The sequence below is a fragment of the Muscardinus avellanarius genome (genome assembly GCF_963383645.1).
Source record: "Muscardinus avellanarius genome assembly, chromosome: 12".
NCBI classification, from domain to species: Eukaryota; Metazoa; Chordata; class Mammalia; order Rodentia; family Gliridae; genus Muscardinus; species Muscardinus avellanarius.
The window spans coordinates 4,022,255-4,130,485 of record NC_137798.1 but is presented as its reverse complement, the minus strand read 5'-3'; the positions used below and the strand labels follow the sequence as shown (position 1 = coordinate 4,130,485).

Below are 108,231 nucleotides of genomic sequence, written 5' to 3'. Positions count from 1 at the left end.
ATGCTGGGATAGCAAGCGTGTGCCCAGCCACCCAGGCGTCTTTATGAGCTTTCTCCTTAATTACCTACAAATGCTGCCTTTCGACTCAGTAATGGCATCGTATCGCCCCAAGTTAGGTTTAGGTGACAGTTCTTGCTGTTCACCGAGTAATGATTAGGTATCTCGCAATCACCTATCCCCTTAGTTCTGGCCAGATAAAACAAATGTGCTCTCTTAGCCCAAGGCCAATTTTTAAATTTTTATTTTATTGTGGTACTGGGGATCGAATCACCCAGAGGGCATTCTACCTCTCAGCTACTCTCCCAACTATTTATTTGTACTGGAGGTTGAATCCAGGGGCATTCTACCTCTAGTCTACACCTCTAGCCCTTTTTATTTTATTTTGAATCGGTCTTCCTAGGTTGATGAGAGTCTCACTACTCGCTGAGGCTGTCCTTGACTGAGCTTGTGATGGCTCTGTGTCAAGTACTGGGATTACAGGCGTGCACCACCTCTGTGTAACCTGCGATCCTCCTCTCAGCCTCCTGACTACTGGGATGATGGGCAGGCACCACAGAAGCCACTTTATTTTTCTTTTTATTTATTTAATTTTTTTTGCAGGTGTGGGGATGGAACCCAGGGTCATTTGACCTTCAAGCTATTTTTTATTCTTTATTTGAACCAGAGTCTCACTAAGTTGCAGAGAGCCTCACTAAGTAGCTGAGTCTGTCTGCGAACCACGATCCTCCAGTCTCAGCCTCTCAAATGCTGGGATGACAAGCGTGCGCCACCACGCTTGGCTTACAGAAGCCACTTTAAATCATCTTCCTCCACTGGGGGTCTTTTTCCTTCCCAGAGACCCCTGAGTGGGTAAACTGCACCGCCCAACCAAGTGGGATTCTAAACTCCCTTTCTGTCAGCTCTCACATCAGGATGGTCCCTTTCTCCAACCCATCCATCTGCATTCCGTTCCCTTGCCACTAACTTAGCTCAGACCACTCTTGTCTCTTCCTGGTCACTTCAACCACCCTCCACTCACTTATTGTCTTATTCTTGCCCTGCATTAAGCCATTCTTCTCCTTGCAACCAGAGGAATGTTTTTATTTATTTATTTTTGTGGTACTGGGGGTGGAACCCAGGGGCTTTTCTACTCCCAGGCTATACCCCCAGACCTATTTTATACTTTATTTGGGAACAGGGTCTCACTAAGTTGCTGAGAGCCTCACTCAGTAGCTGAGGCTGGCTTCGAACCTGTCTGATCCTCCTGTCTCAGCCTCCCAAGTGCTGGGATTACAAGCGTGTGCCACCACGCCCAGCCAGAGTAATGTTTTTAAATGGCATATAAGATCATATCATTCCAGTCCTTAAATTCTCTAGTTTCTCCATTGGTCTTTCTTATTTAAAAGAAAATTCTCTAATTATAGAAAACTTCCTCTATATTAGAGGATATATTATAATAACCACTCTGGCGCTCATTATCAAACAATTATAGATACCATGTCAGTAGCACTTCTTTTCTTCTCCCCACCCCGAAGGAGCATTTTAAAGAAAATCTTAAGTATATCATTTCCCCCTATATATTCATACATATCTCTAGCAAAAGAGGACTTTTTTTTAAAAGAAGTTTATTTATTTATTTATTTTTATTTATTTATTTTTTTGGTGGTACTGGGGTTCCTGGAAGCCCTTCTACCTCCGGGCTACACTCCCAGACCTATTTTTACATTTTTATTTGGAAACAGGGTCTCCTAAGCCAGCACGCGCGGCTGGCTTCGAACCTGCGCGATCCTCCTGTCTCTGCCTCCCAAGCGCGGGGATTACAAGCGTGCGCCACCACGCCCGGCTAAAAGAAGTTTATTTAAAAAATAGAAATACAGAAGATAGTTACAGCTCCATACCAGACTGGCATTAAAAAGGACTTTTAAGCACACAAATGTGACGGGCCCCGCCCATCAGCCAGTAAGTCCGAGAGCTAAGATGGCGCTGAGCGGAAATCTTCCCCAGAGCACTTAGGTGGTAAACAGCTTTCAGGAAGTGACGACAAGAGCATGAGATACACGGGAACACCGCATGCCATAGGGCAACAGCCAATGGACTGGCTGTTGCCATGAGTTGTGCACGTGAACAGTCTGCTGATTGGCTGTTGGGCTCTATATAAGGGGAAGATTTCTGGGGGGAAAGAGAGAGAGAAGAGAAGATTTACGGGAAGAAGATTTGCGGGAACTGTACAAGAACCTGGGGTAATAAAACTGCTTGAGGAAGATCGTGTAAGAGTCGTCACTGCGCGCGACACACAAAAAAACCATCCTTTCATCCTAAAAACGTAATACTCACAGATCTGGCATGGTGGTACAGTGCCTTCAATCACAATACTTGGGAGGCTGAGAAAAGAGGATCGTAGGTTTGAGGACAGTCTGAGCAAGTAGTGAGATTCTCATCCACCTAGTGAAACCCTGTTTCCAAATAAGAATAAAATAGGGCTGAGGGTCTAGTTCAGAGGTAGAATGCTTGCGGGTTCAGTCCCTAGTGAGACACACACACACACACACACACACACACACACACACACACGTGCACGTCACGTTTTGGTGGGAGGGGAAGTACCACTGGAGATTCAACTCAGGGCTGTAGAGATGCATGTATTCTACTGCTCTACTCTCTCTGTCCAAGATGATAATTATTTAACATCATTTAATACCCACTTTATGTCCAAAACTATCCATTTATCTAAAATTAGAATCTGTATTGGATACTGGAACTAGAAGGACATAATTGGAATAATCAGGGAAATTTGGAAGGAATCTGTGGATTAGATGTCAGTATAGATGTCAGTATTAGTGTATCATTCCTGTGTCAGTGCTGATTTCCTGACTTTTTTTTTTGTACTGGACATTGAACCCAGGGTGTTTGAACTCAGCCTCCCAAGGACTGGGATTAGAAGCGTGTGCCACCACACCTGGCTAATTTCCTGACTTTAATGGTTGTAACATGGTCATATTGAATCGTGTCCTTCTTACTGGAAAATTTTTCCAGTGCCACATTAAGAAATATTAGGATATTGAGAACACAATTTATTCTCAAATGATTCAGGAAAAAGAGAGAGGAGGAGGAGGAGAAAGAGGGAGAGAGAGAAAGAGAAGGAGGAGGAGAAGAATGATAGGTCTAATGTAGGATACTGACTATTGGAAAGTTATTCTGTGTGTGTGTGGTACTGGGGATAGAGCCCAGTAACATTCTACCTCTGAGCTACACCCTCAGCCCTATTTTGTTTTTTATGTTGAAACAGGATCTCACTAAATTGCTGAGGCCTTGCTAAATTGCTGAGGCTATCCTAGAATCTGTGATCCTCCTGTCCCAGCCTCCCAAGTACTGAGATTACAGGTGTGCACCACCACACCTGGCTACCATTGCAGAATTCAGAGGAAGGATATATGAGAGTTCTCTGAAAAATTCTTGCAATTTTATGCAAATTTGAATTTTTATTCAAATTTTCAAAACAAAAATAAAAACTATCAAACTTTTCCAAAATGGTTGTACCGTTTTATATTCCCACTAGGGTACAAGAGTTTAATTTGTTCCATTTCCTTGCCAGTAGTTTCTATTGTCAGTTTTCTTAATTTTAAAGATTGTGATAGTATCTTACTGGGTCTTAGTTTGTACTTATGGTGTTGAATATCTTTTAATGGGTTTATATTATATCTCTTCAAATCTTTGACCCATTTAAAATATTGAGATTTTTGAGTTGGAAGCCCTTCTACCTCCGGGCTACACTCCCAGACCTATTATCCTATCATATATATATATATCATATATATATCATATATATCATATATATACCATATATATCATATATATATCATATATATATCATATATATATATATATTTTTTTTTTTTAAACAGGGTCTCTTACACCAGCGCGGCTGGCTTTGAACCTGCGCGATCCTCCTGTCTCCGCCTCCCAAGTGCGGGGATTATAAGCGTGCGCCACCACGCCTGGCGATATTTTCTTAATATGGAATTTTAGGTCAACCATTCTTTTCTCTCAACATTTGCAATGAAATGTACTTTTTATTTTTATTGACATGATAGTTATACATATTTATGGGGTACAGTGTGACATTTCAATATATCTATACAATGTGGTCAGGGTAGTTGACACATCTGTCACCTCAAACATTATTTCTGTGTGTTTTGAGCATTCAAAATCCTCTCTACTATCTATTATTTCAATATGCAGTCTGTTGTTGTCCATCACTGTCGCCCTGCTGTGCTACAGAACATGAACTTCTTCCTATTTCAACTGCACCCCTGTACCTCGTAACCATCTTTTCTTCATCTGCACCCTACCCTTCCCAGCCTCCTAGAATCAGTACTATCTCATATTTCTCTCTATGAAATATAAATAATAATAGTTATTATGAAACTTTATTAGCTTCCACATGTGAGAACATGCAGTTTTTCTCTTCCTGTGCTTTGTATTTTACTTAATATAATGATCTCCAGATTTATCCATGTTGCTATAAATGACAGGACATTATTTACTTTTAGGGCTGAATAATATTCTCTTATGTTTACATACCACATTTTTTTTTCTTGCGGGTCTAAGGATGGAACCAAGGGGCATTCGACCTCCGAGCTACACCCCCTGCCCTGTTTTTTATTCTTTATTTTGAAACAGGGTCTCACTAAGTCGCAGAGGGCCTCACTAAGTAGCAGAGGCTGTCTTTGAACCACGATCTTCCTGTCTCAGCCTCCTGAATGCTGGGATTACAAGCGTGTGCCACCACGCCTGGCTATAGACCACATTTTCTTTATACATTTACCTACCAATGGACACCTTCATTGGCTATTATGAAAACAGCTGCAATAAACATGCAAATGCAAGCATCTCTTTGACATACTGATTTTACTTCCTTTGTATACATATCCAATAAGATTGCTAGGTTTTGTATATGTGTATGTGCATGTATATGTGTGTGCGTGTGTGTATGTGTGTGTGTGGCTGGCACTGGGGATGGAACTCAGAGGTATTCTACTCTGATATACACCCCTAGCCCAATTTTATTTATTTGGAGACAGGGTCTCACTAGATTGTGAGAACTAAGTTGCTAAGTCTGGTTTTGAACCTGTAGTCCTCTTGTCTCAGTCTCCCAAGTACTGGGATTACATGCATGCATCACCATACCTGGTCCTATTTCTAATTTTTTAAAGAATTTCCACACCATTTTCCTTAATCATGGTACCGATTTTCAATCTCACTAACAGTGTATAAGCATTCCCTTTTCTTGGCATCCTCACTGGAGTTTGTTCTTTTTTGACGTTTTGAGGATAGCCATTCTAAGTGGGATGAGATATCTTGCCATGGTTTTGACTTTCGTTTCCTTAATGATGTTGTACCATTTCCTTCTTACCTGCGTGATTTCAGTGAGGAGTCTGCTGTCACCGAAATTGCTTTTTTCTCATGGTTAATGTGATACTTTTTTGGCTGCTTTCAAGAACTTTATCAAAGTCTGATGATGTGTCCTGGTGTGGATTTCTTGGAGTTTATTGTGTGGGGTTCATTCAGCTTCTTGAATCTCTAGGCTTATATTTTTTGCAAAATGTAGTAAGTTTTCAGCTATCACTTTTTTGTATACCTTCCCAGTCTTGCCCTCTTTCCTTCTCCCTCTGGGAGGTAAAGTTACTTCTGGCAGTGACTGTCGCTTGGTTGGGAGGCAGTGCTATTTCTGCGGCTCAAGAAAATATGAAATAAAAATTACTTACTGAAGCTGGGCATGGTGGCACACGCTTGTAATCCCAGCATTGGGGAGGCTGAGACCTGGAGGATCACAGTTTGTGGACAGCCTCAGCTACTTAGTGAGACCCTCTGCAACTCAGTGAGACCCGGTTTCAAAATAAAGAATAAAAAATAGGGCAGGGGGTGTAGCTCGGAGGTCAAATGCCCCTGGGTTTCATCCCCAGTCCTGCAAAAAGAAAAAAATATTACTTACTGATGTATGCATCATTTTTGGAGATTTGTAGGTACTTACATATTTATATACCCAAATGAATCTTGCCTTTAAATTTTGGAATGAGTTAAGTCTATACTTTTATTCCAAAGCTATGCCATTCCTTCCACGTTAGACTATGAGTCAGAGTACTTTCTAGTCATATCTCATCTTCTACTAAAGAAGATGCTGCTGTCTTGATCACTTAGATCTCCAGAATTGGTCCTAGATAACGCTTGACTCATACAAAGATTCTTAAAAGACCTATTTGTTATGACCAGGAATACAGGAAAGATTGTGCTAGCTTCTGAAGTTGACCATAAAAGAGGAGCCCCCCCCCCAAAGGTTTAGAAATCAAGATATTCTTCAACAACTACTTTCCCAAGGTGACTCCTTTTGAGGGTGACAACATTCAAAGATATTTTAGTTAGGTGTATTTGCTACTAAAAATTAGCCTGTGTTTAGCTGGGCATGGTGGCATATACCTGTGATCCCAGTTTTTGGGTGGCTAAGACAGGAAGATTATAGGTTTGAGATCAGCCTTAGCAACTTAGTGAGACCCTGTTTCAAAATAAAAAATTAGGCCGGGCGTGGTGGCGCACGCTTGTAGTCCCCGCGCTTGGGAGGCAGAGACAGGAGGATCGCGGAGGTTCGAAGCCAGCCGCTTGCTCTGGCTTAAGAGACCCTGTTTCAAAAAAAAAAAAAAATAGGTCTGGGAGTGTAGCCCGGAGGTAGAAGGGCTTCCCGGAACCCCAGTACCACCAAAAAATTAAAAAAAATTAAAAAAGGTCTAGGATATCTCAGAGATAGAATGTGTCTGGCTAGTTCCCAGTATTTTCCCCCAAAATGTTCGGTTTGCTGTATCATCTTAATGCGTGTGTGCACATGTGTATGTGACTATGGAGGCATCTTGGGAGGGGAGGAAAGAGAAGGGACAGGTGTCCAACCTCGGACTTCCCTGATATCCTTGATGAATTTAATAGAAGTCTGTAGATCCAAGTACCATTGTAGATTAGCAAACTGCACCATAATGCCATCATAGGAAACAATTTTCCAATCTATGTATTGGGAAAATTCGAAATACATGAAAGGCTGTATTAATATGTTTTACAGATAATTAAAGTTGGGAGTGGTGGTGCACACCTGTAGTCCCAGTACTTGGGAGGCTGACACAGGAGGATCACAGGTTTAAGGTTCAAAGACACCCGGAGCAACTATTGAGATTCTTACCAACCTAGCGAGACCCCATTTCAAAAAAAGAGGTATGGGGTGTAGCTCAGAGGTAGACTATCCCTGGGTCCTGGTTCAATTCCTAGTACCACAAAAACAAATCATTGCTTTGATGGCAATTTAACACACAAAAACTAAGAACCATAAGTGTAAGCAATGATGTAAAGGCCACGTTTCGAACTTCTAAGTCTTTAAGCAAAATTTCCTGAAAAGCCACAGTCTTTTGCTTACTGCAAAATAGGTAATTCTTTTGTTTCCTGAAATATAGGGCTTGTTAGGTAGCATTTAAAAAACTCTATGGAGAAAGAATTATCTGGTGCTGGGGACTGAGCTCAGGGTCTTGTTCATGCTAGGCAAACGCTCTCCCACTAAGCTACATCCCCACCAGGAGAGAATTTTTAAAGTGTTGGAGAAAAATGCTTTTTCCTTTTTCATATTAGTTTTCTTCAAACATTAATAAATGCAATTGACTTTATAGACTTACCCTTTGTCCTATAATGTGCCAGACATTGTGAGAAGTTTTCATTAAATATTTATTATCTTCAAAATAGCCTTGCAAAATAGTCATTTAATCTCTGTTGACAGAGGAGGAAACAGAATTAGAGAGGCAAAGTAACTACCTAATGTTACTTTACTTTTTTTGTATGTGTGGTACTGGGGGTGGAACCCAGAGGCTTTCTACCTCTGGGCTACACTCCCAGACCTATTTTTGGAAACAGAGTCTCACTAAGTTGCTGAGAGCCTCACTAAGTAGCTGAGGCTGGCTTCGAACCCCAGTGATCCTCCTGTCTCTGCCTCCCAAGTGCAGGGATTACAAGCGTGCGCCACCACGCCCGGCTCTAATGTTACTTTAACACAACTATAAATGGAGCAGGCATTTGAACCCAGGGCCAACTGACACCAATATTTATGCCCTCCCACCCCACTCCAACACGCACTGTACTGGACTCTTTAATCTTGAGGGAGTTGGTAGCTTTGCTTGTACAAAGAGATAATCTAGGTTTCCAGAAAAAGAGAAATGGGCTATTGTGTATATTAAGCTAAAGTACTCTCCCAAAAGTCATTTAAACAACATAAGTTTACCAGAGACCAACATGTTTTCAGATGGAAAAATCCAATAGTTCAATTCAAAGATGCCCAGAGGTTCTATTACCAACTATAATTTTCATTTCACAAGGACCTACGATATCCTAATGCTACTCTCAACATTTGCAAAGATTTTTTTTAAAGTCCTGACTCGATACCTCTTATTCCCCTGAAATAACGTCTGTGTTCTTTTAAATATGCAGGTCCCAATAACTATATTTGCCAGGATAGGCTGGGTTATGGTGTCATAATGGGCAACTGTAAAAATCTTGGTTGTTGTTTAGTACAATAAATATTGCTCATACATAATTTGAGTCTGGCTGGCTCTCCAGGGCATGTCCCTCCCACAGGGTGACTCAGACATAGGCTGCTTCCATCCTTTGGCTCTTCCATTTAACACAAGGTCCTTCCAGAGTCACAATGGCAGAGCAGATGAGACTCGAGAATCACAAATAAGGTTTCACTGTCTCAGCCCACAAATGACTTGCCATTTCTGCTCATACTTCACTAGTCATAATGGTCGCACGACCCTGCCCACCTGCAAGGGCAGCTGAGAAATATAGTCTTCTGTGTGCCTGGCAGAAAGAGAGCATAAGATATTGCTGAACACTTGTCATAGCTGCGTAAAAGCCTGCGTTATTTATGTCTTTCATATATATATTTCTAAGTGACTATTTCATATAGAAATAATCATTTGGAAATAGGACTGCTTGTTCTAGATGGGTATCCAGGTGCCATAAATATGTCTCTTTTCTCAGCATGATGCTGTTTGGGCTTACCAACACAAAATTACTTCTATTTCTCCAGTTTTTTTTTTCTTCTCTCTCCTTTTAGTAAGACCACATAAGGGGCCTGTGAGGTGACATAAGAGTCAGGGAAGAAAGAAGGGAAAATATGATCCATAGGACCCACCTCACCCCACCGTCTCACTCTTTTTGCAATGATCCTAAATCCTATTCTATTTCTTCTCCCCCCTACCCAAGCCCCTTCCTACTTTTTAATAAAGGTCCAAGAATATTGGAATCTGAGAATTCTTTTTTTTTTTTTTTGTGGGTCTGGGGATGGAACCCAGGGGCATTTGACCTCTGAGCTACACCCCCTGCCCTATTTTTTTTATTCTTTATTTTGAAACCGGGTCTCACTGAATTGCAGAGGGCCTCACTAAGTAGCTGAGGCTGTCCATGAACCGTGATCCTCCAGGTCTCAGCCTCCCGAATGCTGGGATTACAAACGTGCCCCACCACGCCCGGCTGGAATCTGAGAATTCTTCGGAACACGAATCAGGAGACAAAAGAAATGGCCTATCACTTATGCAAGCTTAAGTATAAGGGGGAAAAAGCAGAAAAGGAAATAGTTATTTTAAAAAGTTACCTATTTTTTCTTAGAGAAACATACAAATAGGATAGCTATCCATACATAAATAGATTATCATCAAGAATTAGGTCATGCAATTATGAGGGTAACAAGTCCCAAGGCTGTTTTTTTGAGGTACTGGGAATTGAACCCAGAGGCATTCTACCTTTGAGCTACACCCTCAGCTCTTTTTTATTTTGAAACGGGGTCTCACTAAATTGCAGAGGGCCTCACAAGTTGCTGAGGCCAGCAATCCTCCTGACAGCCTCCCAAATACTGGGATTATAAGCGTGCAACCAGTATGCCTGGCTAAGTCCCAAGGTTGGCAGTCAGCAGGCTGTTGACTCACGAGAGTGAATTGCCTGCCTAACATAAAGCCTTAAAATGTGTTAAATGAGTGGACTACCAGCACATGGAGAGAGCGATGCTATTAAATGCTGTGGGCACTGAAGGGGCAGGACTTTGAAGAGGAAGGTAGACCCACAGAATGAGCAGAACCTCCCTCAAGGCAGTTAGTCTCCAAGAACTTCTCACACTATCTGTGGACCCTATTGCCATATTTATTACTTCCATAAGAAAATGGGTCAGCCGGGCGTGGTGGCGCACGCTTGTAATCCCAGCATTGGGGAGGCTGAGACTGGAGGATCACGGTTCGAGGACAGCTTCAGCTACTTAGGCCCTTGCAACTTAGTGAGACCCTGTTTCAAAATAAAGAATAAAAAATAGGGCAGGGGGTGTAGCTCAGAGACAGAATGCTCCTGGGTTCCATCCCCAGACCCACACACACACACACACAAAAAAAAGTGGATCCTCAGGGCTAATCAACTGTATAAATCACACAACAACTGTATTAATCAGGGTTCTCCAGAGAAACAGGACTAGTTATATATACATATATGTATATATGCATGTATAGATATTTGTTATGGGAATTGGCTCATGGAGACACAGGCAGGTTGGTTGTGTAATTCAGTTTGATTCAGAAGGCTTAAAGGTAGATGAATATCCCAGTTCAAGGAGAGAGAGTAAATTCACCCTTCTGCCTTTTTCTTTCTTTTTGTCCTATCAAGGCCCTCGACAAACTGGATGCCCGCCCACTTTGGTGATGTCAGATCTTTGCTCAGTCTATTGATTCAAATACTAACCTCTTTCAGAAACACTCACAGACACATCCACAAATAATGCTCTACCAGCTATCTGGCATCTTTTAACACAGTCAAGCCAACATAGAAAATTAACCATCACAACTTTTATTTTTTCAGAGACATAGAGATTGATTTAGGAAAGCAAGAAATACACTTTCGAGGGAGGATGCGGGCCACCTCAAAAGTGAGAAAGGCCAACTTTTTTTTTTTTCTTATTTTTGTGTGTGGTTCTCGGAATTGAATGTAGAGACATTCTACCAGGCCTCTTTTATATTTGGAAACAGTGTCTTGCTAAGTTGCTAAGAGTCTCACTGAGTTGTTGAGGCTAGCTTTGAACCTGCAACCCTCCTGTCTCAGCTTCCCAAGTACTGGTACATTCATGAAGGTTGACCCCTCCTACCATCTTAGCTAGCTTATCCAATCATGTAGATCTGTCTTTAGAGAAAGGCCTAGTTCTCCTCTCTTAAGATCTGTCTTTAGAGACAGGCCTAGTTCTCTCCTATTGACTGGTTAATTACTTTGAGCTAGGTTAATTTACATTGGAATAGCTGCCTATTTTAGGCAGAAATCAAGTCCTTTCTTTACCCATGTCTGCTGCCATTGTGACACAACTATTTTGAAATATATTAATAATCAAAGCTTTCATGCCGGGCCGTGGTGGCGCACGCTTGTAATCCCAGCGCTTGGGAGGCTGAGACAGGAGGATCGCACGGGTTCGAAGCCAGCCTCAGCTACTTAGTGAGGCTCTCAGCAACTTAGTGAGACCCTGTTTCCAAATAAAAATATAAAAGATCTGGGAGTATAGCCTGGAGGTAGAAAGCCCCTGGGTTCCACCCCCAGTACCACCAAAAAAATAAATAAATAAAATAAAATAAAATAAAAAAATCAGCTTTCCCAAATCTTCCTAGGCCGTTCCCAATACTGGTACACTGGGATTACAAGAAGCATGTGCCACACGCCCAGTCTCAAGTATGCGAGTATGTGCCTGTTATAGAGGATTGAACCATTGAACTTGGGGGGACTCTACAGATTGCTGAGCCTCACTAAATTGCTGAGGCTGGCTTAAAACATGCCATCATCTTCCTCAGTCTCTCAAGTACTGGGATTACAAGGCGTCACCACACCCGGCTTTTGTCCTTGAATTTAAGTGTCATTCACTGTCAAAGCCCTCTCTCTCTGCCTTGTACTTCACTTACGAACTCCCACCTCTTCATTGCCAGAATCTAGTATGTCCGGTCCAGTCTATGTACATTTTAGAAATGAGTCCCAATAAAAGTGCACCCTAGGGACACTGGGTGCCTATCCCACCTTTATTTTCTTTCTCTTTCTTCTTTTTCGTTCTTTCTCTCTCTTTTTTTTTTTTTTTTTGCTGGCGATTGAAGCCAGGGCCATTCTACCTCTGAGCTAGCCCCTCTACTCCTATTTTTTATTTTTTGCAGTACTGGGGAAGGTACCCAGGGGCATTGTACCTCTGACCTACACCCCCAGCCCTATTTCTTAGTCTTTATATTCCTGAAACGTGGTCTCACTGAGTTGCAAAGGGCCTCACTAAGTAGCTGAGGCTGTCCGCGAACCTCCCGTCTCGGCCTCCCGAGTGCTGGGATTACAAGCGTGCACACCACGCCCAGCTTACTCTTAAACGGGGTCTGGCTAAAATGCTGAGGACCTTCGATTCTCGCTCTCAGCCTCCATGTACCGGGATCCGGGCGTGCGCCCCGGGCCCGGCTCCCGCTTCCACCTTTCCTAAAAGCTCCAGCCAGCCCTGGCTCCACTGAGAAGCCCGGGCGCCCGGCCCCGGCGGCGGCGGGGTGTGAGCCAGAGCCCCCAGGCGGCGCCCGCAGGAGACATCCCCGCAGTACCGACCGGAGTAAACGCCGCGGAGCCGCAGGAGCCGGAGCGCGGCCGCCGCCGCCAGACAGGCGCACCTCCGCCGCCCACGGGGCGGCGCGGCAGTCACGCTCCGCGGGCCAAGATGGCGGAGGGGCGTGGCCAGGGCGGCACGTGACCGGGGGCGTGGCCTCCGCCGCCGGGGGCGTGCCCGCCGCGTCCGCGAGCAGAGTGCCCGCGGCGGGGCCGGGAGCGGGGCCCGGGGCTGCGCGGGACGAGGATGCCCGGCAGGCTCGGGGCGGCCCGCCCGGGCCCGGGGCGCCCGCGGGGGCTCGGGGCTGCGAGCCGGCGGCGCGGGCACCTGCGGGGAGCGCGTCGCGCCGCCGCCTCGAGCCCAGCGGGGCCGGCGCGGGGCCGCAGCCCCAGCTCGCCGCGCCCCTAGGCCCCGACCCCGACCCCCGGGCGCAGGAGCCCGCGGCGGCGCCATGGGGCTCAACGCGACCTGGGCGCCCCGCGACGCCGGCGAGCCGCGCTACCCGTCGGGCGCCAACCGCAGCGCGCCCGCCGAGTCCGGAGACGCGCAGCTCTACCGCCAGTTCACCACCTCCGTGCAGGTGGTCATCTTCGTGGGCTCGCTGCTCGGTAAGGACGGGAGCTGCCGTCGGGGTGCCTCCGGGGTGGCCGCGGGAAGCTGGCGGGGACAGTGGCCCAGCCCCAGGGGGCCGCAGGGGGCCGCAGGGCTCCGGGGCGAGGTCCTCGGGCCGCGGTCGGTGCTGGCCGCGGGGTCAGCCGTCCAGCTGCCGGCCCGCGGAGGCCGGGCGCGCCCGTCCGTCTTACTGGCCTCCCGGGTGCCGGGGGCGGCGCCGGCCCCAGCTGCTGTTTACAAACCGCGACGACGATCCTGGGGCATCTTGCTGCTGCTGCTGCTGGAGGAATGCCACTGTGTGTTAAAGACGTGTTTGACGATACTGTTTCCCATATAAAATATTATTTTGAAAGAGCCTTATTTTGTGTGTATTTTATAGCTTGCTTCTTCGGAACACCAACCTGCTGGTAAACAACCCTGAGAAGTTAAACTCCAGGTTCCCTTCAGATATTTAAAAAAACAAAGAAACAAACAAAAACCACGCACCTCCCTTCCCTACCGATGTTTAGTTCGAAATACTAAACAAAGGATGAAACAAAATGACACCAAACCTCCAAACCACAGGCAGCAGATTTCTTTACTGGAGCAGGGGAGGAAAGGTCAGTGGGCTGAAGTAAAGGGCTGGTTAGTCACAGACGTGTGTCCACTCGTGAGAAGTACCGGTACTCCTCTTAAGTGACACTACACTAAGAGCCACTTCTAAAACGACGAATCACACAGCCAGCATTTATTTCTATTGAGGTTTGTCGAACATAATCTCTAGTACTTCTAAACGTGTAAATTCTCTGATGCGACGTTATAAGGATGTTAAACAGCAGTGTTAAAGTTTCAGAGTAGGAATAGATCACTTTTCCTAGACACTTGAGAATTTCCATGGGAACCAAGATAACTGACATCGAAAAGACCATATTTGGAAGAATTTTAAATGGCTGGAATTTCCCTTCCTATTTTTCTAATCGTCATCATCTCGTTCCATTCTGCTGGGATATCTGTCTCATTTTTTTGCCATGGGCATTTGTGTGACTATGTGTAGGTCTAAGCTACAAGATGTGATTTTTGAGTGAGTGTTAAATGCATATTAACAGAGCAAAAGCCCATCTTCCGGAACTCTCAACATTCATGTAGCAAACGCCGAGTATCTAGTAAGTAGTGGGCATGATGCATAGAGTTAAATCTCAGTATTGTCACATTTAAAGTGTGGATTACATGGAAGGAGAGAGAAAGGGTTGCATTTTAATGTTTGCATGTTTTCCCCTGCAGACATAAAACATGTCTGAGTTGGGTGTGGTGACCCACACATGTAATTCCAGTACTTAGGTTGCAGGCTCAAGACAGAACACACTTAGTGAGACCTTGTTTCAAAATAAAAAATAAAAAGGGCTAAAGGTATATAGCTCTGAAGAAGAAAGACTGGATTCAGTCTCCTGTTCCACAAAAACAAAAACCTGTGTCCACTCTTGTGTGTCCATGTGTATGTGTATATGTGTGTGTTACTTTCCCCCACTGGTAACTGAAGAAAGATGGTATTGGGAGAAATTTTTTCATGGTTTGATTTTAAAAATTGAGTACTATTGAAATAGAAGACAGAACACGTACGTAAAAGATTCCAGCAAATAGTGGACATGTAATACACGCTACTTGTGCTTTCCCTGTCCTTTCCATTTTTTAGCTTGAACTGAATTCAGGAACTCCTAGTAAATGTGCTCTGTTTCAGCTCTTTTCCACACAGCACTTGGCAGTGATCTGTGAAAGTGCCATCATGGATGTCTCTAAAGACAGCCCCTTGGTCCTTGGTTATGCCTGACTTGACCTTGAGGGGCATTATTTCCCCCTTCCACATTACTTGGGCCCTCCTAGGACAGAATTCCAGTTGCTCTTTTCTATTTTCAGAAAAAGTAAATATACGCCGGGCATGGTGGTGCACGCTTGTAATGCCAGCATTCAGGAGGCTGAGACCCGAGGATCGCGGTTCGCGGACGGCCTCAGCTACTTAGTGAGGCCCTCTGCAACTCAGCGAGACCTGGTTTCAAAATAAAGAATAAAAAAAATAGGACAAGGGGTGTATCTCAGAGGTCAAATATCCCTGGGTTCCATCCCCAAACCTGCAAAAAAAAAAAAAAAAAAAGAAAATATAGATAACATTTCTGGTTTCTTTGAGAGCTTAGCTGAATCAATATGTTGCCCCGCATACTTATTACTTACTGGTATAATTGATTTATTGTTCTCTAAGGATCTGACCCTTTCAAATATATCTATGTACATTTGATCCCACTGGTAATGCCAGTTGAGACTAGAGCTTAAGTTCCAAAGCCATGTGCAGTCAGCTACAAGACAAGTAAACTTGGAAGCATAGTTTGAAAGTCTCCAAAAAAAAAAAGCCGAGTGTGGTGGCGCGCGCTTGTAATCCCAGCATTCGGGAGGCTGAGACCGGAGGATCACGATTCGAGTATAGCCTCAGCCACTTAGTGAGGCCCTCTGCAACTCAATGAGACTCGGTTTCAAAATAAAGAATAAAAAATAGGGCAGGGGGTGTAGCTCGGAGGTCAAATCCTCAGTTTCATCCCCAGACCTGCAAAAAAAAAAAAAAGTCTCCAAAAAGAAAAATCACAAATTAGGAATAGGAGAATGAAAGTTGTGGGAAGATGGAATAGTATCTAGAATAAATGTTTAAATGACTGATTTAGTTTATTTCTTATGTCACCAAATATGAAAAAAATGTGTTTTCTTTCATTTTTCCCTTTAAAGAATTCAAAATTACTTCCCATATTCTTTAAATAGATTTCTTTTTATTAGGCTTTTAGAGGCCCAGTACTATGTGAAAAAATTCCTTTGTATGTCTTGCAGCTGTCTCTCGTGCGTGCGTGTGTGCGCGTGCGTGCGTGCGTGCGTGTGTGTGTGCGTGTGTGTGTGTGTGTGTGTGTATTATAGGGATTGAACTCAGGGGCATTCTACCTCTGAGCTACACCCTCTTACTTACTATCTTATTTTTTTAATTTTCATTTTGAAACAGAGTCTCCCTATGCTGTTGAGGCTGGCCTTAGACCTGTGATCCTCCTGTCTCAGTCTCCCAAGGTACTGGGATTACAGATGTATGCCACCCTGCCCATCTTGTAGTTCTTTTTGAAAACTGTTTTAGTGCCCTGTAATAAAGATTTCTAGCAACTTGGGATAACTGCTATTGCAACCACTGGGAACATTGGTTTGTATATTGAAAATAAACTCAAGAACCATATGTTATTATTAAAATAATATACTTTGGGGAGTTACATGTAAACTCATGTTTCTCACCTTTATGCAACATCTTGGGATATCTTCAGTTATTAGAGGACTTTGAAAGAGAGTTCGCAACTTAGATTCTTCTTTAGTAAATAGATGGCTCACACTAATTTTAGTATTCGGTGTGAAATCAAAGACTCAAGGAGATTTGGAGTCGGTATTTCCAGTAACTGCTTTGGATTGAAATGCCACTCGGTTGACCTTTCTTTTCCCCGCTCTTCTTGGATTCACAACCTAAGTGCCTGCAAAGCTGGGTTTCTCTCTGGTGCTCTGACCTCAGAAAGGACAGTAGTTAATGGCCTGGCCTGTTACCTCCAAGCTGCTCCTGCACCAATCGCTTCTCATTTGTGCCTGTCGTCATTGGAGGCAAAGAAGAGTTTTTTGGTATGAAGATTGAACCAAGGGCATTATATCTTCAAGCTTTATCCCAGCTCTTTTTTTTTTTTTTTTGTTTAATCTGAAACTGGGTTTTGCTAAGTTGGTAAGACTGGTCTTGAACCTTTGATCCTCCTGTCGCAGCCTCCTGAGTACTGGGATTACAGGCATGTGCCACCGTGCCTGGCTGGGATTTTTTTTGGGGGGGGAGGGGTTGGGGATGGAACCCAGGGGCATTTGACCTCTGAGATACATCCCCTGCCCTATTTTTTTTTTTTTTTATTCTTTATTTTGAAGCCAGGTCTCACTGAGTTGCAGAGGGCCTCACTAAGTAGCTGAGGTTGTCCACGAACCGCAATCCTCCGGTCTCAGCCTCCTGAATGCAGGGATTACAAGCGTGCGCCACCATGCCCGGCTGGAAGTTTTTAAAAAAATTAATGGATTTGGCCGGGCGTGGTGGCGCGCACTTGTAATCCCCGCGCTTGGGAGGCAGAGACAGGAGGATCGCGCAGGTTCGAAGCCAGCCGCGCGCGCTGGCTTAGGAGACCCTGTTTCCAAATAAAAAAATGTAAAAATAGGTCTGGGAGTATAGCCCGGAGGTAAAAGAGCTTCCAGGAACCCCAGTACCACCAAAAAAAAAAAAAAAAAAATTAATGGATTTGCTATTAATTAAAAAAATCAGCACTGTGGGTAATAGCTAGCATTTTTGTATCCCACACTGAAATTTGTTTAAAGAATTTTAAAATAGAGGAATCAACTTTCCTTCCTTCTGCCAAACTACCATAATATGGTAATTAGTTTTAAGCTATATCCCTTTTCTCTACTGTTATGCGTTGAATATTTGTGCCCCCCTCAAATTCACATGTTGAAGCTCCAATACTCGTGATGGCTGAGGAGTGGGGACCTTTGGGAGGTAATCAGATGTAGATCTGACCTGAGGGTGGGTCCTCGTGATGGATTAGTGCTGGAGAACTTGCTCTTTTCCCTTCCTACCATGTGCAGCTACAACGAGAAGGCAGCACCCTGAAAGCCAGGAAGAGGTTTCTCCCAGAACCCGACCTCGCTGGCACCCAGTCTGCTACTTCTAGCTTCCAGAGCTGTTAGAAGTGTTGTTGAGGCCATCCTGTCTGTGGTGTTTTGTTACAGCAGCAGACTGGCCCAAGCAGGCCAACACACTTGTAAACGGTTTACATTGAGCCAACATGATATTGATAAAGGTCCATCTTGTCTGTGGCTTAATTCCATGAAATGATTACTAAAGTATTTGTTTTAATGGAAGGACAGGAGGAGTGCTGGGGATATAGCTCAGTGGTAGAGTACTTTGCTAGAAGGTGAGAGAACTTGGGCTTGATCTGAAGGAGGAGGAGGAGGAGGAGGAGGAGGAGGAGGAGGAGGAGGAGGAGGAGGAGGAGGAGGAGGAGGAGGAGGAGAAATAATGGGGGACTGACTTGTTGAATTTGTTCATTAGAGGATATGATTATACATCCTTTTTTTTTCCCCAGAAAAATTATACAAGGCACCGGCAGTGTTCATGATAAGTACAATAGAGAAATGTATTTATGATACTAGTTAAAACTAACAGATCAAGCCGAGTGCTTAGTGAGACCCTATTTGCTTAGGGAAGGTATAGCTCCAAGTTAGAATGCCTCTGGGTCCAATCCTTAGACACACACACACACACACACACACACACACACACACTCTTTTTTTGTGGTACTGGGGTGGAATCCAGGGGCTTTTCTACCTTCGGGCTATACTTTCAGACCTATTTTATACTTTATTTGGAAACAGGGTCTCACTAAGTTGCTGAGAGCCTCACTAAGTAGCTGAGGCTGGCTGTGAACCTGTGTGATTCTCCTGTCTCGGCCTCCCAAGCACTGGGATTACAAGCATGCGCCACCATGTCTGGTGCACCCGCGCGCGCGCACACACACACACACACACACACACACACACACACACTTAACCAGATCATACATGGCTGAAAAATTCTTGGAGTTCCTTAGTTACTGTTTGATAGATGTGTTAATACTAGGCTGCTCATAATGCATAATTATATAGAATGCTTTTCAGTTAGCCATAATTATAGCCATAGTAATACAATATCAACAGCCTTCTATGCTTTTTTGTTTGGGCTACCTTACATATCTTACAGGCAATATAAAAAATAAGGTATCTTAGATTGATATAGGGAATCAGGAAGTGGTAGATAGCCTGGGTAGGTGAACCTAGTATATAGAAAGGAGTTGTCTCATACTATCTTTAATTTGCATATGATGGGTGCATCCAAAACTGTTCCTGTATGTTAGAAACAGAAAGCCAGTCTGATCTCCATCTGAACGGAATCCTGGTCACCAGCCTGATGCTTCTCCTTTCTGGACCTGTGTATGAATATCTTTCCACTTTTCAACTCTTCTTGGAAATTCTTTGAAAATTTTCTTTTTCTGAATGAAACAGCTTTATTGAGATAATTTTTACACTGTAGAATTTACTTAATTAAAGGGTATAACTCAGTGGTTTTTAGTATATCCAAATGCAGCCATCACCATTCTCTGAATTCCAGAACATTTTATGCATCCCACAAAGAAACGTTATACCTAGTAGCAGTTTTGCCCCTCTTTATCCTCAATACCCTGAGCCATAAGCAACTAATAATCTACTTTCTCTGTGGATTTTCCTGTTCTGGATAGAACATAGGTATGGGCTCACACACTATGTGGTCTTTTGTGACTGGCTTCTTACCATGGTTTTAGGTTTCATCTATGTTGTAGCATGTATCAGAATGTCATTCTGTTTTATTGCTGAATAATACTTTATTGCATGGATATACCATGTTCTGTGTACCCATCACTTGATGGATATTTGGGTTATTTTTGTTATTATGAATTATGCTGCTGTGATTATTCATGTGTACATTTTTGTGGGTGTATTTTCAGTAATTTTGGGTTAATTCTACTCAACTTGGAGTAGAATTATTGGATAATATGATAACTCCATGTTTATCCTTTTTAAGAATTACAAGACTGTTTCCAAAGTGGCTACTTAACTTTCCATTCCTCCTAGTCATATATGAAGTTTCTAATTTTTCACAACTCTGCCAATATTTGTTATGCTTTTTTTTTGTACTAGGGATGGAACCCAGGGGCATATCACCTCCGAGCTACACCCCCAGCCCTATTTTGATTCTTTATTTTGAAGCAGGGTCTCACTGAGTTGCAAAGGGCGTAAGTAGTTGAAGATGTCTGTGAACCGCGATCCTCCTATATCAGCCTCCCGAATGCTGGGATGACAAGCGTGGGCCATCATGTCCAGCATCATGTCCAGCTCTCTTTGTCCTTTTTTATTTTTATTTTTATTTTTTATTTTTGTGGTACTGGGGATGGAACCCAGGGACATTCTACCTCTGAGCTACATCCCCAGCCCTATTTGTTTATTCTTTATTTTGAAACAGGGTCTCACTAGTTGCCAAGGGCCTCACTCAGTAGCTGAGGCTGGCTTTGAACCTGTGTGATCCTCCTGTCTCAGCCTCCCAAGCACCTGGCTTACTCTTAGGGCTTTTTGTAAGAGATTTAAGTTGAAGTCTTTGAGCCATTTGTTTGTTTTTGTATATATTGTGAGACAGGGATCCGAATTCATCCCGTCGTCTGTGGCAATCCCATTTGTTGAAAGGGCAGTTCTTTTCCGTTTGGACTGTCTTGGCACTCTTGTGGATCTTGTGAAAACTTTTTATGCCATCATTCCACTGAGGAATTTCCATAAATTCTCATACAGAAGAATAAGAGGAAAATAAATAATTTCCCCCTGTGGCAATTTGCCATATATGCTTTAGAAATATAATCTAGAAACAACTCTAGAGTCATGGAAAAGGCTCATGACCTAGTCTCTGTATTAATAGAGACTCACTTGCAACAGAATCAGGTAATAGCTTCCCTTGTGTTTCTTAGGTTCTTCAACCTAAATTAGCCGCAAGGCTCTAAATACCTTTCCTCTCTTACCTCTCAGGCTTTGTAAGTGCTTGGATATTGATAAGTGATCCGGCTGCATCATAATCCTGCTATATTAATATTTCTAACAGGAGCTACTATCACCTAAAACAAGTCCAGAAATATTTAAGACAATTCCATCTTTACAAATGTCCTAGTGGTGATGAGCTCAATGAAGTAGGAGGACATATGTATTGAAAATTTGGTCAACTTTATTCTTTTTACTGATTGTACTTAGTCTGTATCCTATGCTACTGAAATACAGATATCCCTTGCTTTACGATTAGAAGTTTAATCCTTGCAAAGACCTCTGTCAGAGCAGTGCTCACATGGTGTTAAAATATTCCTTTATAAGCCAGGCATGGTGGTACATGCTTATTATTCCAATACTTGGGAGACTGAGACAGGAGGATTGCAGGTTTGAGGCCAGCCTCAGCAACTTAGGCCCTCCCCAAGTTAGTAAGACCATGTTTTATTTATTTTATTTAATTTTATTTTTTGGTGGTACTGGGGTGAAACCTAGAGGCTTTTCTACCTCTGGGCTATACTCCCAGACCCATTTTATATTTTATTTGGAAAGAGGGTCTCACTAAGTTGCTGAGAGCCTCACTAAGTAGCTGAGGCTGGCTTCGAACCTGTGTGATCCTCCGGTCTCAGCCTCCCAAGCGCAGGGATTACAAGTGTGCCACACCACGCCAGGCTAAGACCATGTTTTAAAATAATGAATAAAATAGGACTGGAGGTGCAGCCCAGAGATAAAATGTCCCTGAATTCAATCCCCATTACCACACACAAAAATAATCCTTTATAGATTGGTAGTTAAGATACGGTAGTAGAACTTTTTATAGATATATTGGTAGACAAATTAAATAACATATCATCTGGGTTTTTCTCTTTGTCTGAAAGGGCCATCTCAAAATATCCCTGACTTTGCAAGTAAAGCATACTTTTATTTTAATACTGCCTTGGGATTCTGTAAAATGGGAGGAAATTTGTCTCAAAATATGAAAAACAGACATGATTGTTCTTCTGGGAGTATCTAAATTTCTCAAAGTATTTTTCCATTGTTTGCCAGAAATTTTCCTCGTGTGTCATTTTCTGAATAAGCCATTTAATTTGAGTTGTTTCTGAAAGTGATTGGGAAAATTGCTTATCAAGGAGTTTCCATATTAGCTGGCTGGAAAATTTTTAGTAGTAGTATATAGCATAAAAGTTATAAAAAGCTTAAAGTTTTTGTTTACACCGGAAGAGTGACTGTAAACAAAATATTGAAAATTTACCCTAGGAAAAACTAAAAAGCACAAAGCTTTATCCTCAGAAAACCAACCCTCATTTTGCAAGTTTTCGCCCCCTCTCTCCTCAGGCACCTGTGTTTTCTTGGTGTCTCTTTGGATGCCCAGTGATGCTGCTCTGCATTGTTTAAGCATATGGACATCCTCTTCCAGCATCTGCATCCATTCTCTGATTGTGGCATGCAAAATAGAGGAACCAGTTTAAGTATTGATGTTAATAGTTATTAACGTGTTGACTTTTAAAGTTACTTACCATTTATTTATTTATTTATTTATTTATTTATTTATTTATTTTTGTGGTGCTGGGGATGGAACCCAGAGGCATTCTACCTCTGGGCTTACATCCTCAGCCCTATTTTTTATTCTTTATTTTGAAACAGGGTCTCGCTGAGTTGCAAAGGGCCTCACTAAGTAGCTGAGGCTGTCTGTGAACTGCAGTCCTCCTGTCTCAGCCTCCCAAGCACTGGGTATGAGCATGCCACGCCCAGCTCAAAAGTTACTTTTTTTTTTTTTTTTTAAAGGTCTGGGATGGAATCCAGGGACTTTCGACCTCCTAGTTACACCCCTTGTCGTATTTTTTTTTTTTTTTTAAACAGGGTCTCACTAAGTTGCAGAGGGCCTCTCTAAGTAGATGAGGCTGTCTGCGAACCACGATCCTTGGGTCTCAGCCTCCTAAATGCTGGGATTACAAGTGTGTGCCACCATGTCCACTTAAAGTTACTTTTTAAACAGTGAAGTTAACTATCTTAAGCAGAGAGGGTAAGTAACTTTAGCATTTCACATTTGACAGCAGTAGAGAAATGAGTGGGTTAGACTTTTAGGAACCTCCAACCATATCACGTAGGTCAACCTAATAGCATGTAAGTCATTTAGAAAAGTTCAGGATTTTCGACACACATATAAAGGAGCAGGAGGGTATCAGATCAGTGCTAGTGTCTTGCTCTTTCTGTATAGTTTCAATTCCCTCTTTTATCTCTGTTCTAGCCAACTTTTATAAATTTTGTAAGCCATCCATCTTCTGTGTGAGCCAGCTTTCATGGCTGTGGACAGACCATGTTTCAAATCCAGCCATGTTGTCCCAACTTCTGTGCTTTGCCTCCTGCCCAGTAGGGCACATGGCCACCTCGCTGCCCCGACCTCCGTAGGGATAAGGGTCTCGTCTCGGTCTCTGTCCCTGATGGTCTCAGGATGTTGTAAATTCGGGTGGCTCTGCATGGTATGTTACGCCTCTTGCTTCTGGGGAACCCTAACAGCATTTTCAGTGGCACTCAGTCTTACCTAAACATTAAGCCCCAGGTACATTCTGAAGCAATCTTTCTCATAATTTTAAGCACGCGATTTCAGATTGTGACCTTGGGATGCGATTGCATTGGCTGGCTTGCCTGTGCTGGGCCTCTCCTCGTGTGTTTGTGAGTTTTTGATTGTAAGCTCATCTCATTTGTTTTTTTGTTTGTTTATTTTATTTTTGTGGTTCTTGGGACTGAACCCGGCGGCACTCTACCTCTGAGCTACACCCCCAGCTCTGTATTTTCTTTTTATTTTGAAACAGGGTCTTGCTAGGTTGAGTCTCACTACCTGCTGAGGCTGTCTCTGAACCTGCGATCTTCCCATCTCGGCCTCCCAGGTACTGGGATTGTAGGCATGCACCACGGTGTCTGGCTCGTTTCCCTTTTCTGAAGCATTCTGTGAGATCATAGCCTTAGAAGTGTACTTCGTAATGGCTTGGCATTTGCTCTGGAAGCATCTCAGGGTAATCGCCAGTTGGAGACCTCATCCACAGGAAACCACACATTTCCTTTTCATTTCTTTTAGGTAGAGAACAGTGTTTAACCTCTTTTTCACTGGGGTGGCACCCTTGGAGGATCCTGGCTTTGTTCAGGGACTTCCACTTGAATGCTCTGCTTCTAGGAGACTCTAGAGTTCAGGGTCTAGGATTCAGTCCCTACGCGGCTGTTGAAACCTGAGAAAACAATCTCATCACAAACTACTGGAATGTTTATTATATATACATTTAAGATAGATCTTGTGCTATTTGTGATATGTAAATTTGAGTTTGGATATGAAGAAAAGAATCTGTCTTTTGACAGTACCTGGAGGCTACCTGTGTTTGATATAAAATGTGAGTCTTTAGTAAGTTTTACCCAATGAATAAGTGAGTAAAAATTGTTTTCCTGTTATTTCTAACACCCATAAAATACTAAAGTCATTTCTCTGTTATTTTAACCCCATAGTTTCTGTGTATGAGTGAGGCAAACTCACTTTTCAAGTGAAGAGTGGGTCTTAGATTTGGGGGGGGCAAACTTGAGATTTATGGCCAAAATACTTTTAAACATAAAGTTAGCCTTTACATTTGGACTACTGCTACACCTGTTTTATAGTTGTTTCCAGGACTGCTTCCTAAGCTTGAATCAGTCAGTAATTGTAGGACTTAATTAATTATACAGCTTTGATTTGTATAAGTTTGATTGTACTAAAATTCCATCATGAAGTTAGGCATTATAAAGGATTCCTGACAAAAGGAAACTAATTATAAATAAAGCTTCTCTCAAGGTACACCATAAGTATGGCCCAAACTCAGTAAGCCGAGTATAACCCTGAACCTTCCCAATTATCACTGTAGCAGTAATTTAAAGATACCCCTCCCCCAATGTACCTGACGATTTCTTTTAATGTCCTTGTACTGCAAACTCAAATAAAGTTTCCGGCTCTGAAACTTTGTTGTTGCTTTCTTTTGTTTTTACATTTTAAGCAATTTGTAGAAAAATATCTTCCACCGTATTTTGGTTGGTAGCCACACTTGATTCCAAGGAATCCTGGGAAACAGTTCTTTCTGCCCTACACCAAAATCTTGTGGTAAAAGTTTTTTATAAGCTGGGCGTGGTGGCGCACGCTTGTAATCCCCGCGCTTGGGAGGCTGAGACAGGAGGATCGCACGGGTTCGAAGCCAGCCTCAGCTACTTAGTGAGGCTCTCAGCAACTTAGTGAGACCCTGTTTCCAAATAAAATATAAAAAAGGTCTGTGAGTATAGCCTGGAGGTAGAAAGCCTCTGGGTTCCACCCCCAGTACCACAAAAATAAATAAATAAATAAATACATAAATAATAAATAAATAAAATAAAGTAAAAAAATAAAAATAAAAGTTTTTTATATAGCTGGGCGTGGTGGCGCACACTTGTAAAATCCCAGCGCTTGGGAGGCTGAGACAGGAGGATCATGGTTCAAGCCAGCCTCAGCTACTGAGTGAGGCTCTCAGCAACTTAGCCAGACTCTGTTTCCATATAAAATATAAAATAGGTCTAGGAGTGTAGCCTGGAGATAGAAAGCCCTGGGTTCCATCCCCAGTACCACCAAAAAGAAAAAAAGAAAAGAAAAAAAGTTTTTTATATAGAGGGTTTTTCTCCTTAGTTCTTAAAAACTTTCAGACTGAGCCACAAGGGTGGGCCTGTTGGCACTTTCTCACAATGGTTTATTATCAGTTTTGGGATCCATAGCTTGATGGATTTTCTTCTTCTGGGAAAGTTTAACCTCTTTTTCATTGGGGTGGCACCCTTGGAGGATCCTGGCTTTGTTCAGGGATTTCTGAATGTCCCTTCTGTATGTCCCTCTGTGGGTGACATACAGAAGTTAGGAGCAAAGCATGAAGCACAATCGTTTCTTTTAGCTCCTTGTTTTTTCTTTCCTTTCTTTCTCTTTTTTCTTTTGCAGGTCTGGGGGTGGAACCCAGGGGCATTCGACCTCCAGGCTACCCCCCTGCCCTATTTTTTACTCTTTATTTTGAAACCGGGTCTCACTGAGTTGCAGAGGGCCTCACTAAGTAGCTGAGGCTGTCCGCGAACTGTGATCCTCCTGTCTCAGCCTCCCGAATGCTGGGATTACAAGCCTGCGCCACCACGCCCAGTTGCGTTTAGAGTTTATGGGAGGGTCTGAGAACCAAGCTTGGATGCTGCAGAGCTAGGGATACATCAAGAAATATACAACCATACCACTGGTTCCTATGTGACCGCCCCTCACAGAGCTCTGTATAGCCTCATTTTCATCCGAGGACAAAAGCTGGGCCTTGCTGATCCCCGTATTCTGTTTCCCTGTCCACAATGATTAGGCCGGGGTGCTCATGGGATCCAGACTCCATCTATCAAACCAGAGTCCTTGATACAGAGATGCTGGTAGAGAAGCCCTCTTTTTCCCAGAGGGATTTTAAGCACGGACAGTGGAAACTAGGAGCTGTCTGCTTGGGAGAGAGTTGAGGATAGAGAAAGGCAGACACCAGGCAACAGGGAGGAAAGGGAAAACGAACCTGCTGCCGCTGGATTGCTCAGAGGTCCTGAGCCTTATTCAGTCCCTATATTTTCCAATTACACAAAGGAAAATGCCACAAGTTTCCCCTTTTACCGTAACTTGTTTGAGTTGAGTATCACGCAGAACAGAAATGTCATGATTGATACATCTGGCACTTTTTGGTCACTAGTCATGTCTACATTTGGAAAATGAATTCTGAAGGTTAGTGACTTGATTAGTAGCACATTTTCACAGCCCAGCAGTGGAAGAAGAATGCCCAGAAAGAACCGCGGCTGAAACACAGGCTAAGGAACTGAGCAGGAGCTAGACATGGCCTGGCAGTCGACGAGGTGCTCCAGGCACAGCGGAGGCAGGCTTGGAAGGCCTGGCAGCGCAAGAGGCCAGGAGGTGGAAGGCCATGCTCAGGCACTGAGAGTCGTGAGTCCAGGAGCTCACGAAGCCTTGGGGTTGGCAGAGCTTCATGGGTGTGCAGCAGGAGCTGAAGTTCAGAGGAGAGTCCTGCTGGACCAGGACATGTTTTGGCACCTGTTCTGAAACGGCGTACAGCCTGATTCTTCTGTTTAATCGCTCAGTTAAACATCTGTTTTTAATCGACATCTTTTTACACTAAGTAGTTGTTGATAGTTAATTAGTATAAAAGCCCAGTAGCAAGGGAAAGGAAATCTAGCTGTACCGGAAAAGGGAGATGATGTTATTGTTAGTTAGATGTAGCTGCCGGGAAGATGCTGAGCCGGACAGTGCCAGGCCATCGGCTGGCTTTGCTTTCCTGCGTGTTTACGAGCACTGGTCAGCGGGGGAGGCTGTGGGCAAGTCCTGGGGAAAACGGCCCTCACGGCAGCCGGCTGTGGTGTGGAGGCAGACCTGCACATCTGGCCGGCGTGTGGCTGCGGCAGGCAGGAGTGGCTCTGGTTCTTGTTTCAAATGACCAGTGTCGAGCTGTCAGGAGGCGCAGCGCAAGCGAGGAAGGTGGCGAGGGACACAGCAGAGGTCCCGCAGAGCCTCCCAGCCACCTTTTCAGTTTCTTTTTTTAACACTTCAGGCTCAGTACCACAAGGGGCCATTGGCCTTACCTGGCTGTTCTCTGCGCCGGGATGCTCTTCCCTCGCAGCCTTCCACGGCTAGCTCGCACCCATCTTCTAACTGCAGCTCGGCTGGCCCTTCCCAAGGGCCTTCCCTGACCACTTCTTAAGTAATTCTCCCACTTCTCGCATGTCACCTCTCTCTCCCTCCCTCCTTCCCTCCTTTCTCCCCCTCCCCTCTCTCTCTTCTTTCGCAATGGGGATTGAACCAAGAGGCATTCACTGCAGTTATGACCCTAGAATTGGCTTGTTGGCATACCATTATGCCACACGTATATGTAATGGCACACCATAACACACCACATGTCTGCCTCCATGTGAAGGCAGAGGCTTCATCTAAAGCTAGAATCGTGCGTTGCACATATTTGTTGCTCAGTAAAGTGGTTGATTGAATGAAATGTTTGGGGACAAACAGGAGAACTAATTTATAAGTAATCACTGTTGTGATTTTCACGAGACTTAGGAGCCTGTGGAAATGAATATACATTTTGTTCAGTGGACTGGGGTGGTACTTAAGAAAGCCAGGTATGTAGGGGAGAGAATAGGTCTCTTGATAGGAAATCCATGAACTCTATGACATAATCATGTATGGCTTTTTTTGTGTGTGTGTGTGTGTGGTACCAGGGATGGAACTCGGGGCATTGTACGTCCAAGGTACACCCCCAGCCCTATTTTTGAGTCTTTTTATTTTTTGAAACAGGGTCTCACTGAGTTGCAAAGGGCCTCGCTAAATAGCCTAGGCTGTCCGTGAACCACGGTCCTCCAGTCTCTGCCTCCTGAATGCTGGGATTCCAAGCATGTGCCGCCACCCAAGGCTCTCATGTATGGCTTCTTTTTTTGGGGGGTGGGGGGGTGGGTCTGGGGATGGAACCCAGGGGCATTCTACCTCTGAGCTACACCCCCTGCCCTATTTTTATTCTCTACTTTGAAACTGGGTCTCATTGAGTTGCAGAGGACCTCACTAAGTAGCTGAGGCTGTCCGTGAACCACGATCCTCCGGTCTCTGCCTTCTGAATGCTGGGATTACAAGCGTGCGCCACCACGCAAGTCTTTCATGTATGGCTTCTTAAAGGTTCTTATAGGGCAGGGCATGATGGCGCACGCTTGTAATCCTAGTATTCGGGAGGCTGAGACCAGAGGATCGTTGTTTGTGGACAGCCTCAGCTACTTAGTGAGGCCCTCCGCAACTTAGTGAAACCCTGTTTCAACATAAAGAATAATAATTTAAAAAAAAAGGGCAGGGGGGTGTAGCTCGGAAGTCAAATGCCCCTGGGTTCCATCCCCAGACCCAGAAAAAAAAAAAGTTCTTATAGAACTTGCAGTTGTGAACTCGAGCACCGAGTCAGGGCGATGAGTCCATGCGGCTTCGGTTTCACGTATTCCCTGAGAGGACCTCTACAGGAAGCCCAGAGTAGAACTGACTGAGGTGATTTCAGGTCCTCATGCCTTCTCAAAGTTCCATATAATTTAATATTTGTTTCAAATAAAACAAACGAGAGAGGGCCTTGCAATCAGAATGACTTTGCACCTTCTGAGCGGTCCTGTTTGAGGACACTCCTGCCTCGTACTAGAGGGTGCACGATATTCATTCCCTGACTCCCTGGGCATCCTCGTGTGTACTCATTTGCACCTTTAATTACAGCTACTTTTTATTGGACTTTGTGCACCGTTTCTCAGGACGAAAGCACTTTGAGAGGCTGCTAAGTGGAAAGGAAAGAATAGCTCTCTGAAATCAGCGTGAGCGTGAATTTAATTTCCAGGAACACAGAGTTCAAGAGAGACTCGAGCAGAGACAAAATAATCAGATTTCAGTTTCCAGCCCTCTCGTTGATTGAGGAGAATAGCACCTTTTGTGTCTGTCCTGTTGTTTCTGTGTCCTGCTCCCAGGGTTGCAAATTGTTAGCAGCAATGAATCTCCTAATAATCAGAAGTCCTACGATGAAGCTTTCTGCCTCGCCACATGAAAGGCGGGATTAAGGGCGACAGGGTTAAGTGCCTGTTTCTCTGCAGGATACTGTTACTGTTAAGATTGGATGAGACTTTTCTCTGACCAGCGCAAACCATTTTTCTTGCTAGTAACCAGCCGATGGGCTCTAGCTGGTGAGGATCACACCAGGTGCCAGGGAAGGGCGAGGCCTGGCGCCGTTGCTCACCCGGCTAACTTCTCTCATTCGTAGGGTATTCTTTTCTCTCTTTTGAGGAAAAAGAATTTTCTTAAAATACTCTTAAAAAGAATAATTTTTAAATCAGTTTGGTTTTGTGTGAATTACTCTTAGCTTACCTACTCAGTATTCATTGGTATATCTCCATCTTTCCGGAGAGGAACTAATGAAGGTGCTAAGTTTTATCAGACAGGAATATTTTTCACTGATGTTCACAGAGAGTGATGCCTGGTAAGGTTTTCAGAGCTTTGGTATCATCTTGCATTGGCCACCCCGAGAGCAGTAACCTGCAGGGTCACTGGCTGACTTAGAGCGGCCTCATGGAGATCACGAAGCTAATTGGGTTTTTCAGTCATAATAGAGATGGAGAGCTGCCTGAGAAGTTGCAGATGCTGAGGCTTGATGAATTATTAGCTGGCCATTCAAGCTGTAGATGCTCAGGACCTGAAATGAATTAAGTCCAAAGGACACTAGGCTGTGGCCACATAAACATTTTTAATAAAATTTGAAAATATTTCCTATAGCTGTGTTCATGATCTCTCAGGCAACAAATGCAATTTGCTATCAGATGTACTGTTGCTCTGTGCTTGCTGACATGAGAAGGAATGGAGATTGAAGGGCTGCTGGACTTAAACCTTTATTTGCAGAGTGGCCTTAATGTGTGTGTTTCAGAGATAAGTCTTCATCCCTTGTCTGTAATAGGCATTTTTAAAATGTGGATAGAATGAATATAATTATGTGAAATATTTAAAAATAAACAAAGGGAATACCTTGGTTTCACTGAAGGATTTTCTTTATCATGTAGCTTTGTGCCTGCTGCGTCACACGGTGACCTAGATTCCTGTGACTCTAGAGAAAGCATGCCAAGGAGAATGAGAGCTGTCAGCCTTGTTAAGGCCATCACCTGTGTCGGTAGAATTCCCTTTTCCCTGGCACATGGAGCTGTTGATGAATTATTTTCTAGTTGAAATGCCTGCAGTGGGAGCTCTGGCCCCTTTTCCTTTCACTGATTTCCTGGCCAGTCTGTCTCTGGGTAATGGCTCTCTCGGTTTACGTTGCCATTCAGCATAACACATTTATTCAGACTGAACTCAGCCCCTGAGGTGTACCAGAAAACCAAGGAACCACAACCGGAGCTCAGGATGGTGTTTCAGATTGTGAAAATCCATAGTCATACTAGTCCATTCTGAAAAAGTAACCTGCTCTTTTGAGGATAATGTTCCTGGGATAAAAATTGGACTTTACATAAGACCCATTTGGGGTAGTGGGCTGCAGGGCTCTGGAGTCAGACAGCTCTGGGCTCTGCTATTTGCTAATATTTTGACCTTGGGCCAGCTTTTATTATTTTTAAAATATTATGTTTTTCAGCTGGGTGTGGCAGCGCACACTTGTAATCCCAGCATTCGGGAGGCAGAGACTGGAGGATCGCAGTTCACAGACAGCTTCAGCTACTTAGTGAGGCCCAATTTAGTGAGGTCCTTTTTCAAAATGAAGAAAAGAAAAAGGGCAGGGGGTGTAGCTAAGAGGTTGAATGCCCCTGGGTTCCATCTGCAGACCTGCAGAAAAATATATAATAATAATAATAATGTGTTTTTCATCATAAAATGAGAATTTAGAAAACATAAGTTATAAAGAAGAAACAAATTCACAGGTAAGCACTTTATGATTAAACATTCTTTGAAAGCGGCATTTTAATCCTCAGTGCCTCCCTGTATTCATCAGCGTTGCACAGCTGTGATCTAAGGAACTGACCACGTAAGTTAGAGGGAGGAAGGAGTTTGCTCACGGTTTAGTCCATGTGAAGCCTGGGACCGTGGATCTCAGGACATGGCGGGGTGAAGCCTGGGACCGTGGATCTCAGGACATGGCGGGGGAGGCCGGGAGGGAGAGCGTGGACTCTGATCCTTGCATCATGGAGCCTGGAAGGGAAGCAGGAGAGCGAGGATGAGGGGAGGGGAACCATGAGTAACCCGAGGCCGTGCTCCAGGGCCTACCTCCTCCAGCCTCGCCCAGACAATCCATTACAGCAGATGAATGCACCGCTAGGATCACAGCCCTCATGACTCACATCAGCTCCACACACAAGTGTATGAGCTCTTCACGGAGCCATTGTATAACCAACTATCACACGCCCCAAAAAAGTGGAATTGAAAAACTCCTGTTGCCTAGTATTTCTGCTGTGTTCTTTCTATGTCTAGTCAGATACACAAATACTGACGTTGTGTTACAGTTGCCCATAGTATTCAGCATAGTAACATGCTGTACAAATTGGTAGCCTGGGAGCAATAGGCTATGCTGTACCACATGTGTACATGCAGTCTAGGTGCGCAGTAGGCTGTATCACCCAGGTTAATGTGTTCACACAGGACAGGAACCACCTGTTAGCACATTTCTCAGGATGCAACCCCGTTGTTCGTGATGTGGACTGTGTTTCCTGCCTGGGATTCGCCACCTCTGGAGCCTCAGGGTCGTCCTTTCTCTTGTCATTTCTCCTCTATGGCTTCACTTCTTGTTGCTCTGTGTTGAAGCTGCTCTGAGCGCTAGAGCACTAAAGCCTCCTCTTTGATGTTCACGCAGTTCTCTGGGAATCTCCTGTTTTGTGGCTTGAATATCGCCTTCAAAATTCATGCTGAAACTTAACTGCCACTGTGTTGATATCGGGAAATGGGACCTTTAGGGGATGATTAGGTCACGAGGGCTCCACTGGATTACTGCCACAATTGCAAGAGAGGGCTAGCTACCGCGGAGTGGCTTTGTTATATAATCCACGCGTGCACTCTCTCTTGCACACGCATTCTCCCTCTCCCTCTCCCTCTGCTGGTGTGTTCTCTTGCTCCTGCCCTTTCTTGCATGGGATGCCCTCCTCATGTTGTAATGCAGCAAGAAGGCCTTCGTCAGATGCTGGCACCCTGATACTGGACTTCTGAACCTTCAGAACTATGAGAAATGTTTCTTTTATGTATAAATTACCCAGTGAGGCGTTCTGTTATAGCAGCAGAAAGCGGGCTAATGTACATCTGAGACATACATGCTAATAAATTTATATTCGCTTTTCTCTTGTTAATCTGATTTTTTGTTACATGGGTCCCAGCCGAGAACCCAAGAGGGTAAAGGAAAAACTCTTTCTCCCCTCCAGTCTACAAGTCATCCTTCTCTCCAGAGTTCTGCCGTCAGTAGCGTCTCTCACCCCGTCCTAGCCTTCGTGAGGACGTGGACCTTCACAGGTCTTAGCCTTGATTTCAGTTTCTGGAAGCTTATCCTCTCTGTAAACTTCCAGCTGTCGTAACTTCCTGGATTAGTTAGGAAGCCGGGGTTCCACGCAAGACCCTGGTGTCGTCTCTGCTTTTTGATCCCACGCTGGCGACCCTGCCAGTGCTCCTGCCAGTGCAAGATTGAGGCTGCTCCAGCTCCAGCATGGAGACAGTTCAGAAAGAAATTCTGCCTTCTCCATAATCCAGGAAAACAGAGACAAGCACATGCCGCTTTCTTCATTTAGTAAATTGAAGCATAGCCAGGCGTGGTGGGGCTCACCTATCATTCTATTGCTTGGGAGGCTGAGATAGGCGAGTCACAGGTTTTAGGCCAGTGTGCAGTAACTTAGCAAGATTGTTTCAGAATAAAAAGTAAAATAGGGCTCAGAGGTAGAAGGACCCTGGGTTCAATTTCCAGTACCCTCCACCACACACACACAAAAATAAAAAAATAAAAGTGTTATAGGAACTTAAACTTCTTTGTTTAATAAAGCATTAGGGGACCTTGAGTTAACTGTTCCCAACTATGAGAATGATAGGATCCCAAGAAGCTGAAACTGGAAATTTCTGAATAGACTTCACTGGGATATAAACTCCACGATAGCAGGTATTTCTTTTGGCCCCCGATAAATTCCTAGTGCATGAAGAAATGCTTGGCACATAGCCAGTGCTCAGTAGATATTTGTAGAATAAACAAATGAACAGTACAGAAAAGAGCTGTTCTGAGGGTCTTTGAAGACTGTGGGCTGAGGGTTAGGGCGTATCCCACAACCATTTATTTATTTATTTATTTATTTATTTATTTATGGTATTGAGGATTGAAGCTAAGCTAAGCCCCCAGCCCTATTTAAATTTTTATTTTGAAATAAAGTCTCGCTAAGTTGCTGGGGGGCCTCACTGCATTGCTGAGGCTGGCCTCGGACCAGTTTCAGCCTCCCGGGTACTGGGATTATAGGAATACACCACTGTGCCTGGCACTCCACCTACCTTCAGAAATAAGCCCTCTTGCAGAGTGTGCCAAAGCCGGCTTCCACATTTCTGCCCAACTCCACTTCGGTGATGCTGGAAGCTAGCCATGGTGGGAGTATCTGCAGTACGAAAATCGCAAATATTACCCAGTAAGCTTGTCTTTTTAGAGAGAGCCCACTGTTAAACAGTTACCAGCATACTACTGTCCTTAAGGTTCATAACACCTCTTTTCTGTAAACATGAAGGCATGAAAAAATTAAGGTCAGGTTTTGGCAACTCCAATCCACAAAATGAACCAGCATTTGTCAGCTTACTTTGTAAACCATGAGTTCACACCGATTCCTGCCCGGGCTCTGCAGGTCTCTGTAGAAGAGACTTCTCGGAACACTGAAAAAACTACTCTGAGGACATTTCCCATTGCAGAAAGGTACAGAGAATGACAATTAAAGGGACAAAGACAGCTGGATACAGGGTGATGGGAGGACGCATGAGTCAGGGTGCACCCGCTGAGAGCCGGTGGGGACGCCGCGAGGGCCTCCCCCGAACCGAGAAACATGGGAACGTAGACTCCGATCTCACCTACAAAATACACCTTTCATTTGATTTGCAAACACAGTTATAGCATTTACTGTGTGCCAGGCTAGTCTAATGCTTAGCAAATGTTTACTCTTTAGCCAAATACCACACAAACACAAGTGCGCAATGCCACCCAGACCCGAGGGCTCTGCTGGCTCCTGCTGACCTGTGAAAACCAGAAAGACGGATCTGCTCACCACCCACTCTGCCTCTGAGCCTGGCGTTGGTAAGAAACCTGAGCTGGAGGGGAGATCCACCAGGCCCTGGGGGAACTGGGATTGCCATCTTCCCCGGGGGCGGGCAAGGGTTGGACTTTGCATCCTTAGTATGTGTCCCTTCACATTTACAGTTCTGGAATAAGAACAACCGAAGTGCAGGACGCAGCTGGCGTTGCCTTTTTGAAGAGGTGGGAGACTAGATTAGAAAAACCTCTTAGGGGCTGTGGCTGTAGCTCAGTGGAAGAGCTGAGCTTAGACTGTGTGGGGCCCTGGGTTCAGCTCCCAGCACCAAACAAAACCAAAACCAAAAAACCCTCTTAAATCAGTTCTGTAACAATGATGATAGTCAAGATTGAATGGAAAGACAGGAGAGGAGGAAGGCTGATCTTGATTAACGAGGGTCTACATCTGAACATGTGTAAAATTATGAATATGACATGGTTAACCTGGACAACCATTGGTGGGGGGGGGAGGGAAAACAGGGGCGGGGGGAGAGGGCACCAAATATAGTTTAAATGTATACTATTTATGTTCAATTAAAAAATTGTTAAAGGAAAAAAAAGATAAGCTCCCAAAGCTGTTTTCATTGATGTTTTCATAGATTACATCACTGATAAAAAAAAATTTTTGTTTTCCAGACACTGAACTCAGTATTTACAATAAATAACAAACGTTTCCCAGAGAGTGAGTAATACGCCAACAACATCTGCTTGTGCCATTTTAGAGCCCAAACAAGCTAACACCAAAATGAGACCACAGCATGATGCTGATATTCCAGGTAAAAAATTGAAAACAGAGAGCAACAGTCTATTGGAATAATTTAAGCTATGAAGATAGGTCAGCTCTCTAGAGTGTTTGGACTTAAGCACACGAAACCATTATGTAATTGTTCCAGCCTATAATCAGCATCTTTCTATCTTATCAGAAAATCAGTCGAAGCATTGATCAACACATATTATGTGTCAGCAATGGGCTGGGTGTCGTACAGGGGACAGAAAGCCTGAAACACAATGCTTCTCCTTAGGAACAAGGTTTACTTGGATGAAGAGGGAGAAGAGCTTCCACGCAGGACTAACGGCAGGAGAAGATAATAACTCAGAGTCAGGGAGAGGTATCTTTATAATAAGAAATCTTAGTTACCCTGATTTGAACACTACACATATGTATACACATATCAAAATATCACAGACTACCTCATAATAGGTACACTTTTAATGTGTCAAATAAAAGTAACTAATTGATTAATTAAATAATTTTTTGTGGTCCTGGGGATTGGGCCCAGGAGAATTCTACCTCTGAGCTATACACCCACCCCTATTTTATTATTTTATTTTGAAATAGGGTCTAAGTTGTAGAGACCCTCACTAAGTAGCCGAGGCTGGTCACAGACCTGCAATCCTCCTGTCACAGCCTCCCAAGTACTGAAATTACATATTAAAAATCATATTAGAAGCCGGGCGTGGTGGCTCACGCTTGTAATCCCTGCGCTTGGGAGGCTGAGACAGGAGGATCGCACTGGTTCAAAGCCAGCCTCACTGGCTTAAGAGACCCTGTTTCCAAATAAACAATACAGAATGGTTCTGAGAGTGTAGTCCGGAGGTAGAAGGGTTTCCAGGAACCCCAGTACCACCAATAAATAAATGAATGAATAAATAAATAAAATAAAATAAAAATCATATTAGGTAGCCAGGTGTGGTGGCCCACGCTTGTAATCCCAGCATTTGGGAGGCTGAGACAGGAGGATCGTGGTTTGTGGCCAGCCTCAGCTACTTAGGCCCTGTGCAATTCAGTGAGACTTTGTTTCAAAATAAAGGATAAAAAATAGGGTTGGAGGCATAGCTCGGAGGTTGAATGCCCCTGGGTTCCAGCTCCAGTACCTAAAAAAAAAAAAAAAAAACACCAAAAAAACAAAAAAACCAAATCATATTAGGTAGACAGGACAGAGCAAAGCAGAAAGACTAAAGGTAGAGGGCCACTTGGTAGGACGTGGATGTGGTGGACGTGGGGGAGACCGCAAGTTTCCATTTGAACTTAGTGAGCTTGCCATTGTAGTGTGTTCAACTGTGTCCTCCCAAAAGACAAGTTCAAGTCCTACTCCTCTCCCGCCCCACCGCTCCCCCAGCTGTCAACACGAGCCTATTTAGAAACAGGGTCTTTGCAGACGTGGTCACGTTAAGGTGAGGGCACAGACGAGGGTTGGCCGGTGTCCTTTAAGACGAGGCACAGGGACAGGCCAAGGAAGGCCAGGATTGCGGTGAGCACCGCACGCTGGAGAGAGACGCCCGACAGAGTGCCCGCGCCGCCGGAGGAGCCCCCGGCCTGCGCCTGCATTTCACACTTCTGGCCTCAACTGAGAGAAAATAGACTTCTGATGTTTTACACTATTCGGTTTTGGGTAATTTGTCACCACAGCTGTAAGAAAGCAATTCAGCCCACCATATGTATGAATGTGTGAAATGGGGAAAAAATCACAAAGCTTCATTATTTCCTGATTTACTAATTAAGTTGCCATTTTAAGCCTCCTCCCGAGGTGGCTCACGGCTCTCACAGTGACACTGACAACTTGGAATATGAAGAACCCGGATGTCAGGTGGTACAGTGGCGCACACTTGGAATCCAGTGCCTGGGAGGCGGGGACAGGAGGATCGCAGGTTTGAGACCTGCTTAAGCAGCTCAGTGAGACTCAGGAACCTAGTGAGACCCTGTTTCAAAACAAAAAATAAAAAGGGCTAAGGATGCACCTTGGCCGCAGAACACCCCTGGGCTGGATCCCAAGTGCGCGCGGTCCTCCGGTCCAGCCTCCCATGTGCTGCAGAAGGACATATGTAAGGCATCCAAGAAACAAACAAAACGTTAGCTTAGATATTCTCATGTGTAAATTCTGTGTCACAGGTCCAACTCTGTAAAACTATTTTCCTTTTATCTAATGGATGAGGGGCTTGGTAGAGCACTTAATATGGTATGGATGCTATGTACATATATATTTATACATATTTTTGTGGCATTCTACCTCTGAGCTATCCTCGAAGCCCTTCTTTAATTTTTTGTTTTGAAATTGTTTTGCTAGGTTATTGAGAGTTTTGCTAAATTGCTGAGGCTGGTCTCAAAACTGTGATCCTCGTGTCTCAGCCAACAAAGTACTGGGATTACAGGCGCTGACAGTGGATATATTAAAGAAGATTCTAAAACCATTTATCACATTTGCCAGCCAGTGTTCTAGGAGCTTTACGTTAGCTGTATCCTCCCAATGCTATCCGGCAGATACCTAAGAAAGGTGACTCTCAGTAAATTACTTACTGATTTTCTCTTTTTCAATTTTTGGTAAAAAATGGTAACTATCAAAGCCTTTCTGAAAGAACACTTCTCTCTCTCTCTCTCTCTCTCTCTCTCTCTCCCCTCTCCTCTTCTCTCTCTCTCTCTCTCTCTCTCTCTCTCTGTACTATGGATTGAACCCAGGGACATTCTACCTCCATTTTAATTTTATGGGACCACTGTCCTATAAGTGGTCCATTGTTCATCAGAGTTACTCAGTGCGTGACCACATGGAAACTCACTGCAGATAAAAGCTTGTTAAGAAGTTTGTTACGTAAATTCCTCTGGTGCCCTCTTCAGGCTGATTAGGGTCTCAAGTCCACCCTGGGAGTCGGCTTTGTGCTTTCTGCTAGAGAGGGGAAGCAGGGAGCCCCTTGAAAATTTATTTTCCTGCGCTTAGATAGAGGAAGAGAGCTCATCTTGTGTCTCATTCCAGGCAATCTCAATTGCCTTCAACTCAGAATACCTCTGCGGAAGTGGCGTATTTGGGGGTACATATTCTGCTACCCTTCCTCATACTCCTTGGGGGACAGGATTTAGTTTTTTTAAGAGAGGAACAAAAAGTGTTTCCTGCTGAAAATCACTGTGCCAGGTTTACTGATAAGTGGTGTGATTTGAGGGGTGAGATTTTCCTCTAGGAAGGTAGATTCTCAGGAAATTCAAGAGCTTTACGAGCAAAAGCAGAAAGAGAGAAGGCAGGCTGGTTTTGAAGCAAGCTGTCGGCTGCTGCGCACGTCTTGATGGGGCTGGCAGGGCTGTCCAGAGCCTGTGCCCCTGCTGTCTTTTAACCTGCTGAATGGATGGTTCATTTGTACACAACATCTAAAAATGCTGCTGCCGTGTTCAGCATCGCCGCTCCAGCAAAGCTCCACCATGCAGCGAGCATGCACCTCTTTGTATTTGTCTGGAATATGCATTGCTCTTCCTTAGAAGACCCTCCTTCAGGGCAGGACACACAGTCATCTTGCTAGTTTGAAGTCACCGTGTATCTCTGTATGAGCTTTGGATTACCTGCATCAGAACCGCTCGGGAAGCACTGCAAACCTCAGAGGTTCCGGAGTAGGGATTAGGAATTTGCACCTTTCATAGTTCTACAGGTGATTCATAGACACATTGAAGTCTGAGGACCACTGGTTTAGACTCATAGAAATATTATAAAAAATAATCTCAGCACCCACCTTGGTCCCAACCTGTGTCTTATTGGAACAAATCCTGCCTGTCTGACCCTAGAGTTAAGCCTGGGCAGGGTTCATAGCCTTCTTAAAATCTTAGTAAGGACACAGCCTTCTTTTCCCGGGGGTTACTATAGTGTGACACTTTGCTGCTAGGAGGCTCAGTCACTCAGCACAGCCGAAGGTGAGCGTAATTATTTCATTTTCAGCTGTTAAAGTTTAATTCCACTAATATTGTCTTCTGAAACCCAGACATTTGCGTAAAAATCTGAAAAAGAGATCAGCTTGAGTCAACACTTTGTGTGCCCTTGACTCCTGGCTCGTCACGCCAGTGTTTGTGTGCTGACTGTGGTCCTCTCAGCCCCGTCTGGCCCAGTGTGGAGGGAGGAACAACACAGACACCTTTACTTGGTTTGATGTGAAGATCAAGATGGGGCGGGATGTCTTCTTACAGAAGGCACGTCAGGGAGAGAAGACCCCAGGTCTTGCCACTTCTAGGTCAGTGCCTTTCCTTTCCCAGCGGAAGCTATGACCCTGTAGATTCTTTGCAGAGTCTCCCAGCTCTTGGCAAACAAAAATCCAATATTCATTCACTTCTTTCTTTCTTTCTTTCTTTCTTTCTTTCTTTCTTTCTTTCTTTCTTTCTCTTATGCTGGGAGTTGAATCCAGAGGCATTCTACCTCCGAGCTATACCTCCAGCCCTCCTTTACTTCTTATTTTGAAACAGAGTCTTGCTAGGTTGCAGAGGGCCTCCCTAAGTAGCTGAAGCTGGTTGCGAACCTGCGATCCTCCTGTCTCAACCTCCCGAGTCCTGGGATTACGAGCGTGCACCACCGCGCCTGGCCTCCATACACCCATTTCTAAAGACACATAGTGTTCAGCATTCTGTGAAAGCAGGATGTTCTGAAGAATGTCTGTCTGGTCTGAGATTTGGAGCTGTCTTGCTGTGTCATGTTCTGCATCAGTGAGTCATCTTGTTTTTGGGCAAGGGGCACTGAATGGCTGAAACAGTGCAGGCAGGGATCTGCCCTCAGTGCCTGAGAGGGCAGGTGTGCTGTAATTATCAAGTCCTATGATAATTGTGCCACAGTTAATTAATTGGAAGATTTGCTCTAATTTACTTTGGAGGCCTTCAGGGGATTCAGTGACTGGGTGGGGAGGGGCGGCTGCCTACGCAAGAGACTTGGGGATGGATTTGTACTTTACATTCTCATTCTTTTTGTGTACTCTGTCTTTACCTGATATGTCTTGGGGACCATCCTGGCTTTTAAAAAGAGCACAGGAGCCGGGCGTGGTGGCGCACGCTTGTCATCCCCACGCTTGGGAGGCGGAGACAGGAAGATGGCGCAGGTTCGAAGCCAGCCGCGCTGGCGTAAGAGACCCTGTTTCAAAAATATAAAATAGGTCTGGGAGTGTAGCCCGGAGGTAGAAGGACTTCCAAAAACCCCAGTACCACAAAAAAAGAAAACCACAGCCGGGCATGGTGGCGCACGCTTGTAATCCCCGCGCTTGGGAGGCGGAGACAGGAGGATCACGCTGGTTCGGAGCCAGAATCGCTGGCTTAAGAGACCCTGTTTCCAAATAAAAATGTAAAAATAGGTCTGGGAGTGTAGCCCAGAGATAGACAGGTTTCCAGGAACCCCAGTACCACCAAAAAAAGAAAAAGGAGCACCAGCACATTTTGACTATGGAAGTAGCTAGAAAAACACTGTCACCCTGAGCAGGGCTAGAGGGCTTGCTCTCGCTCCATCCCCTTGTGGTGCTGACGAGCTGGAGACAGTTGAGTCTTCTTCTCAGATATTCTTTGTGATTTTCACTAACGTGATGTTTTCTAGCATGGTCCGTCCTCTTAGGGGAGCAGGGTAACCAAGTTTGTGGCAAGAATCAGGAAGTTAGCAGACAGTTCGAGGAACCTGGGGCAAAATTCAGAGTGTTGCTGACTGTGCCGCAGCCGGAGCTCGCTGTCTCTGCGTGCTGTCCCTCTTATTGTTGTTACTTAAGGGACCTTGATTTTGTTTACGGCAACAATGTGCCCGGATAAAAATACCTTCCAGGCTCCTTTGCAGGTGGGGGTATCTGTGTCACCAGCTTTTGACCAGTGAGTTGTAAGTTAGAAATTTGTCGGGAAGAGCTGTAGAATGCCACTGTGACTGGTAAAGGAGGACAGACTTGCCCCAGACAAGCCTTTGCCCTCGCCCTGGGCCCGTCCCCTTTTCTGGCTGCCATGTGGACTTGTCGCCTAGGGATGGAGCCCCTTTCTCACAGCCACGAGGACACAGTGACCTCAGTGACCACAGTGGCAGAATGGGGGTTAGAAGTCTGAGACCTTGCCTTGATGTCTCCTTTGAGCAGTTTCCTCATTTCTCTTCCAGATTATGGTTCATATGAGAAAAGTAACCTTTATTATTTTAAGTCATTGTAATGGTCTTAATGTGTGTGTGTGTGTGTGTGTGTGTCGGGGGGAGGGGTCCTGAGGATCGAACACAGCAACATTCTCTCTCCAAGCTACAACTTCACCTCTATTTTTTATCTCTAGCCCAGTCTCTGCTGTCTCCAGCCGGATTTGCCCCGGAAGGGGGGGCTCTCCTGCCTCCAAACACAGCCCTCTACACCTCTTGTTCCTTCCCCCAAGATGTGTGAAATTGTTTCTCCAGGATCTGGGATTTCCTCCCATCCCTGGCTCCAGCTTTCTTTCCTTCTCTTTAGAAATGTAAATTACAAGTCCCTCCTTTCTGCCCGTCCTGGTCTTTCTAGTACAAACAATATATATATATATATATATATATATATATATTTGGTGGTACTGGGGTTCCTGGAAGCCCTTTTACCTCCGGGCTACACTCCCAGACCTATTTTATATTTTTTTTAGAAACAGGGTCTCCTAAACCAGCAAGTGCGGCTGGCTTCGAACCTGCGCGATCCTCCTGTCTCTGCCTCCCAAGCGCGGGGATTACAAGTGTGCGCCACCATGCCCGGCTACAAACGATATATTTTTAAAACTGGAAATCTTTCCCAATACTGATACATTAATACATTTTAAACCTCTTCCCAATACTAGTACAAATTCCATTTGCTTATGACAAGAAAGGAAAATAATTACCTGTGGAATGTTTTAGAACCTTTAGGCCTATGAAGAAGAAAGTTATCCAAGAATCACATAGATTATTGTTCCCTCTCTCCCTCTCTCTCTTCTGTCTCTGTTGGGTCTAAGAAAACTGTGAAATCTTCTTAAAAGATTTCCTATCTTTAATCTCAGTATTCAACATAAATATGTTTTGGTCCTGAATGAGGATCAGGAATATATATGAATATACTAACTACTTTGCTGACATTTGCCACTTCAAGCCATGGAACTGCTTCTTCCTGACATGGCCTGTGTAGAATAGGAATGCTTTTATCTCATTCTTTATTTAGAAGTTTGTGCTGGAGCCAGCCGGCAAAAAGAGAGTAGTGAGGATTAAAGACTTCAAGCGTGGAGGGTCGCCAGACTCCTGGGCCACCGCCTTATTCTCTTGTGGTGTTTATACGGTCTCTATCTTCAGGTTACACAACAATGCAGGAAAGGCGGGTAGAAAGTACATAATCTCCTGGGCAAGCCCATCTATACCCTGGTACAACACACTCTAATCTTAGAACAATAGTATCAATCATTCTGAGAGAATCTTAATTGCATGACAACACACCTTGTTGATTCAGGCCAAGGACAGTCAGAAGTACTCTTTTAGTAAAGATAAGGGGAGACCTTAATGGCTCCCCACAAGTTTGTATGAGCACCCCTGAGAGCCAGAGTATTATGGGGAAGAACAGTCAGTCTAATACTGTTTCAGTTGGCATTTTCACTCTCAAAAGAGCTGATCACATAACTTAGAAGAAAGATGTATTTGCTCACAGTTCTGGAGATTTCAGGGGCTCAGTCCATGTTAGCAAGGTTATATCTCTGGAGCTCAGGGCATGGTTGTAGTGGGCAGAGAGACAGAGCAAGTCTTCAGCTCTCATACCATGGAGGCCTAAAGCAAGAAGGCAAGCAAGGGGATTCAAAAACAAAAGCACCCGAATCTTAGAACATTTCCACTGACCCACCTCTTCCAGCCATACTCCACCTGCCTGGGTTACCACCCCAAAAATTCATTAAGTTGATTTATTTACTGATATTAGAATCTTCATAATTAAATCATATCAATTCTGAACATCAGTACATGAGCTCTTCCAGGGTACGTTCTATGACTGACCATAACAAATGCCCTCTGTCCATTTCTTTGTAGACAATGACGAGACATACTCAGCAGCTGTGATTTGATTATATTCACACTTAATACTCTTTTATGCAGTCTTGCACCAAGAATAGAGCCGTATAATTGTGTGCCATCTGTTTTGGTGAATAAAGAAGCAGGTGTTTGGCATGAAGGTGAAACTTCTTTTATTTGTATAGTACTAGTACCCTCTCTCACTGCAAACACAGTTTTGGTTATCCTGTCAGTATTGATACTAATGCATCCTTTCCAGTTTGCATCGTGGATTATAAAATAAATGCTAACTAACAAAACACTTTTTCTATAGCTTGGATCCTTGGTGATAGAACCGAGAGTTTTAAGGACTTATTTCTCAAATATAGTCTGCTCATACACCAGTTGATATGCATCCCCTGTACATCATTGATTTCATCGAATACATGCTTATATACATATGTGATTATACTTTTTCTTCCATGTTGCAGGACATTGATAAGTGCTATTCAACAGAGCCATTAATAATTTAGCCAGTTTGCCAGCATACTTGCATAGCATGATTTCCTTCTGAGCATATTGCCATTAACCTTGTGGTTAGTGCTATTGATTTCTTGGAAATGGAGTAATCTTTATCTGTTTTGTCTGAGGAATGTGACTGAGTAATACTTTTATTACTTTTATAGTTTTGGTCTCCTTCTGCCCTTTCTGGCAAAATGAGTCAGTTTTGTCCTGGAAAGTATTTTGTACTTGTTTTGGAAAATTCAGAAAATTTAATAGGGAGGTTGCTTTGCAAGTTTTGAAATACAGTTTGAAAATGATGTGAAATCTTTGACTACTTCAAGCTGTGTTTTGATAAGGGCTTATGACAGAAACACATTGGCAAAGAAATAATTGTCTAATATAACCTTATCTGATGTATTCCTCGGCAGTTGATTAGACTTAACTGCTGTGAAATGATTTCAGTTGTACAGTCACATTCTCTACTGGAACTGGACTGGGATTCTCTACTTAAAACCTTGTGAGGTTTGATGTTCTCTTTTTTTCTTTCTTTCCTCTTTTCTTTTCTTTCTTTTTTTTGTACTGGGGATGGAACCCAGAGGCATTCTGCCTCCAACTATACCCCCAGCCCTAATTTTTTATTCTTTATTTTGAAACAGGATCTCACTGAGTTGCCAAAGGCCACACTGCGATCCTCCTGTCTCAGTCTCCAAAATGCTGGGATTATAAGCGTGCACCACCACACCCAGCTTTTATTCCCGTGTTTTTGCCGTAATGAGTACTTCTGAATGGTCCATTCATTTATGTGAACTGGGTATAAAATAACACATCAGTAACACTGAACAATGTAAGTTTTATTAACAAAGTAACATTTAAAATGTTAGAATATGTTACCAGGGACCAGCTGTATCAAGTACACTTGAACAGTGTGTAAGTATGGTGGTTATTAAGAAAAACTGAGCTGGGCGTGGTGGTGCACACCTGTAATCCCAGTAATCCCAATAAGTAGGAGGCTGAGACAGGAGGACTGCAGGTGAGGACAGAGTTCACAATGTAGCAAGGCTCTTGGCAACCTAGCAAGACAGGCTCTGTTTCAAAAATAACAACAACAACAACAAAATAAATAAATGGAAAGGGCTCAGAGTGTAGCTCAGAGGTAGAATGCTCCTGGGTTCAATCCCTAGTACGGGGCGAGGGGTGGGGAGGGAAAAAAGAGAAAGAAAGAAAGAAAAGAAGCTGGCCGGGTGTGGTGGCGTATACCTGTAACATCAGTGACTTGGAAGATTGCAAGTTTGAGACGAACCTGAGCAACTTAGTGAGAACCTGCCTTAAAAAGAGAAAAAGCTGCCGGGCGTGGTGACACACACTTGTAATTCCCGCCCTTGGGAGGCAGAAACAGGAGGATCGCACAGGTTCGAAGCCAGGAGACCCCGTTTCCAAATAAAAATGTAAAAATAGGTCTGGGAGTGTAGCCCGGAGATAGAAGGGCTTCCAGGAACCCCAGTACCACCAAAAAAAAAGAGAGAGAGAGAGAGAGAGAAAGCTGGGTTTGTAGCTCAGTGGTAAAATGCTCCTTACACACACACACACACACACACACACACACACACACACACACACACACGTGTGCACGTGCACGCAAGTTTGCTATGAAAAATCCTAATTAGTTTTGTCTTTCAAATATAAATCATGTGGGAATGAAAGTATTTTTCCCAAACTGCCAAACCCCAACTGGATCATTTGACTGAGTCTAGCCAGCTGCAGTGGTGCGTGCCTGTAATCATAATATTTGGGAGGCTGAGATGGGAGAATTGCGATTTGAGGCCAGTCTCAGCAATTTAGCAAGACCCTGTTTCAAAATAAAAGGTAAAGCCGGGTGTGGTGGCGCACGCTGTAATCTCCGTGCTTGAGAGGCGGAGACAGGAGGATCCCGCAGGTTCGAAGCCAGCCGTGCTGGCTTAAGAGACCCTGTTTCCAAATAAAAATATAAAATAGGTCTGGGAGTGTAGCCCGGAGGTAGAAGGGTTCTATCCCCAGTACCACCAAGCTAAATAAATAAATAAAATAAAATAAAAATAAATAAAAAAGTAAAAGGTAAAAAGGTCTGGGGATATAGCTTAGAGTGGTGCTCCTAGATTCAGTGCCCAGTACTCTCCCACCAGTGTAGTAGGTTATAAAGTTATGCTTTTTTTTAATAGGAAGTTTTGAAGCTTATTCATTTGTGAATATTGAGTTCTAACTCTATGCCAACCACTTTATTAGAGGCTGGAGATACTAAGGTGAACAAGGGGCCCGCAGGGAGCCGCTCACGGTCTACTGGGGAAGACAGAAATATAAACAATTAGACGTAATTCACTGCTAAGTGCAGGCTGGAGGTGTGCCAGTGGGAGCGCAGTGTGGTACTGGAAGCCAGCAGCAGCTCCAAGTGGCTGCAGCAGAAATTGCAAGGCAGAGAGTGTAAGAGGTGAAGGGTGGGCAGAAGCCAGACCCACTGGGCCAGAAATGAATGCTTGGGAAACTTGGGTTTGTCTTCTGGGCCTCAGGAAGTCACAAAGTGTTTTTCAATAGGGCAGAGACATGGACACGCTTCTATTTTATTAAGATCATTCTGTTGGCTATATGAAGGGTGAAAGGTTCCTTGGGTTCCATGCCCAGTACCACACACACACACACACACACACACACACACACACACACACACACACACAAGATAATATGTATTTGAATCTTCAAGCCCAGACTCACTCTCACTGTACCCTCAACTTGGCTAGGTTTGGGGGACCTGAAAGGGACCATTCAGGGACATAGTGTTTTACTTACTGCTCCCCCCACTTTTTTTTTTTCTTTTTTTTTGCAGGTCTGGGGATGGAACCCAGGGGCATTCGACCTCCCAGCTACACCTCCTGACCTATTTTGTATTTTTTATTTTGAAACAGGGTCTCACTGAGTTGCAGAGGGCCTCACTAAGTAGCTGAGGCTGGCTGTGAACCTCGATCCTCTGGTCTCAGCCCCCCAAATACTGGGATTACAAGCGTGCGCCACCGCAGCTGGCTTCCCCTTTCTTTAAGGGACAATACACCTGCCATTTGTGGCAATACAGATGAACCTGGAGGACATTATGCTAAGTGAAAAAAGCCAGTAATTAAAAGTAGACAAAATCTGTATGATAACACTTATATGTGGAGTCTAAAAAGTTAACTCATTGAAGCAGAGAACAATAGGGTGGTTGTCCAGGGGCTGGAGAGTAGTGGGGGAAAATTAGAAGATGCTGTTCAAAAGGTACAAAGTTTCAATGAGGTAGCAGAAATAGGTTCTGGAGATCTAATATATAGCATGTTGACATTAGTTAATACTGTATTGTACACTTGCAATTTGTATTGTACACTTGCTGATATATTTTCAGTGCTTTCACCATACCACACATGGGTAACTCTGTGAGGTGACGGATGTATTAGTTATCTTAATTGTGGTGATCATTTTATTTTTTTATTTTATTTTTTGGTGGTACTGGGATTCCTTGAAACCCTTCTACCTCTGAGTTACACTCCCAGACCTATTTTTATACTTTTTTAAATTTGGAAACAGGGTCTCTTAGGCCAGCGCGGCTGGCTTCGAACCTGCGAGATCCTCCTGTCTCCGCCTCCCAAGTACAGGGATTACAAGCGTGCGCCACCACGCCCGGCGTGGTGACTATTTTATAATGTGCATGCATATCAAAACATCATGTTGTATACCTTAAATATAACTAGAGACAGCTCACATTTGACGGAGCACCTGTTATTTCGACTTGGGTGGATCTGGGCGAGCAAGGCTGTAAAGAGTGTGCGCAGGGATGTTCGCTGGGACATGACTGTGCAGACGGGAGGGGGAGAAAGCAGACCTGCTCCGCTCTTATCTTTTATTCTCCATCTTGTTCTTATGTTTCCTGGCAACAGTAATTGTGATAAAAGAGAGCTCTCTGAGCCCAATGAGACAACAACCTAAAGAATGAAAGAAGAGGGAACAAATAGCACTGGGGACCAACCTGGACTTCTGTTAGGTGTTCTCAGAGCTGCTAGATTCAGTAACTGGTTTTCTTATGAGACTTTTAATTGCATTATTGAGAAAAATGGGATGAATAAAATTAAACAGATAAGGCAGCTCAGGTGTAGAACTGAAAAAGATGTTCCTATTGATAAGCTGAAGAAGGTTTTTCTTCTCCCTGATTCCTAAGACCACCTCGAGGGACAAAAGATCCTTAGAGTAAAATGTCCTGCCACAAAACAGGCAGGAAAATGCTATTTTATGAGCTATTAGATAGGCCATCCCATTGTAACCATAGAAATGAAAGAAGCAGCATGACTATAAATGTAAACACCATTAACATCGCACCTTCCCGTGGGCACAGTTGGCGGAACGCCAGTTTGAGAACTGAGCTAGTGTTTAAGGAGATTAGAGAGAAGGGCCCACTTTTATTGGGGTAGAATTTTCTGTGCACAAGAGGGTGCTAGCAATGGGGTTTCTTAATTTCAAAGGGAACTTAAGTTCAGGAAAAGTGATTTATGAAATTCCTTCTTAGTGGAGTTTGGCATCTGCTGTTCATTTTACATGTATAATGACATTTTTTTTTTTTTTGCAGTACTGGGGATGGAACTCAGGGGCATTCTACCTCTAAGCGACACCCCCTGTCTCAGCCTCCCAAATGCTGGGACTACAAGCATAGGCCCGGCATAATGTCAATTTTAAATGCATGTTAGTAGGACCATGAAAAAATCATGGTGTATGAGAGCAAAGACACTTGTTTTTATTCCACTAATACTCGTCTTTTGTTTTATGGATATTAGTGTGGAGATTCCTCAGGAAACTGGGAATGGGTCCACCATATGATCCAGCTATACCTCTCCTGGGTATCTTTCCAAAGTGACTGAGTAAGACTATTAGAGTAATAATGTGTATCCGTGTTTATAGCAGGACAATTCACAGCAGCCAAATTATAGGACCGACCTACTGCCCATCAACAGATGACTGGATTGCAAAATTTTGGGATATATACACAATGGCATTCTACTCCGCAGTAAGGAAGAACAAAATTATGTCATGTGCAGGAAAATGGAGGGATGTGGAAAACATTATGTTAAGTGAGATCAGCCAGGCAGAGAGAGTGAGGGGCATGTGTTTTCTCTCCTACGCAGAACTAGGGAGGAATCGGGACCCCAGAGGACTCCAGATAATGGAGGAGGAGGAGCTCCAGTGGAGTGAGGGAGGTGGTCCAGGGAAGGGAGAGTTAATTAATATGTCCATTTGTGAGAATACCACTGCCAATCTCAATATCATGCATGGAAGGGGGGGTGGGGCCGGGGAAGCCCTCCAAGTGCTGTGTGCACGTCACCATCCCTCTGAACCACATTATCCTGTGAAGCTATAATGTACCAACAAATATATAAAAATATACTCTTTATTTTTACTTATTTATTATTATTATTATTATTATTATTATTATTATTATTATTATTATTTTTGATGGGTCTGGGGATGGAACCCAGGGGCATTCAACCCCTGAACTACACCTCCTGCCCCTATTTTTTGTTCTTTATTTTGAAACCAGGTCTCACTGAGTTGCAAAGGGCCTCACTAAGTAGCTGAGGCTGTCCGCGAACTGGGATCCTCCGGACTCAGCCTCCCAAATGCTGGGATTACAAGCGTGCGCCACCACGCTTGGCTTGAAAATATTCTCTTTTTAAAAAGTCAAGCTGAGCTTGTAGGCAGCCTGACTTTTAAAAGTCAAGCTGAGACTGAGGCAGGACGATCCCTTGAGCCTATGGGTTTGAGGCTAGCCTGAGCAATATAGGAAGAACCTATTAAACAATTTTTAAAAAGAGGTCAAGTTTGGGAGGAATATAGAATAGATTCAGATATCTGAAAACAATGTACACCAGATAAATTAGTTGATGATAAGTAGATGCGTACTTGTGAGAAACTTCTTTGAGTTAAGCAAGATGGTTTCGACTCTTAAGTTTCTGTCATACTTGGTAGTTTTCAAACATTTTCACATATGATCTTGATGTTTAAAAATAGACAAAGTCAAGAGAATTGGCATTATAATCCCACTTTATATGTGAGGAAATTGAGTCAGGTTATGACCAAGCTCATAGAACTTATGAGTGGCAGATTGGATATTGGATAAGAATGTGGTTCCTGGGTCTCCATCTGGTGGTCTTCCTAACACTTTCTGCTGTCCATGTAGCTTCTTTCTTTCTTTCTCTTTCTTTCTTACTTTCTTTCTTTCTTTCTTTCTTTACCTTTTCCCCTTTCTTTTTCTTTTCTTTCTTTTTTTTTTTTTTTTTGTGGTACTGGGAGTGGAACCCAGAGGCTTTCTACCTCCGGGCTATACTCCCAGACCTATTTTATATTTTATTTGGAAACAGGGTCTCACTAAGTAGAGAAGGCTGGCTTCGAACCTGTGCAGTCCTCCTGTCTCAGCCTCCCAAGCGCGGGGATTACAAGCGTGCGCCACCGCGCCCGGCTCTGTTATGATGTTTACAGCTGGGTCCCATCCTGGCTTCGTGTCCTGTTGTGTGGTTTCTAGCCTCTGCTGGCCTCTGTTCCACATCTTATCCTTCTGTACATGTGTGAACTTTTACCTTTCCATCTGCCTGTGATTGTATTCGCCTTTAATTTGGAAGGAACATCCCATCTGTACTGTTGTTATTATTTTTTTTTTTTTACTAATTATTTTTGCGGTACTGGGGATGGAACCCAGAGGCATTCTACCTCCCAGCTACACCTCCAGCCCTTTTTTTATTCTCTTTTTTGAAACAGGGTCTCGCTGAGTTGCAAAGGATCTCACTAAGTAGCTGAGGCTGTCCGGGAACAGCGATCCACCTGTCTCAGCCTGCTGAGATTACAGATGTGCACCCCCTCCCCCAGCTACGCACTCTTGAAGGCACACCAAATCAGACTTCCTTTTTCCCTTTCACAATGCTGTTTGTGTCTCTATGATATAGCTTATTTTTTTCCTGCCTTAAAAGAGTTTACTAAGTTGTGTTCTTGTCTCCACCACCATTCTATTCTAACCTCGGGGATGTAAGGAACTTGTTTTAGGAATCTTTGTATTTTCTGTAGAGCCTAACTCAGTAGGTTGCATATTTTCATGTGCTAGGGAAATAAATGCTGACTTGGGTAAAACAATTATAGCTTCATTAGCCCTTGTCCATTTCACAGCAGTCTCCCGTGTTAATCCAGGGGTTATTTCTGAATGTCTTTCCATTTTAGCATTTGGTCACTCAGCAGGGATTAGTATGTAATATAGTGTTGTCATTAGATGAATTTAAGTGCTTTGAATTGAGAATCTGATCGGTTAGATTCTTAGGCAGGTTGGCTTTTTTGGTTGCTAGGAAATCATGTAATAAATAAACCATGTCACCCCATCAGGCATTGGTCATCTGAATAGCTGGAGAAGAATTTGTGTGGATACTGATGAGATGAAGGGCAAGGACTTTGAGTTCATTCAGGGAGGCTTGGAAAAGGGTTTTTTGTTGTTGTTGTTGTTTTGGGTTTTTTTTTTTTCCTCCGGTACTGAGGATGGAACCCAGGGGCATTCTACCTCCGAGCTACACCCCCAGCCCTATTTTTTATTCTTTATTTTCAAACAGGGTCTCACTGAGTCGCAGAGGGCCTCACTAAGTAGCTGAGGCTGTCCACGAACCGCGATCCTTCGGTCTCAGCCTCCCGAATGCTGGGATTACAAGCGTGCGCCACCACACCCGGCTTTGGAAAAGGGTTTTGAAGCATGCGCCCGCTGAGTGGTGAGGAGCCACAGTGGGGGAAGGGCCCTGAGGTGGAGGTGACAGTCCAGGAAGGGGGGCACCGCCTCTTCACCCGAGTGCTCCAGGTAGTGAGGCCAGTGCTGGGGGAGGGAGGCTAGGCTGGATTTCTTTCTACAGAAATACTTGGCAATGACATATGCTCCTACATTTCCATTTTCTGGAAGGACACTCACAATGAATGATTTGAGAATCTCCACTTTTTCTTCCTAGAATTTTCATATCCTTTGATATTATGCCAGGTGGTGACCTCAGAAGAAACATCGTAAGAGATTACTTTTTGACTGCTCCATTAGAATCCCAATCTTCATTCTGAGTAGCTGATGCTAGTTATAGACGACTCCTTAGTTAAATGCACGTGTTTATGGGTACTCTAAATTTTCCTGTAGTTTCGGGTAGCTTAATGATGCTCCCAAAGTTTTACATACATGTAACTCCTTGTTTGCATTCCATGCTTGCCAACTGTAATGGCTTTTCTCTTCCTGCATAACAGATTACCATATACTTAGTGACTTAAATAACGCATAGATTATCTCAATGGGCACGAGTTAGTGGGACCTCTGCTCGGAGTTTCACAGACTGATACCAAAGTATAGCTAGGGCTACAGGATCATCTGAAGTCCTCTTCCAAGCTCATTCAAGTTGTGGGTAGAACTTACTTCCCTGCAGCTCTAGGAGAGAGGTCATTTTCCTGCTGGCTGTCACCCGGGAGTCACTCTCGGGCCCTAGGAACCCTTCCTTAAGGTCGCAGTCACATCATCTCACAGTATGGCACCTACTGCAAAGTGAGCAGGAGAATCCCTGTCCATCTGCCGTGACAGAGTTTCATATATAATGCAGCTCATTCAAGGGAGCGACATCCCGTTATATTTCCAGGTCCCACTCACACTCAAGGGAGGATCATGCAGGCTCTGTTGACTAAGGGCCAGGAAACGTGGGACCATTTTAGAATTCTTGCCTATTGCGGGAACTGTCCTTTTTTATTTTCTCTTTCTGGTGTTATGACTCACTAAGTTGAAGTAAGTTGTGAGATGTCACAATGCTGTGTTATGAGTAAAGCGCTGGAATTCGCTGTGCTCTTCTAATAGAAGCAGATGCTTGCCCTCCCTGGACTGATGTTACTTCTCTTCCTGAATCTCTTGATCAGAAATGGACACAGTTACTCTAGTACCTGGGGTCGGCTGGATAGCGGCCTCCAGGACCTCCTGCGTGAGTCAGGATCTGGAGCTGGGGAGATTTTCCTGGAACCTCTCAATGTAATCACACATGGTTTTTCTGTAGACAGGTGGAGAGGAGTCCTATGGAAAGAGTAGATGTGAAGTGGAGGCCCCAGGGCGAGGACGCAGGCTGCCTCTGCCAACCAGAGAGGCGAGCAGGTGCTGTCTCCCCGGGAGCTGCTGGAGGAGCGCCGCTGACACCGCCCCGTCAGCCCAGCGAAGCTGACTTTGCACTCAGGCCTCCAGAGCTATAAGAGAAGACATTTGTGTTGTTTTAAGCCACAGCATTTCTGCTAATTCATGATAGCAGACCTAACCAACAAATACATAACTGTACCCAGTTTGGGGTACACAAGTGAGTCATCATCCCATACCTATGATGGTTACATTAAAAAAATATACACAGTGTTCTGAGACCGTCTGGGGATAGAACTGCAGAAGGGGAACTAGATGAGGACTGTCTCTGAAGAGCAAATGTGCCTGAGATAAACATTAACACTGTGTATCACTGAAGGAAAGCCCTTGAAGAAGAGTTCAGAAGAAACATAAAAAGGTAGTCAAGAGAAACTATAAAAGAAGGAAGAGGTTAAAAGAGGGACAGGAAATCAAATGAGAGGAAGGGATGAGAAAATAAAGAAGGGACTGAGTGGTACAATTTGGACACAGACTTGCTATGTAAACAGCTTCTGACAAGTGGCTTCTGTTGGGAAGATCGGAGGCTCAGGGCTGGACCTCTGGGAGCCATTAGACCTGCCAGAGGTCAGCACTGTGACGGGGCTGTTTCTTCTCCACGGCCTGGCAGAGGTGTCACACGTGCAGCTTGCTGCAGCCTCTCGGGCCTTCAGCTGCAGGGTCTGGGCCCCCTTATCCACAAGTCTCACTTGCCCTTTAAAACAGTTTTATGGAGAAAAAGATATAGTGTATTTTTTATTTCCCTAAACCTACATATTTTTCAGAATACCTGTGATAGAGTCTTTTCTAAAGTAAAACTATGGGCCTTGAAGCTATAAAATAAAAAGCTCACCAAAGCATCCTTTTTTTTTTTTTAATTTCAAAAATGAACAAGTGCAGGACGAAGGGCAGCACTGCTACCTGAACAGAATGCAGAAGGAGCGCGCCATGTTTGTGGGACCATAGCCTCAGAAGCATCCTGCAGGCTCAGGTCTTATCTGGGGGGCACCTACTTCCGTAGAGAGCCGTTTCCCATTTCCAGTGACCTCAGGTCCTTTTATGAAACTGAAACTCACTTGGGCTGGAGGCAGGACACTCAGGTGAAGGTCGAGCATGTGCAGAGGGAGAGGACCTGGCAGGTGCCTCCTGCTCCTTCCTGGGGGCTCCGCCTGGGCCGCCCAGAGGGCTGGGCACTGACCTCAACATTTAACTGTAACTGCTTGGTTCACGCCTAATGCTAACATCAATTAAGAATGTCTTAAACTTTTTTTTTCTTAAGAGGTTATAAATGTCCAATTAAAAAAAATCAGAGCAAGCCTTTTAGAAAAATACTCTTTAAAATGACTGCATGCACGGAGCACCATCTGAGTGGCCTCCTTGGCTGCCCCAGATCAGATGCTTAGCAGGGTGCCAGTTCCTGTGAAGAGGTTAGGGGTTAGGGTTAAAGGTTAGGGGTTAGGGTTAAAGGTTAAGGGTTAGGGTTAGGGGTTAGGGTTAGGAGTTAGAGTCGATTCCTGCGTTGTATCATTTGTACTCAAGTCTCCTGGCACTCAAGTCAAGCCTCTGTACTGCATCCACTGGGAAGCAGCCCTAGACCCACAGTAGGCCTTGGGGCCTGCTTGTTCTCAGCCTGGTTTATGGGTTGTCTTTGCAGAGAAAACAGCTGTCTAGCTTGGCTTCTTACTGCCTCACCAATCACTGCACTCCTAACCAACTGTCAGACTTTTCAAAAAGTGACAGACTTTGTGAAATAAACAATTGGTAGGTGGGTGGGTGGTGGTTCATTATTTCAGGCTTATGTTCTGGGGCTGTCTGCCTACTCCGGCCTTCTCATTGGGACCCTGGAAGCGCTGTCTGTAAATGTCCATTTTCCTTCTCTCTAGTGATCTTCCGCTAATGGAGGTTCTCGTACCCCAACCCACTTCTCCAGTGAGATGTCATTCATTGACTCAGAGAGTGGCCTCATGATCTAGGTTTTGGTTGGGTCAGCCTGAGTAAATGGCTAGAATCCCTAGTTATTATTAAGATTGGTAGAGGCCAGGCTTGGTGGTACACACCTATAATCCCAGTACTTGGAAGGCGGAGACAGGAAAATTGAAGAGTTTTTTGTTGTTGTTGTAGTTTTGTTTTTGTTTTGCGGTACTTGGGGGTGGAACCCAGGGGCATTCTACATCTGAGCTACACCCCCCAGCCCTACCTATTTTTTATTCTTTATTTTGAAACAGGGTCTCACTGAGTTGCAAAGGGCCTTGCTAAGTAGCCGAGGCTGTCTGCAAACTGCGATCCTCCTGTCTCAGCCTCCCGAATGCTGAGATTACAAGTGTGTGCCACCACGCCCGGCTTGGAAGACTAAAGAGTTTTGAGGCCGGCCTCAGCAACTTAGCAAGACCCTCGGCAAATTAGTGAGACCCTGTTTCAAAGCAAAAAATAGAAAGAATTGAGGTAGCCGGGAGGTAGAACACCCCTGTGTTCGATCCCTAGTACCGAAGTGTGTGTGTGTGTGGGGGGGGGGGTGGATCAAGACTTCAAAGCTCATGCAAAATCCTGCCCCCACCCTACCCAGGCACCCAACGGTCTCCTGTTCCAGAAATACTTGAACAAAGCTGCTCCTCTGCTGCTCACTCATGACAGGTGGTCCTGAGCTGTCAGATGGTGGTTGGCGCATTCCAGGCTCCCCCTCTCCTTGACCTGTGTTTACGTCTCCCATGACCCTTTTTTTCCTCTTGACAATTTGGTTCTAGGACCTTTTCTCTTTCCACTGCTTAGTTATGCATGCCTCACGGAAGGCCGGGGAATCACTTCTGCTTGGAGCAGCCCAGGACTCTCGTGGATTCCTGACCAGCCTGCGTTTTCTGACCCCCCTGTGGGTGTGTTCTAGTTGCTCCCGTCCTTCTCTGCCCAACCCTCCACGTTGGGAACCTGAAGCCCCGGGTCCAATGCACAGTTGCATCTTCCAGCAGAGATGCTAACCACGCACGGCATGCTGGGAGCAGGCGCACATGATACAGCCATAGCCCTGGGGCTGAGTCAGCAGGCAGGAACACTTGTAAGTTCTTTCTCTTCGCCGTGGCGCATCCCCTGGCGCCTTTCTCTTCATTCTCAGGGCATGAGCCATGTTCCTAAAATCCACTTTTCACAGGCGTCCTGGACTCCTGCGACTGCGCCACGTTTTGCTATTGCGCATGCTCAGTCTCTCCGCTCTGGCCCTCCTCCCACTCCCGCTTTTTTTTCTCGCTTCCTCTCCATGTCCTTTACCCGATCCTCTGTCTCTTCTTGTTTCCTTGGTTTTAGAACATGGGTACCCAACACCCGGACACATCTTAATGCCTTCCTGCCTGGGCTTCCTCCAGTGCTTCAGTGATTAATTTCTTGACACATTTATGGTTTCACTGAAAATAGAACATTTTTAGAAAAAACATTTTTCAGAATAACAACCAGAATCAAAGTTCCGATTTGTTAATTTTGGTTTTATTTTATATTTTCTCTTAGAATCTTGGTTTCTTTTCTTTCTTTCTTCTTTTTTTTTTTTTTGCAGGTCTGGGGATGGAACCCAGGGGCATTTGACCTTTGAGCTACACCCCCTGCCCTATTTTTTATTCTTTATTTTGAAACAGGGTCTCACTGAGTCGCAGAGGGCCTCACTAAGTAGCTGAGGCTGCCCATGAACCGCGATCCTCCAGTCTCAGCCTCCCAAATGCTGGGATTACAGGCGTGCGCCTCCACGCCCGGCTGGAATCTTGGTTTCTAATAATAATAACTCACTTTTAAAATTCTATAAAGTACTTAATTCCACAGTTCCTACTAACAGCCTGTTAGTGAAGTCTGAGATTTCCTGCGGTCCTTTTTTTTGTCCTTAGACTGTTTTGATGAGGATGTACAAGTGGTGTATGCAAAAGGTACTTGAACTTGTTTTTCTGTGTGATTATGCTATTAATTTGAGACACAATTACAGTCACTTGTTTCTGTTTTGTTCAGTTGTCGGGTTTGTGTCTCCTTCCTTCCTAATTCCTTGTTATTTGTTAAATATGTTAATCATTTACCTTGTTTAAAAATGAGAAAAACACAAAGAAGGAGAATTAGAAAACCCATGACTGTCCTTGAATTACTTTTAGGAATCCATTTTAATAAATTTTGGGTTATATTTCTGGTATTCCTTTTGTAAAAGTAAGCAGATATGTATATACATTCTTATTTTCCAGCCTTTCTTATACAAAAAGTAGCACACTCTATAGATCCTTCTACATTTTGCCTTTTCAATTAACAATATATCTGGGACAAAAACTTTCCCTATCTTTTCAGAAATTTCTCTCATTGCCTTTTGTGATTCGCAGTTCTCCGTTATTGGACATAGTTTATTCATCTAGTCCCCTAATGGTGGGCAGTTGTTCTGTTTTCAGTCTTTTGTGAATAATGTGCAGTGAATAGCTTTCATGTGTTGAACCGTATTTGTGGAAATGCATCTGCTGGGTTGATGCACAGCGGTGGGATTCCTAGGTCGAGGATAAATGCCCTGGTAATTCCATTAGATGTTGCCAATTCATATGTAAATTTTTTAGGTCTTTGTGTTGTTTACCCCAAGAGCTAGGGACAAAAGTGCAGCCACAGGGGACAAGAGGGATTCAAACACTGTGAATTCTCACTCTAAGGACAAAGGCCGGGCCGGAAATAGGGATGAGGCCAACAGTGCTAGTGGTCCTAGTCAGGCAGCTACTCCAGCGGCAGGTTTTTTTGTTTTTTTTTGGTTTTTTTTTTTTTTTATTTCTTTTGTGGTGGTACTGGGAGTGGAACCCAGGGGCTTTTCTACCTCCGGGCTATACTCCCAGACCTATTTTATATTTTATTTGGAAACAGGGTCTCACTAAGTTGCTGAGAGCCTCACTAAGTGGCTGAGGCTGGCTTCGAACCTGTGCGATCCTCCTGTCTCAGCCTCCTGAGCGTGGGGATTACAAGCGTGCGCCACCACGCCTGGCAAGTGGCAGTTTTTAAAAGGTCCTCAAGGAGGCCGGGCGTGGTAGCGCACACTTGTAATCCCCGCGCTCAGGAGGCTGAGACAGGAGGATCGCGCAGGTTCGAAGCCAGCCGCGCACGCTGGCTTAGGAGACCCTGTTTCCAAATAAAAATGTAAAAATAGGTCTGGGAGTGTAGCCCGGAGGTAGAAGGGCTTCCAGGAACCCCAGTACCACAAAAAAAAAAAAAAAAAAAAGGTCCTCAAGGAGACCTTCAACAGAGGAAGCTGTGGAAGTTGAGTACACCATTTTATTAAAGGGCACAGAGTCTGGGCTGATAGTTCAACATTGGATCTCAAGATCTGGGACTGAGCCAGGTGCCAGGGAGCACACCTGTACAGGAAGAGTCTTAGGTTTGCGGCCAGCCTCAGCAACTCTGCAAGACCCTGTTTAAAAATAAAAAAATAAAATATGTCTGAAGGTGTAGCTCAGAGATAGAATGCCTCTGGGTTCACTCCCCAGTAACCAACACACACACACACACACACACACACACACACACACACGAAAAAAAGAAAAAGGATCTGGAACTGATCTTGTTAAGGATCTAATATGAAAACACTGGTTCTTTGTGAATCACATCTTTAAGGTCTGTTAATGAGAAATATCCAAATTGAAATACTAGAAGTATTCCAGTTGAGAGCCATCTGATAGGTCTTTGATGTAACTAGATGTTAGATTTCCTGCCAAGCACACCATTTACCTCACTCATAAAGGGTGCACAGTATTAAACAGGGAGTTTTCATAATTTTTTTCCTTTTTAAGGGTTTTTTAACTGATGCATTGTAATTATGCATGCCGTAAGGTCTAGAGTGCACGCAGCATTCATCGTGTGTTTACTTGTGGGACCTCTCCGTAGTCTGTCTAGAAGCTCACGTCAGAGCCCGGAGGACCGAAGGCTTGAAGACAGCATGGAGTAACTCAGTGAGACCCTGTTTCAAAAGAAAAAATAATATAGAGCTGGAGATGTAACTTAGAGCAGACTACCCCTGGGTCCAAATGCCACAAAATAAACAAACAAATAATAAAAAAACAAATGTTTCAAAGTTACTTTTCCAGTGGTCCTGAGAGTTTTGAGCTGATAACATTTTCTCACTTTTTAAAGCTGATAATGTTTAAAAATATGATATAGTATAATATACATATAGTATTAGCTTGTTAGGGTAAAGAGCACAGTCTCACTAAGTTGCTGAGGCTGGCTTTGAATCTGTGTGATCCTCCTGTCTCAGCCTCCCAAGCGCTGGGATTACAAGTGTGCGCCACCACGCCTGGCTGCTTGCGAAGGGCCTCACTATGTAGCCGAGGCTGTCCATGAACCTGTGATTCTCTTGTCTCAGCCTCCCAAGCACTGGGATTACAAGTGTGCGCCACCACGCCCAGCTTCATTGTGGTTTAAATTTGCATATTTCTGGTGACTAATGCTGATGGACATCTTTTTATGTGCTTATTGGCCATTTGAAAATCTTCTTTGGAGAAATGTCTATTCAGATTCTTTGTTTTTAAAATTGGGTTATCTTTGAAGAGAGAAAAGGACTGAAGAATGGGTTAACTCTGGCCTTGAGAAGTTCTGTTAAAAGTCTTCCTATTTCAGGTGGTCAGGTTTTCAGGTGGTGTAGAGTCAGTGCTGATAAAGTCAAAGCAGTAAGCTTGGATGTTTTATTTATTTATTTATTTATTTATTTTTCCGGTACTGGGGTTCCTGGAAGCCCTTCTACCTCCGGGCTACACTCCCAGACCTATTTTTATATTTTTATTTGGAAACAGGGTCTCTTAAGCCAGCACGGCTGGCTTCGAACCGGCGCGATCCTCCTGTCTCTGCCTCCCAAGCGCGGGGATTACAAGCGTGCGCCCGGCCATTGGATGTTTTAGAACAGAGAAAGGACCAACATGACGGGACACTGGTTATCCAGTTGTAGGAAAATGGAACTAAATCCTTCCCTCTCACCTGCATGGAAGTCAACTTGAGATGAATCAAAGACCTGGAAATTAGACCAGAGACTTTGAAGCTACTAGAAGAGAGCACAGGACCAACACGTCAACATCTAGGCACAGGTACAAACTTCCTCAACAAGACTCCCACAGCTCAGGACATTAAAACAAGAATTAATGGGATGGCATTAAGCTAAAAAGTTTCTGCTCATCAAAAGAAACCATCAAGAATCTTACGAGAAAAACTGTACAGAATTGGAGAAGATCTTCCCCAGTTATCCCTCTGATAGAGGACTAACATCTAGAAAATACAAGGAACTTAAAAGACCTTACACTAAAAAAAACCTCAATCAAGAAATGGGCAATTGAACTAAATAGACACTCCACAAAAGAAGATATACATGCTCACTAAACGCTGGTTGGTAGCGTCATTCTTCCCACCATTAGTGTGTTAAATCTGTTTATGATCAGGTACCCCAGCCCGGTCACCCCGGTCCACTAACAGGGTGGAGAGAAAGGAGATTTGCTTTCTACTCATCCAGGCCCAAGAGCCTTTGCCATCAGGTGTGAATTGTGGAGGAAGCAGCGGCAGTTTGTTTCCATTGCTTTGCTGTGAGGCAGGCCAGTATCTCCATAAACTCTTTATTGATTTTTCTGATGCTTTATAACAAGGGCAGCCTTTTTTGTTTTATTGGGGCAGAGGAAAATCACACTTTTCTGATGACTTACCCTGCTCCCAGATGGATTGCAAGAAGCCATGTCTAACACCTTGGATCCCTGCTGGGAAGGCTACTCTCTCAGCCAAAGCTACATCTTCCAGCCCTTCGGGGCCCTGTTGGCTGCCTTTCCTGCCGGCTGCCTTTCCCGCAGGCCGAGGGCCAGCTCAATGCCGGTGCAATCCCCAAGGATCGGAAAGGAAACCTGAAGGACTCCTCAGGAACACCAATTGCAGGCAAAGATGATCAGGACGAGTCTGCGCCCATCAGCCCCACCATCCGGCGTCTTCCTCTCTCTTGGTCCTTCCTAGAAAAGGCATTACTGTCAGCAAGATGCCTGTCATTCAGGCCCTGAGCTGGCCCTTCCTCCCGCTTTCCCACATAGTCCCCTACCTAGTTAGACATCCTAGTTGAGGATATTTCTGTCAGCCTGCTGTCACACCTGGAAAGGACTCAAAACCTTATTTCTCCAACACCAGACTTTTAGAATACAAGAATTAACCCCTAAGGATGATGTTTCAGTATCATACCAGAATGGTGGTGCATGCCAGTACTTGGGAGGCTGAGATAGGAGCATTGCAGATTTGAGGACATCTTCGGCAATTTAGCGAGGTTCCCGGCAACCTAGTAAGACCCCGTTTCAAAACTAAAAATAGGAAAAGGGCTGGGGAGTGTATTTCAGAGGTAGAATGCCCCTGGGGTTCAATCTCCAGTAAAGCACACACACACACACACACACACACACTAGAATGGCTAGAAGTGGAGCTGTGTGTGTGTGTGTGTGTGTATACAAACATTTTCACTTTCACATTTTTCATTTAGAAACAATTTAAGTCATGCATTTATTTATTTCAGTACACTTTTATTGGTGCATTGCGCCATCACATCATAATGTAGTTCAGAGTGACGGGTATGCACGCACACAGCGCGCGGCGAGCTTCTCCCTGGCTCCCCTCCCACTCCATCCCCTTCCCCATACGTGATACTGAGATTGGCATTGATAATGTCACACATGGACATAATGTCAGTGGAAGTGTTTCCTTCATTAATTCTCCACCACCTTTCCCCTAGACCCCCTCTGTCGCTCTAGTGGGGTTTTACCTTCATCATCGAAAGTCCCTCTTGGATCCCAATTACTCATTAGTGTCCACAAATGAGATAAAATATATGACCCTTGTACTTTCTGTGACTGGCCAATCTCATTCAACATAATGTCCTCCAGGTCCATCCATTGTCCTGCAAATGACATAATTTTGTTCTTCTTTATGGCTAAGTAGAATTCCATTATGTATAAAATCCATAATTTTGCAATCCATTCGTCTTGTTGATGGATTCCTAGGTTGCTTCATGACTTGGCTGTTGTGAGTTATGCTGATATAAACATGGATATGCACGATTGTGATAATATCCTAACGCCAGTATCTTTGGAAAGATGCCCAGGAGTGGTATAGTTGGGTCGTATGGTGGATCCATTTCTATTTTTCTGAGGATTCTTCACACCAATCTCCATAGAGGCTGCACTAATTTGCAATCCCACCAACAGGGTATAAGCGTTCCAATCTTCTTACATCCTCACCAGCACTTATTATTGTTCATATTCTTGATGATTGCCTTTTTTTTTTTTTTTTTGCGGGTCTAGGGATGGAACCCAGGGGCATTTTACCTCGGAGCTACACCCCCTGCCCTAATTTTTATTCCTTATTTTGAAACCGGGTCTCACTGAGTTGCGGAGGGCCTCACTAAGTAGCCGAGGCTGTCCGCGAACCACGATCCTCCGGTCTCAGCCTCCCGAATGCTGGGATTACAAGCATGCGCCACCACGCCCGGCTTGATGACTGCCATTTTAAATGGGGTTAGATGGAATCTTGGTGTGGTTTTGATTTGCATCTCCCTGATTTGCTAATGATGTTGAGCATTTTTTCCTATTAATTCATGCATTTATTATGCCATATCTCAATGTCACTTTAGTTAAGGAAGCCTTGGACGGTGATTTCCCCATAGTTCTCTGTGTTCTCATAGGAACAGACTACAATTTATCATAATTATGGACAAGCAGATTAGGAGTCACTGCCAATATCCTTCAACAAACACTTTTTTTTTTTTTTATGCTACTGGGGATGGAACCCAGGGACCTTCTACCTCCAGGCTACACTCCCAGACCTATTTTATATTTTATTTGGGAACAGGGTGTCTTAAGCCATGAGGCTGGCTTCGAACCTGTGCGATCCTTCCCTCCGTCTCTGCCTCCCAAGAGCGGGGATTACAAGCGTGTGCCACTATGCCCGGCTCAACAAACACATTTGAACACATCACCTTATGCACTGATTTAAAAAAATGTAGAATAGTCTCTTAAAAGTAGGGCTGTTCAAGATACATACATTTAATACATACTGCCAGATTTCAGATATCTATATTAATCTACTTGCCCACCCTGGATTCTAACAATTCTATTTTGCTTTTGCTAAGCCATGGTAGAAAATGTTTTTTCCTTTAGTTTGTATTTTCATCACTCCCTTAGGATACACTAGGTCGGTGGTCAGAGGTCTTTCTTGGATGCAGACCCTGACAGCAACTTTGGGGCTGCTCTCAGCCTCCTTGGTTTCTGGTTTCTCCAGGCAAGAGCTGAAGAGGCAATTTCAGTGAACATGATGGATTTTAATCATCATAACTGTTGTGCACTATATGAGCTTAAAACCATCAAAAAGATGGATTTCAAGCTAATGCCATTTGGAAAGGTTACAGTAACAAGAGGAAAGAAGAGCTGATGTGTGTGCAGAGTTGCTAGGGCTGTTCTGGCTCTGCTAGGCTCTCTGCAGCGATGGGCCCATGGGCCCACTGCCTTCCCGGGCCTGTGCTCTGCAGGACCCACAGGAGCCCCTACAGGATGGGAGGACCTTCTGCTCAGCTAGAATGCGGGATTCAGAGGTGCACACAGACATAAGGACTGTACAGACTTGAGGCACTTCCCTACCTCACCCCCACTTCTGCTCAAGCAAGGTACATTTCCCTGCATGTTCCTCCTTGTCTGAGTGACCTCTAGCTTTTCAGCAGCCTCGGGGTCCTGTCTTCACTCCAGCGGGAAGTCTCTTCGCCCTTTTCCAGTGTATTCCCCTTTACTGTCCTTGGCTGAATACTGAGTGGGATTTTCTAGAAAGCACTTTCCATCTCTGCTTTGCCCTGTACCCTCAGATGCGTTATCTGCTACCCTCTCTGCCTGGCCCAGGTTGCGTGTCCTTGGACCAGGGTGTGGCCACACCTTGGGGACTTGTGTGTTGTGGATTAGAGCTTTTCTCTGAGGCACAATGGATCCCTTTCCCCCTCTCCTGCCAGTCTGTCTTCCTCTGCATCCAGGGTACTAGGAAATAGGAGCCTTGCAGAAATGCATGCTGACTCATTCTTGGGGTTGCTCTCCTCCACCTTGGTAGGGAATGGGAGATAGAGGGTGGAGATAATACTCTGACCCACCTAGACCTGTCAACTCTCCAACCCCAAACTGTATGGATTACTTTCCAGAAATATAACAGTAATTCATTTGGAAAAGCACAAGTCCCGTGATGCCTTGTGTGTGAAGTACAGGGCACTGGGCACAGGTACCACTTCTGTGGTTTTTTTTTTTTTTTTTTTTTTTTTTTTGGTACTGGGGATGGAACCCAGGGCCATTCTACCTTTGAGCTACACCCCCAGCCCGATTTTTTTATTCTTTATTTTGAAACAGAGTCTCACTGAGTTGCAGAGGGCCTCACTAAGTAGCTGAGGCTGTCCACGAACCGTGATCCTCCTGTCTCAGCCTCCCGAATGCTGGGATGATAGGTGTATGCCACCATGCTTGGCTTTTTTCCTTTACTATTTGAATTTATATACGCGAGCATGTGTTGGTTAAAAAAAATAGAAAGAAACTAGAACTATTTTCATTGTGAAAAACCAGTTAGGTAGAGGGAAGAAATGCAGAGAGCAGAACTCTGCAGTGCCCCAGATTCAAGAGAAGGCCCGCAGGGACGGCCACCCCACCTTGTCCATGGCGTACTCCAGGGGGCGCCATTCACACTCAAAGCTGTAGACTTATCTTTTTTTTTTTTTTTAATTTTATTGGTTCTCATCTATTTCAGTTAATGATGGCAGTTTTAGATGGCATTGAAGGGGCAGCTTTCCCCATCTGTACAGAGTCCAGTGGTAAGGCAGGCTAGACCTTTGGGATTTTATCACTGCAAACACTGAGAGAGCAGTGTAAGTTTCAAGAAGGGGAGTGAGGCTCCTAATTGCTCTTAAACCGGTCAGCTGTGTGGAGCATGGATCGGCCAGAAGGGAGGCAGAGCCCAGGGAGACCCACCAGGAGGCTGTTGCGGCAGTTGAGGTTAGGGGGACAGGCTAGAGTGGTGCTGGGAAGCGGGCACATACAAATATATTTTGTGGATACAGCTGACAAGACTGAATATTGGGTTGGGTGTGGGCATCAGAGGCAAGACCGCATCAAGGATGATTCTTGCGTTGGTAGCAGGAGCGAGGATGGGGATGCCTCTTTCTGAGATGGATGATACTGGAGGAGGGGGAGGGGGAGGAGAAGATTTGAGACAGAAGATCAAAGTTTAGTTTGGACATCTTGAGTCTGAGATGCTTGTGAGAGTGCAGTTGAAGGTGTCAGATGGACACGTGGCTGTGTAGTTGGCAGGTGGATACTCAGGCCCAGGTTAGAGGTGAGGTGGGCAATAAACATGGGAGTCATGAAAATTTCACCTGAGGGGAAAGAAGAGCATAGGAAGGGCCAAGCTTGAGCTCTGGTGAAGGTAAAAAGCCAGTGAAAGATACCAAGTAGTTGGAGAAAACCAGAAGGGTACCCGTTGGATGTTGAATGTTAGTGGCAGGTCCTAAGGTGCAGCTGGGAACAGAGCTGAGGCTTGTGTGATCTGGCCAAGTCCTCCCATCAAGCCAAGGCAGATGCTGCCGCCACCAGCCCTTCCAGCCACCCCACAGGCCAGGTCCCCAGCCTCAGTGACTAATGTGCCTTGATGATGGCTTGGTGCTCTTTCAAAGGGCCACTCATCAGAGCAAAGCACACTCTGCCAGTTGAGTAATCACATCTTCTGATTTCATTAATTTTATTGCTGATAGAAAGGAGTCAAGCTGGTAAATCTACTTCAGGACTGTTAGTTGTTTGGGGGATTGGTGTTCATTATACATCAGAGAAAGTCAAAGGGAATAAACAGGAAATTTACTCTCAAGAGTTAATGGAGCTGCCAGACCCAGTGGTGCAGGCCTGTAATCTCAGTACTTGGGAAGTTGAGACAGGAGGATTGCAGGTTCGAGGCCAGCCACAGCAACTTAGCAAGACCCTGTTTCAAAAATAAAAAACAAATCCAGGCATGGTGACGCACGTTTGTAATCCCAGCATTTGGGAGGTTGGAGACCAGAGGCTCGCAGTTCACGGACAGCCTCAGCTACTTAGTGAGGTCCTTTGCAACTCAGTGAGACCTTGTTCCAAAAAATAAAAAAGAATGAAAAAAGAAATAGGGCTGGGGGTGTAGCTCCGAGGTAGAATACCCCTGGATTCCATAAAAAAAAAAAAAAAAAAAAAAAAAAGGATAGAATGACCCGGGGTTCAATCCCCAGTTTCAAGGATTTTTATTTTTACTTTTCTTAAAGGCAGGGCAAGTAAAATCTAGGCCTCTGAAGAAACATTATTTTGTGGTTGCTCAGTGAGTGCTATAATGCCTTTCAGGAGTATCACTAGCTGATAGTTCCATGATGATCAGTAAAATAAAATTCACAAACATGATCCTTACATAATATTATAGTCATTTGACACCACGCTGAGGCAGTGTTTGGTCATGACTTCATTTGATACGACAGCAGTGCAGGTGAGAGAAGAGAGTGAATGCAAGCATCTAAAGTGTGGGCCTCACCTCACAGCGGCTTGAAGCAACGCGCATTCACTACCTCGCCGGTTTCTGTAGGTCAGGAATGTGGGAGCAGCTTGGCTGGGTGTCTCTGCCTCAAGGCAGAGACTTTCATAAAGTCGTCGTCAAGATGTTGGCCATAAACGCGGGCACTTGAGGGCTGGAGTGGGGCAGGGATCACTTCCAAGTTGGCTGGCTCACAAGGTTGCTGGCGGAGGCCTCGGTTCTTCAGGACGTGGGCCTCTCACAGGACTCCGGGGGTTTCCTCGAGACATATCAACTGGCTTCCCCAGCAGGTGATTCGAAACAGATGGAAATGAGCCAGCTCTTGTATGACGTAGCCTCGGAAGGGCCGCTGCCACTCCTGCCATGTCTTATTTATGGAGGTCGGCCTTGTCCATTTGGGGAGAGGCCCACACGGCATGAACGCCAAGACGAGGTAGCATTGGCCGTCTTAGCACATTACCGCAGGCGCCTAGCATATCGCTCTCCCCAGAAGTCTTAACAATTAGCAGAACTCTCTGCTTTCTACAAGCCTTCTCCAGTCTTATCTGGAAACAAGGGGAGTTGTAGAATGACTCTTCCAAGTCTCCTTCATTCATATGTATGCATAAAGTCTACCCGGCGTTATTACAACCTTCTTGTTCCTATGAAGTAATTTTAGAGAGTTCTTTGTTGAAAAAATCACTATTTATTTATTGGGGTTTTTTGCAGTACTGGAGATTGAACTCGGGGGCATTCTACCTCTAAACCATATCCTGACCTTTATTTTTAATTCTATTTATTATTATTTATTTACTTATATATTTTCAGGTCTGGGGATGGAACCCGGGGGCATTTGACCTCTGAGCTACCTTTTTTTATTATTTATTTTGATGCAGGCTCTCACTAAGTTGCGGAGGGCCTTACTAAATAGCTGAGGCTGTCCGCGAACCTCCACCTTCCTGTCTCAGCCTCCCAAATGCTGGAATTACAAGAATGTGCCACCACACCTGGCTCTATTTTTTATTTTTGAAACAGAGTCTCACTAAGTAGCTGAGGCTGGCCATGAACCTACAGCCTCCTGTTTCAGCCTTCCAAGTACTGGGAGCGTGCGCCACCATGCCCAGCTAAATATACACCTTAAAAAGTTGTAGCATGCCACTAATCTTTGAGTATATGCTCACTTTTCTTTCCTTACTTGGAGTAATAAAATTTGTTGGCCAATAATAATTAGTCAATGATGTATCTTCAGCCATGGCATTTTTACACATAAACCTTTATGAGAATGTATGTTCCTATCGCTCTGAATCCCATTACAAAGAACCAATAAAATACATTTTAAACAAAACAACCTAAAAGAGGGGATGGGAGGGGGGAAGAAGGAAATTCTTTAAAGCACACAATGTACTTCAACATATCGAAGTCAACCACCAAGCCAAGCATGGGAAGGAGGGCTGGGGAGGGACTGGGGTGGGAACTGGGCAGGGTTAGCTAAGTGGGTGAGGTGTACATGTATGTCCACACAAGTTCTTTACCCCAGTATGATGTGTGAATACAATGCACCGATACAAAATGAAAAAAAAGTACGGAAGGAAGATTTTTCAAGGGTAACGTCAAGGGCAAACTAGTGGAAATGGTGCCATAATAAAAGTGATAGATGTTATATTTTATTTTATTTGCTCCATACACATTAAATCCAATGCGTAGATTATACTGTGAAAGCCAACATTCTACGGATTCACAAAGTAGAAAATCAGTATCTCACAGAAGAAAAGACTTCTCCCTGCCTTTTGCTTTATAATAGGAAAAGAAAAGGTCACATCTCATTGATCTCAGTGCTTTAAACAGAATAATAGGTGTGTGTGTGTGTGTGTGTGTGTGTGTGTGTGTGTGTGTGTGTGACTAGAGATTAAACCCAGGGTGCTTTTTACCCCCTGAGTTATACCTTTAGGCTTTAATTTTTTTTAAAGAGGGTCCCTGTAGGTTGCTGAGTCTTGCTACATCGCTGAGGCTGTTCTCAAACCTGCAATCCTGTCTCAGCCTCCCAAGTACTGAGAATGGCTCATAGTATTTCTTTTTTTTTTTAATAGTATTTCATATTGGTTTTATTTTGGACTAGCAGAAAAATTGCACGGTAAATAACTCAGTGTTACTCAAATCAACTAGTACTAGAGGGAAAATGCAGGAGCTGGAAGCCGATTATTCATGAAATGCTAACATGGTCGGTGAATTATCCTTCTCTGTGTCACTGTGGTCGCCATCATCATGAATCTGGGATTCTTAGAAAATGCTGCAAAGCAAGGGAACCTTTTGCCCAGTTTTCCACAATGTGAGTAATGAAGATCCGGGCATAGAAAGTCTCAGCTGCCTTAAATAGACGCGGGTAAATGCAAATACAGATAGGGCTCAGTGTGGGGAGATACCTGGAACTGGGATGTTCTCCCTGCTGTTTTGGTCTTGTTTTCCCGGTTTCTCTCCTCTCTTTCCATTATCTGTTGTTGCTTGAAAGAGGGTGGAAGAGGAAAAGAGAAAGAAAAGTGTTAGGACCGACTCTCAGAGGGAATCAGTTCTGCCCACCCACGTGCACTTAATACAGGCAGGTGTGTCCACGATCATGCTGTGTTCTCAAGGCCCATAAGTACGTTTTGTTGGTTCGGCGCAGAAGGAGCCATGCCCAAGTTCTGGGGGTAAACTTAAGCGTCTTAGTTGCCAAGCTCTGTCCGTGTGGTCCCTGTGCCAGCTCACTCCCTTGTTCTCCTCCGTCCTCCCTACAGAGCTCTGGGCTCCTACTGTTCTGAGTGTTTATCATCTCTCCTTTTGCGGCGGGCCCTCCTGGGTTGTGCGTTGTAATTCATCTGTTTAGTGCCCTGTGTTTTAGTCTTGACCTTGCTCTGAGCTTCAGAGCCTCCTTCCAGAGCCTTCCTCGCGCCGGCCATCTATCTCACCACTCTCAGCTCTTGGCCCCATCTGCAGCGCGGGCTCTCTCGGCTCCTCACTGACAAACACCATCTCCTGCGGGCCCTCTCCTTCCTCACGGGGACAGGAACCTCCCGGGAGTGGGAGAGCAGCCTGGATCCTGATAGAATTCTAGTGCCATTCCTGCTCCTGATCCTCCAGCCTTTCCTCTTCCTCCTGCCTCCTTCCCAAACTCAGCTATAGACAAAGGAATAGAAAGAAGAGAACCTTTAACTGTGCCAGATCATAAGGAGCAGGAGGCGGCGCCCGTGTCCAGAATTGTCATCCTCCCATCCACGTCAGCTCTGCTGAGTCCCAGAGGGCTGAGGCAGGATCAGGCTCCCTTTCTTAGTCCTCTAATTATCTTACCCTTGAGGTCCTTGGACATATTTCTAGCATAATTTCCCCTTTCAGATCGTGTAATTAGAGTTACTGGAACAGAGGGAGTAGAAGAATGGGATGTATGAGTATTCCACGGACATTCACCACACTAATTATAGCGTAGCGTGGCGTGTTGGTGTTGAATTAGTCTCTCTCAAGCTGTTCTGATGCTGTGTTAGCAGCGGGGAGACAGAAACATCCAGCTTGTTGACTGAAGGCAGCCGCCATCATAGACCTACCTGAACAACTGGGTCCATAGAAAAAAGTCTGATGATTCTCATAGTCATATAAAACTTCAAGTTTTCGTTTATTCTCTTATTTGGGTCTTTATGAAGCAATCCCTAGATATAAAAACTGGTGCTGATGAGGACCGACAGATTTCTCATATAAGGATCTTTTCAGGCATTTATTTGTTTGTTGGTTTGGTTTTGTGGTGCTGGAGATTGAATCCAGGAGTGTTCTACTTCTGAGCTACAATCCCAGAGCTGTTTTATTTTTTATTTGGAAACAGGGTCTCACTAAGTTACTGAGGCTAACCTCAAACCTGTGATCTTTCTGTCTCAGCCTCCCAAATACTGGCAGTACAGGGGTATATCACCATGCCTGACTTCTTAATCTTAATTATATATATATATATATATATATATATATATATATATATATATATATATTTTTTTTTTGGTGGTACTGGGGTTCCTGGAAGCCCTACTACCTCCGGGCTACACTCCCAGACCTATTTTATACTTTTTTATTTTTGGAAACAGGGTCTCTTACACCAGCGCGGCTGGCTTCAAACCTGCGCGATCCTCCTGTCTCTGCCTCCCAAGCGTGGGGATTACAAGTGTGCGCCACCACGCCCGACAATCTTAATCTTTAATATGCCTGGGGACAAATAACCCTCTAGGCTAACGCAGTATGAACAGTGCAGAGGACTCGGACCCTGGCTTCAGAGCTTACAGGAGCTAACCTTGGCAAAGGACCTCTTTGTGAGACTGCCTGTGTATCAGATATTTAGAATAGTGAGCTACCTCACCTCTGCTCAATCAAGGTTGGCCTTTTTGGATGCTGACCCAAGGGCAGCGTACCTGATAATGGAGAAATTTCCTTTTCTCTGGAAGCTTCCTCGGGTACATATGGTCTTCATGGGTTCTTTGTTATAGAGGTTTATTTAGCTCACAGTTGTGGGGCTGGAAGCCCAAGCGCTTGGCATCTGCTTCCCTTCTGGTGAGGACCTAGTGGGGCTGCAACTCATGGAAAAAGTAGAGGGGGAAGCAGGTGTGAAAGAGAAACCAGTGTGCAGTGTGCAAGGGGGGGGGAGGGAGAGAAAGAGAAAGAGAGGGGAAGGGAAAGGGGCGATGCTGGGTTCACCTCACAACACCCTCTTGCATGAGCAACCCAGTCTGGGTGTGAACTCACTCCCAGGAGAAAACACTGACCTCCCCCCCCCCTTTTTTTTTTTTTTTTTTTACAACTTAATCACCTCTTAAAGGCGCCAAGGCATCTCCCAATGCTCTTACACTGGGGAACAGCCCTTGACATGATTTCCAGTGGGGGCAAAGCTTCTTCACACCACACCACCTGCCGAGGGGGAATGGAAGCTGTGGTTATTGAGGCCGGTCAGTGCTGCCACAGGTGGGCGGATGACCCTGAGATTCTTGCCATAGCTTTGTATGAGAAGTCAGAGGACCAGGTATCTTGTGAAGCCACGAAAACCTTCTGGTTGATTTACATCGAAAGCCAGGCCCAAGGATGGGGCAGGCTTGGCAGTGACCATCGAGAGTCTTTTCTTTTTCTTTTCTTTCTCTCCTCTTTCTTTTCTTCCTCTTCCTCTTTCTCCTCCTGCTCCTCTTTCTTTTTCTTCTTCTTGTACTGGGTATTGAGCCCAGGGCATTTTACTTCTAAGCTACACCCTTGGCCCTATTGCTGAGGCTGGCTTTGAACCTACGGTGCTCCCGTCAAGCCTCCCAAGTACTGAGATTATAGGCATGCACCTCCGTGCTTGGCTGGTCACTGAGACCTTTTTGACTTGTACTATACACACAGTTTGCTCAGCAGTGCCATCGTTTTTAAAGCATATGCACCAGTTGTAGGCTCACCTAAAATTCTTTGTGGCGTTACAGATGCTGACCAGACGAGGATAGTATTGTCGTCTCTTTCTAAGTTCTAGGTGACAGAAATGAATCCTATTAGTATTTTGCCTGAATTATTCATTGAAAATGATCGTTCTGAGGAGAAACTATCCAAGGTTAGATTGGAGATATATGTTTCCTAAGATGCTTTTCATTTCAAAGCAATGATTTAAAATTCACCATGATTTTTAATCCACGTACTACATGGCTTTCTCTTGTTAATTCAATGTCTACTTTATTCAAGCTTCCTGTACCACTTAAGAAAAAACTTTGGGATCAAGTTAATTGTAGCTAAAATAACATAATGTTCTCATGATAACACCAATCAGCTTAAGCAGAGTTGGGCAAATATGAGATAGCTTAATCATAATTACAGTAAATTGATACTTCATCAGAGAGAAAAAGGACCAAATTTTTAGATAGGAAAGAAAAACAAATTGTATTGAAAAACTACCAGACAGAACCCGCCAGCTATATACTCGTTTTCCTCATATTCTTGTTGATGCCATTAGTTCTTTGGATACCAACAGCAAGGAAAATAAAAACCAAAAAACACACAAACAGCTGGGCATGGTGGCGCACATTTGTAATCCCAGCGCTTGGGAGGCTGAGACAGGAGGATCGCGCAGGTTCGAAGCCAGCCTCAGCTACTGAGTGAGGCTCCCAGCAACTTAGTGAGACCCTGTTTCCAAATAAAATATAAAATAAGTCAGGAGGTATAGCCTGGAGGTAGAAGGCCCCTGGGTTTCACCCCCAGTACCACCAAAAACAAACAAACAAACAAACCCTTCTTACCATCTACCCAGTGTTGGCTCTCTGGGCAGCTGGGAAGTTCATCTGTGTAGATTAAAGAAAGATTTTTTTTTTAAACTAGATTAATACAGACTTCTTCCTTGGGAAGTATGAACTTTGAAACTCGGGTGTTTAATGTTGGTGCCTGCTCTCCCCTACACTGCCCCCACGTTCACATAACAAAACACTGTCCTCTTTTGAACTCTGGTTTGCCTTTTCTACACTGAGGACTTCTTTATGGCTATCTTGTTTTCCCCTCACCCTCATCTTTGTCTCTCATTCTTTAAAAAGAGGTGTGTGTGTGTGTGTGTGTGTGTGTGTGTGTGTGTGTGCACGTGTGTGCGCTTACTCGTGTGTATCTGGGTATTAAACTCAGGGGCATTCTACCTTTAAGCTACACCCTAAGCATTTGTTGTTGTTGTTGTTGTTGTTGTTGTTGTTGTTGTTGTTGTACTAGGGTTGGAATCCAGGGGCATTCTACCTCTGATCGACACCTCCAGTCCTATTTTTTATTCTTTACTTTGAAACAGGGTCTCACTGAATTGCAGAGGACTTCACTAAGTAGCTGAGGCTGTCCTCGAACCACGATCCTCCTGTCTTAGCCTCCCAAATTCTGAGAATACAAGCGTGTGCCACCATGCCCGGCTCCCGTAGCACTTTCAAGAACTATTTTTTGTTTTAAAACAAGATCTTGCTAGGTTTCTGAAAGTCTCACTCCTTGCTGAGGCTGTCCTCAAACCTGTGATCCTCCTGTCTCCGCCCTCCAAGTACTGGAATTAAAGGTGTATGCCACCACAGCCAGCCTCTCACTCAAAAGGAAGGATGTTTCTTTTGAGTTGTTTGAATGTAGACCTAATGGCTCAAAATAAAATATGAATTTGACTCTTAGATTTTGATATGGTTTGGATGTGTTCCATCTAAAATACAAGGGTTAAAACTTAATTGTTGATGTGACAGCATCAAGAGCTGGGTCCTTTAAGAGGGAACCTCCCGTGTAAACGGGCTTAAGGCCCGTGTAATAGAGGGGCCTGCAATATTTGGCGCATTTCCCCACTTTCCCGCATGTGAGGACACAGAGTCCATCCCCTCTGGAGGATGTAGCAGCCAGGCACATTCATGGGGGGAGATTATTAAATAAACACAAATAAGTAAATAAATAAATAAACAAATACCGAACCCAGGGTCGTTCTACCTCTGAGCTCTACACCAGCCCTGTTTTATTTTTTATTTTGAAGCAAGGTCTGGCTAAGTCACCACACATTGCTGGCCCCGAGATCCTCCTTTCTCAGCCTCCCATGTATGGGGATTACAAGTGCGCACCAACTGCCTTGGATTGCTGTGTAGGGGGGTCATATCTATCAAGACAGGTATCCTAATCAAGGGGTCATATCTCTCAAGACAGGTATCCTAATCAAGGGGTCATATCTCTCAAGACAGGTATCCTAATCAAGGGGTCATATCTATCAAGACAGGTATCCTAATCAAGGGGTCATATCCTAATCAAGGGGTCATATCTATCAAGACAGCCATATCCTAATCAAGGGGTCATATCTATCAAGACAGCGTATCCTAATCAAGGGCATTTCATGATGTTGAGAAGTTCAGTTTCTTTCTTTCTCGATGGCAGTAGGTGTTCATTGAATGCTTTCGGTGAAATCAGTCAAGGTATATTATTTTGTACCTTTCTTCTTCAAAGTGAATTTAATTAGTTAATCTCACATCTTTTAATCCCCTGAAAATTGTAGTTAATTGTTCACTTATTTATAAGTGAATAAATCACCAATATTTTTAAAAACTAGTGTCACCATGAAACCATATCCGTGTCATGCCTACATGCGTTGGAGCAATGTCCTTAGGGAGTTTACTTTCTCATTGTGGTAAAAAAAAAAATCAAATAGCTTTTCTTTGTTCCATTTTGATTAAAATCCTTAATTGCTTATCCTGTGAGCTTAAACGCACAAGGGACCGATTAGCAATTACTGTTGGGAAGATGGTGGGTAATAATTAATGTTTTTAAAGGTTTGGGGTTTTAATTTTTTGAAGACAAATAATCAAGTAGATTTATAATACTTGTTTTATTAATTGTAACATATCCTTGGCTAGATAGCATTAAAATGTTTTTTTCATAATGATATAAATAATCTCTTCGTGATTTCAAGCTGTTTTGCTAATTGAATTTAAAGTACTACCAGGCAGTCATCATTACTCTGAGATTTTTTTACTTTTTCTTAATGAAGCAGTGCCAACATCATTGTTTTCTTTTTTATTTTCTTGACCCTTTGTGACTTTTAATTTTTCTCCTGCTCAGCATTAAAATGTGTCATGTCTGCATGTTTCTGCAGGATTTCTGAGGGGCATTTTGAGTGTTTGTTTTTTAGTGGCATGATGGGATTTTAGGAGCAGGCCTGAATCGAGGGAGGAGGCATCGTTGTTCCTAGACCTTCACGTGACTCCAGTTAAGCCTGACGTTCTAGGACTGAGCAGACCCTGCCCTGGCTCCCGCCTGCCCGCTGGCCACCGAGTGGAGCCACCGAGTCCAGGACCCCGAGGGACAGGGAGACATCTTGTGTCTCACAGGCCTGAGGAGAGGCCGCCCAAATGTCGTGGTCCCAGGGACCCTTCCTGGCTCCACGAGACAATCTCTTCTGACTCTGCCAGAGCAGCGTCACCCAGGGACCTCCATGAGGTGAGCCTGGGTGGTTCTTCTTGGCAGATTCAACTGAGCCATTTGGAACCCAAGGTCAGTAAGACCTACTGTGTCTCTCATTCCTGGTCGCTCCCCATGTCCCTTGGGGAATGTCTTCTGTTCTCTCTCTAAACAGTACCGTGCGTTGTGTGTTTGTTTTACTCCTCTGCTCTAACCTTTCTCCTTCTCTTTCTGTCAGACTTTCCCATCTTTCCCTCAGGAACCTTCACACAAGTAATAACAACAGTAACATGCCGCGCTTACCTAGCACATATAGGCGTAAGAAGCCGTTCTAGGCTGCGTGCGTATCTCACTTGCGTTGACTTATTTCGCTCTCCCAAGGCTCCTGGGGCATGGGACTTGACACATGATGAAACAGGCATCGAGAACTTAACTTACCGATGCTCACATGGCTGGTCAGTGCTACAGCTGGGACTTGAGCCTGGAAGTAGGCTCAGGGTCTGCGCTTTAGTCATTAAAGTATTCTGTCTCAGGCAGTTGTGGTGGGGCACACCTAATAATCCTAGGAGGCTGAGACAGGGGAATCACAGGTTCGAGGACAGCCTCAGCAACTTAGAACTTCACCAATTTAGTGAGACTCTGTTTCAAAATAAAAATGAAATAGGCTGGTGGTGTGGCTTAGAGATAGAATGCTCCTGGGTTCGATACCCAGTCCCCCTTACCAAAAAAGTTCAGTCAGATTTTTCTCAGAATAACCTCTCAACCATATTATATTTTATTTGTGTGTAAAAGCCCAACAGAGTACTACTTGAAAGGCCAAGAGAGCCGGGCGTGGTGGCGCACACTTGTAATCCCCGCACTTGGGAGGCTGAGACAGGAGGATCGCGCAGGTTCAAAGCCAGCCTCAGCTACTGAGTGAGGCTCTCAGCAACTTAGTGAGACCCTGTTTCCAAATAAAATATAAAACAGGTCTGGGGGTATAGCCCGGAGGTAGAAAGCCTCTGGGTTTCACCCCTCCCCCCCAAAAAAAATGGTCTGGGAGTATAGCCCAGAGGTAGAAAAGCCCCTGGATTCTACCCCCAGTACCACAAAGAATGAATGAATGAATAAATAAATAAATAAATAAATAAAATAACTGAATTGATTAAGGTCAATTAAAATCTTTCCATCTTTTTAGCCATTGATGGTGATCAACTGGGTGAAACACACAGCATCAGTGATCGATTGATGATAGAAAATTGGTCAACGCATGCGATCCTCCTGGTGTTTCTCTTCTGGTAGAAAATTTTTGCTGTGGGAGTTCAGCCAGTTCCACACGATCCCTGACCAGAGGGGGCGCTCCTTGGGGCTCTGCAGAGACACAGAAGTAGAGCTGTCTGGGACCTGTGTGGGTTTTGCCTCTAATAGTAGGGAGTATGTTCTTATATTTGAGAAAACAATGAGTGTAGCGCTCCCGAGGTGCTCAGCGTGGTGAAGGCTGGCAGTGAGTGACTGCAGGCTCATTGTAGCCGACCATCTGAATTTCCTACTGAGCACATCAAATAAAGATCCCCAGGTCCTCCAAGGTTCTGATTCAGCAGGACCCAGACCTGGGATCTTCATTTTAAAAGCTCCCAGAAATCCCAGTGGTCACAGAGCCACAGGCCTGTGGTCCAGTTTAGTGACAGTGGTATCTGTCTGACCCCGTTAAAGGTTTATATTTTCCAGTTCTCTGTCCTCCTTTTTTCCTCTACCCTTTCACTTAAAAAATGATCACTGGTGTCTTTTTTTTATTTCTTGCCTATGGGAAGTCCTCTCTATACTTACCGGGATTGCTAAATGAGGGCTGGTACCTGTGCCTTGGGACCCTGGGTCTGGATTCTAACCTAAGTTGTTTTCTTACTATGGTGTGAGTGTGTGTGTGTGTGTGTGTGTGTGTGTGTGTGTGTGTACACACATATGTGTGTGCCTGTGTGCACAGGTGTGACTAAATGTTTTATAAATACATATTTTTACCAGTCTCTACTGCCATAAGGATGATACCTGGTTTGGGGGTTGAGGGGAATATAACTCAGCCTGGCATATGTAAGCCATCTCCAGCATTACAAAAATTTATCTAGATCTCTATCTGGCTTTCAACTTGAAATTATAAGATACACAGAAAAGACAAAGAAAAATCCAACATCAAGAAACAAATCTGTCAAGGATCCACTCTCGGAAACGACCCAGATAGTGAAGCTATCAGAGAATTAAAAATAATTATGATAACCCAGGATAATTCCCTCCCTTACAGTCAGCTGGAGTCTTTAGGCACCTCAGTTCCTCTTGGTCAAACCTCACACATTCACAGTCTCCAGGGTTGGGACGTGGACTTCTTTATTGATGGAAGGCATTATTCTGTTTATCATAATACCAAACAGAATCAGAATTCAGAAAGAGAAAAGAAAGAACATGGGGCAGAAGAGATAATGGTTGGTCAGATATTTTCCAAAAATCATAAAAAGACATTAAACCATAATTCAAGAAGATCGTAGTGTCCTAACCAGGGTGCATGTGCCCATACACTCCCCCCTATCTGCGTACATCATATCCAAATTGCTGAAAACCAGAGTTAAAGAGAAATCTTGAAAACAGGAAGAGAAGAAAGGACATATTATGCACAGAGCAACAAAGGTAAGAATTACAGAGATTCGTCATCAGAAATTATGCAGTCCAGAAGATAAACAGCAGAGTGACATCTTTCAAGTGCTGGAGGAAAAGAACAGGCCCCTCTTAACTCAGAATCTTATGCTCAGCAAAAATGTCTTTCAAAAATGAAGAAAAAAGAAAGACATTTTCAGACAAACAAGAACTGAGAGAATTCATTACTAGCAGACCTGCACCACCAGAAATGTGAAGGGAAGTTCTTCAGGCAGGAGCACGATGCCAGACAGAAACCTACACACGCCAGGCACGGTGGTGCGGGCCTATAATCCCAGCACTCGGGAGGCTGAGACAGGAGGATTGCAGGCCCAAGGTCAGCCTGAGCGATGTATTAAAACTTAACAGCAACCTAGTGAGACCCTTTTTCAAAACAAGTGTGGGGTGTCCCCAAAGATTAAATGTTCCTGGGTTTAATTTTTAATACCAAAAAAACCCTACTCTTTTCACGAATATTTTGGGAGAGTGTAGTTATTTGTCATAAAATAAAAATCATGATTAACAGAATAGGTAAGAAAAGGGGCAGAGAGGAGAAAGCAGAGAGTGAGGAGCAGGTAGAAATGAATTTCCCCTGGGTTTTATTTATTTATTTATTTATTTATTTATTTGGTGGTACTGGGGTTCCTGGAAGCCCTTCTATCTCCAGGCTACATTCCCAGACCTATTTTTACATTTTTATTTGGAAACGGGGTCTCCTAAGCCAGCACGCGAGGCTGCCTTCGAACCTGCGCGATCCTCCTGTCTCTGCCTCCCAAGCGCGGGGATGACAAGCGTGCGCCACCACGCCCGGCTCCCCTGGGTTTTAAAAGATACGCGACTCCTGGGCCACGGCCTGTCCTTTGCAGTGAGTTTTCTTGCTTGTTCTGTTACTCATGATGGTTTGTTCAACACGACCTACCAACCTACAAATATTAACAGCGATGAGAGAAAAAGAAAATCCTAAGGGTCTTGACTGTAACGTGGAGATAGCTTACTTATGAAAATCCCTTTGTGGGCTGGAGACCCCTGACTACAAAAGCTGTCAATGTTGTGACACGCACACTTCCTTCCTGGCAGAGTTCTTCACCTGGGCTATTTCCTCAGTAGATACTTACTGGTTTTGCAGTTCTGTCTGTAAAACCTAGGCGAAGAAAGCTGCTTCGGTCAGACCGTCATCTATGCTGCGGTGGAGGAAGGCTAAAACCAAATCCAAACCAACCGAGATTCACACACAGGACTGTTACGCATCTCATCACCTTGGTGACAGGTAGTACTAGTGTAAACAACCCTGGACAGACTTGAGTAGGTGTGTTATATACACTGCCGATTTCCTCTCACCAGAGCCCCCACACTAACATAAAGTGTGGGAGTGAATTTCCTACAAGCAGCTGGTCTGCATACCGAGACACAGTGGTGGTGTTTTCTACTTTTCTTGGGAAGTAACAGGCAGTTGTAGAATTCTGTGTTTGAAGAGAAACCCGTTGAGAGCAAGTTCTGTCCACTTCTGACGTGTGGAGGCAGCTCCTCGGGGCGGCCTTGTCTGGAGGCCTGAGCTCTGTTGGCCCCTGCCCGGCACCATCATTTGATTTCGGAGATGACTCTGCTGTCAGCCTGGTTCTTTAAAAGGCATTCTCTGTACATGAACACAGGAGGTAGCGGTGGCCTTAGCATGACTAATTGACCAAATGGATCCATTCTCAACCTTACTAGGCAAAAGGAGAGTAGGCTGCCCCACATACCTGAAAACCGGGGCCCTGGGATAGTCAGGTGACCTGTAGGCTGTGGTTTAGAAGTGACATTTCTGAAATTGTAGTTCAGAGCCAGCTGCACTGTGGTGCTTTGTGTAACTGCAGGCTCCTGTTCCCACACCTTTTAACTGTGAGTCAGTCTGTCCCGTATAGTCACTCTGATGTAGAGGGAGGTTTGGGAACTACCGACAGACTAGCATATGTATTATAAAAGGGCTCTCTCACCGCAGTGACGTTTGATTACTGTCTGTCCACTTATCTAACAAATTCATTTATTCAACAAATATTTATCAGATGCCTACTCTGTGCGAGGTACGGAGCTGTGCAGAATTGTACCAGTGAACAAGAATGACTTGTTTTTTTTTTACCTCATGAGATGGAGAAAAAACAAACAATAGTTACAAGAACTGCAGAGTACACAACAGAGTAATAAAAAGGAGGGAGGAGGAGTGGCCATTTAAAATAGAAAGATGGTTGGAGAAGGCTTTTTGGGGGGCAGCACTTAAACTAAGACCTGGATTAAAAGGAACCAGGCATACAGGGACATGCAAGTTTTTTTAACTAAAAAAAACTCGTACAAACGTCTGAGAAAGGAGAGGTCGTCTGTTTCCTCTCGTTGTGGAAGCTAGAGAGAAAAGGGGAAACAAAAGAGACCAGAAAAATGAGGGGAGGTAACAGAAGAGTGGAGGGGACCTGGGAGCCACGTGGGGAGACTTGGTGACGGAGACAGTTCAAATAATGCTTTGTACAGATGCAACGTTATCTCAATAATATGTCGGAGGATGGGGAGGACACACCAAGTGCTGTGTACATGTGGGCTTCTTTGCGTGGAACCTCATTATGACGTATAATTATGATGCTTAATAAAAGCACATTTTTAAAAACTTGTGCAAATGCACTGAGACAGGTGTTTCAAGAGCAGAAAAGGCACCGTAGCTGGTGCCCAGCGAGCCAGGGAGAGCGAGGTGTGAGATTAGGTGGGTAAGCCTGGCTCAGGGAGGCCCTGGAGGAGCCCGTGGTGTGAAATAGATGGAGGGGTGGAGAATCAGTGATATAGTTGGGAAGAGGAGTCTCCGGTGGAGAGCAGAGGCCTCCTTTGCATATGAATTTGGAAGCCATCAGCATTTTGGTGGAAAGCCACAAGATAGAAGAGTGAGAGGTGCAGAGAGGGTGAGGAGGGCCTAGCAGAAGGTTCAGAGCAGCCGGGCTGGGGTGGGAGGCTGGGAGGGAAGCCACAGGAGAGAAAGCTCAGAGAGAGGTGGCTGGTGGTTCCGTGGCTGCTGAAAACTGGAATATTACTGTTCAGTGCAGTAGCTACGAGCTACATGTGACCCCTGAGCACCTGGAACTTGACTAGTTCCAACTGAGATGAGCTGAAACAAAACACACCCAGGATTTTGAAGACTGACTACAAAAACAAGAACGGAAAGCACTTTATTAATTTTAAAATAATAATAACATATTAAAATGATTTGGGGCTACTGGGTTGAATAAAATCTAGTGTCAAAATACCGCTTGCCTTTTTACTTTATGAGCATATATTTATTAGAAAAATTTAAATGACACGTGTGGCTTGCAGCACATTTGTGTTGTAGTTTGGCAACTTGGAAGTCATTAGTAAACTTGGTAATTAAAGTTAACGAGATTAAGTAAATCTAGCTAGTTGTTTATATGCCAATGGTACTGAACCATCATCAAAATAATAACATTTTTCCTAAAATTAATTTTTTTATGGTGGAACCCAGGGGATTTTTTTTTTTTTTACCTCTGGGCTATACTCCCAGCCCTATTTTATATTTTATTTGGAAACAGGGTCTCACTAAGTTGCTGACAGCCTCACTAAGCAGCTGAGGCTGGCTTCGAACCCGTGCGATCCTCCTGTTTCAGCCTCCCAAGCGCGGGGATCACAAGTGTGCGCCACCACGCCCGGCTTTTCCTAAAGTTAAATAATAGAACTCACCACTAAAACTTCATCTGGACTTTTAGATATGTGTATGATTTAATAATTTTACATAAATTGGCAATATCGTGTGTATTTGAATGAAGTTCTTTGACATCGCATTTTGAATGTGTCTTTAAATCTTTTAACCAGTATTTTTTTCCTTTTAATTTAAATTCTTAATTTGTTTCTGTTTTTATTTTTATTCTTTATTTTTGCCTGTCCGGCCAGGAAACTTCATGGTGTTATGGTCAACTTGCCGCACAACCGTGTTCCAATCTGTCACCAACAGGTTCATTAAAAACCTGGCCTGCTCGGGGATCTGCGCCAGTCTGGTGTGCGTGCCCTTCGACATCGTGCTCAGCGCCAGCCCGCACTGCTGCTGGTGGATCTACACCATGCTCTTCTGCAAGGTCGCCAAGTTTCTGCACAAAGTCTTCTGCTCTGTGAGCATCCTCAGCTTCCCCGCCATTGCTTTGGACAGGTAAGTTCAGGTTCCCAGAGACGTGACTATTTTTTATTTTTATTTTTTGGTACTGGGGATCGAACCCATGGGAGTTCTACCTCTGAGCTCCATCCCCAACCCTTTTTATCGTGAAACAGGTCTCGCTAGGTTGCTGAGGGCCTCGCTAGGTTGTGGAGCCTGCCCTGGAACCTGTCATCCTCTTGTCTCAGCCTCCCAAGTATGTGCAAGCCACCATGTTCAGATTCAGATTAAAAAAAAAAAATACTCTTTTGGGTGCATTATAAAAAGCACATCATAGAGTACAGCTCACAGTGGTAGTGATAGGCGCGCACACAGCCCTTGGTGGGCTTTTCCCTGGCTCCCTCCCTCCTCCTGGCTTCAACTTTTTTTTTTTTTTTTTTTTTTTTTTTTTTTTTTTTTTTTTAAGTATACTAAGTTGGGCGTGGTGGCGCGCAGGCTTGTAATCCCAGCATTCAGGATGCTGAGATGGGAGGATCGCTGTTCTCGGGCAGCCTCAGCTACTTAGTGAGGCCCTTTGCAACTCAGTGAGACCCTGTTTCAAAAATAAAAAGACACACACACATATATATATATATATATGGCTGGGGGTGTAGCTCAGAGGTACAATGCCCCTAAGTTCCAGTCCCAGTACTGCCAAAAAAAAAAAAAAAAGTGTACTGAAAACAAAACATCATGAAACAAATGAAGAATCATTAAAGTTCCACACACTACTTTTCAGTCTGCTAGTGGTCAATAGACAGGAAGTGAACTCCCAAACAGCCTCGCCAGGCGCGCAGAGCCCCGGGGTAGGGCTCTGTCCCGAGGACGCTGGAGCAGAGCTGCAGGCTCTGCTGCCACTTCAGCTCGGTTGGAATCGGACTTGCATTGCCATTTGAACTAGATTGCTCATCTGATTGATAACTGCAATCTGGGACTTTTGATGCAAGGTGAAAACATTTTTGTGTGATTCAGAAGTGAATCAGTGGTTATTTCACAAATGATTAAGATGGCCCATTTGGACCCAGACGGGTAACACCAGAATCCCTCTGGGGGATTTCATTCCAAGGCTTCATATCGTCATGGTGGTTGTTTTCTCTTCTGGTCATTTAAAAAGGGATGCTTATTCCTAAATGGACCCTGTATCTTACTTCTTGCCATCATCTGTAATTTTTTTTTTTTTTTTTTTTTTTTTTTTTTGCGGTACTGGGGATGGAACCCAGGGGCCTTCTAGCCCCGGGCTACACTCCCAGACCTATTTTATATTTTATTTGGAAACAGGGTCTCTTAAGCCAGCTGAGGCTGGCTTTGAACCTGTGCGATCCTCCTGTCTCAGCCTCCCAAGTGCAGGGGTTACAAGCGTGCGCCACCACGCCCGGCTCCATCATCTGTAATTTGGAAGTCAGAGTCTTTGCCTCAAGTTGACATGCTGGTGGGTGCCTTAATGCATTTGGTGCTCAACTACTTGTGTTCTTGGCAGGTATCCCTTCAACTGCCCCCGTACTCCCTGCTCTTGAGAAATATTTCTTCTTGTGAGACAGGGTCTTGCTATGTTGCCGAGGCTGGCTTTGAACTCCTGTACTCAAGTGCTCCTCCTGCTTCAGCCTTTCTAGAAGCTCAGACTCCAGGTGTGGGCCACTGTATCTGGTAATGGTGAAGTCTGAAGTCTTCAGTTTTACACCCTGGACTCTTTCCTGGAGGTTGAAAACAAAAATAGTTTTTTTGCTGGGTGCAGTGGCACACACCTATAATCCCAGTACTCGGGGAGGCTGAGACATGAGGATTGCAGGTTCAAGGCCAGTCTAAGCAATTTGGCGAGGTCAAATTAATGAGATCTCATTTCAAAATTAAAAAAAAATAAAAAGGCTGGGTTGTAGCTCGATGGTAGAATGCCACTGGGTTCAATCCCCAATACCCCCAAATAATACTACTAAAAATTAGAGTGGGTTTTACAATATGATTTACATATTATAAAATTCACCCATTTAAAGGTGCAAGTCAACGAATTTTAGCTGCACCTTCCAAGAAACCTTGAGCCCATTTACAGTTGCTCCCAATCCCATCCCCAGACCCAGGCAGCTACCAGGCTTTCAATCTCCATGTTTTCCTTTTGGAGTTTCAAGCAGGGCCATATAGTATGTGTGCCTTTCTGCCTGGCTTCTTTCACTGGGCATGTTTTCAGGTTCATCTGTCTTATAGCATGTATCAGTACTTCATTACTTTTAGGGCTGAATGACTGTATGTCACTGAGGTTGGGAGGTCAACTCCAGTATTAGCTGATGGCAAGGATGTGGGCTGAGCTGATAGGAAGAAATTCACCATATCTCTGATGGCTGGTGGCAGCCCCTGCATGGTACATGTGGCTCTAGGGAATGAAGAATTATCCCATTTCTTCAAATTGCTGGTGATATGCCGGGCGTGGTGTCGCACGCTTGTAACCCCCGCGCTTGGGAGGCTGAGACAGGAGGATCGCGCAGGTTCGAAGCCAACCGCAGCTACTTAGTGAGGCTCTCAGCAACTTAGTGAGACCCTGTTTCCAAATAAAATATAAAATGGGTCTGGGAGTATAGCCCAGAGGTAGAAAGCCTCTGGGTTCCACCCCCAATACCACACACACAAAAAAAGTCGCTGGTGAGAGCAAAACAAAGTACATCTGGAATTCTGTTTAGCTTGAAAGGGGAAAAAAAAAGTATTATCTAATTCTAACAAAAATGTAATTGTGCAGGTATTTTAGACCTATTGGTTGCCCTTAGAATTGTCATGAGAACAATGCTATTGATCAAAATAAAACAAGTGCTGAGAAATAGAACGCCCCTGGGCTCAATCTGAAGTAGCCAAGACAGACAGACAGACAGACAGACAGACAGACAGACAGACAGACAGACTAGATGCCTTTAGAGCAAGCAGAGGCATCCTTTATTTTGAGGGTACTATAGGTTTTAATCCTGGGGCAATAATTCTAAGCGTAGCCATGAATTGACTTTTGTTGTTGTCTTGGTGTAGTGATTATGTGATGCTTTTCATTGTATTGCAAAGTTCTAGAAACTTAAGGTTTGGCTTCCTGGATTCCCCTTAAGATTCCCTTTCTTAAGCCAAATTAAAAACAAGAGACCTAGCCATTTCCCTCTCTCACCTACTATTGGTAAATTAATCTCATTTGTGTATCATCCAGGTACTACTCAGTCCTCTATCCACTGGAGAGAAAAATATCTGACTCCAGGTCCCGGGAACTGGTGATATACATCTGGGCCCACGCAGTGGTGGCCAGTGTCCCTGTGTTTGCAGTGACCAATGTGGCCGACATCTATGCCATGTCCACCTGCACAGAAGTCTGGAGCAATTCCCTGGGCCACCTGGTATACGTTCTGGTCTACAACATCACCACGGTCATCGTGCCTGTGGCTGTGGTGTTTCTCTTCCTGATCCTGATCCGACGGGCCCTGAGTGCCAGCCAGAAGAAGAAGGCCATCATAGCTGCGCTCCGGACCCCGCAGAACACCATCTCTATCCCCTATGCCTCCCAGCGGGAGGCCGAGCTGCACGCCACCCTGCTGTCCATGGTGATGGTCTTCATCCTGTGCAGCGTGCCCTACGCCACTCTGGTTGTCTACCAGACTGTGCTTAACGTGCCCGACACGTCTGTATTCTTGCTGCTTACCGCCATTTGGCTGCCCAAAGTCTCTCTGCTGGCAAACCCCGTGCTCTTTCTAACTGTGAACAAATCAGTCCGCAAGTGCTTGATAGGGACCCTGGTGCAACTGCACCACCGGTACAGTCGCCGTAACGTGGTTAGCGCGGGGAGCGGGGTGGCCGACGCCAGCCTGGAACCCAGCCTGCGCTCTGGCAGCCAGCTCCTGGAGATGTTCCACATCGGACAGCAGCAGATCTTTAAGCCCACGGAGGATGAGGAAGAGAGCGAGGCCAAGTACTTGGGCTCAGTTGACTTCCAGGCCAAAGAGGGGCTGAGCACCTGCCTGGAGGGAGAACACGGGTCCCAGTTTGTACCCCCAGGCACAGTGGACTCTATATCCCAGGTGGCACCAGCAGCCCCCGTGGAGCCCGAGACCTTCCCTGACAAGTATTCCCTGCAGTTTGGCTTTGGGCCTTTTGAGTTGCCCCCTCAGTGGCTTTCAGAGACCCGGAATAGCAAGAAGAGGCTGCTTCCTCCACTGGGCAATACCCCAGAAGAGCTGATCCAGACAAAGATGCCCAAGGCGGGCAGGGTGGAGCGCAAGATGAGCAGGAACAACAAAGTGAGCATCTTCCCGGAGGTGGATTCCTAGCGAGCACTGGGAATCCCCGGGAGCGACCGGAGCGTCTGCATCGCTGCCCGTCCTTCGCTCTGGCCATGCGAGTTGTGTGAGCGCATCCAGCCCACTGTGGGGCGAGTCCTCCTGTGTGGGCCGAGTGCTTTCGAATGAAAGGGAAATCTGTGAAGTCAAACGGCCTCTCCATTCATTGCCTCAGTGATCCACGTCCTCAGTAAAGTCCATATTTCTCTCTGTGGGACGAAAGCTGGGCGGTTTGGAGCAGGTCTTAGGGTGGTTGCTCCATGTATTTATTTGGGGGTAGATTCCCATTTTTCTGGGTTCAGCAGAAAACATACAGAAAGGAGCTCAGAGGGAGCCGAGGCACTGTAGGGAAAGTCCAAGGTGGTGACAGTGGCATGGCTGTGAAGAAGATGTCCATTGGGTGAGCTAAACATAACAAGTAGGAAAACCTACGACATTGCGAAGGTAGGGTCATAATGCCTAAAACTATTTCTCTGGAGGTCCCGATCACCCCGATGCCTTTCATTGAGATATAAGTAAGGGATGACTATTCCGCTCCTGTTTGACAGACACAGGGATCGAAGTGCCAGGGGCTGAGGGAGAGAGTTGTTCTCCATTACCCTGATATCGTCAAGGCTCAGAAAGATGTACTGGTCCCCCCTCCAGCCATGGCCAGTGTTGGCTGGAAAATGCTGGCAGGCTCTTCACTGTGGTTTTTCTCTTAAACTGTGTTTTCTCATCAAATGAGAGAGAAGCTTAGAGGCAGGAAAGAAAGACTGAGAAACACCCGTGGCACTGTGGTCTTTTTCTCCACAACACGTGCTCTGTAACAGTCAGTTATGAGTAAACTATTTTGGAACAAATCATCTTATGGAAATGTTTGGAATTAAAAGGTGGATAAGAGCCAGGCGTGGTGGCGCTCGCTTGTAGTCCCAGCATTTGGGAGGCTGAGACAGGAGGATCAGGATTCGGGGCCAGCCTCAGCTACACTTAGTGAGGCCCTCTGTAACTCAGTGAGACCCTTTTTCAAAATAAAGAATAAAAAATTGTCGTCTCTGTCGGACTGAGAGAAGGGCCAGGCACATCGATCTCAGTTTCAGTGTGTGGTGCAGCTGTGGTTCTGAGAGAGAGAGGACCAGAACAGGAAGAATCAACATCAGAAGCCAAGGAGACACCTCGCTCAGAGGAGGTCTTCATTTCCCCTTTGCAATGAAGTCTCAGGTGGGAGCCAAAGTGGGTGAGAGAGGGAGGGCCGTGTCCTCAGCTGACTAGTCCTCTGGTGGTTCTCATACATGGCTCTAGCCCACTGTGGGACGGATCTCACCAGGCTGGTTCAAACGTAACACTTCACGCTAGTGAGGGCAAATCCAGCTCCACTCTCCATTTCTCTCTGAGCGTTTTGTTCCTGTTAGTGGTCCTTGGGGGCCAACTGGTGCCTTGAGCGAGCTTGAGGGGCAGTGGGAGGGTCTCCTCATCCCAAACTTCCACATCCCAAAGACTGGTCCCAGCACATCCCTCCTTTGGCCTCCCTGGCCCCTTGTCCCCTGAGGAAGCTCAGCGTGTGCTTTCCCTTTCTCCTCTTGGATGTGCTGTCTTGTGATTCCTGAATCCTGTGGCCCTGCCCTGGGGGAGGGAGCGCCTTCCTCTCTGTGTCTGTTCCCTCGCTGCGTCCTTTGCTCACAGCGGACTGGGGGGCCCGGCCCCTCCCTCGAGGCTCCCCTGCCTCCTGGACCCCGTGTGCATGCTGTCGTAGCTGCTGGCCCCGAGAGCCAGCGCTGTGTCCCTTCAAGCTTGTCTATCATAGCCTTCATAATTGTTACAGCTTCTATCAAGCGGAAAATATCCGTCAGAGAATTTTGTCCACTTTATAAGAATCTGTCAAATGTAGCCCTTTTGGTGTCGTCCTGATGATATCTATGTATAACTTAATAAATTCTGATGAAGCAGAATCTGGTTGGGTATATTTCTCATGTATATTTGAAGTAAATGGTCGACTTCTAACAGGCTAATGCCAGATGTATTTCTATACTCTTCGAAGAATAACTTTTTTTGTGTGTGTGTGGGTCTGGGGATGGAACCCAGGGGCATTCGACCTCAGAGCTACACCCCCTGCCCTATTTTTTATTCTTTGTTTTTGAAACCGGGTCTCACTGAGTTGCAGAGGGCCTAAGTAGCTGAGGCTGTCTGTGAACTGCGATCCTCCGGTCTCAGCCTCCTGAATGCTGGGATTACAAGCGTGTGCCACCACACCTGGCTAGAATAACATTTTAATAAAAATCCAAAAGCAGCCGGGCGTGGTGGCGTATGCTTGTAATCCCCGCGCTTGGGAGGCGGAGACAGGAGGATTGCACTGGTTTGAAGCCAGCCCTGCTGGCTTAAGAGACCCTGTTTCCAAAAATAAAAAAGTATAAAATAGGTCTGGGAGTGCAGCCCGGAAGTAGAAGGGCTTCCAGGAACCCCAGTAGGACCAAAAAAAAAAAAAAAAAAAAAAAAAAAAAAAAATTCAAAAGCAGTTTCCGAACTAAAAAGGTTGTACGAGCTATGTTTTTCCTCCTCCCAAGTGGCGCACCATCTGAACCTCTTTCTGCGTGGTGTCTAGTGAAAGACATTCATGTTTTCTCCCACAAATGGAGATGTAGCATCACAGTAGGGGTTTCCTGTCGCTGCAGCCAAAGAAAACAATTCCTAAAGGAGAAAACGTGACACTCGGTTGAAGTGACAGCTATTTGACGTATTCCAGATTGAGTTGATGGACGGACTGCCCCAGTTTCTAGGTTGAGCTCCAGAAGGGAAGAGGGGCATGCAGCCCCGGGCATCCTCCAGGCAGAGTCCAAGGCACATGGCGAGGCCCTTGAACACTGAGGTCAGACTGCTCCTGTGTCCTCCAATCCCAGCTCCACCATAGTGGAGGCTTGTGACTTTGGGCCAGTGAGGTTTCAAATGAAAAGCCCCAAGTTGTTTTATTTATTTATTTATTTATTTATTTATTTATTTTTGGTGGTACTGGGGGTGGAACCCAGAGGCTTTCTACCTCCGGGCTATACTCCCAGACCTTTTTTATACTTTATTTGGAAACAGGGTCTCACTAAGTTGCTGAGAGCCTCACTAAGTAGCTGAGGCTGGCTTTGAACCTGCGCGATCCTCCTGTCTCAGCCTCCCAAGCGCAGGGATTACAAGTGTGCGTCACCACGCCCGGCTACGCCCCAAGTTGTTTTAACTTCTGAACTTCCTCATGCTGAGGACAGACACCAAGGAAACTAAGATCTCTGCCAGAGACCTGCTCCCTGGCTAAGCACAGCCTGGCTACATCTACCTAGGTATATCACCTGGTTTTTGTTTGTCTAAATGGACATCACTTCCTGGGACTAGAGGATCAGAGGAGCCGCTTCTCTCCAGTTGGATCAAACTGCATAAAATTCATTATTCCAGAGCCGGGCGTGGTGGCACATGCTTGTAATCCCAGCCCTCGGGAGGCTGAGACCAGAGGATCGAGGTTCGCGGACAGCCTCAGCTACTTAGTGAGGCCCTCTGCAACTCGGTGAGACCCTGTTTCGAAATAAAGAATAGAAAATAGGGCAGGGGGTGTAGCTTGGAGGTCAAATGCCTCTGGGTTTCATCTCTAGACCCGCAAAAAAAAAAAATTCATTATTTCATTTTCTATCGTATTCCTATTTTTTTTTTTTTTGACGAGGTTATTTGAGCATTCAGTTTGCACAGTAAGTATTATCCCAGTGATGGAACTGGATGGTCTGGCATGTAGAGGAATCTGTGCTTTCACTCTCAAGTCTCCCAGCTGGCAGTCCAGAAGTTGGAGGAAGGTTTTTTTTGTTTGTTTCTTTTCTGCACTTCTTCTTCCTTTGCTGCGTGACAGATGCTGTCTTTTTGCTGGGATAAATCACCTCAATATTAATAATAAGAAAAGTAGCTCCTGTGTTAGAGAGAAACTTCATATTTGAATCCCCCACTGTCAGATTTATCTGGGCTCCCTGGGGCGCTCTCAGTTGGCCCTGAGAGAGAGAGGAAGGAGCCCAGGGCCTCTTCCGGCATCATCAAATCCTGGCCTGTTTCACCATCTTGTACCTTTCCTCCTCCATCTCCCATTCCCTTTTTTTTTTAAGTTGGCCAGTCACATCTCCAACATCCCTCTACTCTGCATATGCACATCGGTCTCCTCTGGATAGTTCTGTTTCCATATTTACTTCGTCCCAGCCTTCCTCTCCTCACGTCCTGTCCTGCTGGAGCCACAAAAACTATACCTTGTCTCGCTGTTTCTGTATGTCTTGTATCATATAAGCAATTCCATTGACTGGGACGGATTCCTTCCTTCCTTCCTTTCTTTCTTTCTTTCTTTCTTTCTTTCTTTCTTTCTTTCTTTTCTTTCTTGTAGTACTGGGGTAGAACCCAGGAGCTTTTCTACCTCTGGGCTATACTTCCAGACCTATTTTATACTTTATTTGGAAACAGGGTCTCACTAAGTTGCTGAGAGCCTCTCTAAGTAGCTGAGGCTGGCTTCGAACCCGTGGGATCCTCCTGTCTCAGCCTCCCAATCTCGGGGATTACAAGCGTGCGCCATCACGCCCGGCTGGGATGGATTCATTTCTAAAGTCCTTTCTAGATTTTACATTTTTTGAGCCTGTTGGGTGCTTCTCCCTATAAAAGTCATGTTGAATATTCTCGTATCCTCTGGGGTTTCTGTGGATCAGCATCCATGTGCTTTCAGTATACCTGATAAATTCAAAAAATGTCTAAAACAAATTTCTAAGAATGCTTGGGTAACCTCATTTACCTTTATTTTTTGTTATTTTATTTAAATTTCTAGGTTTGCCGGGCGTGGTGGCGCACGCTTGTAATCTCAGCGTTTGGGAGGCTGAGACAGGAGGATCTGGGTTTGCAGGCAGCCTCAGCTACTTAGTGAGGCCCTGTGCAACTCAGACCCTGTTTCAAAATAAAGAATAAAAAATAGGGCTGGGGGTATGGCTCGGAGGTCGAATGCCCCTGGGTTCCATCCGCAGACTCATAAAATAAATAAATAAAAATAATCTTCAAGGTTTAGGCCCCACTCTCCTTAACCTTGCCAATACACACTGCTTACAATGACCTAATTGACCCATCATGTCTGCATGCCTCGGATTCCAATCAAGTCCTACAAAGAGAACAACAGGTCCAGCAGCGGGATCTTTGTGTTGGAGACACGGTGCCTTCTCATTGGTTTTGTCCATCACTATCTTTCTTTCACCTGCACTTAGCAGGACTTTTTTTTTTTTCTTTCAGTACTGGGGTTAGAACCCAGGGGCATTCTACCTCTGAGCTACACCTCCAGCCCAATTTTTTGTCCTTTGAAACAGAGCCTCACTGGGTTTCAGGGGGCCTCACTAAGTAGCTGATGCTGTCCTCGAACCACGCGATCCGACTGTCTCAGCCTCCCAAATCCTGGGATTACAAGTGTGCACCACTACACCCAGCTAGTTAGCAGGATATTTAAAAGGGCGTGGATATCTTCCCAAGCAGGGTGGCAAATTAGCAAAGAGACAAAAGAGATCAGCCAATCTCTGTGGATCTTCTCTATAACGTGGGTCAAAGTTTGTCCAGTTTAGCAAATCTGAAGTTGAGAAGGGACTTTAAATCTGGTACCATTCTCTCCACTGACCATCCGGATTCCAGCCTCCATCTGCAATGGGATGCTCCCTGGCCAAACTGAGGGCCCTGTCAGCTCTTGGAAAGCCCGTCCCTGCCTGTTTTCCGTATGGCAGCGGAGTTACAGCATCCTCTACGGCAGTGTTGTGGCCTCTGCAGTAGCTGAGGATGGCTTTAGGGCATCCCAAGGGTCAGTTTCTTCGTCTTCCCCTTTTTCCCGAGTTTTACTGTCTAGGAGGGGAATAAAGTCTTTCCTTCATTTCTGCAACATCAACTTAGTTCCCCATTTTTAAGAGTTCTCATTGCAATAGTGTGAAAACTCGTACGTAAGGGATTTTATCCTGTTTACCTGACCTCTGGCAAAACGATTCCTATTGTAGAGTAGAATGATGACTTAAGGAACTGTTAAGTGGGCATCTCGCACAAGAACCAAACACGTACATGGGCCGTGTGGTGTCACAATAGTATATTGACTCCATTCTAGTTATGGAGTCATAAGCAGAAGTTGTCTAGTCTATTAGTACGTGGCCAAGGATGCTCAGATGGTGTTGAAATCCCCCATTCTGGAGAGAAAGCAGTTATGAGAAGAGGAAAAGAAAACAAACAAACAAACAAGCAATCTCATCCAGTTCAAACAAACCAGAGTAATCTCCAAACAGAAAGTTGCTGGGAATTTTGACCCTCTGAATTCTATACCATACCTACTGGTGGTACTCTCAATCCGAGTGGCTCCTTCTTCAAGCTCCAATGGCAGGGGGGGGGGGAGAGAGAGAGAGAGAGAGAGAGAGAGAGAGAGAGAGAGAGAGAGAGAAATTTCCCTCACAATATCTGTTCCTAGAAAATTACCCACTCAAGGCCCCCACAGGCCATTTTTGCCTCAAATGGTGGAGATTAAATTTGGTGTGCACTCTAACATGATAATCCAGCAGGATCCATCAGTTCCCGTAGTTTTTCTTATTTACCAACAAAGTATTTTTAGGTATTTGACATTACATCAGAGAGGAAGGAAAAAAACCGAGATTAAAATGTTTCTGGGCAGTTTCTGGGATTTTCCCTGAAATCCCGACTGCAGGTTTCTCCAGCCACAAGCAGTCGAGCCCCCTCTTCCTTAGATTGCTGCCAGTTTGAGCCTCATTGCCCAAGGCAGAACCCTTGTTCCTGGCTGGTGGCTGGCCCTAAACTGAAACCTGGAAGGAGAGGCTTTGAGGAAGGTGGAGTCTTTTTTTTTTTAACTGGGGTTCCTGGAAGCCCTTCTACCTCTGGGCTATACTCCCAGACCTATTTTATACTTTTTTTGTGTGTGTGTGGGTTTGGGGATGGAACCCAGGGGCATTCAACCTCCGAGCTAAACCCCCTGCCCTATTTTTTATTCTTTATTTTGAAACCAGGTCTCACTGAGTTGCAGAGGGCCTCACTAAGTAGCTGAGGCTGTCCACGAACCGTGATCCTCCGGTGTCAGCCTCTCAAATACTGGGATGACAAGAGTGCGCCACCACGCCCGGCTCTTTTATTTTAATTTTTGGAAACAGGGTTTCTTAAGCCAGCGGGGCTGGCTTGGAACCTGTGTAATCCTCCTGTCTCCACCTCCCAAGCTTGGGGATTACAAGCGTGCGCCACCACGCCCCGGAGGAAGGTGGAGTTTTGAGACAAAGCTATTTATCTTCCTCAAAGCTGGCTTTGAATATAACCTCAACAACCTCTCTTCTGAGTGATTAGTGGAGCCAGGTGTGGGCCAGCCTTTCCCTCCCAGGTTCAAGGTAACTGTGAGGCACCTCAGCTTTCTTTAAAGGGAAGATGATAATTGCACTGGAAGCTTCTGTTGCCCTGGCTGCCTTCACCTCGGATCTGATTTGTCTGCGTGGCCTATGCTGTCTCCATCCACTCACTTGCCTGCAAACAGCCAAGGACTTGTTTCTCTGCTTTCTGACCTGGGAGAGCACCCTTCCCGCAGGGTAACCGTTGTCCTGTGGAGCACAGGAACCCATGATAAACCCCCTGCTTTATATTTCCCATATATGATGTGTCAGAAACTAAAATACCTCCCCCTTCTCTTAGCCTCAGGTTCCAACCGGTGTTTTTCTTCATTTGTGCCCAGGCGATGCCAGTTAACTAGAAGAATAATAATAAAAAAGCCTGAAAACCTTCCCAGAAATGAAACTATGATCTCCAGCATCTTTTTATGAGAACTTCTGCAGATATTCCTATTCTGAGAACTCAGGAGCCTTTTATTGACAAAATTAAATGAATTAACGATAAATGGATGCATATAGAAGGGATAATGGCCCCAGAGCAGTGGTGAAACCTCCCTCACAGGTGAGCTGATGAGAGATTTGCTGTCAGTAGAGTTGTTGCTGGTTCTTACTGATTTCCCTGGAATAACTCCTGCCAGGACTAAAGGCCTCTATCCCCCACCCTCGTCAAAGCCCAAGCCTTTCTCTAATTCAACAGAGGGAGCGCAAGTTCCAAACCCGGAAGGCAAGTTCAATACTGAGAAGCATGGGTACAGACATATGTGTGAGATGTTAAGGATAATTCTGTTTTCAGTGGCATCAATCAGAATTTAGTGATTAAATTCTCTTCCCCACTTGATTTCTTTCTGTATGCTTATTCGGGCAGTCCATAGACAAAATGTCGTATACACACAAAGGAGGTGCTAGAATGGGCATGGAGAGTCCATTCTAAGGCAAGGAGTGAGACACACAACACATGAGAGACATTGCTTTAGGAATATTAACCCTATTCCCTATGCTTCTAATCCCCCCTTTTACCTTGCCTCTCCCATTTACATGCACTGTCTTAAGGAAGAAGCAAGGCATCCGTCGCCTCAGAGCTGAGTAAACTGCCTTTGAGTCTCTTCCTAGTTTTTGTGTATTAAAGTGCATGATTTAGGAGGACAGAGGAGACTCTTGGGGTTAGCCAAGAATGGTCTTTTGGTAGTGATTGTAAAAAATGGGAGATGCTGCCATCTACTATGGCCTGAAGTCCAGGGATGCTCCTATACACCCCTTAATGCTGAGAATACTCACTACACCAAAGAATTATTTGGCCCCAAATAATTAATAGTGCTGATGTTGAGACACTCTGGGTTAGCCGAAGGTTCAAGGTGGTTTAAGGAGAGGGGTGAAAATGCTTCCCTTGGGGTGGGTGGGAGAGAGAAGTCAGAGGAAACTAATGAAAATGTAGATATCTGCATTTTTCTGTATAAACAGGCCCAAAGGCTGCTTCCTAGGCAAAGCCCCAGGGATGGATGCATCAAAAAAAGACTTATGCAATTGCAAGGGGATTCTATACATTCCCTGCTTTCTGGGTCATAAACCCTGACATATAAGAGTCCACCCAGACAGGGTCTCAGATAGATCCTCAAATGTCATCAAAGGAAGATGAAGCTGGGTGTGGTGGCACACGCTTGTAATTCAAGTGCTTGGGATGCTGAGACAGGAGAATCACAGGTTCAAGGCCAGGTTTAGAAATTTAGCGAGACACTGTTTCAAAATAAAATAGAATGTGGCTTAGTGGTAGAGCACTTGTCCAGCATGTGTAGTGCTCTGGGTTCAATCCCTAGCATCACAGATACAAAACCAAAATAATGCATTAAAAATAGATTCTCCCACTGTAAAAAATAAAATGAGCTGGGGCGTAGCTCCGAGGCAGAATGCCCCCCTGCCCAGTTCAATCCCCAGTGCCACAAGAAAAGGGAGAAGGAGAAGAAGATGGGGAGGAAGAGGAGAAAGAGGAAGAGGAGGAGGAGGAAGAGGAGGCTTCAAGCCTACACACGTACTTGGTCATCTTAGTGACAAGCTGTTAGGGTCACTGAGCAATTGCTCTTAGCAGCCAGGCTAGGAAAACTGCCTGGATCCTGGCTGGCTGGATTCAGCCTTCCACTAAAAAAATAAGCAAATAATGGAAAAAGGGGAAACTGAATTTTATACAATTTAGTTCAACTGGAGAGAAGCAGCTAGATTGTTTCTCCTCAGGTCTCACAGAAGTAGTTCTAATTCACAGAAACCAAGCCAGGTGATATACCTATATATCTGTCTAGTCAGGCCATGCTTAGCCAGATATGTCAGTCTTAGTTTCCTTGGTTTCTGTCCTTATCATGACGAAGACCAGAAGTTAAAGCAATCTGGAGCATTTAATTTTGAAGGGGGTCTGTTCCACAATGACACTGAAGATGCAGGTCTTTTCTACTCTATCCCCTCTAATATCAAAGTAAAAATGTGCGTGGGAAGGAAGTCTTGAATGTTCAGGGTTATTTCTATCATCCTACGGTCTCAAAATGAAAATTAAGCCACAGAAAAAAGTAAAGAAAATTATATTCTTTCTTGATTTTGTGAACTGAAGAAATTGATTTGTATTCAAACCTTGAAGGGGGAATTGAAATTTTAACTGTGAAATGTAGTAATTCTTTCGATTGTAGTTATTCTACATTAACACATCCTTATAAAAATGTTTTGTAATTTGTCTTTGGCTTTCCCCTGCCAAAAGTATCATCCTCTTTTGTATTTTTTCCACTGGTAGATATAATGGAGGAGATTTGGTATAAATATAAATTATTTATATTTATATATTATATATAAAATTTATATTTGGTATAAATATAAATTTATAAATTTGGTATAATTTATGATACTATCCTAAGGTCTACATAGAATTAAACTCTTACCTTCTGCCTCTAGGTTTTCTTTTTCTCCCAGAGGAAATTTGATATAACTGCATGCATTTTGAAGGCAAATTACAAGAAGTATACTTCTTCCTCCACACCCAGCCCTTGAAAGACAGTACCAGGACTCTACCCAGTTTTATTTTATTTTTAACTTTTTATTGGTGCATTGTAGTTATATTTCAGACTAAGATTCAAAGTGGTATATTCATCTCTGCACACATCTCTGTGTGGTGGGTAGATGCTGTGAGTTCATCGATCAGTTGAAGGAAGAACTTCTGTTCTGTGAAGGGTTCATCAGTGAGCTTCTAGACATGAATGAGGAAGCATTTGATGAGAATTCTCCTGGTGGCCACTATGACTGTAAAACAAGATGCTTAGTAGGACCTCCCTCATGTCCTGGGACTGTGACTAAAGCTCCAAAGCTGAGATCAAGAGCAGCTAAAGAGGAGCTAACGTTCTTACATTCATATGATTACCTAAGAAGTGGCAAAATGAGTTTTGCTTCCCCAGCCCTCTCCCTGTCCCCACATATCCCCAGACTATACATAGAGTGAAGACAGAAGCTTAAACATTATCTAGGTCATAAGACATCTGCTTGGTGGAAAATGCAAGGCTGGCTTTCTTTGCCTCAGTTGGAAATCTGGTAGGGAGTAGACTTGCTGATGTGCTCTTGGGGAATTCTGGGGCATGGGAAACTCATTGGAGAGAACCGTCAAGGCAAATAAAGGAGGAATCATGCGCACCCCCCAGGAGAAATGGCGAGCATGGGTGGTTTTCCAGATGTCAAGTAAGTGCCGCACAAGCTTGGCCTGACGTGGGGCTACTGGCCGGTCTGAGAAGAAGCTGTGGGTGGGTGCTGCGGAGGTTGAAGGCGTCCAGACCCAAGCCAGAACTGGCATACGTGAAGTGCACAGGAGGGCCACATATCAGTCCTCTGGAGACTGCCTGAGGTTCCCAGGGAGAGGACAGTGGCTGTGCCAGGCAAGGAGGAGAGAGCTACCTCTCCCCCGTCTTCCTCCCAACCCCATGGAGGCAATAGGGAGGCGCGTGGAGGGTACAGTGAGATAGAGGTGAAGTTCATGCCGTCACCCAAGGAGAGTCGCTTGAGTTACAAATCAAGTCTAAATTGGAGACAGGGAAGGGCATTAGATGAGAAGCCGCAGTGTGGTTTTAAACTGGACTAGACACTTTGATATCTGAAAGAGCCTGGAGAGAGAGAGGGTCAGGCTGGGCTGCAATTACGGAAAGAGAAAGGAAGCGTCCATGGATTAATGACCCCTTCTGAGATCAGACTGCGGTGAGTCATGGTGACTATAAAGGGAACCAGCCTTGGGATGATGGTGACAAGAGGGCAGCAGAATAGAGAAACAGGGTGACACGTTCTTCTTAATGATGTTTCTGGGCTGCTAAGCGAGGTGTCCTCACCTCTGAACCTCCAGTTATAGGAGTCAATACATTCTACACTGTGTGCACAATTTTGAATTAGAATTTTGTAATTTTTCTGCTGAAAGCACTCTCTGATATGTGAGCTTACTCATTTGCAAAGAAGAACACATAAGAAAGTTGCTCTTATTTGGGAATACAATCTCAATAAAATAACTTTCTCAGATGAGTCCATTATTCCTGTTTGGGATCTACATCTACCTCAAAATGCAACTGAATGGTGAAAAATAAAAATATAAAAACGCATATGGACACAAGGAATAGGAGAGGAACTCTGGTTCCATTTGGCTCTGCAATGGTAACAAATTTTAGCAGCTGAAAAGTAGATGTGTAGTGGTAAATGACTTAGTGGCTGACTCGAGAAATTCCCCAAGGCCTTTTAAAAAATTTTAAGAGCCGGGCGCGGTGGTGCACGCTTGTCATCCCAGCATTCCGGAGGCTGAGACAGGAGGATTGCGGTTCGTGGACAGCCTCAGCTACTTAGTGAGGTCCTTTGCAACTCAGTGAGACCTGGTTTCAAAATAAAGAATAAAAAATAGGGCAGGGGGTGTAGCTTGGAGGTCAAATGCCCCTGGGTTCTATCCCCAGACCCGCAAAAAAAAAAAGTAAGGATATGAAATATTTTTTCTGAGGATATTAAGGATAATTCTTTTCTATGGGTTTGTCTTAGAGACTACTTTTTGTGCTAAAGGCTTTTATCTGACAACTGGTAATTCTTGGCTAAGGCTGCTTTGAACTGGAGATAAAGCGGGGGTCTTGACCATAATTTAAGAAGCAGTTAGGGCCCAGCTAGTTTTGCTGTCTTGGTCCACACTACTGGGTGAACTGCCACACCTCATCCAGATTCCCCCACCCCTGCACCTGTTAGTCTTCTCCCCACATTCCCTGCCAGAACCCTGCCGGTCAGGACTCTAGCCTTTAAGAAGGAGACCAGAAGTGTCTTTTCTGAGGATAGAAGAGCCCAAGATGAAAGACCTAAAGGTACTAATACTAGACATTTCCCAACAAACAGCCCCACCAGATCAGCCCCTGTGAAGCTCTGAACCAACGTGATCCCTTCTACCCTCAGCATTTAAACACGGGCACACGGCTAAGGGTTGTCAGTCAGGGGAGGATCAGGCATCAAAAGCGGATTACAAAACAAAGAGGAAAGAGAGAACTGCAGGAAGAAAACCTAAAAACAAACAAACTATCCTTAATATTCTCAGAGAGATATTAAGAAGATATGGCATGCCCTTAAAGGGAACGTTCAAAAGATCTGGGAGCACAAACAAAACTTGATAGCGCACACACACAAAAGACTTGATGGAAACTGAGTTGAGGAAATATCCCAGGAAGTATTGCCAGAAGCCTGAGAGACAGAGAAAAACACAAAATATAAGAAAATTAGAGAAGGGATCTAGGAGGTCCAATATGTAAATAATAGGACTTCCAGAAAGAGGGAAGAGACAAACGCAGAGGAGGAAACCATCCAGGAGGTAACTCAAGACTGTCTCAGAACTGGAGAATATATTTTCATATTGGAAAGGATCATTAAGTATCAACAAAATGGATGAACACAGACCCGTATCACTGTGACATTTCAAAACGCCTAGGACAAAGAGAAGATTCTGTCAGTACTCAGAAGAAATAGGTAAGGCACCAAGGAGGAGGAACCAGAATGGCTTTGGGCCTCACAACAACTCTACAGTGGTGCTTTCAACATCCTGAAGGAACACTGGAGGCTATTTTCAATGTAGAATTCTATATCCAGCCAAATTTCAAATGTGAAGGCAGAATAAATATATTTCGCAACATACAAGTTTCAAAAAAATTTACCTTTCATATACTCCTTTCCTATAAGCCACCAGAGGATATTTTCCTCTAAAAGAAAAAGAAGTCAGGGATTAGATGTAAGGACATGACACGGAGGAGTGGCAAAGAGAACCCCAGAGTGGCGAAGGGAGGTTTCAGTAGGATGGTCCTGGTGTCAGCAGGCCACAATGGGCAGTGTGATTTGAGACGTGTGTTGGTCCACTGTGCTGCTGTAACTGCATACGCAGGCTGGACAATTTATAAAGAATAGGAAGTCCAAGATGAGGGGCCAACAGGTTCTGTTGTCTGGTGAGAACTACTCTCAGCCTCCAAGATGCCAAGATGGACCCTTGCTTCTGCATCATCTGGAGAGAGAGAGAGAGAGAGAGAGAGAGAGAGAGAGAGAGAGAGAGAGAGAAGAGACAGAGAGAGAGAGAGACAGAGACAGAGAGAGAGAGACAGAGTGACAGAGAGAGAGTGACAGAGAGAAAGAGACAGAGAGAGAGACAGAGACAGAGAGACAGAGTGACAGAGAGAGAGACAGAGAGACAGAGAGACAGAGAGATACAGAGAGAGAGACAGAGAGAGACAGAGAGAGACAGAGAGATACAGAGAGAGACAGAGAGGGCGAGCAATCACAAATCTTAGATGATGTGCTTTGTGTGTGTGGTCCTGGGGTTGGAACCCAGGGGCCTTCTATCTCTGAGCTACACCCCCAGCTATATTCTTTAGTCTTTTTTATTATTGAAACAGGGTCTCACTAAGTTGCAAAAGGCCTTGCTAAGTAGCTGAGGCTGCAACCCCCTGGTCTCCACCCAACCCTAATGCTGGGATTACAAGTGCGGACCACCACTTCTGGCTAGGATGATGTGCTTTTGACAGGCTTATAGAGCAGCCAATACAGACAGGAGGATGAAGTTCTTCAGCAGGGATATGCTTAAGAAAAGAGTGCAACTCATAGATTACTCACTGCTATGAACCTAGTGCACAGAGAGGTATTTGGGAGGCGTAGGAAGGGTTAGCAATGCATACAGGAAGAAGAAAACAAACAGTAAGGCGATAATTAACTCCAGGACAAGTAAAAGGCGAGAGAGGAAGTACAATCAATAACAGACTGTAATTCTTGGTGGCAAATGATATTAATGCATATTAATGTAAACATATTACTGCATATTAATAAAAACATTGGAGGTTGATTTAACCCAAAACTCTAATGATATTGGGAGGGTATGCAAATAGAGATGATTGTGCAAGAGAATGATGTTCTCATCTACCATGACAGAAGGCAACCCAGTGGTGTACAAAATGGATGATACAAAAGAGTAGAATATGTGTATTATTTAGAAATATGTAGCTGTGTGAATGCCAGAAGAGACAGCTAAAAATCACTGCAGGTTCTTGTCTCTGGAATTCTGGAATTCTGCCTTTTAGTTATACTTTAAAACCATATACATGTATCATTTTGATAGAAATACAAATTTACTTTCAAATACGCCTGGGCTTGGCAATGCACCATCAGATAAACAAAAGAGAAGAAACCGTATGCATAATTAAAGAGAATTGAGGAAACCGGGAATTTAGGCTGGCGGGGTCAGAATAACCAATGGCTTTTACTGACATGCTTATATCGTGTTGATAACACTCAGATAATTCCTTTGGTGCTGCTGTATAAACTAGGCAATAATGGGCTAGTCTGAGTTACTTTCCCTTCCTCCTCCTCCTCCTCCTCTTCTTTTGTGATACTGGATATTACCTCTGAGCTACATTCCCAACCCTATTTTATTTATTTTTATTTTAAAACAGGTTCTTTCTAAGATGCTGAGACCATCACTAAGTTGTTAAAACTGGCCTAGAACTTGTGACCCTTCTGTCTCAGCCTCCCAAGAACTGAGGTTACAGGTGTGAACTACCTGTAACCAGCTGAATTCTTTTCTTTTCCTCTTATCTTCTGAATAGCCAAGAAAGATTTCTTCTTTCTTCTTTTTTTGTATTTATTACAGTGCTTTTAAGACACGATCACTTCGTTGAAGTGAGGCTTAAATAATGTTAAATTTGCTTCAGAACTTAACTTAGAACCCACATAATATTTTGGAAAAGTATGTACAAAGATAGTGAGTTTAATGAGTCTAAACACCATAGGAATTTTTTTTATTAATAATTTATGTTGCCAGGCGTGGTGGCGCACGCTTGTAATCCCCGTGCTTGGGAGGCGGAGACAGGAGGATCGCGCAGGTTCGAAGCCAGCCGCGCTGGCTCAAGACACCCTGTTTCCAAATAAAAATATAAAAAAATAGGTCTGGGAGTGTAGCCCGGAGGTAGAAGGGTTTCCAGGAACCCCAGTACCACCAAAAAAAAAAAAAAAAAAAAAAAAATTATGTTCTCATGTTCTCATCCACTTAAAATGAAAGTGAATGCAATACAAGTACCTTTGTATCAACCACTTCAAGTCATTAGAATATTACTTAGAAGTTCCAAATTAATCTTAACATTTAATCTTCTGTATCTTAATGTTCGCTCCCTTGGTAGCATTTGGCTTCTTACTGCCTGCTTTGCGTTTATATATGATGTGTCGCTGGAGGATATTAAAGCGTAGCCCACAAACTTTCTGCAGAAAGTGATATGATCTCTATTTTGCAGATGGGGAAACCAACAGCACAGATGGCTGCATCATTAGCTGAGAGATGATGCAAGTCAGAGACAGCTAAAAACAGCACAGAAGGCATTGAAGCCAATCCTTCCGCTCGCACCCTCCAGAGTCCTGATGATCATCTATCGTTATCATGACTATTTTTTGAATACCCACTTGGCACGTATTATTAAACTGTGCTGGGACTAGATTAACATCCTTAATGCTCGGCAGCTGTTCTTCTCAGCGTTATCTTCCAAATTTCCCTCTGCCTCACCGCTCGGCCTGTTCTGTGGTGGAGGCATTCGTTGTACATTAAACGCTAAGGAACTGTCGACGGATGCCAAGCCCGAGACGGCTCTGCTGAGAGTACTCCGGGGCAGCATCTCCCAGCTCCTGTGCTCCATGCTAATTCTGCAGGGTTCACCCTTAGTTGAATCTACGAGTCATTGCCAACGAATCGCCCTAATCCATTGTCCACGCCCCCCAGGGGCACTTGATGCTCTTCCCTGCAAGATAAAACAGGAGATTCATTCACTCATAACAGCAAATATGATTGCGTTTAATACATACTAACATAATGGAGCATAACGTGTTCCGAATATGGTCCTTGATCTCTAGACAGCTCAGGGGATAAAAAACCCATGGCAGCGTGCAGTAAATGATCAAGCGCTGGCACAAAGTGCAGAAGGAGAGTGAAAATTACATTTCATGCGGTGCCTCCCTAGTGATCTCGTTTGATGTATGGCGGTAGGGTTGTGAAAAGATCCAGCAACTTCTTTTTCCATAAAATGGCCATTTACTTCATGTAGTCTTAGCACTGAGAATTGAGGGGTCTTAGCCTAGCCATGCACTGTTACTGTAATTGAACAAGAAGCATGTAAGGGCCCAGGAGAAATGCTGTGTTCAAGACCATGGACGACAACTCATAACTTTCAAGAAATGCCCAATTCATAAGCAAGATGTAGGGGAGTGGAAACCGATGCTTTCACATGGTTTTTTATGATAAAAATTAAATAATTTAGTAGGTAGGTTGAGAAGATAAACTTTTCTAGCTATAACCTTCTTCTGTTCTCTCTTTGCTAGTCACTGGAAACCAGTAGGAGGATCGCAGACTCAGAGCTAAACTAGCCATAAAGACCTTTACCCACTCTGTTATGGTACTAGGTAAAGAATCCGGCTGAGCAAGGTCGAGACTGGTCCCAGCCTCTGTGGCTTTTGACAGAGATAGGACAAGCATTGAGGGGTGTCAGGGGTGCGTAATTTCAAGTGGTTGGTTTTTTTGTGTGTGTGTGAGTGTGTGTGTGTGTGAGTGTGTGTGTATGTCGATGTATGAGAGAAATACAAGCTACAAGTTCTGAATAAAATTAGAATATTAATTCTAGCTGATTTTGATAAAATGAAGGGAAAAGAAAGCAGTCTTCATCAAATAAGGAATTTGGATGACTGAATAAGAAAAAGATTTAAAGAAGAAAGCCAATAGTCATCAAAATGACTAATTTCTGGTCTAATAAACACATTGAATGTTGAAATCAAAACATTACTTTGAATTTCAACTAAGATAAAATAACTGTAGGAAATTAAGTGGGCTGCTAAGAAGGCCATGGCAGCCTGACCCTCTGTTGAACAAAGCCCCGTCATTGTTTATTATTGTTATTGTTATTTGTGGCCCTGGGGGTTGAACCCAGGGGCTTTCTACCTCTGGGATACATCCTAAGCCTTATTTATTTATTTATTATTAATTAATTAATTTATTTATTTATTTATTTATTTATTTTTGGTGGTACTGGGGTTCCTGGAAGCCCTTCTACCTCCGGGCTACACTCCCAGACCTATTTTTACATTTTTATTTGGAAACAGGGTCTCTTAAGCCAGCGCGGCTGGCTTCGAACCTGCGCGATCCTCCTGTCTCCGCCTCCCAGGCGCAGGGATTACAAGTGTGCCCCACCACGCCCGGCTCCTATTTTATTTTTTATTTGGAAACAGTCTCTCTAGGTTGCTGAGGCTGGCTTTGAACCTGCAATCCTCCTGTCTCAGCTTCCCAAATTCTGGGATTTTAGGCATGTGCCACCGCGTCCTGTTTGTTTGAATCCATTTCTACTATGCTATGTTGTTTAACTTCCTTTACTTTGTGTTAAAATTAGTGCCACTATTTACATAATAAAGCTGCATTTTAGTATATAGATCAAGAGACTCAAAACAGTAAACAAAACCCCTAGAGGGTCCGGGAGACCAAGCTCAATACAGAAGGTATGTTTTGGTTTCAAAGGCAAGCTTGCCAGCAGATTGAAACATGAACCCTGACAGCTGATGCCCCGGGCTGATTGTCGCTGTGAAATTACTAAACTCTTGAGCCATCCTTCACAAGCAGGGTCTCATCCACTTTCCAGGACAAAGTGCCAGGAGTAGAACACTGTGCCCTGAGCTGGCATGCAGTGACAGAAGGTACGGCTAGCCTCCGGACGTTTCTGCAAGTCCTTAATTCTTGACAGGTAAAGCATTGCTACAGGCGGCCAAATATTGGAGCCAGCAATATAATGAAAAAGTTAAGTAGCCTATTACTGGGGAAATTCCCTTAGGAAAGAAGAGAAAGAGTTTTTTTCTTTTTTCTGGCGAGAAGAACTCTCTTGGCAGCAATGATCTCTTGAAGGCAGAACTGAGATGACGCCTAGGCTGCAAATCACAATGGCTAGTAGAACACACACACACACACACACACACACACACATCGATTTACTTTACTATTTTATTTTTTTTGGTGGTACTGGGGATGGAACCCTTCTACCTCCGGGCTACACTCCCAGACCTATTTTATACTTTTTTATTTGGAAACAGGGTCTCTTAAGTCAGTGAGGCTGGCTTCGAACCTGCGTGATCCTCCTGTCTCTGCCTCCCAAGCGCGGGGATTACAAGTGTGCACCACCACGCCCGGCTTTTCACAATTTTTAAGTGCTAAAAAAGGTACTGGAGCCTAGGTGTGGTGGCCTTCTCTTGGAATTCCAATATTTGGGAAGCTGGGACAGGAGGCTTACACGTTCAAAGCCAACCTCAGCAACTTATGAGGCTTTCCATAACTCAGCAAAACCCTGTCTTTAATTTTAAGACAAAATCTGGGCCAGGCCTGGTGACACATGCTTGTAATCCAGTACTTGGGAGGCTGGGACAGGAGGATCCCAAGTTCAAAGATAGCTCAGCAAGTAGTGAGATTCTCATCAACCTAGTGAGACCCTGTTTCCAAATAAAAATAAAATAAGTCTGGGAACATAGCTCAGAGGTAGAATGTCCCTGGGCTCAATCCCCAGTACCATCATAAAAAAAATAAATTTGTCTGGGGTTATAGTTTGGAGGTCGAATGTCCCTGGGTTCCATCCCTAGCACCCCACCTGCCCACACACACTTAGAACAAAATATAATAAACACTTTGACTAGAAATAAGATTACCTATTCCATAACTTGCTTTTGCGTTCCTTAAGGCTTTATTTATTCTCTGTTTATGACCTGCTTACAAGGCTGGCACTGTGGCCAGGCCGAATTGGGAGGCTAGGCAGGACGTGGCTGGTACAAAGGGGTAAATGCAACAGAACATAGACTTTTCACACCTGTTGATTTTATGTAAATATGTGTAAGAACTTTCAGTTTCTTAAGACCACCCTTCTTACTTTATATTAGGTATTTGTAATGTGTATGAAGTTATTTTTTAAAAACTCATTTTTTTATATCTCATTTCCCCTTCTCCTCTTTGGATGGCTATTTAAAGATGCACCTAGGCACAGTTCAAACGTGCAGGATATTTCAGTTCAATAGTTTCCCGAGTCACACCTAAAAACCAAACCAAGGAAAGCTTTTTTTTTTTTTTTTTTTTTTTTTAAGAGCTGCTGTGGTTTTATTTCTTTAACAAAAGAAAAGACAACCAGCACCATCTAGTGGACATAAATAACCTCTTTTCTGAAATTCAGACCCTGAGGAGGTTAAGAGAGAGCAGGCATTGGGACTGGAATGACTGCGGTGACTGGGTGACTGCAGAAAAACTAACCTTTTGATCCTCTGCTCAGATATACATCTGAATAATAATCATGCCAACTCATGGGATGTGATGAAATAAAATGAATACAGTCAGGCTTAGTGGCACACGCCTGTAATTAATCTCAGTACTCGGGAGGCTGAGACAGAAGGATCACAGGGTCGAGGACAGCCTCAGCAAGTAGTGAGACTCATCCACCTAGCAATACCCTATTTCCAAATAAGAAATAAAACCAGACTGGGTATGTAGCTCAAAGATAGAATGCCTCTGGGTTTAATCCCCAGTAACACACACACGCGTGCGCACACACACACACAATGAAACACATGTCCTAAACACTCAATGAATGTGATTTTTAATAATGTTAAGCATAGACTCCTAAGAGGTGGGGACCTTCCAATGGCACACACCATTCATTGCCCTTCAAAGAAACAGCTATTTAGCCGGGCGTGGTGGCACACGCTTGTAATCCCCGCGCTTGGGAGGCAGAGACAGGAGGATCGCGCAGGTTCGAAGCCAGCCATGCGCGCTGGCTTAGGAGACCCTGTTTCCAAATTAAAAAAAAACGTAAAAATAGGTCTGGGAGTGTAGCCCGGAGGTAGGAGGGCTTCCAGGAACCCCAGTACCACCAAAAAAAAAAAAAAAAGAAAGAAAGAAAAAAAAAGAAACAGCTATTTAATCCAGTTTGTGAACTCTATGATATGAGGTTTAAGGAGATTAGCTCCTAGCAGATTGTTATATTTGATAAAAACCTTATAGTGAGAGAAGGAAAGCTGGGGCGGGGGCTGGTAGTTGGAATCCAGACGGAGTTCAGTGTGGGCTGGTTCCCATTCATTCAAGTCTGACTCCACTCAGGAGGAGGATGTCAAGAGTAGGGAGAGACTGAAAACAAAAACAATAGCAACTCCAAAACCAACACTGCCATATGCCACCAATTTGGAGTAAGACCAGAGAAACTTTAGCTTAAAATATCTTGACTCTAGAAGACATTTTTATGAATTACTCTGGAAGGCATAACACTTCACAGAATATGTTTGCAGAAGAAGATGGAAATGCGGAAAACACAGCACAGAAAAATACGGTGCTTCATGACTTAGATCTGATGTCGACTGTTGTGAGGGTGTCACCCTCAAGAGCTGACACAGAAGTACTTCCAGAAATTAACACATACACAACTATGACTTATTAGTTTGCTTTCAAGGCACACGCAGCCTCTCAGCAGTCTGCAAAACGAAGCAGCAGGAGGTTAAGTGAGAAAAACACAGAGACAAAAATTTCAAGATGAGATGAGTTTTATGCAAAATGTAATCAATGAGCTTTAGTTTGGGACATACAGAGTGAAGAGACACTGTTTCTGTTGATCCAGAATTTTGTTTTCACTTGCTTTATATATATCTAATATTGCGTCTATTT

At 44.5% G+C, this 108,231-nt stretch overlaps 1 protein-coding gene across 1 annotated transcript; it reads left to right on the top strand.

Annotated features, from left to right (window-relative positions):
* Nucleotides 1–13,094: 13,094 nt before the first annotated feature.
* Nucleotides 13,095–86,649, top strand: GPR176 (G protein-coupled receptor 176; the record flags this gene model as incomplete). Its single annotated transcript, XM_080707960.1, has 3 exons — nucleotides 13,095–13,251; nucleotides 82,135–82,387; nucleotides 85,539–86,649. 3 exons carry the CDS (start codon nucleotides 13,095–13,097, stop codon nucleotides 86,647–86,649), a joined length of 1,521 nt encoding a protein of 506 aa, XP_080564086.1.
* Nucleotides 86,650–108,231: the final 21,582 nt, after the last annotated feature.